Source organism: Protomyctophum bolini (assembly GCF_963924005.1).
Source record: "Protomyctophum bolini genome assembly, chromosome: 18".
NCBI lineage: Eukaryota > Metazoa > Chordata > Actinopteri > Myctophiformes > Myctophidae > Protomyctophum > Protomyctophum bolini.
Window position 1 is genome coordinate 17,937,345 of NC_137879.1, and position 132,500 is coordinate 18,069,844.

The window sequence follows — 132,500 nt, forward strand, 5'->3', positions numbered from 1 at the left end:
CAAACATTTCCTTTGGTTCTTTTCTTGGATATGAAAAGAAAACTCTTCCCAGGGCACAAACACAAACTCATCCTAGGGGTTTAGAGCATAACATAAAGTTGTCACAGGGTTCTAGCGCATGAACACAAACACAAACACTAACTTCCTAAGATTCTAGGGCATGACCACAAAATACTAGGGGTTTCGGCTACATCAATAGCCAGGATATACATGGGTACGCACCAGGTATAAGGGCATATAGTCAGGTATCTACTTATATTGAATATTGGTCAAGTAAGGTACACATGACAATACACATGTTCAGTAGGTGAGCTTGCATAGTATGGTTCAAATATTACACCAGTTGGCACAAAACAAACTGGCTATAGTGTCATTAAAGGTGATTCAGGAAAACATCCTCTACGTCAGGGGTGCCCATTATGTCGATCGCGGTCGACCAGTCGATCGCAAGCGCTGCGCAAGTAGACCGGTTGGCCCTGACATGAAAAAATAAAAATAAAACAATCCTCGCGTTGCCTCGGGCAGGCGGCGGTGCGGTGGCGGCGGCTTTAAAACCCCCCACAATGCAGTGCCTTGTTTTCAATTGTGGGGAACATCGGGTCTGTTCTGTTGTTAAACAAACAAATTAAAAGGATATCTATCCATCATTGTTCATATAGCAAGACGCGCGCAGCAAAGAAGCCTAAAACATATCACTTCCATGCAGTGGGAAGAAGATTATTTTTTCACGATGTCACATTCCAAGTCCAACTGCGTTTGCCTTACTCGAGCCCATCGCTACATTCATGTGCTTCCCATTCAGAAGCTGATGTTGATTCCATTGCCTCGAAAATAGCAACACTTTTTAACATGAACTCTTCTGCGTTGGAGAATGAGATCATGGCACTGCAGGCTGACATACAGTTAAAGTTGCGCGCCCGCGATGCAGAGTTTTGGAACTTACTCGTGAAGGAAAAGTATCCAAACATCAGGACTTGTGCAGCCTCGCTCACAGCGTTATTTGGCTCCACATATTTATGTGAATCAGCGTTTTCCCACATGAAGATAATTAAGTCCGAATATCGTTCGTATGTGATTGTGTATGCTTTTTATGTGTGATACTTTTAATATTTGTAACATTTTATGAGCAATATGTTATTACAAATTGAAATTGATTGACGTTATTACAAAGAGTAACTTTAACAAAATAAAGGTGGTAAATAAATAGAATTGATTGATTGAAATAGTCCTAATGCCTTAATGTTATTTATTTTGAGTATTTTAAGCAATGGGATAATATTATTTTGGTTGGTAGATCACCTTGAGCTGGCAATTTTAAAAGTAGACCTCAAGTCAAAAAAGTGTGGGCACCCCTGCTCTACGTGGTACACTAAAGACATCGCGGGAGGTTCAATAAACAACATTCCTGTTCCTGAATCAGACATTCAATAGAGGCCCAGAACATGGAGACATTTAGACAGCAAGGTCAGCGTGCTGCAGGCAGCTAGATTGTTATGTCTAGTTAGTGACATTAGGACATGAGGATCCAAAGCTATATATGTTCTGTATGTATGTAATAAATCTTGTGAACGTCTTAGCGTGATACTGTCTGGTGTCATGTTATTGTTCTCCCGGGCCCGTCCGTCTGTCCGCCGCCAGACCAAAGAATGATTCAACCGGGTCGTCACACCCCACCCAGCCTACACACAAAAGACCGGTCTGTCAGAACCAGACGAGGGTCCAGTACTTAGAATATTACAACAGGTAATACCCTAATGGTTATGAGTAAGTGTCCTACATACAGGTAAATAGATACAGGTCCCGACCTCCTGTTTTTATTTTCAACAGTGAGTCATCCTTGCGAAGAGGTAGTGTATTTATGTTTTTTAGCACTCAACTGGTTATTTAGTTTATTCGTGGTAAATCTGTAATGCTGTTCCAACAAAGAACATGGTGGAGTGGAGGAGTGATATGACCACCATTGGGAGTCAGTGTAATTTCACTGCCTGGTCTTTTTAATCGTTTAAATACCTCACCGTATTAAACAACAGTTTGCATACCAATTTACATACAGATCTAACAAAAAACTATTGTATGCGAAGAATCCCTGATCCCACGTGAATAACACTTTTCAAATCTGCCCGGAATGAAAATAGCTGAATAGCCCTGACGAACAATCACAGACCATTTCTTCCAATCTTGTGTTGTCACTGGTCCAATATGGCAGCACGTTCCCTCACAAATCACTCCTAACCACCCTACTCTACACATTCTGTAAACGGCCTCTGATGACAGCTCACTCTGTCGCCTTTGTTCAGACCGAACTAGAGAGATACCAGCTGTTGGGTAATCAAGGAAAATAGGTAATTATTGCGAAAACATTTGCTAGTGCCAAAATCGATTGTAAATCTTCAACTCAATTCACAGTTTGCCGCCATCAAGGTTTTGACCCCCCGTGTGGGATCAAGTTGACAACTGATTTAATCACTGCTCAAATATACATTCCTCAAATCCGCTAGTGTCTGATTGTGCCATGCTGAAAAGGAAACAGCTGCTTAAATTATCCCTCATTTCTCCCCATCCTCATCCTAATAAATAGGGGAAAAATCTAAACGGTAAACGTAGCCCTAGTTACCACAACAGGACAAACAGGTCACCAAATGGCTCCTCCAGCACTCCGGCTCCTCCTCCCGGTGCTGTTGACAGTGCCTACTCAGGCCTGCTGAAGCAGCTTGTGGAGGTCAGCGTCCATACCGCCGGCGCTCAGCTGCTCCAGGCTGTAGTAGCGGTGGACCACGGCCTCTGCGGTCACCACCACCACCCTCAGCCCGTGCGTGTCCTCGCCCAGTTGGCAGCCGATGGCTGAGCTCACCACCATGTCCAGCCCGTCGTGGAGGCCCCCCGCATTGCGGTGGTAGTGGCCGGAGAAGACCGCCTTGACGCCTGCGAGAGAGAGAGAGAGTTAAACCCATTTAGATTTGATTATACACGTCTTCTAAATCAGTAGTCTCAAACGTTTTCGTGCCAAGTACCCCCATCTGAAAATGTTTTGTGCCAGGGACCCCCCAGAAGAAGAAAAACCAACATTATTTCCGATCACTTTCAAGATTCTTCAAAAATAGCAGATATACAAGCTTGCAGTGTGAGCTTGTGTATCTGCTATTTTGGAAACCGTAAAATCTAAAATTACAGATGCCTTCCTGTTTTAATGGGTTAATTAAGAGAGAGAAAGGGACAGATTAAGTAAAGCACCACTTATTAGGTGGATTAGTTTGCGTTACTCTTTTTGAGTATTTATGGTAATGTACCACTACCAATATTTCAAACATAAGAGGGCATGTGTCTGTAGCAACCGTGTGTCTGGTCACAGACATAGATAATAATAACTCTAGTCTACATGATCACTGAGAGATGTCTTGATGATCCAATGATGCAGTGAAAGTCGCAGATGGAATTGAACGATGGAATAAGCAAGGCATACATACTGTATGAAGCATGTGAAATACATTCGTGACAGAGTGGTCTAGCCTGGCCAAATACAAGTCATAGAAGAGACTCTCCATCAGTCATTTCCACTGCATAGTTCAATGAGTTGAAAGTGTTCTTTTCAACAAAGACAGGATGTCAGCGTAAATTGACTAGAGGTGGAGAGACAAGGAGAATAAAATGGTAATCAATATCAGAAGAATAATAATCCTGATAAAAGATATATCAGGATAAATTGAGAATAATTGAGAAATGAATGGAAAACAAAGTGTTCAAGCAGTGTACAAAGATGCTAACGCACACCAGTCCTTGTAGCGGTGCCGGGACACGGGAGAACTGCAGAAGAAGTCTTGATAAAACAAGAAGGTGGCCGCACACGCCAATAGCCAGAGCGCCAATATTTTATTAGCACGTAGCACGTAAGACAAATTAACCCAACGTTTCGGCAGTTAAGCCTTCATCAGGGAAGATGAAGACAGCACATAAATGCAGTACTCTCATTGAGGCCTGCATACCTGGATATCGTGGGAGCACTTTTTGATATCCTATATACACAGGTATAATGTTTGTTTTGTCCATGTTTGTTTCGTCTGATAATTACGTTCATAAAATATGTATATATACACATTGGCAGCGATGTTGGAAGATAACAGCGCTTATCTTCACTTCACACGGGTGTGATTTTTAAGTTCAGCACTGCCCCCTATCCTCTCCACCGCCCGCACTGCTCCTAGTTTAAAGACTAAGTGCAGCACCGTGTTCCATTAGGCCTGATGTACCTGTCATTCTGTCTGCAGATGCATATGTTACAACAACGCAGCGTTATGCAAAGCGACCCTTAAAGTCAGTGGTCGGCTCCACGCAGAATAGCAATGCCTTCGTATTAGCTCTATCTCAATGCTTAATGAGAATGTCACATTACACAGACAGACCCATGGAGGGGGAGAAAAGTAGAGAAGAAGAGTCCATACTAAAAGTAAAGAGAGAGGAAACAATTAAGAGGCAGCAGTGGCTTTATTTGTGACTGAGACAATGGACTGATGATCTCACGTCTCTTGGTGATCTCAGTCTTCTCCGTTGCAGCTATTTAAACTCACTGGACGTGGAGGTGGTTTGGCTGCCATTTTTTAAAGACAGCTTTAAAGGTAGAGTAAGTGATTTCACTTCAACTTTTAATGATGTCTGTTTCCCAGATAGTTTAAAACAAGTGGGTTGTGCACATCCAATCCCTCGCTGGTGCTGGACAATAGGTTGATACAGTGTAGAAGACAGAGACGTCCGCACACAGCTCAGCTGCACAGTGTTTTATTTATTTAAAACGATGATATTAATCAGGTTGTAACGATCTTTCCCCCCCCCACCTATTTACACAAATTTAATTTGCATTGTGAGCTTGTAGATTTTGTAATGTATAAAATAGGGTTTAAGTGGTTAAACACTTAATACTTAATATTATGATATCCATAAACAGATGCTATCGAGTCTCATATTGCCCAGCCCTAGACCATGTATGGATCAACTAAATGATCACTAAATTACTCATAGTTTCTTCTTGTCTTCATAGTATTTTCATTACATGATATTTTATTGTTGAGCAATAAGGGATAGGATAGGTTTTTAACTTTCGAACACCGAGTACAACATGCATTTGTTTTCATATTTCTTATCTTAAGTGTATTGTTTATTCGATGTATTTTAAAAGTGTCCGAATTAAACAAATTATTCATTCAAAGGTAGCCTGTGCATCGGTCTTCCCAGATATCTGCACAATAAAGGCAAGGAACACAGCACCCCTCCCCTGTTTCCACTCTCTCCTAGAAGTTATGTACTATTCATTACTATTACTGCCACAATGTCAGCATCGTACAATTGCACTGAATCGTCAAATATGACTCGCAGAATTGCGCTGCACCATACAAATATGACCCACATTTATATGAATAGTCAGAAAGACATGAGGACAGCGGTGGCACACCCTGGACTGTTGAATAATGAATCAAATACAGATGCAAATGGGTGATCTGGGAACTGTATGTGCACCTAGAGTACTGTATGCTCAGGATTAATTAATTTGCAGTCAAACCCTGTGGGCTGTGGTTATACTGTGTGAGTAAGGGCAACACGGCATGAAGACCACCCTACTGTGCGTTGCGGGTGGGCCTGAAGCGATATAATTTGGAGCACTTCCACCATTTTTTACACAAAGCTGACTCGTACAAATAGAGTGGGCTTCACGGGTAGGTAGTTCGTGTGTGTGTGTATTTTGTGAATATTCTCAGAATGCAATGATCTCATGACCTGGGAACTGCGCAAGCTAGCCAAGGGGGGCTTCCACATTGTTTTGTATCTTTTGGTTTTAATAACGTCAGCTTTACTATATATATGCTCTAATTTACATTATGTTAAGTTCTGCGGTTCCTCAGTTGAGTCCAGCAGATGAAAACACAAACTAATATACAGTACAACAGAAGCAAAAGGGAAGAGGGAAAAAACTATCATTTGATGAGCACTAAATGACTCACTCTGTGACATGGAAGGGGGTGAAAAATCGGTTACAGTAGTCTTCATGCGAACGCTGCCTGTGACTTCTTCGTAACCCCAATGTATGTGGTGTGTGTGAGAGAAGGGAATTTAGGTCTGTAATTATCATGAGAACTGAAGGACTGCGTGAACCAGCTGAAATGAAGCTCAAAGTACTTGGATGGATTTTCTTTTACCTCTCAGCAGCGAAACCCCACCAAGAACTGTGCAATTACACTTTTTGAGGGCCGCTAGCCCCTCCAATGCATGGCTTTCCGAAATTACACCATGTAGCAGCCAAGTCTATGGACTTTTAATGTTTGTTTAGAGCACTAAATGTATACATGAGACGTCATATGGCCGATATAAATACAACTCGTAAGTAATTTAATTTCATACAATAACACAATGCATTCATGTCTCAAGGAGGACGATGAAGATGATGGTGTGACACCACTAAAGCACGATTAGGACATTTACTTTTTGATGGGCAATATCCCCTCCTATGTACAGCTTTTAGTGTGCGTGTGTGTGTGTGTGTGTGTGTGTGTGTGTGTGTGTGTGTGTGTGTTTGTGTCAGTGTGTAAACAAAAACGTTGTCCTAACACAAACATTAAATGCCATTGACAATGAATGGACAATTTTGAGTGTTCGTGTAAACAGTAAACACACAAGCCACTGGGGCGGCAGACCCTGAGCCACCGGATGGGAACCGCAAGGTTCCCAATTCGAACCCGGGCTCCCCCAGAGTTAGTGTCGAAATGTCTGTGAGCAAGACACTGAACCCCTAATTGCTCCCAATGTGCAGGTTGGTGCCTTGCATGGTTTTTTCCGGCATTGGTGTGTGAATGTGTGTGTGAAATGGGTGAATGTAATGCACAATCTCTGTAAAGCGCCTTGGATAAAGGTGCTATATTGCGTAACACAAACATTGAAGACGAAGGTGAGGACGCAAATTCATGAGATGATGATGTGCTATGATAAGAGCGCCCCTCATTTAACACTGTGATTTTATTATTTATTTCTCAATTATGCATGACCATGCCCCCCCCCCCCCCCCATGTAAGTAACATAATTTATTTCAAAACATAACAAAAACAGAGTACTTGAAAGGCCATAAACCATGGAAACTCCTGTTATATTGATTACAGTGGTAAGGTTTTTCTCCAGTGTGAATATGTTTTATGGTGTCTCTGTAGGCTACATAAATGCCTGAAACTCCTGTGACATTGTTTACAGCTATAAGATTACTCTCCAGTGTGAATATGAAAGTATGTTTGTATGTTGGTGTTGTCTACCGGTCAAAATGTATGTTTGAATGTTGGTGTTGTCCACCGGCCAATAAGGGACCACCATTCTTGATGACGTGATCGGCTGGGTATGTATGTATGCATGCATGTATGTCGGCGGGTAAGAATGGTGGTCCCTTATTGGCCGTTGATGGTGACGTAACTAAGGTACATTTCAAGGTTGGTATAAGGTCAATAACGGGTCTAAAGGATTTAGGAAAGTAGTTTAATAGTAATAGACATTAGTTAGTAGCAGCACATTACTTGCACTCTGCTTGCACACAAGTAGGCCATGTATGGCCTACTTGTGTGCAAGGCGCCAACTTGCGGCAAGTTGGCACCTCGACAGATTGCATTTCTAGTTTTCGTCTAGTTTTAGTGGCTGTAATGTTGTGAGCTTGTAGATCTATTTTCAGAGAGTGCAAGAAACAAACTGGATCTCTTCTCCACTAGTCCCTCCCTAACATTTTTGTCTAGTTTTTATTTGTTGATGAAATTGACAATATATTTAGTTTCCGTTTTAGTCATCATAGCTTTGTTTTTTATTTAGTTTTTGTTATTGTTTTAGTCAACGAAATTAACACTGTTCTCAACTATTTGAATTTCAAGGACTCCCATTTTTATAATGCAAAAGAAAGGCCACATGAGATCGTACACATTTCTCTAGAACTGAGACGGTGTGATGCCTAGTGTTGAGTCGTTTGGCTAGGCATGGATTAAAGAATATAAAGCCTAGAAAACGTAGGCTACGGTTCTGGCGGGCTGCCAGACAAAAGTAATTATATGCTTTCTACGCTTCTGGCGGGCTCCGTGTTAACCAGCCAAGTAGGTCGGACTAACAGGATGACCGACTTATGGGCAGTCCCCACGAAAACTATACCTAATGTGACAAAATTATGCCTAAAGTTGCAAAATGATGCCTGATAAAAGAGAGTGGGATTCGATCCCATGTTATTGTGACTGGAAGTCTAACACTGAGCATAGCACGCCACTGAGGCAGCCGGCAGAATCGGGTTTCGGTAGTGATTTGAATGTCATGTTGGTGGACAGGAGCATGGGAGAACCATTGACCAATGAAATGAAATGAAATGCTGCCCTCAGAAATCACATCTCCGGTGTGCACGGCCCAAAACATCATCCGAGGTGGCATTCCCTTCCTCCAGGACGTGAATGCCAATTAGGTGTGCTTACCCCCAGCCAAAATCTGTCCACGCTGCTATAAGCCAAGGGATATCACAACATCAAATGCCTTAACAAACAAACAAATAAACTACAGGATCGTTTATATGGCCATCGAGCTGCTGAATATGGCATGTCAGTCATATATAAGCTCCCATTACACAGGCACTAACACTTCACTGCCTGTTTGTGTACACATGTTTATATTTGATACAGTTTTGAGGTTGTATTACATAAGTAACTGCAATTCCTGGGAAGCTAGTACAAAAAAAGAATTCCACCCACACCTTTACACCTGTATTCTTGTGATGTAATTACTTTAAGGGCTGGATCTGCTTCAGTTCTCGACCCACTCCCACCTACTGTATGCTGAATATATCAAGGGCATAAGGTAGCCTAAGGGAAGTGAGCCGGGCTAACGTGCCTAAAGTCTAGTTGGTGTATAGGGATCTCATTAGCTGATGTTAAGTCACCCTGGCACCCTCCAGTCTCAAGGTCTCAAACACTGCTCAGGGAATGGATCGTGGTGAGCTGAGGAGACAATCTAGTTGGAAACCAACAGCTACTGTAGCCATCTCATGGAAGGCTGGCTATGCAGATCTTTAACTTAATTACCAACATCGTCTCTGGCCCTATTTTTTAACACCCTGGCCTGCGCTGCTTCCACTGTAGGCTACAGTACAGTACAGAACTTAACTTAATTACTTATCGTCTCTGACCCTATTTTTTAACATCCTGTGCTGCTTCCACTGTACAGTGTAGACTAGAGACCTTAAGCATGTACAGTGTTTCTCCGAGGCAACCCCTTGAGGCAGTTGTGGAACAGTAAAACCGTTTCGTTGTCACTCTTACAGTATTACAGCATGTTTCCTCACTGCCACTGGTAAGCACCCTGTAACCAAAAATTGCATGCAAAGGTCTCTCGGGGTCACTTTACTGGGCTTTTAGCGAAGCCATTTAAGAGACACAATCTGACAGTGGATCGGTGACAACAACATACAATGTAGCGCAATCCATAATTCATCTGAGCATGTCTGTTGAAAAGCGACATCGTTATGCATTGTCTAGAGATCGTACCACTCAAAATGGGCTCTTTCGTTGAAAAAAAAAGAAAGGGGAAAGAAAGAAAACGTCAACGAAATTCACAAGGGTCTTCTCTAGAGCAAAAAAGAGAATTTCAATCTCACCAAAATTGTGTGCATGAAAAGAATACCGGTATATAAACAATATGACGACAAAAGGGACGACAGCAAAATAAAGAGAATAGCAGAGGTGAAAAACAAATCACTTAAAGATGTAAAAATAAAAGAAAATATCTGATTAAATTGTGCTAGTACAATATTGTGACATAAAGGAAGTCAGGCAAGGCTTCCTCTCAAACTGGAGGGATATGTGATGCATCATAATGTAGATCCTATTTCCAGTTCTTTCCTTTTTGAGTGGTGCAACCACTCCAAGGAACAGCAATGTCTGTGTTCACCTATCTGACGTTAACCTACAGTACCTATGTGGTAGTTCACTATACCATGTGACTACCGTGTGAACTGAGTGGTGCAACTCCCCCCCCCACCCCACCCCCCCCCCCACACACCTCTCTCACTTTCTCTCTCTCTCATTATCAGGCAACAGTGCAGCACTATCCCTCTCTCTGTTTCTGGCACAACAGTGCCCCTACTGATACTTATAGTCATATACTGGTGCTCATTAACCAACACATAGGCGGACACATAGGTGAACACGGACATTGCTGTTCCTTGGAGTGGTTGGGGGGGGAGGAGGGGGGGAGTTCCAGACCCACAAGAACGCACCCAGGGTGCCGGCCCGAATTCCAGCGAGCCGCCCCGCGTCCGAAACGGTTGAGAAATGACAGAGTTACCGTGTGGGGGTCCCTCTACTGTACCCTGTACAGTACTGTACTGTCACTGTACTGTACTGGCACACCCGAAATCACCATATATATAGTTATTATGTGCGTGTGTGTTTGTGTTAGGTTGCGCACAGGTGGTGAAAAACAACCATGCTGTTTTCGTGCTCAGACGCACCCACCCAGCCAGCCACCCACACACACACACAGCTCCGTAAGGGAGTGGGTTGCACCACTCAAAAATATCACTTACCCTACCTTTAAATATACATTACATTTACTATAGACTTATAAAAAAAGGTTAAAGCTCTATATTCTGAAATAAAAAATCATATATAGTGTTTGTTCATCAACAGGGGTCTCCCCAGCTCTAAACAGGAAATCAGGAGAGAGTAGGCCTACTCATTTATAAGCTTCAATTTTATAGTGTTCCAGTTTAAAAATGGTCTTACTCTTTTCATTTATTTGTGATCCTGTATGAGTTCTCTATCCTGATTGCAAAAAGGTGGCATCCCGACCTGAAAATGTATTTGTTTTTAACCATTCTTAACCAGTAACTAAAAACACATTGAGACTGAGGCCTGGCCCTGGGCTACACTACACATATAATTATGTGTATTATTGGATGCAGCAGAGCATCCAATAATAAGTGCGGACAGTATGGTGCGAAGCTTGAACAATAGGTTCATTGCGGACCAAGGCCAAATGCCATTGAGCATTGTACACCAACAAACAAGTCTATGCATGGTGTGTGCACTGCATAGCCATGTGAAACTATTCTCGTGCCGTATTTTGCTCTCCGTTCCATGGTCATGGACGGGGAGAGAGAGAGAGGGTGCAGAGAGAGAGAGAGGTGTGAATGCAATCGCATCAAATAGTGTGGTTTGTGAGAAAATATACAGTGGGTCATGTCCAGTCTCAAAGCGCGCCGTGCGCACATATGGCACATCGCTCTCCTGTTTAGGTAATAAAGGACGCACCCGGGGCGCCTGCTGTCCAAGTGGTCCAGGCGCATGCCACATTATAGGCTGTGGCCTGACAGCGCGTTGCGTGTTCACGTCCCATTCATGACGACCTTTGCTGCATGTCTCTCCCCTACTCTCTCTCCCACTTTCCTGTCTATCTTCATTTGATACTATCAATAAAGGCAGAAAAGCCAAAAACTAATTATTGGCCGAAAATACATCGCTTGGATGCACCTGGGACATATCCTCAGTGATGTATCCCAAGGTCATCTGGGTTTTGAGTCTCGCGAACATCATACCTCTCACTCGGGTGACCCAGCCGGGCTGATCAGTCCCGAATTACGTCCCAGTATAGCTACCCTCGATCAGACCCACTAGGGAAAGACCAGGGCCACACAATCCTTTGGATCCACTCCAGAACTACTCTACCGGGACTGGGAGGTACAATTCTGGCATGTGGAGGGACTAGGCTCTGTGGGTTGACTCCTGTACGGGCCACCCCTACGTCTCACCAGGTCCACTCCTGCTCTCACCAGGAGTACCCCCAGGACTCCAAGCAGCCTACATTATAACGTGACATTTATTATACACCTCGAAAATAGCCACTCCACAAGCTCACAACTGTTTGCGGACGAGACACTTCTATAGGTCTGACTCTGCTATTATTTTCTGTGCAGGACTTGCCAGAGCAATGGTAAAGTGTCTATCATTTTTTAATTATAGAGTAAAGAGTCTGGATTTGGAGATTTACGCACATAGTGTGACATGCTGACAGACAGCACCTCTCTCTCTCTCTCTCTCTCTCTCACTCATTAGCAGGCAACAGTGCAGCACTATCCCTCTCTCTGTTTGTGGCACAACAGCGCCCCTACTGGTACTCATAGTCATATACTGGTGGGTGAACAACACATAGGTGCATAGGTAGGTGCATAGGTGAACATGGACATTGCTGTTCCTTGGAGTGGTTGCACCACTCAAAAATATGATAGGCCTACAGTATGTATTTGGCACCTGTGTAAATATAAAATCAAATATAAAAACGCTTACAATTGAAACCTGCTACAGCTGTGAATTTCTCCTGTGTTCAATGTGTTTCTGCGTGTGTGGACAGATATCAGATATCTCTGTCGTATTTTTTTAAACTGAGGACGAAAATATCCGTTTCGCAAAAGATCCATATAAGTATAGCCCAGGCCCAAGCCCAGGAGTCTCTTTTACAAGTGGGAACTGGCAAAATACACAAAGTACATTATGGACAGGGGAAAATAAATATATGTATATGTATACACTATACAGTATACCGGTAGTATATATACAGTAGTTTAGGTGGAGAGATGGGGAGACCTATTTTACTTAGCAAACACTCTATAGCAATTATTGGTATTATAATATAGATCTATATTTAACACTTATTTTATTTTGAACGAAAAGAATAAATAAATAATGAACATAAAAAAATGCCTTTGTGAAAATAATACAATACAAAAGCAAGACAGCCAAACAGAAACTGGAACATACAAGCAAAGAGCATTCTATTCCCAGGCAAAGATCCCACAAAAATCGAGAAGTAGTTGAAATTCCGCAAAGACCCCACTAAAGTCGACATAACAACAGCCAAGCTATAGGAGGGTATAAATACAACCTGGCAGCATCATTTAGCGAACAAAAGGAGATGCAGGAGGAAGTGATTGGCGACGATCAAGGGACTTGCGGGGAGCAGTAATGGGGGAGATTGTGTGGCTGATTAGAGGTCCTACTCACATTGTCATTAAAGCTATTAGTCAGCGGCATGGCAGGCTCACTAGCGAGGGGGAAAAGCCTAATGGAGGCATGAGGTGACAGGTTGACAGACAGAATGAGAAAACAGCTGTATTACGTAGGGATGTGTTGGACAAAGGCTTTTGCATGGGCAGTCAACCTAGTGCCAGGGTCCCGATTACATCACATCCTGTGCATTGAAATGAAAATAGAATAAAGTGCGCCCTTCGGGGCACTTTGCCCTTTCTCACATGAAGGCCCCGCCCCCCCCCAATATCTCCCTGACACTGCTGGGCAGCCTCCCAACTGTCCCCATTACCTTTGAGTGTAATCTATATTGATCATGTACATATATTGTACAGTTGTAGTAAGCAATGCAGAATTATGTATGAAATGAAAAGGTTGTGGTATAATTTGTTGAATGCAGAAGTTATTACAATTAGTGACTTATAGGGCTGTATTTTGCGTGTCTTAAGTACCAGGTCTTATTCCCTAACTTGAGTAAACTAAAGACCTGGAGGCGTGGTCAATGCTCTTTGGCCACTCAGAATAGCCAAATGGCATTGATCACGCCTCCAGGTCTTTAGTTTACTCAAGTTAGGGAATAAGACCTGGTACTTAAGACACGCAAAATACAGCCCCTAAGCAGCAGATCCTTATAAACATTGTTGCACTAAATACTACACAAACACAAGAACACTTGATTTTGTGAAGTATGTAGTATGCACAGTAAATTGACTGAACAGATGTGCAATGTATGGACACACTGCCTATATATGGAGACGTTGTTCATAGTTTTAATGCATGTTTTAACCCGTTTCTATATGGAGTGTACTTTTATATCTTTATATCTTTTATGTCTTGTCTTTTAAAGAACAATTGTTTGTTTGTTGTACTTGAACAATGACAATAAAGAGTTATGGTATTTGCGTTTTTTTGTGCGTTTAGCAGATCCCAAAAATAAAAAACGCCACGCAAAACGTCCTTGCACACTGAGTGCAATGCGAATTATTTAAATTAGTTGCAATGTTTTCGCAGAAATAAAATCAACCCCTGAATTTACCATGATCCACAATTTATAAAATAATTATTTTTTTATTTTGTTATTTGGATGACCCTACGGATTATAAAAAAAACCTTGAACGATTACTATTGCAATTTATTTTGGGTCACCCGTTTTTTTTTTTTAGATTGGCCTAATAGTGACGGCAGGATTCAAACAAAAACAAACATTATCCTGCTAGCCTAATGCAGATTTGATTACGCCTCAGCTCCCTGTTTGTATGTGCATCATCAGAGAGATATGGAGAGAGCGATCGCCACCTCGATTTCACATAATTTGCTTCAAGCCAGAGAATAAAAGTACACATTTGCTGTGGAGACCGAGCCGAGGGGCTGTTTTGGCTGTTGGCTGGGGTGGCTTATCTGGCTCGTCAATGTGTGTTCAGAGAGTGTGAAATAGCAGTATCAAATATAGCAGCGGATTGGTGAGCCCTCCCTTAAACACGCACCTATTCTTTCGCCATGCTTCACTGCGTCCCACACACACACACACACACACACACACACACACACACACACACACACGCGTACGCCGTACGACATGCTTCACTGCACACTATCAATCCTTGGTCCATACGTGGCCTCACGTACGTATGTACAAACAAATAAATAAATATCCTCGCTGCACATAATAACTTCACATCTTGTTTTCTGCTTTTGTGGAAATCCCATTTACCTGTCAGCCATTCAAAGTGACGCTGCCTCCTTTGTGCTCTTTCCTTGCGATAAAGACTCCCACCTGGGGACCAAGCCTCTCACTGCGCTGACAAACCGTGTGTGTGTGTGAGAGTGTGTGTGAGTGTGTGTGTGTGTGTGTGTGTGTGTGTGTGTGTGTGTGTGTGTGTGTGTGTGTGGAGTGGTGGTGGCAGTGGAGGGGAAGCGTGTATTCAGCAAATACCCAGAGTAAGCAGTCAAGAGAAATAAATACATATTGAAAGCAACAGAGGAAAATGTACACAGTCAAATTGAATTCAGGGCAGTGTGTGTGTGTGTGTGTGTATGTGCACGTGCACGTGCATGTGCATGTGCATGTGCATGTGTGTGTGTGTGTGTGTGTGTGTGTGTGTGTGTGTGTGTGTGTGTGTGTGTGTGTGTGTGTGTGGGGGAGGGGGTAGTTGTAGGTGGAAATTGCACAACAAGGACTTGGGGGAATCCCGTCGAGAACACATCTGTGTAGCCTACTTTCTTATTTACATGTTTACCACTTTTGCCTGGGCTGTGCTCATCTTAATTAACCGATGGCTCTATTTGAATATTCTGAAACTGTAATCATTCAGCGTTATTAAAATGCTAATAGTGCTCGGAGACGCTGTGCCACCACAAAAATAAAGAAAATGTCTCTCAGCGTCTCATCGTGTTTGATGTAGAGCCATGCTGCTCTCCTTCCTTCCTTCCTTCCTTCGATCCTTTCTCCCATCCCTTGCTCTTTCCTTTCAATCTGCCCTGCCCTCTCTGCCTTGATCTCTTCCCCTCCTGCTTACATCCCTCATTTTCTGGCTAAAAGACTGGAGGCTTAATTGTGAGTGGAGTGTCCATCCTATCAGTGACCATGATGTCAATGTTAAAGGATAATTCCATGAAGGCTTTCTTACCTTTATTTGTAGTCGTCCCCACCAAAGAGGTCCAGGTGTCATCTTGTGCAAAATTGCATTATTAGCTATTTCCCCTAAGATAAACCCTCAATGGGGGTTGGGTTTTTGTGCTAATTCGCTTATAAGTAGTAAAGTGTGCCGCTTGGGATACTATTTACATTATGAAGATAAAACATATAATAAAAAATGTGCTTTTGCACAAAATAACACCTGGACCTCTTTGGTGGGGACGTAACAACTACAAATAAAGGTAAGAAAAAGCCTTCTAGCATGAAATTATCCTTTAAGGTCATTTAGTATCCTTTAAGGTCGTTTCTTCTTCAAGGCAGTACAGTATCTCTGTCTTTCTCTATTTTTTATTCTCTCATCTCTTGCTTTCCTCTCTCTCTCCCCCAATATTAGAGTGTCATGTTTCTCTTTGTTTGCATCTCTCTGTCTACCTCGCCTGAGTCGCCTCCATCACTATGTCTGTATTTTTCTCACATTTCTCTCTTCGACAGAAATGACAAACTAAGCTCTGAGCAAATAAGCCACCACGTCGGTGGCACAGCAGTGAAAATTGCATGTGTACACGTATTACAGACAGCTTGTGTTCGTTCATAATGTTTGTGTTTTAGTTTGTATTGGTGCCTGTGTGTGACTTTGCGTGCGTGCTTGCTTCAGAAGGCTGGTTTGTCATTAATTATTCTATTGCTGGCTAGCAGTCTTATGAAGTTCCCAATGCCACCATACGCATTCACACACTTTAGTATCATTGGCACAAGCACACACTGTTTACCTTTCGGCAGAAGTGTTTACATGGCGGGATCGACGCAGTACAAAAGCACAAATTAAATCCGAAATTTGGATGGCAGAAGATCCACCAAGGACAGCTCTCCTGGATTCCGAATTATGGACGTTTGAAAATCCCCCTTTCAACTGCTTTTTTAAACGGTGATTATATTTTCCGTCCCATAGCTGTGGGGCATTGCCATAGCAACCGGACAATGTTAAAAGTGGGGCTCAACCATTATTTACATGTTGGGATCCACATTTATACAGACCTGGCTTATAAAGTCCGCTAGCATCCTCTAGTGGTTTATATATACGGACTTGGCGAAAAAATAATTAAAGTAAAGGCTTGGCAAATAATTAATTATGAGTTGCTGGCTGTGGATAATTTGCATGACAGAGTGAGATACAAAATGATACACCGGTCCGAGACGGTAGACCACTCGCCGGCCCATAACCCATAAATCTCTTTCACCCGTCGGTCTCCATGCAGCAGCACCCTCCATTGCTTTGCCCTCCTCTACAACATAACCGCACGTTGCGGTTGTACAAATACAGCACAGTAACAAGCAATCATACTTTTCTCGATACTGTGATTACGATTATTAGTCATGATTATTAATTCGGATTTAGATTTGGGGGATAACCAAATCATGTAATTGCTTTTTCCCCCCCACTTTCTTTTACTCCAGCGAGGATAGAGAATTAAACTGAGTGCTTCAATATTGCCAAGAGGCTGAGATTATTAATTAATTGAAGACTATTGAAGACCAGATTAATTAAAAGAAAAAACCTTGGTTAATTGTGCCACCCTAACACACACCCACACAGAAAACTGGCCAAGTTAATCTACATTGCAATAATAGGGTCAAAGCAGGTTCAGTAGTGCTTTGTTGTCACTTTGTCATCCATCTGTTCATATTAACGTATTAGGATTTTTGACTGGGTCCCACTTATGCCCACATATACAAATCTATCTGCCTTCTGCATGTGATAATGCATTCTGCAGTCTTGAGTATGCAGGTCACAATGTACATCACATCTCCTACAGAGAGAGGACATCCTCCATAATAGAAGAAAAAGGACATTAGAGGACAGAGGAACATCTTTAGAAGTTTAGAAGGCTGCTTTTCAATGTATGTATCTTTACTAAATTGTGCACGTTTTAGGCAAATAAAAAGCAAAGTGGTATTGGGTTTTCTAGTTCCCATGGCCAACTCCTGTTGGAAATCTTGGGTTATTTTAGTTGCACCTTGCCTGAAGCACATTTCTGTGACTTTCCCTGACATGGTTCTCTGGTTTTGGCCTACGCCTGTTGCTCCTCCCTAACATGGTGGTTGGCACTGGCAGGCGACATTCTCTTAAGTGGTCACCTACCATCGAAGATGCACTGGACCTTTTCATTGAAAAGACCGTTATCCTTCATCTGCCACATGGCACCGGATCTCTGAACAACTCCAGATCAACAAGATCTCTGAACAACTCAGTTAAGCATAGGCATTATTGATACAGCTTTTGTGTTAATTGTGGCTCTGAAGTACCCGGAGCACTGCAGGATTAGATTACTAAAGCTTTTCTGCAAGATCTACCGGCTCTCACACAGCCCTCACAGACGTCTGCCAGGCAGGCCTGCTGATGGCATCAATAATTCATAAGAAGAGGAGAATGACAAAACCCTCGCTTTACAAAAGTCCAGTCCCGCCCTGAAACCTCGAAGGAACGGGAGGTGCTACGATTCCACCACGGTCATGCGATGTTAAAAAGACTCAGGAAGCATGCATACCCTCTGAGGAGTGGTACACTGGTACAATGATGCAGCTTATGGATGTCACACACTCACACACATTCAATCACTTCGGACACTGGGAGTTAATGCCTCATCCTGACATCAAGTGGAAACCAAGGCAAGAATATATATATACCGGCACCTCAGTCGATTAAACAGTATGAAATGGTGTGATGTGCACAGTTGTTGTAAGTCCCCCACGGACTCTGCCGCGGTACCACGTCCTCGGCCAAAAGCACAATGACATGTACAACTGCTGCTCTGCTAGTTCCACTAGTGCAATAATTCATCACCAGCCCCAACCTCTGACAGTAAGAGGGCGAGGGGGGGGGGGGGCAGAATGGGATGGAGCGAGCAACAAGAATGAGATGGAGAGAAAAAGATTGAGAGAGAGAGAAAAAGAGAGGCTAGGAGGAAAGAAAAGCAAGCGTGAGGGAAAGCGATAGAAAGAAAAGCGTGAGCATTATTCACCCCCCTCATCATTAACACAATGGGGTTAAAGGCTTATCTACTGCCTGTTATCGAATCCCCCGTGGCTGATGAATGTGTCTTCAGCTACGAACAGAGCAGGACCCTCACAGATACACAGCCAGAGCGAGAGAGAGACAGAGAGAGAAAGTGAGAGAGAGACAGAGAGATAGCAAGGAAGGGAGGGAGGAGAGGATAAAAGAGAGAATCAGAGTTGAAGGAGAATGAAGAGAGACCAAGAGCAACACATTTTCTTGCAGGGCTTACTTGTGCCTCTAATTAGCCATGTACTATACTGTACTACTGTGCAGCCGATAGCTATGCCAGAAAAGTGTTTTTGTGTTGCTTTCCTGTTTATTATCATTGTTATTACTGTATTTTTATCAATACAAAAATAAGGTATTGAATGCCAACAAAGAAAGGTTGAAAGTGTGTGCACGTACCGTATACACGTATAGTCATTCAGTTTCTGTATGTTAAGGCAATGGGGACCTAATCACTGTGATCCATCTATGAGGAAAGGCATGGAAACAAGGAGGGTAGCTGAGTGTATGGCTGGGAATCCTGCTGTTTTTTGTTTTGTTTTTACAACTCCCTATTTTGGGAATGTTGAAAAAACAAAAAAGAATGGTTCTTTATCTACTAACCCTAACCTGAACCCTTATCTCAGGTAAATAAAAAAGACTTGGTTGCCCACCACCTCTGAAAGAACGCCCAGGTCCAACGTGCTTAACTACTGTGACTACTGATAGCGTTGGGGCCCAGAGGCATTTGGGGCACACGGCCGCCCACCCGTGCCGTCAGCAAAATGCAATTATAAAAACATACAGAGATTCAATGACAGTTGAGTTGATCAAAGTTTGAGCCCAGCGGTGGCTGCTGCTAGCACACACCCGCTCTGGCGGGGGGCTAATAACGTGGAGGAAGTCAGAAGAGCTGCTCTGTTCACAATCACAGAAGGTACATTCACAACTAGGTTACTGTACAGTCAGTGCCCCGCTATTTAAGAAACAAAAAGTACTCTGGGCTTGTTTACACAGGCTGCTGCTGCTCTGTTCACAATCGTGAAAGGTACGTTCACAACTACCGTGCAGTGCCCCGGCTCCTTATGAACCAAAAGGCTGTTTTCGAGCTTGTCAATCAGCTATTCTCAGCCAAAGCTTTCCCCACCATAACAGAAAACTGAAAATGCACTAGTATTTAGTAGGGGTGCACGATTATGAAATTATGACCAATATCCGATTATTTGCAGGGTTATATCTGCGATACAGATTCTGCCCGATTCCGATATTATACAGAGGACCACAATGGAAACAAGCTTAGGCCCATAGGGCTTGGCCCAAAGCCTACAGTATTAATTAAGTATTCAATCAATCAATAAACAGCATATACTCTTTTCCAAGTGTCTGTTATCACAACTGACTGACTACTGAATGACATGAGTACACAAATTAAATGTAGATTTTTATTAATTTTTTGCTAGTGAAAACCGATTAAATAATCTGTATTATTTTGAGACTGTTCCAAATACCGATATGGCATTTTTATGGCCGATATGGCCAATTCCCATTATGCTACCGATGAATCGTGCATCACTAGTATTTAGCCCTGAGGGAATCCGGTTACCCATATGGGGTTTATGTGGTTAAATAAAGCGCGTTTGGGTCCCTTTCTTTGCTCTGGAGGGATGGACACAGTGTCAGGCCATGGGGGTGTCTGGTATAGGAGTTGAGTAGGCAGTCAACATTTCCCAGGCCTTCTCTGTGACAAGCCAGGGGAAGACTAATTGGTGTCACACCCATCCCCTTGCGCAGCTGCTGAGTCGCGATAACACATACACGCTACAATATATCACCTTATTTTATGCAAACGAATGCATCGCTGCATTCAAATGTAAAGGTACAGTACACGCATGCGTGTGCATGCGCGCAGGCACACACTTAAGCATGAACAGGAAAAAGTGGGGGGAAAAATAAGTACCAAAAAACACACTAAACACAAACACATTCACACAAGCCTATAAAAGATTAAAATGTCTCACTGAGGGAAATTCAATTAAATGTTATTATTTGTCTGCAGGGGCCTGTGTTCTCCATTCCCATTACATGTTGCTGGAGCGTGTGTGCACGTACTGTATACATCTCTGTACAAACTGTGTGTGTGTGTGTGTCCGTGTGTGTGTGTGTGTGTGTGTGTGTGTGTGTGTGTGTGTGTGTGTGTGTGTGTGTGTGTGTGTGTGTGTGTGTGTGTGTGTGTGTGTGTGTCTGTGGTGGGGGGTTGGGGAAATCCCAGCAACAGCAATAACCACCTCACAAATGCTGATCCAAATCCCCCGGGTAGTCAACCAATTCCAGCAAAAAACCTGAGAAATGGGGATATAAGGACTGAGCCACACACGGCTGGGCCTCAACGCCACGTCGCATGACTGAATGTCTGTCTGTCTGTCTACAAGGTCCAGGTGTTCCATTTCAGAGGTGCCGTCTGTGGGGTGAGAATTACACACCATTCAGCCTGTCATTACTGCCCCACATCTGTCTGCCTCTGCTCACATCCCACCCTAATTGACAATCATCGCACTGTGAAATCCTGAGTGTTCATTTAACTAAGGGTCCCTTTGGTTTTCACTTGTGTACACTTTAAGATTTTTACAAAGGGTGGCAGCCGGTGCAGCGTTTAATTATTGCACCCTTAGGGCTAATTCCTCTCAAAAGGTGTTCGAGGAGTGAAAGGACCGTTGGCAGCCAGTACAAACGAGAAGCAAGACCTTGCAAACCCCCCCATTATCATCAATGCTTAATTCATACTCAGACAAAAGGAGGACTCTCTCACCTTGCATTGAATTGCAGCGTAGTCTCAGTGTAGTCTGAAGACTTTTGCCCAGCCATTAGTAAATGAAAAGAAAGTGAGAATCTATGTGTTTTAACCACCCGTGATGTTCTCTTTTAGTTATGTTTTTAATTCACGTCCAATCCATAAGGTGTAGTTCCAAAACAGTTGGATCAATCTAAATAAGTATCTACATGTTGACGTTCTGGCAGGTGGGCGGCAGCAACAAGGCAGGTTGATAACATGGCACAAAGTGCTGCATCATTGGCCCAGTCAGACAGATACATAGATGAATACATCTATATATGCTATCTAGAAGTAGAACAATTAAATTCTAAGTGGCTGTAGGGTCAGGGTAATATGGCTCGGATGTAATGGTCTGTATTGATCAACGACGCACAGATTACAGAAGTAGAACATCTGGAGGGTGAAAGGATCAAAGCTTCCGCTGCGAGGACACATTCAGCATCCAGAAGAGGAAGTTGGTGAGGGGTGGGGTGCATTATACATGAATAACCCAATGTGTGGGTGGGAGGAATGGGGGGGGGGGGGGGATGTCCGTAGGCATAGCCAAGTTATCCAATTCTGACCTGAGATCAGATTCTTGAAAATGACAGTTTTCTGAAAAAGCTATGTTTCTATGTCAGTCGTTAAAATAGCAGACCTACAAGCTCGTGGCGCGCTAAGAGCTTGTAGATCTGCTATTTTTCAATAGCTAAAGCATAGCGTAATGCCAACACCAAACGGGGTTCCCGCCCAAAATGGGTTATATACACATCCAAGAGAGACGTCATTCTCCATGGATGAAAAGAGAGACGGGCAAACGAAAGCGCAATATTATCTCTCTCTCAATGTTCAAGAACACATTACTTCCTCTTCTCTCATTGGTTTTTCCACTCTAACAAGCACACTGCGTGCATCCGTCCACGCCGGGACCACCGAGGTATATATTTACACGCATGCCCGGGAGGGGAGATCCCAGCATGTTCCACACATCGCTCTCCTTCAATTTCACCAATAACCGCAGGCATGAAAACATCTCTCTTCATGAAGTTCAATATTCTCCTTACAAACGCTACTCGATCCAACCGAGAGTATAGTGTGTTCTACGATGTACAAGCTAAAACAAAACACACATGACTTCTTGTTATTGCACAACCCCAGCAGCACTAATGCACAAACATGTAATTTCAGCTGTTATCGCACAACAAACCCTTATTGTACTTAGGATAGCAGAGAAAACTAAAATGTGTCGCAGCAACAGCTGCGACACAGCTGTTACTTTGGGCTTGTTTATCTGTAAAGACAGACCGATTAATCAAACCGGTCCGATTGATTAATCGAACCGATGCCGATTAATCTAAAAACAACTAGAACTGCACTCTGTCAAGTGCCTACTTGCTTGTGGCACACTAGTAGGCCGCAAGCAGAGCGTGCAAGTACTGTAGACCGCTACAAACTTTCAAAGCTCAGCCTCTCTGTGAAAGAACGTTTGCAATATTGAATTATTAGGTTTAGCTATTTGCTACGTATCTTGCTTTTGGAGGAGAAAAATTTGTATTTTGAAGTATGGTAATGATTACTTATGAATGTTATAGAATGGTGTCAGATTACATACATGTATACATAGGGGCGTTACCTTTAGTCCACCCGACACTGAAACATGTCATCGTTACGTCACCATCGATAACCAATTATACCCTGGGATTGGTACATATATTCATCACATCATATGCTCATATGTCTAGATATATGTGTTTATGTCTATATCTATGTATATGTAATTTCTGAGTTGATTAGTGGTATAATGTGGTTACTCGGGTGGTTTGATGCGTATGTCCCTTTTTAAAATCCACCTGACACTGAAACATATCATTACGTCACTATCGTACACCAATTATACCCATCACGTCTACACGGAAAACATACCTGCACGGTCTGCTTCCGTATGTCCCGTGCCAGCATATGACGTCATATATTTTGCTGCTAATGGACATTGGTACATATCTTCATCATGTCATGGGACATACAGTACGCTTCATAGCATGACGGAAAACATACCTGCACGGTCTGCTTCCGTATGTCCCGTGCCAGCATATGACGTCATATATTTTGCTGCTAATGGACATTGGTACATATCTTCATCATGTCATGGGACATACAGTACGCTTCATAGCATGACGGAAAACATACCTGCACGGTCTGCTTCGTGCCATGATATAATATAACGTGATGTTGGGCAGCCCTCTCGATACAGTGATTTGTTTTTAATCCTGTGCGCTGGCTTTCACAACATGATTCATACAATCAACTTAATGTGCATAAACAGAATGTCAACCCATATAAATGATATGCTCACAACTACATGTAATTACACTATTGAAAACTCCATCACATTTAACTTGTATGTAAAGTTAGCTGATCTCTTTGTTCAAATCAATAAATAATCTCCCCTCCCTTAAAAAAAAACACTGCGGCATTGTTGTATTCACACAAAATACAATCACCATGATTGTTACATGTCTCCATCTTGAGGAGGCTACAGGGCATGTTTTTAATGTAAAATGCCATGCTCATGAATTGGAACATGGTAATTAGCATAACATCATAATTCTCCATGTTGAAGGGAAGGCATTGACAGACCAGAGCTCCCCCCACTCCCCTCTTGGGTCTCAGTAGAGCAACCCCACAGAAACAACATTCTACAGGTGCTGAACAAAAAAGATACATACAGCTGCATCCTGTAGTCTGCGTCTAGATTTGTTTGCCCTTTTTGCAATGTAATATTGTGTTTGTTTTGCAGAAAATTATCAATTTTCCTGCACCTCTCTACCACCTTACCCTCGACTTCCTTAAAGTATTTTAACTTAACCCATTTTAAAGCGGGAAGCCCTTTTGGTGTTTTAAACATCATTATAATTTAGCTATTGAAAAATAGCAGATCTACAAGCTCATAGCGCGCCACCGAGTGGAGCACTACGAGCTTGTAGGTCTGCTATTTTTGAAAAATCATGAAAATATTTATTTCAGAAAACTGGAGGATTTAGAAGATATTTGTTAAATGTTGAAGTCGGGCCTAAATGGGTTAACAGTTGGCCTTAGTGCCACTATTAGCTCTATTCTATGAGTTCTTGGCTTGACAGTACTCTACTCAGCCTTACTCTGTAGATGTGGTGGGTGTGTCAGTTTAATTACCCTCATTGCAAAAACGGCTTGTTCATTGTCAACTCGCCCCTATGCTGTGTATATAACACGCCTACTTTGTTGTTGTGCCCATACCTGACGAAGACCCGTTTGTGGTCGAAATGTTGTCATCCCACTTCTAATTAAAACTACCTCTGGGAGCTGCAGCTGTGCGGACTGCCTTCCTTTTTGTAGCAAACCCACTGTGTACTGTACGGTACAGTAGATAAGAGTGTATTATTACAGCTGCAGATCGCAGTTATGCATGCGATGGGACTGGGTGGTCAGCAGCACCACCGCTGATACTGAACACCCAAACCGCAATCAAATCACTCCATTCTGACACACTATTGGCACCAGCTGCATGCGCACGCACACACGCACGCACACGCGCACACGCACACACACACACACACACACACACACACACACACACACACACACACACACACACACACACACAGTACAGTACTGTACTTCCTGCGGTACACAGTGCTGCCTGCACATGAGCCGGAGCATGTCAGCGGTCAATAATTAACCAGCATGCATGATCATGCCCTGGCCCTATGCGTACGGTGAGAATTCATGATTACCGACAGGATACGTGTAAAAGACGAGACGTGTGAAGATGAGGAGAGAGGGAGAACAGGGCCCTGGGCGTGTTCCGGATGGAGCGCTACATGCATACAGTAATATTAACCTCGGTGGCCCCCAGCATGTCGGAAACGCCTAGTGTACGCACTCGCTCTTAAATGTTTAACCAGCGCTCCAGAGGAAGAACGAGGGGAGCAGTGATCCATTATGTGCGAGAGGGAGATAGAGAGATCACGACAGGCCATAGCGGTTAAGTGCATGTTGAAATAATGGCTGGATCATTCAATTAATGCTATCGCTCAGCCTCGCCAGTCACCTTGCTTCGTGTTGGAAAAGCACGGCACTTTCGAAGATGTCCTGTCAATCAAGTGCCGCGGTTGACCAGCAGGCCTGAGAGTGTGTGATGCATTTGTGTTCAGGGAGTTTGTCTCCCGTATCCCGCGTAGCAGCCTCCTGCCTTTAACACTGGTTGGCTGTACCGTTTTCCATAGAGCCAGAGCTTTGATTAATTCAATTAGGGGGTTTGTTTGTGTGTGTGCGCGTGCGTGCGTGTGTGTGTGTACACGTGCGTGCGTGTGTGTGTGTGCGCGCTTGAGGGAGTGAGTGAGAGTCAACTCCTGCGGTGAAAGGATAATGACGTATGAGGAGGGTCCCGGAATTTGAATTTTTCAAGTAAAAAAACATTGCATCTTCCACCACACAAAAGAGTGAGTGAGTGAGTGAGTGAGTGAGGAGGGATTTGATTGGGGGTTGGGTATTATATTTATAACTGTAATGATACGCACTGTATACGAGATAGATGTACAGTATAGGTCTCCACTGAGACCATGATGGGAGCAGGAAAGCTCTTTTTATTATACCAAATAAATGTAGTGCTGAGACTATTGTTCATATGGGCTGACATTCTGTTTATGCATAATGGTAATTGCCGTTAGTCGTAAAGCTGAGACTCATATTCACCACAGACTACAATAATTACAGCCACAAGATAAAACAGGAAGAAGAAAAGAATATCCATCATATCTGGATGCTCAAATCATGGGCTGACCGTCTTCTCTTCCAGCTAAATGTTCCTGCTGCTCACTGCTTCCTCCCCTCCTGGCCATGGAGGGTCATAGAAAACCCGCCTATCTAACTCTAACGTGCGTGTTGTCTAGTCTGACCTGGAGGCATGCGTTACGAGAGCCTGGCTGTGATGATCACTGCCGCATTATGAGTCACGCCGGGACCATGTTGTGACTATAATGTTCCTATCAGATAGCATGGTAATCAGCGGGGGGTTAATGCCAGGGCACAGGACAAATACACTGTGTCGAGAGGGCTGCCCAACGCTACATCACATCCATTTGGACGACACATGGAATTACGGCCGTTTACTGGAGGGGATTATAGATACATGTATGATTTCTTCGAGAGATTTCCTCTTCTGTTACTTTGTAGGTTAAAACCACAAACAAATTACGAGACATAATTAGTCACCTGATATAACATAGTGAGAGATTCAGTGGTTGTTAAAAGTTACAAGAACGATGGCAGAAAACTATTCTGGTTTTCACCACATACTAGCTGAGGAGGGGATATAAAGTTGGAGACTTACAGCTCCAAACATGAACATATATTTGGTAATATAAATTCTGATATACTGTAAAATGAGTGATGTCGTAACTAGCATACACATGGATGACGGAGTTCTCACGGTTTAAGAGGCACTGCACTTTTGTTCCTTTGAAAGACAAACAGATTTGATAGTCTGATGTTGCTATATACATGTACTGATTTGGTTCAACTGTATAATTCATTCAAGAAATCCAATTACAATTTCGGCATTTAGTAGATGCACTTATCCAGAGCGACTCACAATAAACAAGGTAATTAATCCACCGCTTATCTTGATTTCCCCCACTCCGCGGCTCCGCTCAGTGCACCACTCAGATAAAAAAGAGAAAAAGAAACAAAGAAACAAAAGCTGTGTTGTAATTGGCTGCACATTTTGCTGCCATTTGGAGGCCGGTGTCCAGAAACAATTGCATTGTTTTGACACAAATACACCCCCTTCAATAAGTGTAGAGACAATAGATCCTGGGCTACACCTACAGTATGAACACTTCATGTGGATGCGATGTGTACCATGGACCGCAACTATGTTGCAAAACACACACCATCCCAGTTTCCTGTTTACAAATGCGGACCTTTTTGAAAGTCTGCCACACGTTCCAGTCCAAATGTGTTCGCTCACGTGCACTGCCTGGAACTGGCTGATAAAGTAAGTCTCCAGCAGCAAAACCCCATAACTACAGAACTGGGCAATGGTAGCATTTCTCTCTTTTTTCTTTTTTTTGGGAAACAATGTACTATCTTGAAAAGTTGAATGAAATTATTCACCCAAGGTGGACAATACAGATATATTTAAAAAAAAGAATGAATCAAGAAACAGATGGCAGAGAAAGGGTGTAAAGGACACAAGTCCCCATCCGGAATCAAACCCATTATCTAGTCGCCTACCAGCACATCACCCCAACTACAGTTTTTTTGTTTGTTTGTTTTTAAGCACCTCACCTGCGTTCTTGAACCTTTCCAGCAGGCTGCGTCTGACATCCTTCTGCAGGTTGAAGTAGTCATCCTCTTCGTCGTGGCTCTTCAAGTAGAGTGGGATGTGCTGGAACACCAGGACGTGTTTGGGTTTGGGCTCCTGAATGGACACACACACACACACACACACACACACACACACACACACACACACACACACACACACACACACAGATACCACCGACATCAATAGCTTCAGGCGGTAATTCAATTCTGACCCACTCCACCGAAATGACTGAGCAAGACGCTCCCGAAACTCAATAATAAGGTACAGTGTTTTTTGGCAACTTCTGCCATGTTTTGGCAGAGCAGGTCAGGTTGTTGTGGCACAGGAGCAGACGGTGAACATCATCCATAATGCAAAGTCTAGACGTCTCGTCTATGTCAGAAGAAGTCACAGTTCATCCCAGACCAGGATGTTCTCATTATTTTGTTATCTTCAAGGTAACATAGAAGATCAGCGTGAAAACAGAGCGTGTTGTGTAATGTGTACGCAACAGGCGAGAACAACGACAATTCATTGTATTTCATCTCCTGTGTAACTGTTGCACACTTATGTTGTTATTGTTGCTTCTTTTGCATGATGAAATGGAATATGAAATCTTGAAAAATTCAGAAGCAATCGGCAAGCAAGCCCCTGAATCTTACAGTTGCTGTAGAGGAGGAGGCTTTTTGTAGCTGCTCCTCCAGCCATTGATCCTGAGACTCCTTCAGGTCGGGACAGCCTGACGAGTCGTAGAACAGCTGCGAGTTCAGCACTAGGCACAGGACCCCACCCACCTGGGACATGCAGGACAGAAATTAAACGAGAGGGCTTGTCACGGAAATGCTTGTGGGTTGCGCGCGGGCGACACACACACACACACACACACACACACACACACACACACACACACACACACACACACACACACACACACACACACACACACACACACACACACACACACACACACACACACACACACACACACACACACACACACACACACACACACACACACACACACACACACGTAATTCAATAGCCTCTCCCAAATCTGAATAACCACTGAGCAGTACGGGGTGAGGAGATTGCAAAAAAGTGACCCTGTGACCTCAATTTAATTAACACATTTCCCATGCGAGCACGTGGGGTCATGCGGATCGCAGAGAGCAGGCAGGTGAATAGCAAATGCTGATAGCTGACCCACGCCACACATACTGTACAATACATCCCATGAGCCCGCATCCCCACCTCACACCAATGCTCCCTCCCTGTGCCCTCGCTCACCCAGAAGCTGAAGAAATGGTCACCCCAGGCTTGGCAGTACTGCTCCACAGTGTGAGGCGTCGGGGCGTTGCCCAGATCGTGGTTCCCACTGACAAACACCAGCGGGATGGCTGGGTCAATGCCCTGCAAGGCCTCCTTCAAGCCTTGCTCCTGGGCCGCCCTGAAGGGGGTGCCTAAGGGAAGAAGAGGAGATTATAGGGCATTAAACCCATGCTTAACATTTTCTCTAAATCTGAACTTTTGACTGATTATGGTGTAGTGGTTTTGACATTTTAAAGCAGCACTAGCTTTCCTCTTAACAGCACTAACTTTCCTCGTAAGCTAGCTGAGATGAAGGTGATTCCGATTTTGATTAGAAGGTATTTTTTCCTTTCTATCTAATAGGCCACAACAGGTGAGATTTAACTTGGCGCCCTCTGATAAGGCAGTAGGCAGTACAGGGGCCCCTCAGGGGACTGTTAGTTCCTCCCTTTCGTTTACCCTATAGACAAATAGCTGTTAGCTCACAACCCAATCAGTGTGTAGTCAAGTTCTCTGACGATACTGTTATCCTAAAGCCCAAACCACACCAAAGGGTCGGGTTGGGACAAAACATTTCTTTAAGGTAAACCACACCAATGCAACTCATTGAGTTGCAATGAGTTGCATTGGTGTGGTCTACCTTAACCCTCTAAGACCCAGCGTTGCTTTATAGCAACAATTCTATTTTAATTAATTGTCCCAACCCGACCCTTTGGTGTGGTTTGGGCATAATATTAGTCTACTCACAAGTGAATGTAACATCAGTGGCCATACAACTGGAGTGGACAAGTTTGTAACCTGATGTGATGAACATCACTTACAAATGAATGTAAGGAAAACCGAGGATATTGTAGTGAATCCCAGGTCTATAGGTGACCATACCACGATCACCATACATGGTCATGACATGGAACAGGTCACCTCTTATACATTTCTAGGAGTGTACATTGAATGTGAAATGAGCTGGCACTCCCATGTGACAATAAAGTATGTGTGCAGAAATACCAGCGCTTTCATTTTCTCCGTAGGCTCTTTGGCGTAAGTAGAAACATAATGCTGATCTTTTATAGAGCTAGTATAGAGTCTATTGTAAGGTATGGTATAGCCAGTTGTTTTGGAAACCTAACGATAAAGTACAAATCTGAGATCCTTAGATTAGCCAAAATGGCAGGGAAGATCATGTATATGTCTACACCTCCCATCACCCCCCAGGTCACCTTTGAGCAGGCCACCATTGGGCAGGTTGAGAAAATTGTGTCTGACACCTCCCATGTACTATACTCTGAGTATAGGCTACTGCCATCAGGTAGGAGGTACGAGGTCCATGCGTGCAAATATAAGAGGTACTTTGTCCCTCGGTCAATCACACTCCTTAACAGAGTCCTTGCAGAGAGCAGACTACTGCACTAGGTATGTCGGCATGCGTTATTAAAATGTTGTAGGAGTCAGTGGAGTCACTGTGTACCTCTATTGTCTTGAATTGTAATGTATTACTATTGTATTGTATTTATGTATGCTGCAGTGTGCGTCCTTCTCCCTCGGCAGACAAAATAAAGTAACCTTGAACCTCTTCTACCCTGGATTTGAACCCGGTTTCCTGTGCAAGTGCTGATAGCCAATAGAGCCGGCCCGCTTGCTCGGGCTTCAAAAAGAGACAATTATCTTGCCACCACTTCAATACATATCCCTGTGGGGTACCTGTGCTAGTTTAAGAGTGAATGCCTAGCCCGAACGGGGTGCGCACGCTTTTCCGACACACCGAAGATCCGAAGCGGGGGGACATGCGATGCGATGCGAAAAAGCGATGGTCCGACATGCACTGCTCCCGTGCTTGCGGTTAGGATTGAGGTTTCGGATCAATAGTATGTCGGAACTAAAGCCTGCACCCAGCCCGAACTACCTGTGATCTAGAAGTTAGGAAGTCCAGGACCCAAGCACTCATGACCGGGCGTTGTTGCCTGGATCAACGACAGGTCTCCTCCAGGTCTGCTCAAGAGGGGCGCAACTGCGCAACAACACAAGCGTAAAAAAAAAGCTAAACAGTATCCAGGTCTGGTGAGTCGCAGGCGTGTGCACGAAACAAGCACGCACGCAACAAATTCACGGGACCGCGCTCACGCCTCTGGTGAGGCAAGTAATGCATTGGTCAAATGTGGCATGATTTTCTTTACATTAGTTCTTTTAACCCATTTCGGGCGGGAACCCCTTTTGGTGTTAGCATTATGTTATACTTTATACTTAGCTTGTAGGTCTGCTATTGTAGAAAAATCGAAGAACCGCTGACATAGATTCATAGCTTTTTCAAATCTGATCTCAGGTCAAAATGGGTTAAAGATCCCTAAAATCTCATCATGAGCTAGGGCTGCCCTAGTGTAGTGGTTAGAGCATAATGTCTTTCATGCCGAAGGTTGTGGCTGTTCAAACGCGGCCTGGGGTCGACGTCAGCAAGGGCAATGCGGTCGCAACGGGTTCTTAACGCCAATTCAAATGGGTTCAGTCTCCTGAGGAGGCGCGTCTGAAGCCTGTCCTGGACGGGGTATCTGGACATAGAATCAAATCCAATCTCATCATGCAGCTACAGAGTGTAGCTCTTGTGGAAGATAGGATGGGTGGCTGATTAGAGATAAACAGTACACACACACACACACACACACAAGGTTTAAACGTGTAACATGGACTTACAATAGCTGTGGCAACTTAGCAGGCCATGTCATTCTTGTACTCCTCAACAGTGTGGCCAAAAACAAACTGCCATATAATAAGCAACAAACAAAGAATCAATACAAATAGCATAACGGAAAAATAAAAAAATAAATAATAATAATAATAAAGTGAACTGACATGAGAAGCAGTGAGAATCAAAAGTATTTATAATTTAGAGTATGTATCAAACAAATCTATCAGCCACGCTGTAAAGTTAGCCTTTCTCTCCGAATTGTAAAATAATTACACAAAATAATAAAAGAAACAGGAGGGGGGGCTTTTCTTTTATTATTCTGTGTAATTATTTTACTGGCCTAGTTTTGAAAAGAGTGTCTTCCTTTAGATGTTTGGACAGGCTAAGAGCATTTTACAGCAGAACAGCTTATGCATAACGGAGACACAGTTATTACAGAAGGAGAGAGAGACAAGAAATCACCTGTCTCTCTTAACCTAAATGGGACAATATTGCATACAAACTCCCCGCCTTCTGTATCATAAACCAGCATATCTGCCATGCTTTAATCAATATCTGTATTCAAGATAGAAAGCGATTATACTAATGTTATGACTAACACTCTAGTCACTGTTTAGCTTTTGTTATGAACTATGAATCGGAAATTTGTATTAAAGTGAAGAGGGGGAAAAAAGCTAGTAGAGCACAGTTTGGATAAGCTGATAATGCGTAGTGGCATTTTAAGCCTCATTCCCATTCTGGAGTGCCTTTATTAACATTTGGCCAGTCCTCCCGGGAACTAATGGAACGGAACAGAATCCTGATGGAAACCATAGCGACAGCTGGGACCTCGGCCATCTGGACTCATTATTCCAATCACAAATATTTGACCAGTACCACTATTACATGCAAACAAAGTCTCCCCAAACGAATCAAGCTAGTGGAGCGGGTGTTCACTAGATGTAGGAATGTTCCAGGTGATACTGTTGCAGACAGGCCCCTGTACATCAAGAACAAAAGAAAGGCTTAACTTGATTTTCGTCATTGCACAGGCCAAACGGAAATTGACAAAAGCATAAGCAGAACTGTAAAGTAACTGCGGTGCCCATATCTGCACCGGGATGGGTTGCTTAGCCAGGGCTGGGTAAGTCATGGGTAAGTCGTGGGTTGAAGCCGTGGCCGATCAATGTCACATCAAGTCTCTGAGTAAGCGTAGACAGACATGAGCTGTCTATTTTCCTCCGCTTAGTAATATGCTTACTTTTAGCGGGTCCTCTTGTCTGATCTGAGGTCGTTAGAGTCGGTAGGGGTCAGGAATGACAATGAGTGCCGCCTGCTAGACTAAAGTGTTAAGGCGCTTGGGTTCCACGTGAAGCAATTCTATTGTGATGTGAGTCTAGTTTGAGGTGCCATCTTAGTTAAGGCATAGCAAAAATGCTAGCGAGCTCCAATGAGGTCCGTACTTGCTCTAGAAAACGCCAATGTTCCCATCGCGCTCACCGGATAATCAGAAAAGACCTCCGAACATTGCAGTTAAATGTTACAATTGGGTTAAATGATACACAGTACTCAATGTAGACCTTTACAAGATAGATTATTTTTAAATAGTTTACATATTGTTGCATTTATTTGTGGCTGTATACAGTATGTTTGGATGCCTGTCAGATTCTCCAGCCATGCTGCACTGAAAAGGACTGTACACACCGGGAGCATTTATTTCATGTTATTAATTTGCATTCATTTAAATTGCCGTTTGTGTTTTGAGTACTGTATATGCACACAGAGCGTGATTAGAACCAGGCGATTTAGGTTGATTTTTCAGCCCCAATAAAATCATCAACCTGTATGAATACGCCATCACCAAAAGAAAAGTTTGATGTGAAATAATCACAACTAATTTTCATATTGTTTATTTAACACTACACAACTGTTTTTTGTGTATGGATACATCACTCCAGGGAGCAGATGGATTAAATACATGCAGCTCAACTCAAATAGCCTCAAAGAGTTGTGGCAGCTGCCGTTCACCGTAGAAAGGACCTGGCAGAAAGAGAGAGTGCCACACATCGTCCTTCAGCCAGAAGTTCAGAAGTTTGCTTCACTGCCAGCTCGCTACCCGTGAGCCACCCATGAATCATCCCTCTGCCGCCACAGACCTCAGACCAAACCACGGTCGTACCCAAACCCCATCAATCTGAGTTTGAGACACCTCGCTTCAGATAAACGGAGGTCGCCTCTAAAGGTGGGACACTTGCTGCCGCTTGACCCTGTTGAGGTGAAGAGTGACAGTCGTGTTAGTAAAATATCCCCCGGCGGCTCAGAGGAACATGGCCACAACAGTGTTGGTGAAGCGAGTGCTCGTTTTGCTTCGCCTCAACTGTGAGGCAGCTGCATGAGGATTGATCTGTTACCTCAGGTCAAGCTACCTTTGTTTTGAACAGAAGAATGTTCACATTGAGTTGTGTTGTGTTCTGTTCTGTTCCATGGTGCACGGCTTGGCTCATCTTTCATCTGTTTATCTCTGTGCTTGTTATGGAGGCAGGTTGGCTTGAGGCAGATATTTTGCAAACAGGACGGTGAGCTGGCAACTAAAGGGTGGCAGTAATCACATATTTGGCACTCACCACCGCTGCCCTTGAGCAAGGCACTGAACCCAAATAACTGCTCCTTGGCTCTGAATTGTGATGGATGTGTGCTTTGCCACACCTAAATTGCCTTTGTCTAGCTTACTTTGTCTAGTAATAAAGTAATATTGTCTTTCCTTGTCCTTTCCAAAGACATAAAACGTACAAGCACAATAATACCCACTCTCTGTAGCCTTGACTCAAAGTTGTGGATGATTTCCAAAGCGCTTAAATACCATTATAATACCTTGATCAGTTTGCGCTGTGGCCACCCAACATGGCCCTCCTCTCACTCACACACACAGACTGATCATTAGAGGCACACACACAGGCCTCCAAGTTCTGCTGTCACACATTTTCTAAAGCCAAACGATGGGATATTGAAATAGACAGGAACCTCCAAAATATATGACCCGCAGTGGAGGAGGAAAGCGTTAATGCTGAAGTTGTGCTGCTGTGGCAGAGGCCTGAACTTCGTGATGCTGTGCTTAGTTGAGATGAAGTAGCGTAAACTCTCTTCTACCCGCGGCATTCCTTTCAGTCTGCTCTCTGACCTGCTCCTAAGCTGTCCTCAGCCCCCACAGGAGCCTATTAGGAGTACTCCCCATTGGAGAGCAGTCCTATCACTCATACATACACACACGCACGCGCAGACTCACAGCGCGCATAATCAATATACAATGCATTATGTCGCCATTCGTGCAGAAAACAAATTCCCCTTCTGATGTCTCTCCTTCAAACTCGTTTCTCCTCTGTGCCCAAGCGTCGCAATTCCACTGAGAGACCAGCATGGAGACCCACTTTATCTGGCAATTAGGGGGCTTCCACGGTTGTGGAGAAAGGGTGAGAGCTAGTTCTAGGACAACCTCCTTGTCACCTTCGGGAGGTTGCAGAGCGCATAAACATACACACATTCAGTGATAATACTGTACGCACGTGCCTCATGCACATGTGTGTGTGTGCACGAGGATATGCATGCACAAACCGTGCCTTCCACTTCACCTGCACACATGTAAGGCCACATGCAGTCAAACACATGTATGGGGGCGCACACACACACACACACACACACACTTTCCAACAGTGGAACACGAGTGCACATGCGTGCGCACATGACACACACTACTCATACACGATTTTCCACGCTGTATCATGCCAAACGTCACCCCACCCCAACTCAGGCCCCATAGGGACAGGGCTGTGATGCTTTGTAGTGCTCATTAGGAGAGCGTTAGGGCCAGCATGCTTCTCTAATCTTATCACAGCCCTCCATCTCTCCTCTTCATCACGCCCCCCCCACCCTCCCTCCCAAGACTAAGGGGAAGAAACGAGAGAGAGAGAGAGAGAGCTGAAGGAGGTCCTTGAGATGAGAAGGCATCTCCTGGGGCTAAAGCTTGGAGCTAAGCAGGGACGGGGTGGGGATCACGGAGCTGTCTGTCAATAATGAGCCTGGATAATACCCCCCTGCCCCCACTCTGAGCTCACATCCAGAGAGCAGGGGTGGGTTTGGTCAGATTATGACCAGGCCCAGCATGGTGCGGAGCCCAGTGGACCGCCATGCCTGGAGGTAAAATGAAACCTTGCGGGCCTATCAGTGCGCCCACCTGCCTGTGTGTTAGCGTGTGCTTGTGCAATGCTTCCAATCACTAGCCACGGTATATCTGCACACTCGTAGCCTCTGCTTTGATAAAGGAGAAGGATGTATTGATCTAACACTGAATCCCTTATAGCTCAATTTCCCTTCTTACAAGCTCTTTTTACATCAAAGTATGCCCACGTGAATGCACAGAGCTGATTGTGGACGTTAGGAAGCAGGAGAGAGACTGGAGCGTGCACCTATCTACATCAATGGCGTTGCAGTGGAACAGGTCTGCAACATCGACTATTGCCTCCAGCACCTGAAGAAGTTCAGAGTGAGCCTCCTCAGAGAATTCTACAGCAGCACCATCGAGAGTGTTCTGACGAGCGGCACCACCCCCTGGTTCGGGAACTCCACCGCCGCGGAACGCAAAGCACTGCAGAGAGCTGGTGCAGAGAGCTGGTGCAAACAGCGCAGAGCATCGTCATGGGAGGGGAGCTTCCCCTCTCCAGGAAATACACAAGAGACATTGTGTGGCTGAAAGTATCATCATCAGGGACATTCACTACAACAGCCTGTTCAATCCACGGCCAGGCAAGCATTACCGGAGCATCGTGAGTAGTACCACCAGACTCACCAATTAGCCCTTCGCTAATCCCCACCCCAAAAAACGATTGTCCAATGCCAATCCAAATCATTTAGCAACCGTTGCTATGCAAGACAAGCTTTCGACACCTCATAGCTGTCAATGTTATTTTGCATGGCTGTGCTAGTGCATGCTCTTCCAATCACTAGCCACGGTATACAGTATCTGCCCGCACGAATAAGCCTCTGCTTTGATAAAGGACAAGGATGTATTGATCTAACGCTGAATCCCTTATAGCTCCATTTCCCTTCTTGCAAGCTCTTTTTACATCAAAGGATACCATGCATGCCCATGTGAATGCACAGAGCTGATTGTGGACGTTAGGAAGGAGGAGAGAGACTGTGGAGCGTGCACTAGGGCATTAAGCAACTAGTCGACTATTCAACTAGTCGACTAGTAAATCCACTAGTCGACCTTGTTGGTACTAGTTGACTAGTTGATTTCTTTATTTATTTTATTTTGTAGGCCTCAAGATCAGGTAGATTATAGTTATAGTCACCAATGTACACAGTTTTTAGATGTACAAATATTTATTTCCAAAAAAGAATTCAATTATTTTTACATAATAGGTAGTTAAACAACTAGTCGACTAGTAAACTATAGGCAACTATTCAACTAGTAAAAATTACTAGAAGTGAATGCAGGTCTGCGACATCGACTCTATTGCTTCCGGCACCTGAAGAAGTTCAGTTCTGCATTCTACAGCAGCACATTAGCCCTTCGCTAAACCCACGGCAAAAAGCGATTGTCCAATGCCAATCCAAATAGTTTAGTAACCGTTGCTATGCAAGACAAGCTTTCGTCACCTCATACTGTCAATGTAATTTTGCATGGCTGTGTTGTTGAACACTATACACAGCTTAACGTCTGAAAAGTTACACGACTGACCCACCCAGGTGATGGCAATAATACTAATGACCGTAGTCTTACCGTGCAATATGAAAACTCCCGTCGGGCGGTCGTTAAAATTGGATTGGATACGGTTTCTCCCTCTGTCATTTCCTCGTATTTCTAGTTTATTTAAATAATGGCATACACATTTGTCCAGTGCATAACCTATACTAGCCTATACTGCAGGCCTGGCTGACTAGATTTAGAAGACATTTTGATGCTCTTGCTACTGAAATGATCGATTATTTTATTTATATGGAGAAATCCCATAATTTAACATGCATCTGGTGAGAAGGAAAGCTTGCCCTGTCTCCTCGCTGCCAACGTGCCTATTGGACAAGGACAGGTTGGGGAGGGACTTAGCGAAGGGATAATTAGACTGCTGAACAAGAGACAAACTGCACTGCACAGACTGAACTGACTTTTTGTATTTATGCACATACATTCATGAACTATTTATTTATTATGCGCCCACAATAATTGTATCATGTAGATTAGTCATATTATGCACTTTATGCTATTCTCTCTATCCTTTTAACTGCAATGATGAGCCTGCACAAACAAGTTTTTCACCCACCTATAACTTGTAATGTGATGTGACGCACTCTTGCACGCACGCACACACACACACAGTTTAAAACATATACCGTATTGTGCCGAATATAAGGCGACTATGATTATAAGACTCATTTGTGGAAAAAGAACATCAAATGTCAAATAGTCTATAGTCCCCGAATATAATACGACCCTAATTTTCTAATGTCTTATATTCAGCACAACATGGTATGTTATAGGCTACATTAAACCGTGTTAAGGGATGACAGCTATACTTACTAAAGACAACAGACAGAAGCAGAGAGAGGACAGAAAGACTAGGGGGGGGTGTATGTGTGTGTGTGTGTGTGTGTGTGTGTGTGTGTGTGTATGTGTGTGTGTGTGTGTGTGTGTGCGAGACAGAGAGGACCAGTGGCCAATTTCCTGTCAGCAACAGGCAGCAGTGTTGACGATGCCATTTGACAAGCCAGTTCCGCCTGACTGCTGTCCGTTCATTCTGGGCAGCAAATAAACACTTAGCTATAGTCCCACATGAATGTTAGTGAGCTGAGAACATCTCTCCCCTCTAAACACAAGCGCGCGCACACACACACACACACACACACACACGATAAGGCGGGGGGGGGGAAAGATACGTTTCTTTTACTCCCTGCCTCAACACACAGGCGCCGGGCAGCTATGTTATAATAAAATATGACTTTCTTTTGGCTCAATCGCAGAGTCCCCTCTCTCTCTCTCCCTCCCTCTCTGCCTCTGGCCCGAGTGCCTGCCATGCATGTGAGTGACGTGCCTGCGCATGCGAGTCGTAAAAGCTAAAGATGCAGACATCAACCAGTCAATAATTCAATAATTCAATAGTTGAATTTTTCAAGAAAAAAAATGTGTCAGACATTTTACAACTGGATGATGATGCTCGGTTTGCTCACACTGAAATCCACGGAGACAGCAGACACAGAACATGTCCCCAAACACTGAGGTGGTTGTTGTTGTTTTGTTTAGTTCAACATAGAGTGCCACCGAAAAAAAGCTTCCAATAGCTGCTTGTTATTTTGCGTTGAGTAGCGCTGCATGTGTGCACTGTGCAGGCTACATACAGTACATGATCGCCTCGGCCAACAAAATAAATCCCCTGCACGTATCCCCAAATACTCCCACGTGAAACCCGGTATATTCTTCGTCGTACGACGTGTTGCATGCTAAAAATAGCAGATTTACAAGCTCACAACGTGTCGCGTCCACCACATGTTGTGAGCTTGTAGATCAGCTATTTTCACATCAGCTTTCACATGTTGGGGCTTCATTCCACATAAAGAGGGAAGCAATTGAAGTGGGCAAGGATTACGAATTCGGTGGCATTTCACATTGCAAAATGGTGCAGGAAGAGTGGGCGTGTGTGTTAAATATCCTTATTGGCCATGTTATAATAATAATAATAATAATAATAATAGTATTATTATTGTTAAGGTTGAATAATGAACATGCCCTGCAGAAGGTGATACGGTCATTATGTACAAAGAAAAAGATGGTGCTACCTAATTTGTGGTGGCGCTACCAACTGAAAAGGTAGGTGGCACCAGTGCTACCTGTGGGAAGGTCTGGAGCCCTGTACATTCCATGAATAAACATGGCAAATACAGATGATATCCACCTATAGTATACACACATATACTGTAATACACCACATATATACTGTATACTATGTATGTGTATGTACAGTACCATATGTGCCTGGTAGGACACCATCACAGCAATGGTCTGTGTGTGTGTGTGTGTGTGTGTGTGTGTGTGTGTGTGTGTGTGTGTGTGTCAGACTTGAGGCGTAATGGAGATGGCACACACAACTTTCCCCTGTTGGAGGTGACAGCAACGATGGATGGCCTGGGCAGCCACGGTGTCTTTTTTTTTTTTTTTAAAGGCCCCGAAGCCTGCCGGTTTATAAATGCCCCCCTGACGCCTGACGGGCAGCATCTGCAGCCCCCAGTGCGCCTGTGAATGGTGTGAACCCGGGGCCTTGCAGGCATTCTCTGTGAACTACACATGCAGACAGACAGACAGACAGACAGAGGCATATACATGTACGTAGATAGATGGATTAAGTTGAAAGAGAACCTGCAGGTGCTGTCAGGAAGATAAGGATATATGACCCTCTTGAGGAAGACTAGAGATGCGACAATACCAGTATGTTGACCTTTGACTCCTGCCCAAATTGACTAAAAACATTGAAATCAAAACATACACATAAATGTAGTGAAACATACAGGTCACGTATGTACAGCATGAGTTGCGTGCTGCAAATTTAACATAGGAGTGTGATGTGGGGTTAACGACAACTACAGAAAAAAAAACGGTGCATTGCAAAATATGCAGTGTAAAGTTTGTGCATCACGCTCTCTATCCGCGATGTTACATCACACGATAGCGCGTGGTGAGCTTGATGTGCTATTTCCATCAAGTCATACCGTCACAGTATAAATCAAGACAGTGTTACCAATGACAAAATTGGTGTATAAATCAGTCACTGTGTGCAAGCACTCACGGATGGATTATGATAGCAGCAATACTTCCAATATGATGACACCTTTAAAGAAGGCATCACCCCATTGTGTCCACTACTTACAGTGCAAGGAGGAAAGAGGTGAGTAGGAACGTTTATAGCCCGATGCAGGCGAAGGACTGGATTTCAGCATAATGAAAGTGATCCACGCTGTCCCCGTTTGCTGACATTTTAGCAACACAGTAAACAACAAATGAATCATCTGTATGAACAGACATGGCTAGGAATTGTCAAGTAAACACATGTAATGTAAACAAATTAACATTTTTTTAAACATTAGGACTTTGAAACATTAGCCTGTGATGTGAACATCTGAACTTGATGGCAGTAGAAAAGTAAAAGCTCAAAGGCAATCAACATGTCACTCACATCCCTAAGAGGAAGTGCCACAAAGCTCAGAGAGAAGGGGAAAAGAAGGGTCTTGCAAAGCCAACACCACAAATTTCTCTTGACTCAATTGTGGTGCTGCTCAGCTCAACAGGCCTTTTGCTTTGGCTGTGGGCATCAACAGTGGGTGTAGATCAAAATAACTTTGCAGATGCTTAGATTAGGCTTTAACCAGGTCAAGGCACAAACCGCCAAGATGTACAACCAATGAGTTAAGTTGGGTAAATCAGACTCTCGCTGAACTCAGTCAGGAGAAAAGCAAAAACATATTCCCCTCGAGAAAAGCTGTGTTGTTTTCCTTCCCAATTTTGAAATAGCCAAATACCCCATGTGTACCACAATCTGTGTCACTGCCAACCCCTAATATTGGCCTGGGGAAGGGGTAGACAACCACTTGCCTCCTCATGGAGTCAACAGACGCGTCCTTTCTCCTAACAGTAAGGGGCTTAACTGGGAGGGAGGTACTGCTGACAGTAAGCAGTACCTCTAGGTACCTATAAGTCATGCCATCAGGAAGACCACTTGAATTAATCAAAAATCTGGATTTTTGAGTGGCCACTATACTAATCACATGAAAGTAAAATAATTGAAGACCAGAAAGGACTAGGTAAAGTAAATGACTACATTAAAACTGCTATAAGAAATAATGTCAACATTTTAATGACTTTTTTTGGTATTCAGACAGCCAGCAATGAGTAGACCGAAAAAAATCGGTCGCAATGACTAACCATTTAGGAAGTAGACAGGCAAATCGACCAATGACAAAGCTTCTACGAAAATCTTTGAATGCAGATTGCAGCCCCTAGATGTGTCACAGAGACTACATTTTTTGGGAGCGTTTTACCCATTGCTGGCTGAGTGAATACAAAAAGAAAATGAAAAAAAGTCATTACATTTTGACATATTATTGCTTATAGCAGCTTTAAGTAGACAAACAGGAAGAAAAGTTGAATATTAACAGAACACCGAATTTCCTCCCAGACACCATCCCCAATCTGCATACCTAGTTATTCCTGCCAAAGCATTTTTCAAAGAGTGTATTTATCACTTTAGAGATTCACTTTTTTAAGCTGACCTGTTCTGACATTCCATTTGATTTGTTGATCTGACCCCCATGCCAAAGCGTCAGTGCTCTCCCAGCAGTCTGCCTTCAACCAGGCGGATGAGTGCACAACTGCACACCCTTTAGGGCGAGGTCGCTTCTCGCCCTCAGGGAGTCTATTACTGATACTATGAATGAGCTCAATTTAAATATGTGCTGTGTATGAGTAGATCTAGAACATTTGGGTAATCGTTTTAAAAACAATGACACGTGCATCACATTATAGTTGAAAAGTGCTCTACTGTACATGTGCACAATGTTGCAAATCCAGTCCAATCTTTATCACGGCCGAGTTAAACATGTAAACAGAGATACAAGAGAGAGGAATGAGAGGCTTTCCTGCTGACTTTTCTCTTTGTATCCATTGCTTGAGGCCTTGCAGATAGGCCTCATGCTAGCACCCTAATTGTCATGCAAAAGGCAGTCTGTGTTGGTTAGCAGCTCGCGGCTCTTTCTTTGCACTGAACATTATCAGCACATCTTGTTACTTTTGTGTGCCGTTATCAAATTAAGCAGCTGGACATGAAACCAGTGTCCACTTTGTCTTAGCCACTCATTTAATTAGCTTCACCAAAGGTACCTGTTGGCTGCTAATGTGACTCCAATGCGTGTATAAATCTATGCCCCACATGAATATTCAATTTAGCTATGACTCTTTAAGAAATAATTCATTGCATCATGACATTTCTAATTTCACCATGATTTGATTTAATTATTTTGATATGCATTATTTATCAAAATTATATATATATATATATATATATATATATATATATATATATATATATATATATATATATATACACATACATACCGTATATTTCCAAATAACAGCACTTATTCAAATAGCCGCCCAATAACAGCCCAGCCCAGCCCAATCCAATAAAAAAATGGCGGTGCCTCTGGGAAGCTGTAATTTTATATGGTAATACTCTGTAGGAAATTGTAGTCCTCAGTAGGAGATCAGAGTGGGAAATTGCAAGAATCGGGTGTATTAAAAATGAATCCTCTGTGTTAAATTAACAATGAGTGTACTGTACTAACACATACATTCCCAGGTAGACAATAATTGTTTTTATATCCTTGTGTACATTGAGCAACCGTGTATCCTACAATAAGTTAAACACACTTCAAACAGAATGGGAAAATATCACCAGCAGGAATGGTTCGGTGTCTGAGGTTGCATGTTTCCTCAGGCAGGTAATAAAGCACTGTTTCGGATTTGCTTCCACGCTCCATTCTCCTCTCTTCCATGAAGGAAGATGTCTTGTTAGACTTTCTTTCTTTTTTATTCCAGGACTGGGCAGTGCACTCCCCTACCAAACTTACTCTTTGAGATAGACAATGGGAAAGCTTAATGGGTGCTTGCAAACAGATTTCGACTGTCTTATCATAAGACAGTCGATGTAAACGATCATTGTGCAAAATGTTAAATTGCGATTTTCTATATTTTTAGACTGTGCAAGTTGAATTGATTCTACCTGTGACATTGTGCGACAAAATTAGCTGGTGGATGTTGAGGTAATGTCATACCTTGAGAAAAAATCAGGACAGGAGGTCCGGTCTTAACTCTTAACACGGCAGGTGTCAGCAATAATTGCTGACATTTACTGTAATGCAACAGCGCAGGTGCAAATTAGTGAGGCACGAGCAAATGTATTCATGCTTGTTATTAAATTTGTAAATTACCAGTAAGACGCCCTAAGGGCAAGAATCGCGCATCTGCCTGGGTGACAGCAGACTGCTGGGCGAGCACTGGCGCTTTGGCATAGGGGGTCAGATCAACATAATTATGGAATTATGTATTGGCCATGGAACGTGACTTGAGTGTACAGGGTTTGTTGAGGTCGACCGACCGACCGGCTGACGGGAAATGCAGGTTTTCATAGTAAACTGCGACCTCGCAATTAAACTTAAAAAACATTAATAATGGTCATCCCTATGCCATTGTCTTTGTACAACCAACCATCAAATAATACTTTAACATTTAAATGTTGAATATGTCCCAGGAGCCACAGGAACGTTCTCCAGGGGCCGGATTTTGTGTATGTATGTTTTGTGTATTTTGTGTATGAGTGTATGTCCTTGCCGTGCTGGCTGGTGCAGTGTGGAAAATACACAATCTTATAGAGACATTTCAACTATTTGAGTTCTTATGTCCCCCTCACTTTTAACCCATTTAGACCAGGAAAACCTTTCAATCCAGGAACCCTTGATGTTGTTGCTATGTACAGTATATATACTGTAGCAACATCATGTTTTGTCATTTTTTAATATATTTTTTTTCCAGAAAACTTTAGATGGCGTTTTTAGAATCGGCTAAAAGAAAAGTCTAAATGGGTTAACAGATACTCTGCCCTTGCGCCCCAATAACTCAACGTCAGAGAGGATAACACTACCGGAGTAAATTTATCATAAGAATAGATGAAACAATACATTGCTCCAGGAGTGTAGGCTAAGCACATTACTTACAAGCTAAAGTCATATATCAAAAAGTCTTCATATGCCCATCCGCTGCCTATAGCCTACAGTATGTTCTGCAACAGAACCATTTTCCAAAGCTAGAGCTTGCCTTTTATTTAAACAGCTCAGAGGCATCCAGGTTCATAGATAAACATCACATGCTGTCACTGTAAGTTCAGTTGTTTACCAATTGCGCATTTCTATTAGAGACAAGGAAGAAAGAACAATAATATTTTACCTTCATTCTTGCCTTTGTATTTTTCACACATTACAGGCCTTTGTGTTGTTAAACACATCAACAAATACTTAAATTCACGTTGATTCCATGTGAGATTGCAATCACAATCTTTTTGAGGCATTTAGAAACTTTCTTTAGGTTAGGACATGGGAGAGAGACAGGAAGAGGTAGTGATGGCATGTGACACAGATCATGAACTGTGAGATTTACCGGTACATTCAAATACTGAATGCCTAGTGCCTGGCAACAACCGTTACAAACATAGCTCATTGTGTTCCAGCGCCATTTCAATTAAAGTTATTTTACACAGGCGTATTAAGGCTAAGAAGTTTGAACATATTCAACAGAGGAAAAGTGTGTCATCTACTGTAGTACTGTAGGTTGTGACAACTCCGTGCAAACGATAACATTCAGATCCCAGCCATGCCTTCACACACCCATGAATCTAAGCAAAGATAACTATTGTGTATTGTATTGCAGGCTGGTGTTTCATAGCTAAAGAAGAAGATGATTCTGTAACTAAAATAGAGGTACACTTCACCACTTTTCAACCCATCTTCATACGTATAATAGTTCCTCACTAATAATCATGAAAAAAATTCATCGATGGGGAATCCAAGCTAATAGAAACTGTAGGCTTTCTAGTCCTGAAAAGTTGCAATGCGGAAATGGAAGCCATCGTTCTCACGATAATGAAAATCTAAACATTTGTGTAAAACAATATTGTTTAAAAAAAAATCTGCCTAATGATGATGTCACTGGAAAATACATGTAACAGGGTGTCTGCACTGCATGCTTAGGCAAGTCAGATTTAACTTTAATACCTTTATATTTAATATTGTGAGCTTAGCTTATAGATCTGTTCAAGCTGTTACTTTGGGCTTGTTTATCTGTAAAGACCGATTAATCAGACCGATTCAATAATCGTTCTGATTGATTAATCGAACCGATTGCAGATTAATCTAAAAACAACTAAAATCGGCCAATTCATCTCCCATCACTGATTGAAACCTACCAAGACAAGATATTATGACAATGGCTGCTGGAACAACACCATGCAGCCATTATAGAAGGTATTCAGAGATCTATTATAAAACTGCAACTGGATTAAAAAAAGAAAAGAAAAAAACAAACAGTGATAGACAGTCTACTACAGTGGTCACCAATGAGTGTTCTGCATTAGACAGAAATCATGTCTCTCACCAAAGCAGATTTCTGGATAACTCTGGTTGTTAAACTAGTTCAAACTGTCTTTATTCTACTATCTATGGAGGGCGTTCAGACATCATTTAGGGATTCAGACAATTCCTCTTACTGTAGGGAATGGAAATAAGATGACACAGTACTTCATGCAAGCCTTTGATGCAGTGAATTTGCGGGGATTTCCACATTAAAAACAGCTGTACGGTATTTTGTAAGAGCCCAGTGTCCATGTACTGTAACTGACCCTGGACTAATACTTATCTCCTCATAGAGTATATTAATTAGATTAGGACAATGTCCGCAGGGGGAGGCAGGATAAATTAATCCTTATACTACAGACATTTTCTATTCCCTTTAAAGACAGATTGGGTATCGGAGAGCCTGTACTGGCATGTGTCAGACTGTCAGCTACAGTAGTGAGAGAGTCTGGGGTAGAATGTACAACAGTAATACTGTAATACTCTGGTTCTAAACGTCTGGTCAAGGTACAACCAGCGGCCCAAATGGACGCTTATGGGTCTGTAAATCAATTTGGGTCAATTTGTACACTCTCAGAGTTAAATTAACACTAGCCTGGTGTATATCAAACTGGGGGTCCTTGAAAATAATATGGTTGAGAATCGCTGCTCTATTAATGCTCTCATTAATTTATTTGTCTATGGACATATACAGCCTTGATGATTTGCGCTTGTACCGTTATGCTCGAATGTGATCTGGTGTGCACATCCATCTCAACAGGTTATTCTGCTTTATAGTCACTGATTAGCTAGGTGTATTGATTTCTGTAGATCAACATAACCCAGATGCTGTCGCAGGTGTTTTCAGGTTAACAATAATCAATTATGCCTTCCGGCACACACAAATTACTTCTACATCTGAAAAATAGAATAGTGTGTAGTGGTTGATTTCAGACACAACCAGAGAATATCCGACACACAGGCAGCAGATCTGTAGAATAACTATCAGACAGTCCAGACGGTACATTAGCTGACACAGACATGTAGACAGTGTTTTGTTCCTACCTGGCATGGCATGCACCAGGTCTCCACACAGTGCCATGAACCGGGGCCTGGGGTTGAGCTGATTGACAGCCGCCACGGCCTGCTTGGTGAGATGGATCTCCTCATCCCACTCGTCCCCTCCACCATCACAGTCTCCCTCACTCCAGGCCTTCATCAGACCCAGCTGGGGGTCTGCGGCCACGATGAAGCAGAACGGTCCCTTCCACTCCCTCTCCGCATCTGGAAAGCGGGAGGAATAAATTAGTTGGATAAACACATTCGGATCTACAGGAAAGAGGACATTTTTGCTTCATCTTAAGTCTTCTGTGAGGTTGATCTTTTGTTTGTTTATTTTTACAAGCACTCGTTTAGAGCACTTTAACTAAAAGTAGTGAGAGAAATCAATTCAAGGAACGCACCTCACTTCAAACAAGTGTTTTTTTATTCTATGTTCAGCACACTGCTTTTATTTTTATTTTATTTAATTGAATTCCATGTATTGTTTTATAATATTCATATTGTACTAGTAATAGTTTTATTAGTAGCAATAGTAGTAGTAGTAGTAGCTAGTACAGTAGTAGTATTGGTAATATAATATTCAGAGGGAACACTCACCATGTGCAATATGGTGGAATATAAACTCCCTGGGGAAATGTGGGGCACTGTATATGATCAAAGGATTCCCTTTGATATAAAACGTCTTCAGTCCAAATCCTCAACTCACAATTTCTACCTTGGAATGGACTCCAGCCAAGAATAAACAAAGAAACAGGTGCCAGATTCCTTCCCCCAGCCTTGGCTTTGAAAAGCAGCCTGACATGACATCTCTTTTAACCCATTTAGGATTGAGGACGATTTTTTTGCTTTTAATATTCTTATTTAAACTTTGACTGTCTTAACAGCAACTGCTACTGCATATGACCACAATTAAACCCAACTGTATACTATGCACTCCCAGAGGTAAGTATTGAACATCTGACTGCTTATTTCCCCCTCTAATCACCCTAATCATTGCTATAGATTGATTGTATCTGATTTGAGCTACTGAAGTTTAGAAGCATATATATTTGTGACGCATTGTAAGCTTGTAGATCAGCTATTTTCGCATTTTGTTTTACCTTTTACAAAAAAGTATAAAAATAATGAATATGTCTGTAATTTCTTTGTATATTTCACTTATTTGTCATATCTGCACTGGGCTTTGTTTGATTACCAGGCAAACAGAAATGTAAGTCTTTATTCATACGTTCCAATGTTCATTGCCAAAAACACAATCGTTAATCGCAATTATGGCAGCGGAAAACCATGCAAAGCACCAACCAGCACATCAGAGCAATTAAGGGTTCAGAATCTTGCTCAAGGACACTTCGACACCAACTCTGAGGGAGCCTGGGTGCGAACTGGCAACCTTACGATTACCATACAGCCACTCTCCCTGAGCCATCGCCATAATACATAACCCAGCAGTACGGAATAACATTACAAAATACATTAGAATATTCAATATTTAGCATTTTCTTACAAAAAGTAAAATGAAATAAAAAATCATCTTCGCTGAAAAAGAATCGGTACACATCATCTCTGGAGTCATGTGATCAAGATGTATCAGTTAAAATCTTCCATGTTCCATTCGGATTGGCTACGAATCCCTGCAATCGAGTTCCACATTTTGCGGAGATCTGCACTTCGAGAAGTGCACTTTAAAAAATATATAATTCAATTAATATGCAAATATTGAACCATCATTTGACAGGCCTAGTTCACCATGAGTGTGTGAATGCATGTGTGTGTGCGTGCGTGTGTGAGCGAGAGAAAGACAGTGAGACAAGCACAAAGCCACAGATATGTAGACACACTACACACACTCACAAATCCCCCCTACTTGCACACAGCGGGGAATTCTAGCTGATCCGCATCCTCGGCGCTTAACATGCTCTCCATGTCTCTCTCCTCATGTGCTGATGATAATTCTTTCCTCCAGAGAAACTCGGGCAAAGAATCAAAAGCAAAGAGAGAGAGAGAGGACCCCACTCTGGAAAACCAGATGAGTAAAGCTGATAAAAGAGGTTTCTGTCCAGCTCGCCTAGTTTTGACATTTTACTATGTCATTAATATACCTTAGAGCTGTTGTGTGGAAATAATAAAAAAGTACCCCCAATCTGTGTTTCCTAGAACTGTAGATCTGAAAAATATAATTAACATGGTGAAACACATCTTGATGATGACATCAAGATGTGTTTCACCATGTTAATGAATATTACCATATTTGGGCAAAATATTGATGACATCAGAGATCTCCATATAAGGGCATAACAGGGACTGAATTACATTAGACATTGTCAAATGTCTGTTAAACCTTGCCCCACCCGTCTCAATATTTGCCATTGACAATTAACGGAGAAATCAGAATTCCGCTAAATATAGCGTAAATTAAACACTATTGACATTGAAGGGAAAATGTAAACGAGCAAATCAGCCAACCAATCACAGGCATTCTGATTGGCCAGTATGAGATGATGCATGATGATGTATGATGATAAGAGATGATAATTCCGCTAAATATGACGTAAATTAAACATCAAAACATTAAACGCCATTGACATTGAAGGTCATATATAAACAAGCAAATCGGCTAACCAATCACGTGTTGGTGGGAGCACTTGGCCAATAAGGGACAACCTTATGTAGCAATGTCAAATGTCCGCTAACATAAAATGTATGTACGATGACAAGAGCGCCTCATTTCACAAGGGTGTGATTTTTTTAATTGACGTTTTCAGGCCTGAAACAACAGAGCTTTTTAATACGGCACAGTTGAGAAGCACGAGGGACAGATGTCAGATGGATATATTGATGATCTCAGATGGACATGGAGACAGCCATACTGTATAAGGATTAAGGAGTGTGTCACGAGGCATTACCATATATGGAGGCGTGACGTGACACGACTGGCAGGAAATGCAGTTTTTCATAGCAACTGCGTCGCAAATAGAGATAATCTATTGATTCTGTTATTACTAAAACTCTTTTTATCTTGTTTCTTTGTCTTATTTTGTCATTTCTGATCAGTATGTTCTGCAATGTTTTTTGTTATTTTCTTATACTTTATGGTCTGTTTTTATTTATTTATTGTTTTTATATAGATAGATAGTTTTTATAAATGCAAATTGCATGTAGTGTTAACGGCGAGGTTCTCTTATAAGCCTTTCTTACCTCACCGGCACAACAATATTCTGCCAGCTTTCCTATGAAAGTAGTAGTATACTTATGTATGTATATGATTCCTGTTGTGCAAATCAATAAATAAATCAATACTAATTTGAAACAAAAAGTCCACAAAGAGCACCATCTTGTAGATAATGATATGCCTTTACATTTTTTTTGTAGCACACAGCTCCAAAATACACTGCCATCTGCAAGTCCAAATTATGTCAGAGAGCGCTGATTCTGAATTCTCATGTATCATCCTCTGTGGAGTGTCAGTACTGTATATTGTGATAATGAATGCATAGAGCTTTAGCTGCAGACCAGTGGGTGAGTCACGTACTGTACCAACTTAAGGCACAAGGCGGGCACGGAATGGAAAAACAAACAAACAAAAGACGTGGGTGATAGTGTCTACATAGGTCAAGTGCTACACACTCACACACCACACCACTGACAAACAGCCCTGCCTTCTCATATTCATTTAGCAGCAGGATTTTGTGTGACGAGGCAGAATGCACCAAATTAACCATATGCATAGCTGGGGCACATTTATTTGAGATAGTTTCTTAAGTCTTTTAGTAAAAATGTTACTTCATTCTAAGAATCTGATATCATACAGTAACTATGCCATCAGATTGGTTAGAAAGTAGGCGAATGTTCCTGGTGGCGTAGCCACTTAATTAATTTCACAACCCTATCAAAACCCTTAGGTGAGGTAATTTAGGTCAATTCAACAAACACCACTAGGTCATTAAACTCATTCAAAACTCAAATCAGTTTAGTAAGAGATATTTTTTGTTAAAGTCTCTCCAACCTTTTAGTAAACAGATCATTTCATCCAATCAGGACAGAGACACCTGCAAATAATTTACATTTATCGTATGGTTGCCTGTGTTCGAGTTCCAATTTAGTTTGCACTTTATTTTGTTTGTTTCATACTTCCATTTTCACTTCTTTATCCTGCATTTATTAGATTGGCATCATAACCTGAAAATGAAATGTCTGTTTACTAAAGAGCTGGAGAGATGGAGCGACACTACTGAACAAACACTCGATTTCTATCGGAATATATAACTATTTAACACTTATTCTAACAAAACAACATTATCACTTAAATCACATTTTATTTGTACCAGTGGAAGCCACATGATAACCATATTTAAATGTGGATGAAATGTGGAAGAAATTGTTTCAACATACAGGGATGCACCAATATAAAAAATACTGGCAGGCTGCAAATGTTACTTTTATCAGCCAATACTGATACTGACAAGATTATTGGACTCAAAGTTTCTCCAAAATACCTTTTAACTCCAGCAGCTCAACACAATACTTTCTGAATTTGGTCTCCGCTCACACATCTATTTATCTATAACAAAACAGCACCCACCTTTGTACAGATTATGCCCTCACTTGTGTGAGGGGATTTGTATTCAAACTACACACTAAACGTGCACTCTGCAGGCATACAACATAGTGAACATTGCATGCCTGTGTGTGCATATATTGCTGTATGTTTGCATATGTGCTTGCACGTTTGTGCACTTTCAATGTACACAAACGTGCAAGGCTGCAAACACAACTGCACATACAGGAATAGTATAACGATTTATCAGCCATCTTCTTTGTAGATGCCTGCAACAAGCGACACGATTTGTCAAGCTTTCATAAAGCTTCTGTGTGTGTGTGGGGGGGGGCGACTTTGTGTTAGTCTGAACACACCCTGCAGTACAGCATCCAATATTGCGCTCTCTCCAGTCAGTTGTATGAACTATTTCAGAGACCAACTTTGAACAAGAGAGCGCGTGAGAGAGAAGAAAAAATAAATGATTTGAAAAGGAGCTTCCAAAGCTCCCGTGACAGCTAAGAAACGGCAGCTTTGTGTGGCTTCATCTGGGCAAGTACAGTAAAACTTCAAACATAAATCACAGCGATTTCTCAGGTGGCAGATGGTGCATTCAAAACAATACTAATCATCATACATTCGAGTCAAATGCACAGGGGGCTTGTTTTCAAAGAAAATAACGTAACACTGGAAAAAGTGAATTTCTCCGCCTGAAAAGCCCCTATGCAATCAACTTTCCCCAATACAGGCCTAGCAAGCACTGGCAGTGGCAACACTGACAAGAGGTAAAGCAAGCACTGAATCAATGAGTTGATGAGGGTAAGAGTGCATCGCTTAATGTGATTATCACGCTTGGAATCCTGAAATACCTTTTGCTGTTGGGCTTTGCAGTATTCTTTATCTGTGATAGATCTACAGTAAATCTTTTGCACTACTATGCTCAACTTGCTCTGGGTCTCTACAGCAAAGATAGTTGGACCGCAACAACTCCAAACAAAGCTATTATTATTAGAATAGCCTTTGGCTCTAGATAGTATCAATGTTAATATCTAAATACATCTATACCCTGGCCTACATTGTACAAGGATGAATATAAATCTAGTTGGCTAGCCAGCGAGTTTAAAGTGGGTATCAGTGGGCGGTGTCAGCGGCCGTGTAGATATACTCATATACGGACTGGACAGTCGTGACGCATTGTCAATGCAATAACCCCAGCAATGACCATAAGCCTCACATTATCAGCCCAAATACCTAGCCAACCTGGGCATCCGAGAACTATAGCCCCTCATATATTCAGCTATTAGTGTAGATTTTCGTCTTACACAAATATCAAATTCCCATTGACAGTGAATAGAGAATTGTACGTCATAGTTTCTGAGCAAATCGACTTAGTGTCTATTTTACGTCATGATGACGTAATAATAAGAGCGCCCCTCGCTTCACACGGGTGTAATTTTTAAATTTGATTTAATATTTACATTACTTTTATAAACAGTGTGAGTGGGGGAACCAAATACATAATCTTTTGTTATGACCTGTGAAGGCCTAATATTTCTACAATTGCTACAAACCCTGTGGATAACCAATCATTTTGGGCGAAGTTTAAGGGTCGGTTTAGGTATAATAATGATGTCCACATCATGTATACTGTTTTGGGGTTTTTGTCCATTTTCCAAAGCATACATTTATTCTTTTTTAATTCGTATTTTGTTTTTAGAATCAGAATCTGGGTGAAATTAAGTTTGTGCATCGTTTACATTTTGGAAAGTAAATTTAACATTGATAAGCCCACAATGTTTAGGTGTCCACTCTACTTGTACCCATACTGGGTAAGAGGTTACTGGGTAACAGAACGTGAACACGCCGTATTGTGTTGTCAAAACAAAGCCTAGGAAGCACACGTGGTACGAACGAATACATGGGGGCAGGCCATTTTTCTTTGGTTAGGTTTTAGGGTAGGTAGGCTAGGATATATTTGTACACTTGTTTGTAACGTCGTAGATGAATGAATAAAGTATAGCTGCAGTTCTTTTACATGAAACATTGCAATTAAAAATAACTGAAATGCTCTTCATTCATTACAGACAGTATTACAGAAATACGCGGAGGTTGGTCGTGTGAGAAAGAAGGTTCACTTGACACTTGATTTTGTAAACAACAACAATTGTCCAGACAGTGCAGAGTCGCATAGAAATTATTGTTTATATTAAGACAAAGAAGTATTATTATTATTATGACGCACGTTTGAACGTGTTGAATAAACAGACCACAGTGCAGTGCATAGAGGGGAACAGTGCGTTAGGCTAGCTTTAGCGTTAGAAGCTAACAGTCAAGAGTCAGCTACCTTCGTCCAGTCCGCAGAAAGTTCGGTTTTTGGCCTTTAGGAAGATGTCTTGTTCACTCCCGGTCCCGGACATATTTGTTACTGCGTTGTCCAAAACCAACGGCTTTTTAACACTTTTCAAATAGTACTGGCGTTCGGATTTCTAACTTGTTTCTTGTTGTGCTGCTGTGTCGAGTGTCGAGTCGAACTCGCTATATCGGTGATCGACTAGAGTGCCTGTTTAACTAAAGTCCTCCGTGCCGTTGAAAATCTGTGTCGGTTGTTTTTTGCAAATACCTGTTATATATCTGACACATTGTTTAATCCTTAATACCTGAGATGATGATATGAGATTGAGATATAGCCTATACTTTATTAATCCCCAAAGGGAAACTGAGACGTTACAGTAGCATACTGTGACAGTGACACAGTAGCCTATACTGTATAAATAAACTAAAGCTACTGGACAAACTATTCTACAGTTTGCTATCATATAGTGAAAAGAAAGAAAGAAAGAGCAAAAGAAAGAAAGAAAGAAAGTATTAATCATTATTATCTCAGCTCAGCTGAGATTTAAGTTAGTTTAGCAAAATAATATTTATCATAATTTCTAGACTGTTTAGACTACCCATACCCAATCCGTTTTTTCTTGTGGTTATTATTGCCTCCCCCCACCCGGTTGTCATGGCGGTCGGGGATTTGTGGGCTTTTCAGAACCTTGGACAGAGAGGCAGGGCTCTTCAGCACCTGGACAGTTACAGCTGTTTTGGGGCTTTATCAGAACCTTGGACAGAGGCAGGGTCGGGATGATCAGCACCCTGGACAACCAGTTGGCTTTATCAGAACTTTGGACAGAGGCAGGGGGACCCTGGACAGTTACAGCCGTTTGTGGGCTTTATTCGAACCTTGGGCAGAGGCAGAGCTTTTTAAGCACCCTGGACAGTTGCAATTGTGTTTGCCATGGTTCATTCATTGGTTAAGGTTAACATGCTACCCATGAGACTGCATGGCGCTGAATAGCATGTTGTAATCCAGATTGTTTTTTCCCCAATTTATAACCAAACTATTTCAGTTGTTGCCTTTTCAATTTGGCTACAGTATTTGACAAACACATTCATGCCATTGACATTCATAAAGCAAAGAACAACCTTTTTATGGCACTATATCTCATATGTCATCACATGATGTTTCAATTATGACGTTTTCCTTGAACTGAATCAAATCCCTTCCCATGCACCTGGGATATATTAGATGCATAATGTGGCTATACTGTAACTTAAATAGCACTTTATGTATATGACACTATAGTGTATAGTTTCTTAGAAAGATATGCCACTGTTCTTAACGTATACCAATAATCCGTGCGTTAAACAATAGGAGTATGGTGTGTCCCACTCCCTGTATACAATACAGAATAAAAATGCACCACGTTTAGTTGCAGGTATAGCCTACAGTATACCGTTGCAGGTATAGCCTCCTACAGTATACTGTAGGCTATACCTGCAACTAAACGTGGCCTATATAGCCTAGTAACTGTAATGTTTTAGCCTATATAGTAACTGTAATGTTTTAGGCTGATTTTTGGCTGGGGACCCCCGGAAATGCTTTGGCCATGTCTCACGACCCCCGCCCCGCCCTGCACCCTCCACAACAAAATAACCTTAATAATAGAGAAAATATATCATAAATGAATACTGAAACCATTGTGTGCATGGCCTGTCCCTTTTGTTTGTGAAAAGTCCCAGGGCCCATGGGGTTTCTGGTTTGGTTGACTTTGGTTGACTTGGTTTGGTTTTGCAAATACCTGCAAACTATAACTATAACTATAGCAAATAGGATACATTATTTATTTTACATCTTTCAATAGTTTTAATAGCAATTAACTTTCAAATGGATTACCACATATGCAAAATAACATCAATCTCATTTGGTTGTATCGCTGTCCTTGTAATTTTGGACAAGAATATGGCGGTTGTGTAAATCTTAATCCTTTCAAAAACAGAAATCATTGAAATCTTGCTAAAGCGTGCCATGCCTCCAGATGCAAACATTTTCGCCTCTGTCCCTGCAAGAGTGCAAGCTACCGCTTGCGGCAATACATTAAGCTTCTTATGGATTTCTATAACAAAGACAGCCTACGCCTAGAACTGCATAAAGTGAAAAAAAAAGAATCTCCCACGTTTTTCTTAGACAGCTAAAATGAACATTTGTGTGCATGCATTTTAGAGAGGATTATCATCTGATGTCACAATAGTCTCTCACTCACTCTCCTCAGCATTCGCAATCCTTCTTTCCTCCCCCTGTTTCTCTCTCTCTCTCTCTCTCTCTCTCTCTCTCTCTCTCTCTCTCTCTCTCTCTCTGCGCGCACCCCTGATTATTTTATGCGCTCTCTCGTCGTTGGTGCGGTTTACTTCTGCCTCTACTGTCGTGCGCAAGAGCGCGCCGATGGATAGAAGTGATGCACTTCACTCAAAATTGGAGACTATATAATGCGTTTTTGAAAGGACATATAGCCTACATATGCGCACGATTCGGGAATGCGCAGTCACTTGGAAAACGGTAATTGAGGTAACAGCAACAGTTTATTGCATGAAAAGTCGACCCAATGCTTGGTATAATTGTACGTCTTTGGATGAGGACACGTTATTCGTGAAGATGCTTATCTCCGCGGATGGCGGTGCGCTGCCGTTTGGACGCATGTTTCTGGACTTTTCATAATATCTACGCGGTGCGCTTTTCTTTCCTTCGAGTCCTTTCCCTTTCCGCGCGAAGTTGAACGGGGGAAGAGAGCACAATGAGAGGGAAATACTTTCTCCTCGGCTACTTGTTGGTCAAAGTTATGGCCCTCGTGTGCAAGGCTGACGGCGAGCCGGGGCTACTAGGCGGATTCGTCATGATCGCCACCTCCAACGGCTCCAGGGAGGAGGAGAGCGTGGAGGAGGACGTCGAGGACAAATGTCGGGGCTACTACGACGTGATGGGTCAGTGGGATCCGCCGTTCATCTGCAAGACGGGGAACTATCTGTACTGCTGCGGCACCTGTGGCTTCCGCTTCTGCTGCTCCATCAAGCGCTCGCGGCTGGATCAGAGCATCTGTAATAACTACGATACCCCGGTGTGGATGAAGACCGGACAAACTCCCTTCAAGAAGATCAACAAAATGCACGACACCACCAAAGACAAAACGAACTTGATCGTTTATATCATATGTGGAGTAGTGGCCGTCATGGCCCTTGTGGGGATTTTCACTAAACTGGGTCTGGAAAAGGCTCACCGCCCCCAGAGAGAGAATATGTCCAGGTGAGAGTCTCTATCTCTCTCCCTTCCTCCACCCCTCCCGTAGCTCCCTCAGTCAGTAGTAGTAGTATAATAGCCTGCCCTACAGTATTGCACTATAGGCTGCAATCTGTGGTGTTCTGTTGTTTATAGGCTACTCACACAGAAATATATAATTACTGAATTAAATGGGGCTATTACAGGCTGGCAACAATAAGTGACACCGTTACCATTAAACATGAAACCAAGTCTGCACAATTTGTGTCATCCTGTCAATGGCTGGGTGCAGTGTTACAAAATTATAGACAGGCTTGTTTCCAAAACACCAGGACATATAAACATTATACCTATAGGTTGCTCTGAAATGTTAGCCTATTTTATTAGAAAAGCTGTCTTGTCAATTATCCGAGTCAAGCAAGCTGTTTAAATTTCAAATAGTCATACTGGAATGCAACTACTTGCGTATAGGCTAATCTATAATTATTCATGTGAAAATGGCCATGATATCCATAATAATTACAGCACAAGGAGGACCAGATCTCGCCATAACGGGGGAATCCCAATATTTCCCACTTTGTAACACAAGCCAGACAGTAAAGGAGATGCTGGGAAGCAGTGCAGACCTGCTGAATAATTCAACTAAGCAAGATAAGCACAATTCTCACTGTCTGTATTGCTGCCTATATACTAACAAATATCTCCCTCCTTATCTTTTCTTTCTCTATTCTGTCTCCCGTTCACTGTATCTCCCTCTCCTCTTTCTGATTATCTCCCTCGCTCCATTGTTTCTTTCTGATCTCTTTCATCACCCTCCCCACATTATCTTTCTATATCTCCCCCTCCCCTTCTCTCTGTATTGTTCACAGGGCCGTGGCCAGCGTGCTGCAGGGTGGCTGCCCAGGTGAGCAATTTTGGGGGGAAATTACGAAAAGGCAGAGGAGGGAGGGGATGTATGGCAGCTCAGTGTTACTTTCTGGGGACGTCCATTTATTTTGTATCAAGCATTTTATGTGTATATCTGCATGGGTACCTGATGGTCCAATGTCTGTATGAATTGTGCATAACATAGTTCACGGCAGATTTGTGGGGCTGCAGTGGAGAGTGGAGAGTTAGGGAAAAACTGCCTATAGAATCTGGAGTGTTCTTTCTTTGTGTAATGGAAGCAGTTCCCATGTTTCCATCAAGTCACTGGCATTGATGTCATGTCACAGATTAACGGCCCAAAACGGAATTGACAGCATAAGGATTAATGTCTGAATGCTTCCCTTGGTCTCCTCTTCCTCTGGAGAGAAAACACTGAACGTCAATCAAGGGTTTCTCAACCACTGGGCAGGGCAATTGTTCTGTTCTCTAACACCTTCAATAGAGGATTTGGGGGGATGTAGCCAACATGCATGGTACAAGCAGGTCTCAGTAAACCCGTTGAGAGCCACTGAAAGATAAGCTGGTGCTGTAGTCTTCTCACTGTGGAAATACAAGACAAGTGTGTTCATCTCTTTCTCTAGCCAATTTTGTCATTGAACCCTAGTCAAGAAACGGTATGAAACGGTGAACAGTCACATAAGTGCAGTGCAAAGAGAACAAAGTGCTTCAAAGACACTATAGGACACAAGTAAACATCAAACCTATATACATCTGTCTAAACAACATGCTATCTTTAGCCTAAGTGGACCATAAACATACAGTACAGAGTACAGCACCATGCATTCTATGCAGGCTTTCGCTGTTTGTTTCAAATGTCATCATGGTTTTTTATCTCACACTGGCCAGATATCCCACAGTTTCATAATGGCAGAAAAGCGAAGAAGAGATCCGCCGCCTCCCTTCAGAGCTCTTCAAATTCAGCGGTTATTCAACGTTTTATTTCAGTCCATGCCCACATAATTTGTAAGATGAGGAAAGAGAGAGACAGGCAGGCAGGCAGGCAGGCAGACAGACAGACAGACAGACAGACAGACGGAGAGGGGGAGAGAGAGAGGTGGGAAGAACATGGTAAAATACAGAGCTGTGAATGCCAGCTATTTCTGTTTGCGTCCCGTGGGCTACAGTGGTAATGTTCTGGTTAGGCTTTGTATTTTCTCACACAAAAAAAAGATCAAACAACTTAGAACACACATTATGTGTATATATACATTCATGGAAATAAATAAAAGGGGGTAAAGAAATCAGGCAAGTTTTAACACATGCATACTAACTCAAGGCTTATGGGCACACGTATACGCATGTGCGTGCACACACACACCGACACGCACATGAATGGACATGCACACGCACGCGTGCGCACACACACACACACACACACACACACACACACACACACACACACACACACACACACACACACACACACACACACACACTATAATCATCTCAGGCAGTACAAAGTGTTCAGATCCTATACCAAGATTGCATCACCTTCACCCCCTTGCTTTTCTTTGTTGCTTTCTCGTGTGCTCATTTCCCCCAACATGGCAACAGATAACACAATAAATACAGAGCAAAAGGAAAAATTTGCTTTAAAAATGATGTATTTTCATCTTTTGAGTGCAGCTGACGCACTAATTTTGTCTGAAGGAGATTTGGCGTATAATTCCCCCGGACTGCAGTCAAATCTCTTGGCAGTTGGCACCTCCTTCATTTTGGGAGGTTGTGTGAGTCTTGTGTAATTTAGGGTTGTGTTGACGAAGACAGTGACTTGTGAGTACAATAATTTGACATAATTCCGCTCCATTGTGCGATACACGGCAAACAAGGGTAATCACATCATTGTGTCTCAAAATAAGCCAAGTCTCCTATTCCTCTACGCCTGCACTCAAGAAAGTGAGACAAACTTATAGTTAAAGTTATCTGTGTTTGCCGTGTGGCCGGATTATAAATATGGACATGCCCTTCAGCGCAAACTGGCGTTGTTAGGCAGTGGTTGATGTCAGCACAACTTGCCGAGAGAGCTTGATCAGTGAGAGAGAGAGAGAGAGAGAGAGAGAGAGAGAGAGGGAGAGATGAAGGATAGAGGTTTTGTGTGTGACGTTAGACCAGAGCTCGATCAGCAAAAGAGACAGAGAGAGAGGGGAGAAGACACTCAAATTCACCTATGCAAATAACCTGATATAATTGCTGATAAAAGTGATGATCTTTCATGTTTAGTTATCAATGGAAGCATGAATAGCAAACTATCAATATTGGTATTGGCCAGTGTTTCTCTAGTCAATATTGGCCCATAGTTCTCCATTTTCTGCTCATTTCAGTGTTTATCAGAGCTCTGGGGAACGAGGGTTACTATCACCGATTGTCTGAAATGTATAATGGTAGATGATACAGCAGCATTTCCATATTGATTATGCTGGTAGAGAAGAGATGAGGTAACCTTGTTAAGCATGAAGCACTCTGAATACATCCACTGACTGATGGTATCATCAGCATTATCATGAAAGCAGATCTCATGAGAAGACGGGAGGAAAGGTTGTGTTCAAAAGCAGTGTTCATTTTTGATACGCAGGTTAGGGTTGTTTCTCCGTGTTAGAAAATCAAAGGGCCGTGGTTGATTTTGTTTTCTGCATGAGGAGCTGTTAAAAAATATATATCATTCATGCATTCCGTTGTTCTGCCCCTTCCTGCCATGCAGATATATTCTGTGGACATTTAGTTTCAATGCAGTTGTTGGGCCGTCCTTCTGGGGTTTGTATTTTGATATATTTTGTTGTGCTTGTTTTGAGTTGAAATGGTGCCATAGCCCTTTTTTGTCCAGCAGCACAAACATGATCCAATAAATAAGGTCTATCCTAAAGTTATCCAGCTAGGGGAATTGAGAAGAGAAGAGAAGAGAAGAGAAGAGAGTAGGACTCTCTTCACCTATATGACAACCAGGAAGGACAACTCTGTGGAATAGTAATTATTACCACCGATGTGGAACCTGCCCAAACTCAACCCTCTAATCCCAGAGTTTGTGGGTAATCATGTGGAATGTTATTAACCTCTATGATCTGACAGGATCCTCCTGGGAGCCCTCTGATTGGTTTACAGGTACCCTCCATTGGCCAAGGAGGCGATTCATCACACAGAGAGAGAAAGAGGTTGAGAGAGGAAAGAGGGACACGCTATTGTTGTGCTAAGAGATTGACAGAATATAAATAGAATGAGAGAGGCAGGTTAGTATTTCATAGAGAGCGCTGCCTGTGGGAAGGATATACAGTAAGTAAGAGGTGGAGAAGAGAAGTAATTACAGTGTAAAGACCAATGCTTGGGTGAATGGGAACACTGCACGTGTGCGCACACTCACGCAGCAAGCATGCGTGTGTGCACAATCACACACACACACACACACACACACACACACACACACACACACACACACACACACACACACACACAATCACACAATCACACACACACACACACACACACACACACACACACACACACACACACACACACACACGCACACCAGCAGAAGCAGAGTTTGCTCAGGTGTAGTGAACGGATGTTCTATTTTAAGTGCAAAAGGCGTATTGATTATAGCTTATGGCGAGATTGCCCTATTACCAACATCTGTGAATCAGGTCTGGCTGGAGGCCTCCCCTGGCTTATATAGGAGGTGGAAATCCCTTTGGGACTCCTGTGACTGCCACACATAAGAGAAAAAAAAACTATTTATTTGTCTGCGAAGCAAACAAGGAAGACCCCAGCTGCTATAGCATTCATATTAATTTGCTATTCATATTCACATTTTTGCTTGATGCAATGTTTACTGAAGCGTAGCGGAACAACTAGCAGAGCCTCGGTTCCCGGCATCTAGGTTTCTCTGCATGATGAAAACCCTCAACCCTCATCACATATCGCTCACAGAACATTATCAATTAGTAATACAAACCAAATTGAATGATGTGGATGCACATGGCAACAGTGTGGCTCCAATGTGCATCTTGGATTTCATCCTGCAAGCCTGTGACGCACACACAGATCCCTATCTGAAAATACAGGATTTGTGTTGTTAAAATGTTTCAAAAGTATTCACAATGGCAGGTTTTTTTAATAGCTAATCTACAAACTCACAACAGCATGTGAACTTGTAGATATATATAGAATTATTGTGGTTAAACTAATGTTAAACCTATATTGACTAATGTAGCTGGGGACCCCCTGGAATCTCCTCAAGGACCCCAGGCAGCATGATCCCTATGGTGCCACTCTGTAAAAAGAGATGATGTTTTGTTAGGACTCTGTATATACGGTATAGGAGCTTCACTATGTTTGTGTCCAATAATGGCACTTGCTCCATGCAGGGGGCAGAAGGGCCACAGGGGTGTTGGACTGACGCTTGGAGGCCAAAGCGAGAGCCACAAAAATAGAATAGTTGAGCCTCCCACCAGGCCACCACCAACCGGACCACCAGGCAGTCCAGGCATGTTGGTCTCAAAACCAAGAGACTATGTTGAAATCCTTCAAGAGACAAGAATGCTGTGGCGATGTGCTTTCAGAATCAAAGAGCACAGAGACACAAAGGACGGGGAGAGTGGAGACAGGAAAGAGAGACAGAGACAGAGAGATACAGAGCGGGGGATGAAAGAGAAGGAACAAGAGAGTTGGAGAAAGAAGAGGGGTAGAACAAGAGGAAGAGGGGTGCAGTGACAGTCAATACAATGTCAGCAGGCGACGGATATTCCTGGTTACATTGAGGCTGACTGGAGCAAAGCTTTACTGTCTGACAGTAGAGCTTTGGTTTCTTTCTCTAGTACAATTTTGTTTCAAACGCACAATGGACGAGCGAGTTGGCCACGTGATTTTTATTCAACTTAAAAGTGCAGTATACATTTAAAAAAGTAGCACTCATTGGAATGCAAATCTCTCCTAGGACAAATGTTGTGTTGTTAGCCAGCTCATATGTGGCCTTGAATTGAACACCTCTCTCTCTCTCTCTCTCTCTCTCTCTCTCTCTCTCTCTCTCTCTCTCTCTCAGCTTGTAGTAGATCCCATGGTGGATGGAGAGTGCATGTTAGTTCCACTCCATATCTTTTCAGACACATATCCCATAACCTGGATCTAATCTGCAATTAGAAATTCACAAGGTTAACATAGTCGTCATTGACCAGCTGGCTGTTTGAAATGTCACGCTGATCAGTCTGATACACACAAATGTGCACGCACACACAATTCAGAAAAATCTTGATCACATGACCCCAGAGATAATATGTATAATATGTCAGTTTAGGACAACATCTGTAGGACAAAAAGTGTGTTTTAAAGAAATCTGGCACAAACAGGTCCTATAAATTCCATCATGATCCAAGGTAACAATCTGAGGTAACAAATACTACAGGCATGCGTTGTTGAGAATGACAGGTCTATTGGACAACGCAGAATTAGTTCTGAAGAGGCTTCTGCGAATGCAGTTATCTGGTGAATAACTGCTGTTTTATGGATTATTGAAAAGGTTTGCAGTTTGTTGTGAGATGCCAATTATTTGTGCCTTTACTACTACTTTTCTACTGTGCACTATAGGAGAGCACTAGTTTGAGAAAAGTGACATACAATTCTGTATCATGACTCAATTTGAATTTACCACTAGACTTAATTACCTCTCGTGCTGTTATAATCTTTCTAAACATGCAAAGATGGTAAGGATGACATTTTAATTAGGTATTTTGCTTCTGAGACTACTGGCATGAAGAAAAGCAATGTCTGCAATACTGTGACACTACTACTATTGTCTGAGTGAGTGTGCGTGCATGAGTGTGTGACTCAGTGTGAGTGTGCGTGCGTGCATACGAGTTGGGACTTCAATTGGGAAAATATTCAGGTTAGGATAGGACCCATTATCCCTACCTGGATAATGGGTGGAAAAAGAAAAAAAAGCAATTAACTAAATTGCCGTCCTAAAATGTTGATGTCCTCAAAAAAATTTTTTAGAGTGCTGCATTTGGCTTGCTATAAAAGGTTGAAAACCAGAAATAATATCTATGACCCATTAGGAACACATCCAATATGGCCACCTCAATATTGGCCCCAATCAGAAAATAGCTGGGAACCAGCTGGGCTAGAAATTCAAACTTGGTGTCTATTTAATGGTTTCAGGGCATGAGAAACTCAATGGAATGCTTATCTTTATGATTGGGTGTGTCTGGACATTTAACACAACTTTTGCCGGGGAATTCTTCAAAAATAATGGTGCTTTAGTGCCAGCAGATTTACTCTGAAAAGACCCGCCTTCCGATACCCCCAAAAACCGGGAGGCATAATCTTCCGTTCTTACCTCACTCTGTCACAAATAAGGTCTCTGGGGAGAAAAATAATAAAAAAATATTTAAAACAATATCTTTTTTAATTACTGGATTACATTAAATGAAAGAAAGACAGATTTTCACCTTCTGGCAGAGGTGGTATTTTGAAATTAAAACGGATTCTCGATTCTTAGATTGGCCTAATTTGTATAGTCCTAAAGATTAAGTTGTTGGCAAGTCTGGGTGCATTTTTGTCATGCATAACAGTCAGTTGTCACTGTAAAACTCATTTCCGGGTAGCGTCCATCTTGGAAATATGCAAATTAAAGGTCCAGACACCCCATTCAGAAAGATACTGTAAGTATTTCATTGAGTTTCTCATGCGCTGAAACCATGGAATATGTTGCATTTCTAGCCCATCTGGTTCAAAAGTTATCGCCAAAGCTATTTTCTGATAGGGGCCAATATGGCAGCCATATTGCAATGGATTTCCAGCAGAAAGTTGACCGGGTTAGAGGTTGTGTTCCTACTGGGTCATAGATATTATTTCTGGTGGAAAACCTTCTGGGCAAATGCAGCACACACCCCTTTGCCCCCTGGGTAATGTGTGTGTGTGTGTGTGTGTGTGTGTGTGTGTGTGTGTGTGTACCATTTTGTGGCACAGGAAAGTGTTTGATGTATATGGGGATATGTGTAAGTTGCATGTACACATGTGTCATTGTCTGTATACATATGCATACAAGCATGCAGGCATGCCAAGTAGGCTCTGTCAATTGCACGCCTGCAATGCTGAGCCAGTCCTTCGTTAAAAACTAGGTGACTATGTGACCTCGTCTTCCTCCGCTGTCATCCGACCCTCCGTGTGTCACATCACATTGCGGAGTGGTCGGACAGATGCAAGGGGGGGATGGGGGGGGGGACTGGCAGGCGGTGTCTCTCTCCACCAGAGCCATAGAGCAGTGAGTTAGTTACATCTCTGGGGATTTGGTCACAGTCATGACTCGTGACCCTTTTTCAATCTCAACTTTGCAGTGTTACATTTTACATTTGAGAGTTTTCAGAAGAAGACACAATGTGACTTATACAGTATCACCAAAGTTCAAACTGGCAGGTAGATAAGCTGAATTAGCAGCCCTGGGGTGATCTCCCCCCATGTAAAGCGTCTTTGGGTACTCAGAAAAGCGCTATATAAGTTTGAGATATTATTATTATTATTATTATCTCAAGCCATGCAACTTATAAGACAAGCCTGTATTCACATTTCACATTGACCAGCTGTAGACATGCACTCTGTTTTGGGCACAGAGGGAGACTAAGCAATGTGCCCTAAGAGGAGTCACCAGCCACTTCATTTCACCTGACAATAAGGAGTTTCATGGAGGGGTAGTAGTAATAGTTCTTCTCCTTGCTGAACAAGCACCTTGACCATCCCTTAGGAGTTGCTAGTGCAGTGACAGAGATTGCCCTTTCTGCCCGGCTTCCCACATTCAATCATGGCCAATTGTGTTCATGGAAACACCTGGCCAAACCAGAGGCATGATTAGAATCCCCAGTGCCGGTTGTGGGCAGTAACTTTAGCCCTGCGGCCACCCAAGGGCCATTCACTCTTTTTAGCAATTCAATTCCTGAGCAAGAACTGTGTTTAATATTTGTTGATATGTAGTCACAGTCATGGCCATTTTGTAAGGAAGCATTGTTATTGCTACAATGCTAAACACTAGTGGGTCACACACTGTACGTCTTCCGAAGACGTATGTGACCCGGCCACTCTACCAAATTCAGTCTGATTTAGCTGAAAACACATCTTGTGTGATAGCCACTATATGGAAAAACAATACATAATTGTATGAGAGCTTTCTTGTCATCTTATAAGCTGTCCCTACCAATGAGTCACCCTATATTTACAAGGTCCAAAACTCTTTTCTTTACTTTTACATAGCAAGTAAATGAATGAACGCTGGGACTTTGTTTTACTGTAATCCTATAAAAAGGAATAAAACTGTCAGTCCATCCATCTGTCCTTTCTCAATCTGAACTTGCACATGGACATTGACCTTTGCAGGGAGCAAGGAAGTCGATTTCTTTTAACTTTTCCAAATGTTTACTGTTAATTTGCATTTTTGCCACGGGGTCTATGTACTGTAGTTGCAGAGAGCAGATATGGTTCCATACCTTGGATGGATGGCAAGGCCGTTATTTTCATGGCATCTGTAAGTCACTGTGGCGGTCCAAACATCCGGATGGATGGTGGGTGCTAAAGCGGGGGGTAAAAAATCTCCAAATTAGTTCCAGTAACAGTTGAGTGAGTTCTGTAGTGTAAGTCCCATGTGGTCCCTCATGTTCAGACCAGCAAGACAGCACCTCCTGCTCCCTCTCTCTCTCTCTCTCTAATTGTCTTAATGTGCGTCCTCTCGGCAGCCCAGGGACACCATTAGGTTCCTGTTTATGAGGGCTCCGGGGCTCCGGGGCTGCCCAGCCGGTTCACATCGACCAGCTGTAGACATGCTCTCTGTTTTAGGCACAGAGGGAGGCCAGGCAGACAAAGCAATGGGCCCCGAGAGGAGTAAGGAGCGGTTGAAGTGAGCATAGAGAGAGAATGTGGGACAGCAGGAGAGATGTCAGGTAAAGTGCAGGGAGGGAGGAGAGAAGGTGGAGAGGCATAGAACATAATGAATAAATGAGAGAGAAGAGAGGTAGATGGAAAGTATGAGGGAGAGAAAGAGGGGGAGAGGCTAGAAGAGAGGAGAGTGAGAGAGACGAAGTGTATGTGTTTGTCTGTACCCCATAGCGATGATTTGATTGGCTGATTGACCTGTGTGAAGTGAGGGGCACTAATATATTAAAGTCTAACTCATGTTGATTAGGTGATGTAATGGTGATGTAAAACAAACGGTGCCAACACAAACATTAAACAATAAAGAGACAATATGACGTAATGAGGGACAATATGATGTAATTTTCCCCATCCCTGTCAATGGCGTTTATAAAACAAACATTGAACTAAAAACAAACATTAAACCTGTATATACTGTAGGAGGGCTCTCAAAAATGGAGGTGAAAAGTGATTGGCCAGATGCATGTATGATGATAAGAGCGCCCCTAACTTCAGACTAGTGTGTTTTTTTTTATATTCGTGTTGGGTAATACACACTACGTAACTTAATATATTACGTAATATATTACCGAAATACGGTAACTTGTAATATAATACATTACTTAACAAAATAATTGTAATATAATATAAAAATCTTTCTGTATTATACTGCATTAATTTCTGTATCACTTTCTGTCTGTCTGTCTGTCTCGTTGCCCGTGGCTCTGTCTTGTGACATTATGTGACAAGCAGAAGTTAAAGAATTACTTATTTTCAATAATTTGTCATCAAATTATTTATTGGCGTCCATGAATTCAAGGAATACATTTAGCTCCTGTGTTAACTGTCCATAGCTGAGTAGGATGGGGTAGGTCTACGCCAGTAGCGTTTTCAGGAATTACATTTTGGGCAGGCAAGATGTGTCGTCCCGCCTGATGAGTAAGCTACAAAGGCTGAAAGGCATGCATTCACATTCTAACGGGTGATTGAGTGTCACGCTCTATACGCGCAACGGCCAATCCACTGCCCACTAAGAGTTCTCAGGTCTGGTGTGTTTGTCCTCTTTCGTGTTTTCAAATGGATTTGGCTAGGCGGCCGTTTGGCCTCGCCTTATTGTAGATACGCCACTGGTCTACGCAAAATATATAATTTATAATTATACTAAATATTTAATTCAATTTGAGCATTTTTTTAAAGTAATATGTAATAGTAATATTAATATATTACTCTTGCTCAGACAGTAATATGTAACACAATATATTACTTTAAAATGAAGGTAATAAGTAATAACAAATATATTCCAAATATAAAGTAATATACCCAACACTTGACAAAGTATATGGCTTAAGTGCAGTTAACACGCCGGATTTCACAGTGTATTATAAACTATTTCAGCATGCAAGGTTATTCAAGGATAATCAAATGCACATTCCTCAGGCCTATCATTGAATGTCATGGCAAACAGGCAAATGTTTGTGTTGACACTGACAGTAAAGTCAATCTCGTCTCTTCTGGTGGAAGAATGGTTACCAGTTGTTAAAAGGAACCATGTTGTGGTAAAATAAATGATTACCCTATAATCAACATCAAGCAATGCCCGGGCTACCGGGCAAATATTTGTTTAGTCATATTTAGTCATAATGGCAAGGAGGAAATAACATTTGATCAGTGCAGCAAACGTGGTGGGCACTGGTGGCCATGTTTGACATGCTGAGTAAATTCCACAGCGAGGTCGCACGCAGTTCAAAGCGCAGTTGCACTTCTGCTTGCACTGATTGGCCAGTTTTACTGTTATCATCCCTTGTGGTTAACAGTTATATCAACCCAGGGGGTTATCAGACATCCCTCTCCTCTTTCATCAATCCCCTCTCCCAGGGCAAAGAAAGGCTGAGTGATGGAAGATTATCACTGGCATTTATTGTTACCCAAGATTATCCAACCAAGGGTATAAGGCGTAACCATAGCCTTACTTATAAATGCCAGTGTCGCTTCAGCATTTAATTCTGCAGCACCCATATGTGGTGGCCTATTTCCGGACATATTTATTGACATGCTTGAGTTCTTTTGGCAGCAAGGTTGACAGTTGAGTGTGTCTTGGCAGTTCGCACATTCTCTGTCTTTTCAACACTCCCCTCACCCATGGGGCAGGGCAAATAAAGGCTGGGAATGTGATTAAGAGAGATATGTCACCTCTTCCACCCACATTTCCTCTTGTTTGAATCTGAACATCCGACAGTACCATCATCACCCAGCGATGAGTCCTTTAGCTTGGGTTGTCAGAAAAGAGATTAAATCCTCCAACATGGTGACGTGTCTCTCGTTAGCCACTGCTAATGACTCTCCAAATGTTCAACAGTAGTCCACTGTACTACTGGTTTTAACATGTTTCTCGTCTGGTCTCGTTTCCTATCTGTTCTGTTCCCATACTGTATGTAATTTTCCATCTTGTCATAGTGATGTTGTAATGAAAGAGGCAGTGGGGATGGTGAATATCTTAACTTCTAATCAGCCAAATGCCGGCCTCTCATTTCACCTCCTCGTGAATATTAATCACTTCATTTACTCTTAGGAAGCCACATCTCTCATTTGACAGGTAATTACGCATGATTGTGTGTGATGTGTTGTGTGCGGACAATTGTGTACGTGTGTGCACATCACTTGACAAATGTTTGCATACGTGTGCATGCGTGTGCATGCGTGTGCATGAGTGCATTTCTAAACATGCACTTGCTAGCCCCTTCACTTCTTCAAGCGCTCGCTTGGAACAGGCCTGCACACGTGCGCACATATCGGATGCATATTTAACTTGTCGAGGGCATCACTCCAATATCACATCCATCCATCTCCATTTATTTCGGTCTCATTTACAGTTGACTCCCAGTAATGATACCACCAGTCGGTTTAAGCAGACACGCCTCCCATCTGTATATTGGAACAGGTGCTTTGTAATTATAATTAACTGCTACACTGACTTCCTCCAAATCGATCGTTCAGATTAATGACTTGAGCCTTTTTCAAATATTGGTACTCCCCCCTAATATAATTCCTACTAAAAAGTCAAAGTCATCCACGAAACATAATGAAAGCTTGTAAACATTATGTTTCAAAGTCGATGGCTTGGCTGCAGTCAAGAGTTGCACATTTCACGTGGCTGGCAAAATAATGTGAATAATTACGCACTCTAATGATAAGAAAAGCCTGTGTGGTCGTGTTTACGTTGCCCTCACTCTAAGAGGACTACTGAAATACTGTACAGTAGTATAGTGTTCCTTTATAGCTGTAACAGTCTCACTGTCAGAGATACAGTGGACCGAGCCAAATCTCCAAGCACCATTATACATCTATTTAACCCCCCCGCCCCCCCCCCCCCCCCACACCTCTTCAGCATGCAGCTGTGTAACACTGTAGGAAATCCCCTGTAATCCGCAGCCATTGTTATACAGTTCCCCCTTTCACTCGGTTCCTAATAGGGAGGAAATACAGCCTTAATCTTCCATTTTACATACAATATCAGTATATATTCTTGCAGCACTGCTGACAGTGTTTCACACTGCATTCAGTGGCAGTCAGTCACGGACCCTGGCAGACTGTCCTCTTTCAGAGTTGCGTCAAAGCTGATTTTCATGCCCGCCATCAGTATGGAAGCTGAACTGCGTCACCGCGTGCTGGGCAGTCATTTCTCAACATACAAACGTGCTGTGAGGCCTTGGCTCGTATAAAGGGAACAGACTGTTTTCTGTGACACAAAGGCCAAAGCAACAGACTCGTCTCCCCAAGACGCCGAAAGGTGTCAAAGGCCTTTACCCTTCACCACCAGTCAGTCTGTCCTCTCTATTCTCCGTTCCCTAACTCCTTTGCCTTGTGGAATACGTCGGCCTGCAGGTCCCCCCCATTTCATTTCCCTTGAGAGGCGGGGTAATGCTCCTTGAGGCATGTGGGTGAGGAAAGCAGATTTCCTCAGAATGCCACCAGCAATGGCAAGACCCCACAGCAGAGAGAGAGAGAGAGAGAGAGAGAGAGAGAGAGAGAGAGAGGGAGGGAGAGAGAGGGAGGGAGAGGGAGAGAGCAGAGCCTCCACTGTGCCCCGCTTGTCTGCCTGTACCTCCCCTACATCCTCACTTGCCGTCACCCTCGACATGGGCCAGTTTCTTTGGGGGAGATGTTTTTTTTTCCCTTTCTCTCTCTCTCTCTCTCTCTCTCTGCCTGAAGGTGTCAGTATGGCATGGCATGCTTTGCAGCCCTGCCCTGAGGACAGAAGGATATTGGCACTCCTGCCAACAATCGCTCCAACCCTCCCCCCACCCTCCCCCCCGCCCACACACACACACACACACACACACACACACACACACACACAATGTGCTGGACATACAGTACGCAGCTTGGCTGCTCGACCACCCACCCACAACACTCTGTCTTATCTACACACACACTCCACACACCACACATGTATGTACCCACCCCTGCTGGGAGCTGGCTGATGGATGTGGTGGTTGTACGGGGGCATGTGGCTGGGTGAAGTGCGTCACAATCCTAGGCTCTTGCTCCAACAGATCTACTGCCTGTCCGCTTCATAGCTAGCTACCTACCAGACTGGAACGCCTCAGAGGGAAGGGAAAAAAACAGGAGAGAGAGAGAGAGAGAGAGAGAGAGAGAGAATTAGCTGTTCCACTTTCCTATCTGCTTGCCTCCTGCTTGTGGGACCCGCTTTCGCTGTTGCTGGGATTTTCTTTCTTCCCTTCATCTTTGTTGGACCTTGTTATCTTTTCATCATTTTGTTTCCATGACTAGTCTGAGTAGCTTCCAGCTCACTGCTGACATTGAAGGTTTTACATTGTGGGGGTGGATCTCAAAAGGAAAATAATAATAATTACAAAAAAACTGTTTATGTTTAGTTGATGTAAAGGTGATTTGTTTACTTGACACATACTTCCCCAGTAATATATTGTCTATTGGTAGAGCCATTCTCTGTAATATTGACTGATGTATTTCAAGCGTCACAATTTCTCCGTGGTTGTTGCAAGGTAATTTGGAATGGACATCTTCACATGTACAGTAGCTATTCATGAGAAGCTTGGAGATTTGCTGGAAATGCACTCAGCTGTATAGCTTAGTACTGACTCAGAGTCAGGAATGACACAGTTGGCATCTTTAACTGACAGAGGAATGATCTTGCTTGAAGGAGGGAGAATGCAGGTGGTGGTGGGGGGTGGGGGGGAGGATTTCCCTCAAGGAAACGTTAGACGTCTTTCTGTATTTCACCCCCATGTAACCTGCCATCTGAAATGAATGCAGACAGACAGATAGATACACAGTGGAATCAAAGTAGGGAGCCAAGGTGAGCACTCATTGAATATACAGAATGTACTGCCATGCAGGTCTTTCAACCAACCTTGTTTTAAAGCTCAAAGTCATAACTGGATAAAAGCTTTGTCAAGTACTACTGGTTTTCTGTTCTATACCTCTGACCACTGCCCCTGGGATGCCATGCCGCTGCTACTGTAGTAACCTCCATAGATAGAAATACATAGACACCGCATTGGTCACTGGAGTATCATATGGCATAATGCCACTGCAAGACATATGCCTGAGTCGCGTCTGTTTTACGATCACTGCCGTTATTATCTATGAAAGATATGGTGTAGGGAGAGAATTCAGCGAGTTATGGTGATTTCAGCACTTGCTTCCATAGATATTTGATGCATTGCTCCAAAGAGCCAATGCATTCAATGCAGTACGTGTAACGTATATACAGTATGGCAACATTTACCAAATGCCCGATCTCATTTTAAATGCATACCTTTTGCTATATTTATGTCTAGTGTACACACCCCAGCCAGCACGCCAACGTGGGTCCCATGTGGTTTAGAGGTGGGCTACCTATGTGGGATCCAGGTGGGATAACCATATGGGACCCATAAAGAAATGTCTGCGGGCACCAGATGGTTCTCACCTGGGTTGCCCATGTGGGTTTTAAGTGGGTGCTACCTGGGTCCTAGGTGGGCCCCACCTTGGCTATTTTATGTGGGACCCAAGTGGGTCCTAACTGGACTAGTCCGTGTGGGCTTTAAGTGGGTTCTACCTGGGTCCTAGGTGGGCCCCACCGTGGCAATTTATGTGGGGCTGACATGGGTCCCTTATGGTTTCAAGGTGGGCTGAACTATATGGGCCTCAAGTGGGCTTGTCAGCGGGCACCAGATGGTTCCCATTTGGGCTTGCCCGTGTGGGCTTTAAGTGGGTTCTACCTGGGTCCTAGGTGGACCATGTGAGACCTTCATGGGCTTGCCCACTTCCAACCCATGCCCAGTTAGCCCACGTGAGACCCTCATAATTTGCCCAGTTCAAGCCCATTCCCACTTGGTACCCATGTATCCCGCATTGAAACCACATGGGCACCAAGTGGGCATGCTGACTGGGACTACTCCTACTCCAGAATATGAATTTAGTCTGGACAGGCGGAAACAAAGACTTCGTAATGAGACACCTACAATGGGACCTTCCCCAAATTACCTGTAGGCATTGCTGAGCTTGTTGTCTATGGGCCTACTAGCTGCAGTTGTGCCTACATGCACAGGAGACAAGGTATTCATTTAGTGATTTGTAACAATTCAAGCAACCATCTGCAGAGTAGTTCATGTTACAATGACACAATGCATGTCCAATTTATGTAGCTTCATCATCCTTCATTTTCATTTGTGCATTTCATATACTATATGCTACTTTGATATTTTATTTGTGTATTTTTAATAATTATGTACTGTAATAAGGTGGGCAAAATAAGCTTCGGCTTCAGCCCATACCTCAACAACTGTTTTGTTTTTGTTTTTAAATGACAGAAATAAAATAAAACTAACTAACTAACTAACTATCTGAAACACTTTAGTCACACCATCGTGGGTCAGAACCTTGGCTCGAGTCTGACTATAGCTGTGCAGTTGAGTATATGCTCCATGACTCATCATGTTAATTTAATTTACAGTAGGTTGTTTCTATGCCCTTTCATTGGCTGCTGCATTTAGCCTTTTAATATATTTTAGTCAGATCACATGCAGCATCATAGCTGTGTGTGTGTGTGTGTGTGTGTGTGTGTGTGTGTGTGTGTGTGTGTGTGTGTGTGTGTGTGTGTGTGTGTGTGTGTGTGCGTGCGCGCGCGTGTGTGTGCGTGGCGTGCGTGCATCCGTGGGCGTGTGAGTGCACTCACACAGCAGCTTAAAGAGTTTTACAAATGCTTAGCTTATTGAAGGAAAAAAATGGTAGTGTCAAACAGTGGATTATCTACCTATATGTGGTTGGGATGGATGCAGACGGTCTTTATTCAGTTATTCACCAACTCCTTTATCTTGTGTCTTGTGCCTGACTCATTTACATTTTAGTCATTTCACTGATGCTCTTATCCTGTAACCACTTGGCTACTGAGCAGGTAAGGGTTTCTTGCCCAAGGACACTTAAAACAACACAGATGCAGTAGTGATTTGAACTATAGGGACTTTTTCATTATGGGATGGTTATTCAAAACACTTGCACTACCAGCTTGCCACCCCAAGGCAGTTGTACCCTTCTTTGCATGCATATTAATTATTGTATCCAAATGCCAAAGGAAACTCCATTGCACTACACTGACAATTTATTTTTGAGTGGTATAACCACTCCAAGGAACAGCAATGTCCGTGTTCACCTATGCGCCTATGTGACGTTAACCCACCTATATAATTATGTGACTATGTGACCAGTATGACTATTAGTACCAATAGGGGCGCTGTTATGCCAGAAACAGAGAGAGAGATAGTGCTGCACTGTTGCCTGCTAATGAGAGAGAGAGAGAGAGAGAGAGAGAGAGAGAGGAGGGGGGGGGGGGGGGGGGGGGGGGAGTTGCACCACTCAGTTCACACGGGTGTGATTTTTTAAGAATAACTGATTGGAAGGTACACAGGAATTTGGTTCTCAACTCCAGCTTCATCTGCCACCACTAGCCTGCTTCAGTAAATGTGTATACCGGTATGCAACCATCGACAAAAAAAGACACACGACTTTGTTTATACATTCCTATACACGTTGTAACGGGAGTTTCCGACAGATTTAGCTGCAGAGCTCTGAATCTGTGCAGAGCTCTCACTCTGTCTTGGGAGATTAGTGTGGGTCATGTGAAGGTGAACTCACACATTTGTGAGGCTATCTGTGCATATGATCATCACCTATAATCACCTGAGAAAAATCCCAGCTTGGAGACATATTGCAGAAAGACTGCCACAGTGTTGATGAAGAGTGGTAAATTAAGGGCCTATTGTAGGGAGAGAGACAGAGTGAGTCAGGTATGAGTGTGAGCGTGTGTGTGTGTGTGCGTGCGTGCGTGCATGTGATCGTGCGTGCGAGAGAGAGAGAGAGAGAGAGAGAGAGAGAGAGAGAGAGAGAGAGAGAGAGAGAGAGAGAGAGAGAGGTGAGAGGTAGTCGTCCAGAGGGAGAGGTACCTTTTAGATGCCAACGTCAGATTCAGTGTAGGCACTAGGCAGCTATTGAATTTGTTACTCTCTGGAATCCTGGGGAATGGAAGACGAGAGAGAGAGAGACAGAGATAGGTTACAGAGCAGAATCACATCACTGAGAGTATGTAGTGTAGTGTAGTGTAGTGTGTGTGTGTGTGTGTGTGTGTGTGTGTGTGTGTGTGTGTGTGAGTGAGTGAGAGAGAGAGAGAGAGACAGAGGGAGAAGGAGCACGTAGAGACAGAGCAAGAGCAGAGAGCAAAGCATGCAAAGAAAAAATCGTACGTGAAAGAGACAGAGACAGAGAGACAGACAGAGAACAAACATACGAGGGGCCATGAGACTAGAAGACAAGAGTGAAGAAATCCATACTGAGAGAAACATTGATCTCAGACACCTCTCACACTGCTCTCACACAGCTCCTCACAGAGAAAGACACAGGGTGAGAGGAAGAGTCAGAGTGTGAGGGAGAGAGAGAATGTTCCCCCCAAGGCCCTCCTTTCCCCTTCTCACATTGCCAGCATTTCACTGCCGTCAATGGCTCCTATGGATGCACAATAGCCCTACCGCCCGCCATCAAGTAATATGGCCTGTTATGCGTCGATTGTAAACATTATTGACACATCAAATGTGTCAGATATGTCAGCCCCCCGGCATAATTTTTTATGTTTTCCATGTGGTTGATTCGTCATTGATCAGCCGTTCCTTCAGGGACGTTTGACTGATTTGCCTATACAGACAGTACAATGAGACGGTGATGGACATGGATTGGTTGAGCGATGGATGCATGGAGCTCTGAGATGAGTTTTCTTTTGTGCGGCAGCGTGTATACACGTACAGTATTGTGGGATGTAACAAAACAAAACATCCCAGAATGTGTGCATGGATGCATATGGTATGGATGCGTGACCATGACTACCAAGACTTTCTTTTCTCCCTTGCAGGCTGCTGCTCTGTGCCTGACCTGCATGTCAGCTCGTGAAAGTTATTTCAGTGTCATATTGAATTCTGCCTCACCTAACTGAGGTTATTTGTAGATTAGTCATGTGTGTATTGATTTTAATCAGGAACCTGCAACACAATCTCCCATCAGCTACATCATAATGCTCTCTCTCTCTCTCTCTCTCTCCCTCTCTCTCTCTCTCTCTCTCTCTCTCTCTCTCTCCACCTCATGTCTTCTCTCCAATCCTATCTGCATTTCTCCCACACACCCACTCCATAATTTCTCTTTCTTCCCACCTCTCCCTCACTGTAGCTCTCACAGTAGCCCCTATACCGCTATATCTGTTTCTGTCTGTCTCTCCCTCCGTTGTGTAATGGACATAACCAACCTATTGATGGTTAACTTATGTCAGTCCGTTCCACCCGTCCGTCTGTGACCAATGTTTCTCCCTAGTGGTGGAAAAAGTACTCAAATGTTTTATTTAAGTAAGAATAGTAAGTATCAATACTGTAGTATTAATAAAGTAGTAGTAGTAATAAAGTCTGGAATTAATTATTATACTGCCACCTGCTGGACGCAGAGTCAACTTCAGACTGCCGAGCCCATTTCAATGCAGCACACGCTGGACCCACATCCTGTTTTGGGCATCTATGTTTAATGCTAAATAAATAGCGTCAATGCTAGCGAACTAAAATGAAGCCATCCTTGCTCTAGAAAGCGCCAATGTTTCCATCTAGACCACCGGATAATCAGCAAAGACCTCCGAACATTGCGCGTTTTATCCAAACCACGGAGAGCTCCGTAGATTTCGAGTTATTCTGCTTTTTAGTCAGCCTGTATAATAGGAGGTGGACGGCAGCACGGTTGCGCAACCCGGTCTAGGATCGCTAAAGAAGGAAAGGCCAAGCCAAAAAATATATTAAAAAAAATAAATCAGTGATCCGGTTTGATATCAATAATAAAGCTTATCAGACGGAACATTACGCTAGAAGCAGTTGCTGGTTGGATTCCTTCTGATGGAACGTTCCGCCATGAGCAACTAATTGGTTAAAAAATGTACTTGAGTAAAAGTACAAAAGTAGGCTTACTTAGGCCTTTATGGATATCGGAGCATGGGCCATTAACGCTTTCTCCCAAACGGTATATGTCTAGAAAATTAATGGCTAAATCGCCATGCATGGAATCTGCTATACATCGTTGTGCACCCCAGCGGATGAACGCAAATCATTTCTGTGATCCTGTTGCCTTTCCTCTCTCACCTTTCCTTTCTCAACCGTAGCCCAAAATGTCAACTTTCCACACAAGATTCGATACGATCTTGATACTTATAGGGTGCCTATTTGATTTATATTGCGATTCTTAATTATATTGCAATTCTGTGATTCATCAATTGTTAATATTCAACATTATGATCTTTTTCCTCAAATCTTTTTTTTTTTTGACTAGAACATTTGAAAATAATAAATAGAAACCATGACAAGTTGCCAATATCAGTCAGTTCACACTACTTTGGTCCGGTTGGGTGTAATGAGCAACATTCTCAACACACTATCTGTCCGTTTCTCTGTCTCTCTTGTGTTGTGGTACTGTAGTAGGTATTGTAGCAGGCTCTCTAAACAGGCAACAGTACAGTGGTATTGTAGCAGGCTCTCTAAACAGGCAACAGTACAGTGGTACTGTAGCAGGCTCTCTAAACAGGCAACAGTACAGTGGTATTGTAGCAGGCTCTCTAAACAGGCAACAGTACAGTGGTACTGTAGCAGGCTCTCTAAACAGGCAACAGTACAGTGGTACTGTAGCAGGCTCTCTAAACAGGCAACAGTACAGATATCAACAGTTAACAGGCCTGAATGATGTATAATTCATTATATGCAGCAATGCCCACGCAACAGATGAGATTTATGTGTGGCTACTGTACCTCCTCTGACCTGAAATACAGTATCTGTCTCCTCGCAATGTGCAAAATTGTAATGCATCTTACAACCGGCCCTGCCCCTCTCCAGGGCCATGAAAGAAACAACTATTCTAAATATAAAACTATACACATATCATTTCTCACTCTTGAGTTGTGTGTCTCAACAATGTGTTGGCCATGTTGGGAGTAACTAACGAGTTACTTTACGTAAAGAAACAACTTTTTGTGGTAACTATTAAGGTAACTTTTTCCCATTCAGTAACGCCATTATACTGTAGTTACTGTGATTTCAATGGGTGAGTTACCCACATTACATAATGTGATCCAAAAGAACCGTCTCCGCCTCCTGCCAGTGCGGAGTCTGTCATGTAAACTGACGGGGTGCGCTGAGTGCGCTCCCTGAGTGAAAGACATTCCACATGAGAAAGAGAAAGTGCAGCTTCCACAGGGAATAACGTCATCATAACAAAAGCCTTAAGGTGGAAAGTCCGGTGACGCATGGTTAGGAAAACACACACACACACACACACACACACACACACACACACACACACAGCAGTCACACACACACACACACACACACACACACACACACACACACACACACACACACACTTAGTCAAATGTAAACTGTGTATATATTTTGTGTTGTATTGTTCCACTACATTTCATAATGATAATTGCCACAGAACAACACAAAAACATTATTTTTTAGTTTTATTATTATGCCTTTTTTTTTTAAATAAAGTAACTAGTAACTGGTTACTTTCATAATTTAGGAACTAGTAAAGTAACCAGTTGCTTTTTTAGAGCAGTAACTATAACTACAACTAGTTACTTTTAAAGAGTAACTTGCCCAACCCTGGCCATATTGGCAGCTAAATTGATGAGAAACAATGCAAAAATGAGTCCTCCAACTGCGTATTATTTTAAGAAGGGACTTTCCTACTGCTACCACAACCAGTTATTTGGTTTGAGTTATAGTCTATCCAGCATATTAATGTAAACATCTAAATGAAAGACAAGTACTTACACATGCATTATTTGTACTTACATACCACAATAACACTGAGAGTAAATGGAACCAAATTGTATACACTCTCTGAGTTACAGGCCTATAGGAATCGTTGAAGGGAATCGTTATGGATTTGGACCGTTAAGCGTTAACCCTGTAGGCATGATCTGTTCATCAACCAGCAAGTCCGGCATGGGTTCATGTTGTTGGGGCGTGAACTACTGAGTCATTTGATAGATAGATAGATAGATAGATAGATAGATAGATATAGACCCTCGTTCACTTTGCATTGGACAGTTTCCCATAAACCCTTGCAAGCCGGCGGTTGGTTGATTTCCGGTTACGTCATCATAACGTGTCCGCCTCGTCACCAGGTCCGCGACAAATCCGCTATTTCTTTGAAATTATTACAAAACGGCGAATTAAACACAAAACAAATAGCGGGTTTAGCTTATACGCAGGGGGAGAACATGGATTAAATAGCGTGGTACACAGGTTATGCAGTTAATCAATCTAATCTCCCAGTCTCCCTACCCCCTATCAATATGAAACATTATTGGTACTGACATGCACTCGAGTTGTAAGCCCTTCATGTTGTGAGGCACTGCTGGTACCCACTATACCCACTGAGCCCTCATGCTGCCACTTGAGCTCTTTTAGCATGTCACTGTTGATAGGTAAGGTAGGGTAAGGGTCATTTTATTTATAAAGCGCCTTTCAAAACAATTGTTACAAGGTGCTGTACAATAAAATAATAGAATAAAACAAGAACATCACAATCAGGGATAAACCAACGATAAAATAAGAAACAGAGCCGCAAAAGCAGTACATAGAAATAGATAAAAAGTATGTAGAAATCAACATAACATAGAAATAATCACTATAGCAAACCTTCAGCACCTTCTTAAAGTTCTCAACAGACTAATTTCTTAAGTAAAGTGGTACATGATAAGGTCATTCCACGGTAGCCAACAAATGCATAAACTCGATCCCCTTTAGTTCGCAGCTTAGTAGCGGGGATAGTGAGAAGGCCTTTGTCAGAAGACCTAAGCTGTCTCACATTTACCTTGGGGTGCACCAGTTCAGTTAAATAAATCGGGCCCAGCCCATGGAGAGATTGATAAGTAATTAATACATCTGCATGCGCCTTGGTCGGCTGGGCGTGCCTCGAGCAGCTCCCTATGGAGACGCCCGAGAGGCATCCTAACCAGATGCCCGAACCACCTAAACTGGCTCCTTTTCTGGCGAAGAAGCTGTGACTCTACTCTGAGTCTCTCTCGCTTGCATTTGCGACCTTATTCTTTCGGTCATGACCAGGAACAAAGATTGCTCGGTAGACGGAGAGCTTTGCCTTCTGGCTGAGCTCTCTTTTCATCATAACAGTGCGGTACAGCAATACCACCCCTGCTGCTCAGATTCTCCGGCTCATCTCCTTCTCCATCCTACCCTCACTCGTGAACAACACCCCGAGAATCGATACTTAAACTCCTTCACCTGGGGTAATGTCTCATTCCCTACCTGGACTGCGCAATCCATCGGTTTCCTGCTGAGAACAATGGCCTCAGATTAGTGTCTCCACCAGGCCGAAGGCATGGGGAGAGCGTATGTTTTGCACTCTGTCCGTCCATGTGTGTGTGTCTCTCCGTGTGTCCGTCCGTTACCAGCTAATCTCCGGCACCGTTGGCCAGATCCATGCCAAACTTTGCACACACACTCTCTAGATGCCAACGATGAACCTCTGGCCTGTTATAGCGCCACCAGGAGGCCAACTTTTGTAAAACATTTTTTTTGCTATTTCTCCTCCAGATTTTGTCCAAAAATCCTGCAAATCGCAGTATCTCTATAGTCATGTGCTCAAGACGGATCTGTTCGATATTTCATATTCCATCCTAATTGCACTGCTAAGGTGTTGAGTTCTGAGGGGAGCAGTTAGGTGGTCTGTGCGGGTGCGTAGTGTTAGTCAAACGTCCCAATAAATCTGACTACCCAATATTCTGGCCATAGAGCCCCATACAAACCCTATATCCCCAAACCGCGCGCAGAAGCCACACCGGCCACGTAGTCAGACTAACGTGTGACCCCCCCTGGTCTGTGCAAACCGGTGACCGGCTGCCTCTCTACCAGGGGGGCAGTCAGACAGATATTTTGTGAAGCTATTAAGGAAATCGGGATTTCCTGAAAGTACATATAATGGCCTGTTGTGGCCCCATAGAAGTCCATGTATTTGGGCCCAACTTCACCTAGACTGTATTACCTTAATAAACATGGTCATGAATACTTTCTGCTTCCAGTCACTAGTTTAAAGTCTCATTTCTAATGTCATAATATTCTTTTTGGAAAATTATGGTCCCATTTATTAAAGAAATTACCATAAAGTCGCGTATGTTCTGAGGGGCGTGGCTACCGTTACAGTCTATGATCGGGATTCCCCACCCACTCGAGTCAAAATAAAAACCAACGGAGAAGAAGGGGGGAAGTCCCGCCTCGTTGTCTGGGCCAGCCAATGACCAGCTGGGCCCAAACGGATCTAGAAAGATGGCGATGTACAATTCAAGGACTGACAGGCTTCATTTTACGTTCATGTTAGACCCGCGGAACGCTTTGTCCATATTTTTTACAGTCTATGCTCTCTACCCAGTACCCACTCAGCTACTGTTCACACCCACAGTGACCACTACTACAGATGTGTAGTAGCCTATGTCTGTGGCTATAACATAATGGTTAAGAGACTCTTAGTCCCAGAACATGTATACCAGCCAGGGTATAGCATGTTTGAGCCGCACCATTTGACAGACAATTGAGCAAACACAGACCTCTAAGACCAACCACTTCCATTATAGCCGTAAGAGACAAACCCCTGACCATGCTGATTTGTGATTAATTCAAAGCCTCCGTTGGTAAGACGACAGGTCTGACAGTACGCCCCTCTATTGACAGAACCTCCCCCACCACCACCAGCACCCCGGGGCGGGAGCCATGCTGCTCATTGCAGTTTGTTTATTCGGTGCATTTTATTTATTTTTTAATCAGAGACGAGTTACGAACAGCGAAGGCGAGACGGGTTGATGGTGGTAAAGGAGAGGACTGAGGACTGAGAGTGAAAGGAGATGCTAGTTTACCATTTTCTTTAATGGAGCATCACTTTCCTCCCCAGAAGGCAGTGATTGACACTAATTAACCAGCAGATGCTAACAGCCAGAGATCTTATAATTAACCAGTTCATATTTATTTCATTTGGGAAGAGGATGAGTAGGGTGTGTGTGTGTGTGTGTGTGTGTGTGTGTGTGTGTGTGTGTGTGTGTCTGTGGACCAATATAATTGCATTTTGACACAGTGTGGGTTTTAATGTGCATGTGCCATATACAATCCTTCAAACACCACTATGTGGGGGATTTTCCATATTGGAGATTCCTTGTGACCCAGTTTCTGTGCCCAATGCTGTTCCAGCTCCCTACTGTACCTCCCCCCCCCTCCCCCCTCTCCCCCTCCCTTTGCTTCCTTCCCCTCTCTCCATTCTCCTCCTCCTCCTAACTCCCGTGTCCCCCCTGCGACTCCCCCCTCTCTCCATTCTCCTCCTCCTCCTAACTCCCGTGTCCCCCCTGCGACTCCCCCCTCTCCATTCTCCTCCTCCTCCTAACTCCCGTGTCCCCCCTGCAACTCCCCCCTCTCTCCTGCCTTCGCTTGCCTTTCTCCCACTTTCAACCTTCTCCTCGGTCACTCCCTCCCTAGACTAGAGTCTGTTCCTCTGCTGCATTCATCAGGAGCACAAGGTGATTTCAATGATCCCCCCCCCCCCCCCCCACACACACACACACACACACGCACACACCCCCTTGTTGCCAATCCCTGTTGCCAAGACACAGAGCAGCACGGAGCAGTGGAGGAAAGACTACAGTATACTCAGAAACTTACATACTATCGTGCACACATGGCCACAAGAACAAACATATAGTGTAAATAACTGGACCCACACTCACGCACGCACACACACACATGCATGCACACACACACATGCACACACACGCATAATCACATATACGCTTCAAACTCTACGAGTGCACCTGCATGTGTTCTTCTCTTCACAAATGGAGCGAAGCAGACCTACATACTTTGTCTCTCCCTTCTCACTCGCATCCGCCCTCCCCCCCCCTATCTCAGAGGGAGTATGGATGTCTCGCTCAAATTGATTGTTAGCGCTCGGACCCTGTCGATAATCCCTGTTTATTTAAGTTTATATTCCTAATAATAGAACGTCAAAGAGGCAGCCATGTTGCGTGTGCGCGCTCACACACACGCACATACACACACACATATGATTACAGAATCCAGGAGCGCCCGATTCACTAACGAGGTGATCAGTCATCTACTCTGGTTCACTCTCCTTGCGTTCTGGACATGATACGCCCCACAACCCTTTGACTCATCCACTGCCTCCCCTCTGCACGCACGCACACACACACGCGCACGTGTGTGTACACTAATATGATGACCAGGTAATTGTGCGTGCTTGTGCAGACTAATATGATCACCGGGCACAGGATATTTAAAAAAAGCATGACGTGCTGACTGTCTCCTTGTGGCTGCTTTGCCACACAGTAAACCTGCAGGCTGCAACGCAAACAGAGACCAGACAGAGAGGCAGGAAGACGTACACTCTGAACAACTGGACCGAGGTAGAGGGCGGGGGAAGGGGCAGACACGAGGACGCCTTCATATGGAGGTCAGACAGACAGATGGACGGACAGACGGACGGACGGACGGAGGGACAGACAGACAGACAGACAGATGGACGGACAGACGGACGGACGGACGGAGGGACAGACAGACAGACAGATTGATAGATAATAATAAGCTAGAGAGGTAAAAATGCTTGATTGATCATTTTATACAGCATGCCAGTGTATACATGGAACCAAACTGACCTCTAGTCTATACTGTTCCATGCGCTTCCATTTTATACACCGTCAGAGAGTAAAATGTACCGCTATGCAGATCCATTTGGATCCACTGCCAGAGTCACATGATGAACCCTCCGAATTTTACAGTGTAGCTCTTAAAACTGTCCCTGACAAGGGCTCATAGCCGCTGTCTTTTCTCCTCAACTCAGGTCATGTCTAAAACAGGTGCTTATCATTAATGGCTGTCCATTCCGAAAGAAAATTACTTTTCATCACCACCACTCAACATGGACGGGAGAGGATACGAATGTTCCAGAAGAGATGCTTATGACGCGTTCAGGGACAGATTCCAGACAGCAGCGGTCTGGATACTGTAGTGTAGAACCCCTCAAGACCGTGCGCGTGCGCGCACACACACACACACCCCCCCCCCCCCCCCCCCCCCGCCTTGCCAGCACCACACCACATATTCCCCTGCAGGGCCAGTGAGTGTCAGAACAGGAAAACAGTCTCCGAAGGAGGAAGAGGAGATTAGCTCCCCATACATGGACAGATGGAATTGCGCGGCACAAAGCTGAATCTCTAAGACTCGCTTTGACTCACGTCATCACTGGCACGATTTATTTCTGCTTTTTCGGGGAGGCGGGGTGAAGAGTTGGGAAAAGATAGAGTCATGGAATGAAGACAGAGAGAGAGAGAGAGAGTCACATCAAGTCTCAGCTTCTGTAAGCAATGTTTTGTGGTGCAGGCAGAGAATCTGACAGGCATCTAAACATAATTATGCAGCAGCTACTTATTACACAATTTATAACCTAACCCTACAGGCTAGCTGTGTATCATATCCCTAACATAAATAGGTATTTCCAAATTGTTTGCAATTAACAGGGTTAACAGGTGACATAATTACAAGCAATTAAAATCGAGCAATTAAATACAATCTAACGCAATGTTATAGGCTAGACATTTCACAGTCATTCAGATCTTTACAATGGCAGGTCTGACTATTAAAATTTCGGATCCGCCGAAAGTATTTCAGCGAGAGTGACTCCCAAGACATGTACTTCTGGAGTTATGCCACAATTTGCAACCTCAGTTAAGTTGAGAAATCGGACACTCGAATGCCATACCTGTGCGCAGGTGCTCTGCACGTTGGGGTTTGTCCAGCTGGACTGCAGTGGGAGATCAGGGGATTGATCACCATCCATGCAGCACTGTGGAGTAATGACTAGAAGGTACCACAGTGTGACTAAATACACCTTGGGCCACGGTGGTATTTGGCAAGTTGGCTAATACGGGAAACAGACAATGTTGGCATTCAATTTTTTTTTGTCAATGACACTTTTAAAGTGTCATTGACACAGCTGTGAGTGATTTACTACTGTATCTCTGCTGCTGTTGATGGCATCAGTGTTTTTGCTTTCCAGATAGCATTCTTCTGATCTCCCATAATGAAGCTTTTTAGTTACCGTAGTTTGATTGGAAAATATCAATTTCCATGGCAGATAATTTGCTCTTCTTGGCCATATACTGCTTCTTCATGTAATAAACTTGAGGGTATAGTCTCATACATGAATATGTAAGGTTGTGATATTTAAAAGCCACATTATTAACACCCCACCATTCGTACACTGCATATTGCGGTGAAACTGTTTCATAAATCGCACGTGAACCCTGCCATGACATTATTTCTGCAGTCGGATCTGTGCTGATTTCTATGTTAAATTGATCAAGGAGAGCCAGTGTGTGTGAGACCGCAGTGTGTGTGAGATCATTGTGTGTATTCCTGCATCGAGTGATCTTGGTAGGCCTACATAGAAATTGATTTATTGGAGATTCTGACTTTCAATTGTACATACCGGTACATTTTGTTTTTGAGGAGCGCTACCCGATCCTATATTCAGTATTAGTGTAGATTTTCGTCTTACACAAACATAAAATTCTGACAAATCTGTATTTTTGTCCTACACAATTAAATTCCAATTGACAATGAATGAATGGAGAATGTATGTCATATGTGGACGAGCGAATCGACATGTTACGTCATGATGATGTACGATGATAAGAGCGCCCCTCACTTCACACGGTGTGATTTTTATTGTATTGTTCCACTTTTTGCTTCGGCAATGTAAACGTATGTTTTGTGACCCATTGAATTGAAATTGAATTGTGTGAGAGAACGACAGTGAGTGAGAGAGAGGGAGCGCTACAGAGAGAGATTGACAGGAACGAGGGGGACAGAGTAAGAAAGAAAGACAGATTGGCAAGAGAGAAAGAAGTAGAGTTGGCGAGGCATTTAAAGAGAAAGAGTGTGCGAGCGGGCGATAGGGAGTGGCTGTATTCAGAATATTGTTTGGGAAAACTTCTAAATGCCACACAGTTATGAGGTGGGGGGGAGAAAAACAAATCATGTCCATAGATGATGATAAAGCACTGCGTTATCGAGCTGTTGTGCTTCCAGCCAATACTCCGAACAATGTAACAAGGGGCCATTTGTACCTCTCCGTGGTCCTCGACACAAACCCTGGAGCCTACAGTACCTTGGTCTCCCCACTTGACAAAAAAGCATTTTTAATTGCACTCTGGGATTGATTGTTCTGTTGCTGCCTGAAACATATAGGCTGCCAAGAGTGTTTCTGTGCATGGCGTTTCGCCGCTTACATAGTCCCAGGTTCGCCTCCATGCAGCAATAATTAGCCAGGAGGAAATCTGGCAAATCGCCCCACCTCGTCTTCACAAGCCAAGAAATCCCCCCCCCCCCCCCCTCTTAACAGCTGCAGCCCTACATTTAAACCTGCCAGGGCAGGCTTCTGTCGGAAGTGAGCAGGTGCGTCAGAGTGAGCGTTTAAACATCTCACTCTGAATGGGCAGAGATCGAGTTTAGGTCACACTTACAGTCAGTGTGCCCTTGAGCAAGGCGTTTAACCACATGGTCTGTGATTGAGGGCTTCCAAAGCATTCTCTCCTGTGCCTCCACCCCTTTTCTTTCCTCGACGGGGTAAGAATGCAAACGTCACTGAAGGGAGGCAGACATGTAGTCTCCCCACCATCCGTCTGCTGCCTCCCTAGTCCCTATCTGTCTGTCTCAACCCTCTGTGTGTCTTCACCTTCTCCCAACGATGGAACAACTCTTGATGCCAAAGCACAACGTTTGAAGGGCAGAGCTGAGCCAAGGAGGCACGGTTGGTAGCATGCTGCCAGCCAACCAGGAGGCTGGGAAACAAGACAAAACTTAACTGTCTTAGTGTCCATATAACAACGTCTATGATTAAAAAAATTATTAGTGGTTAAGGCCAATCCAATCCACTTATGCACTGGATCTAAACCCCCCAAGAGCCTCCTTTCCTTCTATGCCGTCCCCTGGGCTATTCTCCTGCTGTTCCTTTCTAGAAAGAAAGAAAGAAAGTTACTATGTTTACCCAGGGTAACTGGACTAAGCTCAAGAACTTGTCTATAAGTAAACTAAAACTATACAAAAGGGGGACAGACTGCCTGTTGTTTCTAAAAATCAAATGCTCCACAGAGGGTGTGGATTACCAGAGATCCCCCGTTTCTGGAGCCACATCAGGTGCAGAATCAAGTCATGCCGACCCTTTTCTCTCGACCCCCTCCCCAAACTGCTGTCTCCGTCGCTGCTTTCTGACTGAGCAATGGAAAAGTGAATCAAAAGGGGCATCGGTCTCCTTTTCTGAAACAAGATGTGTGTTGAAGGTTGAGCAGAGTCACAGTGGGATGAATGAGCAGTGCAAAGAAGGATGACTTTCATGCTGACCCCTTCTTACTTGCAGAAAGTGATGAACAATTGGAGCTTGACATCAGCATATGAGAGAGAGAGAGAGAGAGAGAGAGAGAGAGAGAGAGAAAGAGAGAGAGAGAGAGAAATCCCAGAAGAGACAAATAACTGGCCCAGATGTTGCAGCACTTGCTCGGTTTCACTGAGTGGTACTCCATCATTCTGATGAATAGGAACTCCTTCTTTTTTTATCAATCAAGCACTTCTGCTGATGGGGCTGGTACACGTCTCAGATTGTGCATCTCTCTCTCTCTCTCTCTCTCTCTCTCTGACCCACTGACTGATGGGATTGTCAGCTACTAGACTCAACTAGAGAGACCACATAATGTCGGACTAGTCCTCCATTACGCAATGTGACCCTGAATACCTAGTTGTTCCCACCCTATCCTTTGACGTTTTCAGAGTGTGCATTAATTTGTGCTTTTGTCATTGGAGATGGGAAGCAGAGAACGCTGAATGGCTACTATCTATAATAATATTAATAATGGATTTTATTTGTAACGCACTTTATATTCGTGAGAATCTCAAAGTGCTACAGCAAATGAATAAAAGCAAAAGAAACAACACACCATTAAAAACATCTAAAAGAACAGGAACAATTAAAACATAAGGGAAAGGCTATAAAAATGCTTTGGTAAAAAGGAAAGTTTTTAGTCCTCTCTTAAAAATGTCGACCGACTGTGGGGCTCTCAGGTGGGCGGGGAGAGCGTTCCACAGTTCGGGGGCGACCGAGCAGAAGGCCCGGTCACCCATGGTGCGTAGGTTGGTCTTTGTGGGTTTGAGGAGGTTGGTGTTTATGAGCGGAGGGAGCGGGTTGAGGATTGAAGGGTGACAGGTTATGTGTAGTGTATGTGTAGCTATATGTAGTGTTGGAGGTGAATGTAACTACTCTGCCTTTTCAAAGGTCATTCTTTTTTAAATGGGAATTCTGAACAGGCGACCTCCAAACTCTGTTGATCAAAAGCCTGTCTAAAATATACACTGAACATGTTTCCAAGAGAGCACATAATGTTAGCCAACATACAAAGTAAGCTCATCTGAAGTATACCATCTTAAGTAAGCTTGTATAGTATTAGTGCATGGTTGAGAAAGTAAGTAAAATGCTTATTGCTGCAGAGTGCGTCTACACAGTAAAATCATCTGTCCATTCATTAATTTATCCGTTTGTGTCAATTTATTTTGGTTACATTTGTACATTCGTTAAATGAGCACTCAGGATTTTACTATGTAGGCCTACAGTAGTGCTACTGTGTAGTATGATAATGATTTATGATGATCATCAGCAGCAGAGGGTGTGAATGCCACGGTGTAATTCACACTGCAAAGTCTTCAAAAGGTGAAATGGCACATGAACACACAACTGAAGCACAGTGTCAAGTTATACAGTACTGTACAGTACATCAAAAGCTACAGGAAGGGAAAGTATTGAAAAGAAGCAGCTCACTAAAAAATAGAAGGAAGCGATGACAGCAGCTTTCACAATTCACTTCACATTGATGCATTCAGATGAATCCCTACGCGGATGACACTCAGATCAGATTGGCATGTTGTTCGTTATTTATAGTTTAAAAACAAAAATATGCATCATCTATTGCTGATGCATACACGACAGATATCATACAGGCTGGCAATAGCTGAGATGACCACTGCCCCCAAATGTAATGACTTCCTGCGAGACTATTTTCATGCATTGTCCTATGGCAAGACAATGTCAGAGAGAGGGTGAGAGGAGAGAGAGAAAAGATAAAGAGAGAATTCCGCTGCGAGCGTCCCATTGTGAAGAAGACAGAATGGAACGGGGAACAATAGAAATCGATGGTTCCTCACCGTGGGGGAGAAATGACGGAAGGTGCTAATCACAAAAGGATGTAGGAAATGTCACTGTCTCGTGAAAGGCTCGGGGAGAGACAATTAAGGCGAGATAAGCTATTCTCTCCCGTCTGATCATTTCGCTCCACCATTTCCCATGACACATCCAGACAATACGATTTTCCCTCTGACATGATCTTGTCCGATCCTTGTGAGAATTAGCGGGGAGAAAGGCTTTGCAATCGACTCTGTTGGATGAGCAGAGCTTCTGGAGCTCACTCTCACCATCTCTTAAATGGGACGGTACTGATGTGCTAGTAGTGAGCTAGAGAGCGAGAACAAAGCTACGGTACCATCACATGGCAAAGATAATAATATGAGCAACGTTTGGCAATATGAGGTATTGGATCTGACACTTGGTTCTGGAACAGATAGACCTATGTGTGCTGAATTCCATACCGACCGCCTGCCAACAAGCTTGGCTGAAGGCAGCCACATAGGGTATATTCTATATGGACATGCTGTGCTGAGCTTATACAAGGCAGAAGCCTTAAGGCATTGTTACCGGGCAAAATGTGCAAGTAAGAAGTGTTGCCAGAGATGTGTCTTTTATGAAACAGAAAAGCGCTCTCAGCAACAAAGAAAATCCCAAGGAGGGTAATGCTCAATAAAACACCAAGCCCCCCCTAAAACCAGCCTTTTCTCAGTCCAGTTCATGTGTTCTGAAAGAGCTGTTGTGACCAGGAAATATGATCATGTCAGGAAACAAAAGCAAGAAAGCCTTCGGCGTGACCACTCTTCACTTTGTAAGATGCTATGTATGCAGTTTGCGAACAAAGGTGCAAAAATGGCAAGTGGTGAAGTCAAGCTGGCTGGTTGTGTCTCCTAGTGTGGTGATGGTCTATTTATATTACACGTCTCCTTTGGCCAAATGTCGCTCAATACTAACCCTGTCTCTAACCCTAACCTAACCGCACACTGTAGCCACGTAGTCGGAATGGAAGTGCGTCGGAATGCCACTGTTCCCAAGGCCTACAGTGCAATAGTTGGCACAGTAGAAAAATACTTCACCTATGTACTGGTTTAAAGTACATAGTTAGTGTAACCAATGCCGAGTTCAGACAACAAGATTGTTGCCCTGATGTTGTTGGACATCGCCGGCAAAAGCCCCGGATCAGAGACAACATTATGCTTGCTTCCATGAACTTTGATTGCTATGTGTGAACTAGTCATAGAAGCAATCTGTGACACATGTTGTGTCACAGATGGCGAGAAAGCAGGCAAAATATCTAAACCTTCCAGTGAGTTCAAGAGAGTGATGGGGAAACCATGGGGAGAAGTTGTAACACCTGCATATTCATTTCCATTTGTTCTTTATTGTTTCACTGCAAATCAGTGCACACATGTAGGCTTGGACTGGAAGAAAATTCTCTCTTATGCATGGTATAGCAATGTAGAATTAAAACACCGGTACCCAATTATACAAAACAGAAAGAACAATGTGTTAAATCTGAAGACTTTGAGAGTCATATAGTGTGTGCCTGCCATAAGAGAATCACTGGGGGGAAAAACATGTTTTCACACTCTTCTGAGTTTCATGTTTAATTATGGCTGATGTACTTCTGTTTCGCGACAACAGCATAGCAGCTGTGATACCTTTGAGGAGACAGACACATACAGACAGACAGACAGACAGATACATACAGAGGGGCAGCCTTAGCTGAGTGGTTAGTGATCCCGCCTGGGAAGCCAGAGGCCCTAGTTGTCCCAAGTGTGATTTCAGACTCTTATCCCATAATTGCTCCCCAGGTGCCGTAGAAGAATGATTGCTCGCCAAGGAGTGGGGACTATTCTACTATTCTATTTTATACTATTCTAATTATTCTATTTTATACAGCCCAAACCACACCAAATGGTCGGATCGGGACAAAACTTGTTTAAGGTAAACCACACCAATGCAACTAATTTTCTCGTTTTCTCCCGACCCGACCCTTTGGTGTGAATGTGATGGGGGTTAATAATACCCCTGTACATTATGTACTATATAATATAGCCAAACACTATTCTAGATGGCTTGGCCTTTGGTCATGCCGTAAAAAATAAATAAATAACAGAATCTCTCCTAATGAAGTCCCTGACTCAAACACTTAACCATTGACTCTAAACTTTGTTTACATGTGGTGAGGGCTCTGGGCTATAATGTATTGTATACTGCTGCATTCAAAGCACTACAGATATCAATGTACTTAAATTGCAATCACAATTGCTGTCCAATCAGGTTTCTTAACAATGAAATACTAAATAGTCTATAGCACAGCGGAGAAAGCACATGTAGAGACAGAAATTAAGCGTATTTATTGTCATTTCACATTACAGAGCCAGCAGATATTGGCAATTTAATATTAAACAAGCATAATTCCTTCCTGCGCTTTTCTGCTGTGGACTATTTAATAAAGTAAATTAAATGTATCGGATTCTTCGGGATTATAGCACTGCAGAAATACACTTGTGGAGTACTTTAATTAACTTGGCCACAAGGATTCCTCAGGTTGTCATTAAAATACAGATTGCAAAGATCTGTTCTTCTCTTTTAAGTCTTTTGATATTCATCAGCATCTAAATAATTGCTGTATATAATACTTGTAATGAGATTTGTCCTTGTGTGAAAATTTGCACCACTGAACTTATAACAGCTTGGTGTTTTAATGAATAACGTGGGTTTTAAAAAGAAGAAATATGGGGGGGGGGGGGGGGGGGGGGGGGGAGCTGACGTAGATGGACGCTTAATACTGTACATAAACTAAATGCTTTCCTTACATTATTAGCATAAAATAACTAGTAGGCCTATTCATAGCACCTTTCTTACAAAGCAGTGCTTCACATAAGAATTTAGAACAAGATCCGTTACACTAAGACAATAACAGCTAGCCATGACAAAATTGATTTAACAACTTTCATTTTTTTATTACAAAAGTAAAATCTAAAATAGCTAATCTACAAACAGCACTTTTTATCGACTATTGAAAAAGTTGCTACACAAACTTACTCAAAACCCTTAATTGTCCTATCACTTTTTGCTTTCCAATTTATAAATGTCTTGGTCATGTCAGCCAGATGTTTAGTAGTCAAAATAACATCTGTCAGCTCAGTTTGCAGAGATAATTCATACTGGAAATTTAAATAATAAGTTACATAAGTGATACTCAGTGTTCTTTTCGCCAAATGAATGTATAATTGTCTAATTTTGCTGCAAAGATGGATAACAAAAACAAAACAACAAGCTGACATTTCAGAGCAACGCTGGCATCTACGACTACGACAGCACCTGTATCACTTTCAGAATGTTGCAAGATGGATTTTGGGCGATATGTCAAGATATTTTATCTATGGCCGTCACCCACCGTCAGCCCAAATATTGGCGATTGCCAATACATTTGTGCGAGATAAGCAGTGGTGTAAAGTAACTAAGAACATTTACTCAAGTATTGTACTTAAATACACTTTTGAGGTATTTTTACTTACAGTTACTGGAGCGTTCCAATATTCAGTACTTTTATACTCATTCCGGAGGCAAATATACTTTTACTCCACTACAATTATTTTACAACATTAGTTACTTTGTAGATTTAGATTATTATTACAATTTAATTTCAACCCTAGGCCTATACATATATATATTAATACAATATTTTGAAAATAGCAGATCTACAATGATCTACGATCCGAAGCATTGTAAACATGTAGATCAGCTATTTTCAAAAAGTTTTTATACATTTGAAAACTTGTGAAGGGGCATTCTGAATAATGAGTACTTTCTACTTTTGGTACGGTTTGATGCCAATACTTTACTTGTAACAGAGTATTTCTACATTGCAATATTGATATCCGAGTACTTTTCACGCAAGAACAGCCTCGGGAGCTCCCCAGGGCCAGGGCCAGTGACAGATCTATCATCTGTCACTCATATGCTATTAAATGTTCCGGGTGCGATGCACAGTTGCACATACAGTTTTCCACAAGCTCATGAATTGTTGCTTTTCAGAAGCACAAATTGATCGGACAGCAGCCACTTTCATTTACTCATTGTAGTCACCTGTGGCGTGCTGTTAATGTCTCGTAGGAAATCAGTGCAGTAAGAATGCGCATAATGTGGCCCAAATTGATTAGCATTTCACGCGCGTGTTGTATTGTGCAGGGTAATAATATGCTATATTTGCAGAGTTGAATTCTTGACGTTCATTATCCCTCACATATTCACCAAATCCCATGCCGTTTGGTATCGCTCTGTCACCAGTATAAATTGCAGAATATATTTGACAGCTAGCCACTCAGTGTCCCTCCAGGCAATGGGGGCAAAACCTATTCATCAAACCACATTCGTATTGAATAACATGGGAGTCACATAGTGGAATCAAATAATTGCAGGGTTTGTCTATAAACATGTTTGATATATTTTTTGTTATTGAGCGATTGCTACACAGTTGAATGATTTTTACCAGAGAAGCTTTGGAGTTATTGCAAAGGCAGACATGCATACTGTAGGTCTGTGTTAATTTTTTCTTGCAAAATGGTTCAGTATTGCACTCCTGCTTTTGATTGGTGGTAGTGTACATTCGCGTTGTTACTCTGCAGTTGGGTCACTTTCAGTACATGCAGAGGGAATCCATAAAATCTTTGGCAATTAAAGTTGGTCGGATTTTGAGAGCGTTTACTAACCTATTTCTCAAAGAACTGTTTGACATTCTAAACAGTTTGTGTCAAGTAGCCCTGCATGAACGGAATGGCTAGGACAGGATGATGGGTGGCATGGATACATTGGATAGTCATGATCGAATAAGTAGTAAGTGTCCGGAGAGAATCAAGAGAAAAGGAGCCATAGAACTGGTGAGTCAGTGCATGTTTCGAAGTATGTGAGTCGAATTAACTCACTTAAAAAGTCGTTCATTTTGAAGAATCATACACAATTTCCACAACATAGCGTTGCTATAGCCTAAAGGGGCATCCTTACAGTCTTTTAATGAGGTCTGCAATTGTATTCATGCACGTTGCTTTCATAAGGCTGGCATCGATTCAGGCTGTACTGTGGCCAAGCAAGCAGCATTAGTGTCAAATAGGCTATTTATCAGGGAGCCCTTTTGGCCCTATCATTTCAAACCCTATCTCCTACTGCTGACAGCACCAGCAGGAAGTCTGAGCATGGGGCATTAAACATCTGTTCTTCTCCTTCTGTCTGTCTTTCACATCCATTCTCTGGATCTGCCCGTTCATGTGCGTGTCTCTGTTTGTCCATTACTGCTTTCTGTCTATCAGATAAATAGTCTTGCTGTTATTTCTCTTTGATTGACAGTATGTTGTTCTGTGTCTCTTACCTGTCTATCTTTGTCACAGCCTCTAACAAGTATCTCTCTGTAGGTGTGTTTCTCAGGTTTTCTGTCGGAGGACCTCTCCTTCTGTCCCTGTCTCCGTCTATCCATTTGTGTACACGTATCTGTCTCACTGACTGCCGTCTATGTATCTTCTATATATAAATGGTAAATGGTGCATTTATATAGCACCTTTATCCAAGGCGCTTTACATATTGTTCATTACATTCACGCATTCTCCATTTCTCACACAGTCATTTTCATCTGTCCCAGTAGTTCTCAAACGGTGTGGTGAGGCACCATTGGTGTACCGTGAGACAAGCCCAGACATGCCCTGAGATTTTGTGGCAACCTCACATTATTATTGCAATACAAAAAGTTATTAAACCACTTTCAACCTGGCGTCCCAACACGTGAAATTTGTTTTAAATTGAAAACAGTGAAAATAGCAGATTTACAAGCTCAAACCACACCATGATGCGATACTGTGAAAGTGTGAATACAGGTGTTCCTTGAGATTTTGACTTGCTCACATGGGTGTGCCTTGGGCAGAAAAAGTTTGAAAACCACTGCTCTACCTTACTCTGTTCTTCTGAATCTCTCTCCTCAACCAGCATGCCTCCCGCCCCATTCATATATCATGACATTCCCAATGAATGTACCCCACTGCCCACCTATCAAATGGAGGTACAGTTAGTGCCCATCCATTCTCCCCAGGGACCGACGCACAGAGGTGAGGCTGCCCTTGCTTCACAAAGACTTGTGGTTTGTTTTCATGAACACTGGTGCACAGTAGACTCCTCATAATTCATGCAGTGGACATACTGATATCATAATTTGCAAGTTTGACATTTTAAAGTAGCCTACTAGGGAGGATTAAAATAATTAGACAATATTAATAAAGGAAGGTAGCTTTTAGGATGGCATAGTCATAGCGCATTATGTGCCAAAGTATATGTCATTTTTTTGAGGGGTGCAACCACTCCAAGGAACAGCAATGTCCGTCCTAACCTATGTGACTATGTTTAGAGTACCAGTAGGGGCAAAAGTGGCGCTGTTGCGCCAGAAACAGAGAGAGAGAGATAATGTTGCACTGTTGCCTGCTAATTACACAGAGAGAGAGAGAGAGAGAGAGAGAGAGAGAGAGAGAGACAGGCAGAGGGAGAGGGGAGTTGCACCACCCAGTTCACACCCGTGTGAATTTATGAGGGGCGCTCTTATCATCATACGTCATCATACATTACAATTTACAATTTACAATTTACAATTTAGGCATTTAGCAGACGCTCTTAATCCAGAGCGACTTACATTAAGCAAGAACAAAAGCATGGGAATACATCACATAAAGACATTTATCATGAAACATGCGTAGCTAAGAAAGTAACAGTGGAATATCTATAATGAAACTATACATATAAGCTATACATCTATACTACTATGCTACACATATGTACTATGACGTGCTATGACTACTAGAATTGCTATCTAAGGGGGTGGGGTCTATACATAATCTCATTCTGGCCAATCACAGTTTGCATCATCACTTTTGTCTTCAATGTTTGTGTTTACACACTATTGTCTTCAATGTTTGTTTACACAGACCCTCAAAGCTGGACATAGCGCCCCTCAATTATGTAAATCATATTTTGAATGACATTGTTTTACTGTCCTGTATATAGAGGTGGGGGTATAGTATACATGTCCCATTAAGTATCTGATACGAATATTTTTAAGTATTTGATATATTACCATGTTTTGTTCTTGCTTACCGTAAATCGCTCTGGATTAAGAGAGTCTGCTAAGTGCCTAAATTGTAAATTGTAATCTATGCAGACGTATTTTCTCAACATACAGAAATATGTGAATCAGATCTATACCCCACACAAATATGGAAATATTTTGGCTCGTAGCAGACTAAATTAATTCCCCTACCAACACAGTAAATGCAACAAACTCCTCCACACTTAGCAGAAAATCACATGCGCACGTCGCCAAAAACACCAGAAGTCCTCTGATAATATTACCCTTACACAACCTCCAGAAAAGCTATAGCAAAAGGCCTTCAATAAAAACCAAGTGTGTGACAATCAGTGACGACGACTCTGTGGGGGCGGCGGGGCTCGAGCCCCCATGATTAATTAGACCTGAATATGTAGGCCTACAGTATTCCACAAGACAGTCAGGTAGGCAGATACATCAGATGGATGGTAAGACAGGCTGCCAAACACAGGACATTGCATAAGAACATTTATTTCATTGCCATTGTGCATTACAGCAGCACAACAGCCAGGGCTGCTTGTTGATCTGTGGGTGCGGGAGGACAAAGACAGCACAGTGTGTGTGTGTGTGTGTGTGTGTGTGTGTGTGTGTGTGTGTGTGTGTGCGTGTACACTCACTGCATTGTGAATGTTGCACAGGAAGATACTGTTGCCATGACAAGAAAATGCGAAATGGCTGGAGTGTGCATGTGCACGTGCGAAAGAGAAAGGCAAAGAGAAAGAGAAAGAAACGAGGGGGGACAGAGTAAGAGAGAAAGAGAGATTGGCAAGAGAGAGAGGAGTAGAGTTGGAGAAGCATTTAAAGAGAAAGGTGGGAGGAGTAGAGAGAAAGATAGAGGGAGAGGGACTGACAAGGAGGTAGAACAGAGAGATTGACAGAGTGACGAGAGAGAGAGAGAGGGGGGTGTTATCCTTTTGGATGGAGGGAAGAGAAAGTGGGAATAACGGATGACTCAGCTGCTTACAGTATTCCACGGCAGAGCAAACAAACGGTGATATCTCACTGTACAGCCGGGAGGCAGAGAGCCACGCCAAGCCTCCCACATATGTGCACTCTCCCTTTCTCTGTCTGTCTGTCTGTCTGTCTGTCTGTCTCTTCCTCTCCATCTGTCCTTGACCACGTTTTTCTTTCCATCCATCTGTCAGCGTCGTTGTGGTTTTCTCTCCTAATTCTCGCTCTGTCTGTTTTGATTTCTCTCACTTACTAACTCACTCCCCCCCCCCCCCCCCCCACAACCCACTAACCCAAAGCCTTTCCCTCACAATACAACTCATGTCCCCAAATACACACATACTGTACACACTGGAGTAATATATGTATAGAAAAGCTGCCAACAACACTTTCAATCATGTACAAACACGCATTGTACAGCGTGCGCACGCACACACACACACACACGCACACGCACACACACACACACACACACACACACACACACACACACACACACACACACACACACACACACACACACACACACACTATGGTTGTGTCTCTTAGAGAGTAGTACATGAGTTAATATTGCATGTTTTTCTCTCTTTTGCGTGCGTGCGTGCCTCCATGGCTCTAGTCCTGCAGTACAGTAGTACACAGGCACGTGGTGTCTTGCTAGCACACCACTACATTACAGTATCTACTTCCTGGCCGTTGTACAGTTTGAGTCTCACTCTACTGTATGTGCTGAAAGAAACTACAATCAGGCAAATTCAGGATGAAATGTTCCCCTCTCACGGCGGCCGAGACTTCCCTTCCTACAGGTATATGAAATGTCCACTGTTTTGGGTGTGGGTGTGGGGGGGGGGCAGAACACATTGAAAACATAATTCATGTAATTGAGAAAAAGATATATATTTTATATAGACTTACAGAATTTTATGTAGACATAGCACTGTATAGTATACAGTAGGCTATATGCATAGCTTCATTATATAGATATTCCACCGTTACGTTCTTAGCTTACTTCATGATAACTACTTTTTTATGTATATGATGTATTGCCATGCTTTTTGTATACTTGCTTAATGTAAATCGCTCTGGATGAAGAGCGTCTGCTAAATGCCTACATTGTAAATTAAGAATTGTAGCAGTTTGGCAGATCGAGTTTTCGAGTGCTGTTGATTAGCATTCAGTGACACTGACACAGTGACATTATGTAATTAACAGATTTGTGCCATTGTGCATTCCAAGCTCACCCTTCTCTCGCAAATCAGTGGACCTACTGTACTGTAATCATATTGGATTGACTATTACTCTACTGAAGAGTGTGTGTGGGGGGGGGGGGGACATAGCTTAGGGAAACAGCATGGTAATATAACTGTAATCGGCTCCATCTCATTCTATTGCAGCCTCTTTCACTCCCTTTTACACATCCTCTCAACCCCGTTCTTTCCCCAACATTGCCTCATACTCGCCGTAAATATTTGTTACGTTTTATGTTGACACTCTGTTCAGTTGGATGTACAATACTAGTGCAATGCTCATTTGGGGTATGGCTGCCTTTTACAACTCATGTTGGTACAGCATGCGGGCCACTTCTCGAGAACCGCTCATCCAAACGCCTTGACGCTGCACTTCCTTCAGTTCCTTGTGTCCTCAGCAATACACTCGGCAAGTGTGAAAGTCAATGGGATGGATGGGTGGTTAGCGAGATATGCCTAGCCATTCAGAGCGGGCTGGTTCTGTACAACCGTTTATCCAACCTTCCGACGCAAGTGGGAAGTAGATTGAATGAGCAGTTCTCAAGATATGCAAAGGACATACAGACAGACATACAGAGATTCCTGGAAAGTTTTTAGCTAATATGGTAGATGATACTGTAGTATAAATTAGCCTTTACACTCTTTCTGTCTTTGGGGTGCCTATATGTCTCTATTTTATTCTGTACTTACATTACTCTGGTCATCTGTCTCTTTCTCTGAGATGCCATTACAGTATGTCTTTCAGGGCTGGGCAGCATATCGATATCATGATACGAGAGATAAAGTCTGGGTTTTTGGATAGTAATATCGTGATATGGCAGAATAGTTAATCATTTAAGCCTCACTTTATACTTTCAAAACTTTCAAGAAAATGTATTAATAGTCACAATACAATACAATATTATCATCACTATTGATTGTTTGGCAAATAATCTTATTTTGTCCATATCACCCAGCCCTTTTCTATCATTGACTCTTTCTTGCACTATCTCTCTATCCCTCCCTTTCTGCATACTTTACCTCTCTCTGTCTCTATTTTATTCTTTACAACTCTCTCTCTCTCTCTCCTTAACAATTGTTCCATGCCTGTTATGCCTGGGTGTGTGTGTGTGTGTGTGTGTGTGTGTGTGTGTGTTGCATGCGTGCGTGCGTGTGCGTATGTGTGCGCACACACGTGCATGCGTGCGTGCGTGCATGCGTGTTTTGTCACATGCACAGCCACACACACGTGCATGTGACAAAGCCGGTGGTGTCAGTGCTAAGTGATTAATTAGTAACAATAAGACCCTGCCTCTTGCTGACAGTCAGGGTGCACTGGCTGAGCTAGGATCTTTGATCAGTACTCACAGCACTGCTGATGGAATCAATAACATCGGGTTGTTTGCTCCACAACGATGCACTTTGTCTGTCTGCCGCTTGTCTCTGCTGTCACCGGAGAGGGAGCGAGAAAGAGAGAGAGAGTTTCAAATGTATTAGAAAACACCGCATTGCATAATAGTATGAATGAACTAGAAAGTGTGCTCCTCAGAGCACAGGTTTCCACCGCAAATTTTGCTCGTATAGCCACTTGGAATGGGATCTGAAAACACACACATGAGATGTATACCGAGTCATGGACACATTCTGTAGGAGTAGTAGCAAAAAGTGTGATTTGCTAAAATCTGTCTCATGGTGGCACTAGTATAACGGCACCGGAGATTAGCTGGACGGACGGATGGGCGGGCGCCGGGCGGACGGACACGCACGCACGCACACGTGCGCGCACGCGCGCACACACACACACACACACACACACACACACACAGTGTGTAGTGTGAGTAAGAGAGAGACAAAAGGACACTATTGTGAGTAGATAAGTGAGGAGAGGATGGGAGAAGAGGAGAGGCCAGGAGAAGAGAGGAACGGAGAGAATAGGGCAAAGTTATTATACAGGTAGTTTTGATTTTTTTTGTTTTGTTTACTATGAAAACCTGCATTTCCCGTCATATATATGGTCACGGCTCGTGACATCACGCCTTGTGAAATGTCACGCCACCATATATGGCCGTCTCCATATATGAAGATCATGACACTGACCTCATCAAACCCTGGATAGCCATACATGGAGAATACTGGATCATCACAAAATTTGGAGCTGGCCAGCAACTCTACATCTGACCTCAAACCTCAAACCCTTAGATCTCCATACATGGAGCTGACCTGTTCTGACATTCCATATGTTGATCTGACCTCAACACTCACCCAGCAGTCTGCCGTCATCCAGGCGGATGCATTCACGCTCATGGTGTCTTACTTGCATTACATTTCAATTTCACTTTGTTTTAATTGGCTTTGAAAGTAGCTTGCAAATTTATTTGGTAGTCCGGAGATTCAAAATGCTCAGATCTACAAGCTCTGGTGAGATATTTTTTCAAGTTCTAAGAAGAATATTGGATACTAACAGTCTAAAACTAAGGCCATTTTCTCTATATGGTTTCTCTAAGGGGTTCTCAACCTGGTGGTCGTGAGACATGTCCAAAGTATTCCGGGGGTCCCCAGCCAAAAAGGTTGAGAACCCCTGTCTGTTATCACACAATGCCGTTTCAGTTAGTTTAGTTTTATTTATTTATTTTAGGGAATAGAAGAGAGGATGGGGCAGAGCAGAGGAGAAATGAGGAGAGGGGTGGGGGGTTTGAGAGAAAAGACTGTGTATTAATAGGACTGCGCTATAAATCCCCCATCTGACAAATAAAGCTCTTCGTCTGTCTGTCTGTCTGTCTGTCTGTCTGTCTGTCTGTCTGTCTGCCTGCCTGCCTGCCTGTCTGCCTGCCTGCCTGCCTGCCTGCTCCCTCTATAACCGCCACCCACCTTCCTCATTTGTATTATTTTTAACATCCATCAGCTTCATACTAGCTTTCTATTATCTTCTTTCCTTTTTTGCCATCTACACCTTCTCAACCTAGATGTCTCCCTCTCTCTTCTCCTTAGCTTTTTCCTCCTCTCCTCTTGCTCTTTATTGCCTCAATCCTTATACCCTTTTCATTTTACCAAATGGTTACTTTGGTGCTTTTAAGAGAAATTTTAAGAGACTTTTAGCAGACGGATCCCCTTGTGGCCCGTCTGAATTCCCACCCTTATTTTAATATTCGGCTGTGCTTTCACCAAGTGAAGCTGAGCTGTTCTGCTAAACCCTCCTTTGTACGTCTCTTTTCCATCTGTAAGTGTCCCGTCTCCCACTATCCTGTTTCTTGCTGTACAAGAGGAGCCATGGAGCTTTGGGTGATGTTATATAAGAGGCACTACTCTAACTGATTGGTTAGAGTCAGGCTTCATTCAATGGTGCAATGGTTAGGCCAGGCCAGGCACCAACATCTGGGGTCAGGGATGCCATTGCAGGTCCCTGTGGAACATTGAGCCTGTATAGACAGTCCCTGTGTCCCCTGCTCATCTGTCCCACTGCCTGTCTCAGTGAAGAACAGAGATGTTTAATGCCTGTCATGGACAGTGTTTCTGGAGGACACACCATTATGTTGAAGTGACAACAGAAGGAAGGATCGTAATGCTGACAGTTTTCTCACGGATAATATGGGCCGGGGCATGGTGTTCAAAATATACTGTTAAAAAAAGTACGATCAGGGAAGATGGTGGAACTATACAGGAATCTGCAGCGCGGCTGCAACAAAATGAAATAAGATCCAAACCTCAACAATGGTTGCCGTGAGTTGTGAATTTCAAGCGGACACTATTCTTTTCTTTTCTTTTTATGGAAAAATATGTTTCGGAGAGCTCTCTATACAAGGTGTTCTGGCGCTGTGTCCCTGGCATACAAACCAAGTCGCATGTTGGAGAAAAATTGTTTTCATTTTCTTCAAAATAAAATTCTAAGCATCTCATTTTCATTTCCTCACATGTTTTACGGGAGGAACATGCAGAAGAAAATAGCAGAATGATGTTATGGACAAAAGAAAGAAAGAAAGAAAAAAAAGACACACTCAGCTCTGGCTATAATTTATGCTTCAACACAGCTTGTAGGTTGGCTATACGACAGAGTGTACAGTGTACACCCTTTTGTATTCTCAACACACACATAATCAGGTGACTTCACCATGAACTGGCACATCTTCAAACACGGGGGGGGGGGGGGCTTCCTCGTTGGTGTCTGGTTTAAATGTAATGAAAATCTGCTCTCCCATACTTGGCCCTCCATAACCCTGTGACTGGACGCCACCTTATCCTCTTATACTTTCACCCTCTCACGACGTCTTCTTCTTCTTTTTTTTTGTGGTTTAATCCACAGAGGGCGGCCAGATAAACAACAACGTGGGCCCGGGACCCAGCATGGGCCAGCAGCACCCCTACCCAGGCCTCAGCCAGCTGGCGCACGTCTATGAGCAGCAGCAGCAGCAGCAGCCGCCAGGCAAAGAGCTCAACAAGTACGCCTCGCTCAAAGCTGTGGGTGAGTATTGAGGAGACATGCAGGGAGGGTGGCGGTGGCACTGGGGAGGGTGACGGGAGGTTATCTGTGCTAACAGATGCCGTGAGCGATTCCGCCCTTCAATGTTTAAACCAGGCCGAGTCGTATAGGGCCATGAAACAAAATATGGCTTTCATTCCAAAAATGCTAGACTATAGGGCAATAGAAATGTCTTTATTGTAAATAAATTATGAGAACAGTCAATGTCTCAGAATTACTGCTGGGTCCTTCTTGAAGGTGTGCCTTTGTACGAGCGTGAGATCGATGAGAGACGATGGGGGAAACAAGCAATTGTTTTAACGGATGTGATTAGTCAGGGCTAGAGGTTGCCCAAAGCGTATGGTTCATGGATGTGATTAGTCAGGGCTAGAGGTTGCCCAAAGCGTATGGTTCATGAAAAAAGGCGGGAGGGGGTTGGGGGGTTATGCATTCCCCCCAGCAAATCAAACCCTGGTTGCCACGACTGTGAGTCAAGGTTCCAGCCCAACCTTGGAGGCAATGGAAGGAATATAAAACTCAGGCGAGGTACTGTAGCCTGTGATATTTGTTAACATGATTTACAGTTTTGTTTTGATGGTGACTTAAAGGGCAGTAGCGTTCAGAGGTTTATTGGATGTTGAAGAATGTTTGAGTGTTACAGTAGTTATTGCCGTGTATAAATATACAATTTATCATAATACTCTAAGAAAGTTTATATGCTAGTGTGTGTGCATTGTACTGACTGGAGCAAATGTCCTCGAAATGATAACAAGATTAGGAGAACTGTCTGTGAATCTCCGGCATCATTGGCCCAATCGATGTGAAACCACACACACACACACACACACACACACACACACACACACACACACACACACACACACACACACACACACACACTCCCTTGATGCTAGAGCAATTCAAATTTTGATATTACTCCTACAGATTTTGTCCAAACAAAAATCAGTACACACACACACACACACACACACACACACACACACACACACACACACACACACACACACACACACACACACACACACACACACACACACACACACACACACACACACACACACACACACACACACACACACACACACACACACACACACACACACACTCCCTTGATGCTAGAGCAATTCAAATTTTGATATTACTCCTACAGATTTTGTCCAAACAAAAATCAGTACACAGTATCTCTATTGTGATCAAAACGGAGCCGTCCGAGTTTGGGTCCGTAAGCTTTTCCGACCAGTCATTGGTCCGACATGCGGAAAACGACCAGACTAAGGTTGGTGAACATGCGCTAAGGTTGGCGAACATGCACTGCTCCGTGCTTGCGGTTATGGTTAGGTTAGGGTTTGAGGTAGGTTGTCGTTGTCAGACCAATGACTGGTCGGAATTTAGTACTGCACACTCAATCATGATTTGCTAAGATTGGCTAGAGTGGCCCGTTTTGAACAAAAATGACTCAAATCATTCGTATACGCACCGTGCCATTGCCGTGAAACTGTGCACTCAAAGTCCCACTAGGCCAAGGAAGGAATCCCACCCTTTTCCATCCTGATTGGCAAACATTAGCCTGATGCTCAGCCAGAATATTCTTTTCGTTTCACTTCATTATTCAGAATGAAAGCCCTTCCCACGGAAGCAGTTTCTGGGATGGGCGGCAGTCTTCAGCGATCGGTTCACACCAACCAATCAAAATAGTAGCAAAGCAAATTACGTTAATGTGACTAATGTGCCCTTTTGCTAACCAAACAAACACGGTCAACGAGCACTACTAGCATGAAGGGAAAAGATCGGTACAATATGTCGGATGATGAAACTATTCATCATAGGGAGATTTAATATTCAGATCAATGCTGTCGCAAGTTACCACATGCAGTGGAGGCAGCCATGTTTATTGTTTGGCGTCATCGGGTTAAAGCGCAGCTGATTGGCTGTATCAGATTTTCAACCAAGGCTGCCATAGAGTCACCAGAACTTATTTTTTAATGGCCGTGGCTAGCAATTCAGGGGCTGGAGCCAGGCTAATCTAAGTTTGCAGGAGTGGTTCGCTCAGGGCCAACTTTTCACCAGGTGCTGCAATTGGATGCTGTCTATTCTGCTAGAAGACAAAGTATATGGATCCTATGGACAGGAGCTGAGAAACTGTGTGTGTGTGTGTGTGTGTGTGTGTGTGTGTGTGTGTGTGTGTGTGTGTGTGTGTGTGTGTGTGTGTGTGTGTGTGTGTGTGTGTGTGTGTGATTATACTCAGGGGCCACATTTGGCAGTTGTCATTGATTGCACAATCAGAACTGAACACGTCGTATAGCCCACAGTAGCAGCTTGTTTATCAAGCTGTTGGAAGCACTTAATGCATGCCATCAAAATCAATGAGCTCAGCTACTGCTATAAACCCATCTGAATCTCTTGCGCCAAGGCCATATGCCATTGGCAGCAGCATCTCTTATTTCATATCCTGCTTGGGGGGCAGCTTGCATAAATCTCACAGTGTGCCCGTTATCTGCTACGACGTAGGCCAGTGCCCAATTTGACATTCAGGCATTGTGCGACAAACATGACAAGAAAGCTGTTTAAACAGATAAAAAGGTGCCATTTGTTCTTGTCTGGGGCTATACTTGAGGAAAGAAATCAGATAGTCTCCAGTAAAAAGAAGAAAACAAATCCACCTGCAAGCCAAGCGGGCAGAGCCTGAAATGTCGTATTCAGATGGCAAATGTAGGTGTGGGCCTCATCAAACCATAAATGTAAACGTGATTCCCTACACACATCTCAGCGCACCAAGGTCCCTGACTCATTCTTCAAACTTGTGAACAGATTGCTGCACTTTTCACCAAGCGCCTCTCTCTCTCTCTCTCTGCCCCCATTGTCTTGCTGTGTTTAGTCGCTGTATGTAAGCTAAGAGGGCTGATTCACTTTTTTCTTCCATGGTGTAATTATGGCTATGCAAGCGCTAACGATTCCATTTCAATTTGAAGGGAAATTGAAAAGGGGGGAATGATCATAACTGATCTGGCCCCACGTCACCGTCTCGTGGGATCAAAGTGGGCCAGATTTGTTCATTTGGGCGTGTGAAATAGTCCTCTTTGTGCACAGAGATGTGCGTCTGCCAGTGTTCATTCACTGGCAGGGACTCACGCATAATTTAACCACTTAGTCGTACGACAAATAGCGAAAACAGCAAAACACATTGTGCTACTTTGAGTTCTGAACTTGTAGATCTATGTTCACTAACCCTCTGCTGTGATTTCTCTCCACACAGTGATTGATTGATTGATAGATTGATTGATTGAATACTTTATTAAAGAGACACTTCACCCTTTTTGCAAAAATAATATGTCAATGATGTTTAGAAGATTTAGAACACTTTCCTGGGGTCTTTGTGTGTATATTGTTTTAGATATTTTAGATTTTAGCAGTGTCCTGGGCTCAATTACTTCCTGGACTACATATTGTCTCAGTAAGACAGCCCCCCCCCCCTATCCAGAAGGAGGAGCAGTGCACCAAAGCAGTATATGGGAATTGTAGTCCAGGAAGGAAGTGAGCCCAGTGTCCACGACATCCTGGACACCACATATCACACACATAAAGACTCCAGGAAAGTGTTCTAAATCTTCTAAACGTCATAAAGTGTCTTTTATATTGATATAAAACGGGATCGCTAAAATCACATGCACATGCAGCCATCCACTTCCTGGTTTACGGGCCGACAATCTTCTTATTTACTTATGTTGCCTCCGCACAGATTGATTTTACGCCGATGTTCTGTCCTAATAATAATAATAATAACTAGCTAAAGGATAAAACAAAAAGCCTTCTTTACATCCCTTTATCCCGTTTCTCCCTCTCGTCCCGATGTGTCCCTCTTCGTCTCACTTCCTCTCTCTCTGCTTCTCAAATAGTCCTTGAGGTGTTAATCTCCATCCAGCTGCGAACCATATAGAATGTTCATATCTGATTCAATTTTCCAGAATGGAGGCGGAAAGCCTTATCCTCTCCTTCTCCACTCATCACATACACTCGCACACGCACAAACGCATGCATGTACGCACACACTGGCCTGCACTTGACTGACAGTTTTACAATTTAGGCATTTAGCAGTTTTCCATTCCACAAGTGGCATTGGATGAGGCTTCAGTGAAGTGCCTGGAATTGGAGAGATATGGTGTTTTATAGAAAGGAAAGTATATATCTTTCCTGAGGCATTGGTGCATACGTCACATTGTAGATAGCAGAGAGAGAGAGAGAGAGAGAGAGAGAGAGAGAGAAAAGGGGGAGATATAGAGGGAGAAGGAGATAGATTTTTTTGGCACCTTTGTGCGGACTAACCTAATCTACACCAACCCTCCCTTTCCTTTGTTCTCTATTACACCCCTCGACCGACCGACCACACACACACACACACACACACACCCTTCCTGCCGTCCCCCGTGAGAAATAGAAACTATGAGGCTCAATGTTGTTTCACCTCAACTATTTCCCCTCGCTGAGTACAGTATTTTTCTTTCTTAATTGCCTCACAGTCACAGTCCCAGTGGTCCACCCCACCATAGGCACCCAAGGAGCAGATAAGCCACACTTTTTTAGTCAGTCAATAACCATCTCCACTGTCCCCCGGACCCCACGCCACCCCCACGCCGCCACTCTGTGCATCTGTATAAGGTCACTTTATTGGATTTCTGCAGCAGCCGCAAAAGAAAGGAAAAAATAAATAAAGGGGCTAAGGGAGATAATAAAGGGGCCCCCAGTGCTAGGCCTGTAACTCAAGCCAGAAGAGTTCATGGCAGGCATACCCATTCCTCCGCCAACTACAAATGACCAATTATCGTCCAAGTCTGGAGCTTGTCTGCTTCGCTACGGGCCTAACGACCACCATAAAACCCAGAATGACAGCCGTGCACCTACTGTATATTCTTTTTAATAAGTTAGTGTTTTGCAGGCAGACCGTGATGTAAATGTACAGTAATTGGGGACTGGGATCACGGGATCACTTAGATCAATGTGCTCACTTAAATTATTTTTGGATAAAGCGTGCTTTGTAGCAATCTATTATATATTTATATATATATATATATATTATATTTATATGTATATGTACAGTATGTTTTTCATATTTTACTATCCAGAGTGACTTCCATCAATTCCCACCATAGAATAAGCTCAAAATCCGACCTACAGTAACAACATATCATCAGCCAAGTACCCAGTGTTAGAAGATGTGTTGCGTGCCCCATCATCCTAGAACGATCAGAGGAGTGTCACGACAAGAGAAAGCTTATCATTTTGTGACTGTCTCTGGGAGTTTCCCAGTGGCCTATTGTGAGACCAAATGGAGATCCCACAGTATTTCATCTAGGATACATAGTTGCAAAACAAGTCCAGCTGCTGTACAAACGCAACCTACAGTATACTGTCATTTATTTTCGTGTTGTTCTAATTTGCTTATAATTTTACCTTTACATACACACATTAATTTTAGGCATTTAATTAACACATTAATCCATTGCTAATAACAACTTAGTGCAACTAACGAACAGGTTTCCAATTATGGACAATGCATATTACAACGATCCAACCAGAGGCGTATCTACAATAAGGCAAGGGCAGGCCTGTCCAAATCCATTTCTGGCCTGGCCAAAATCCATACAATGAGAAAAAAATCACACCTGTTTGAACTGAGTAGTGCAAAAGAGTTGGATAACATGGAGGAAACAAGGATCTGGAGGCAACAGGATACGTACTGTGCACGCACACATGCACACACGCACGCACACACACACACACACACACACACACACACTAGCAGACGCTGTTCTGCATCCTCGTCACGTACGATACCACGGTGGACGTGCGCTCCGTTGAGCTGACTGCCCTCGGATTGATTCACCTGTCGCTTGACCGGATTTGATTCCCCAGGGCGTCGTACATGCCGAGCATTCGATCTCAGTCGCAGCTGCCGAGAGGCACGCTGCTCATCTGCCGCCGTACTCCAAAACCCCCCAAAAGTCTCCCCCTTCCCCTTCTCCCCTATCCCTTCACGGGCGCTGCCTCCATGCCTGGGTCTCTCTAGTCTCTCCTCTCCCTTGCACGAGGGCCGTTAAAGTAGATTTATTGCCATGGCGGGGGAAAGCAAACTCGGCGAGTGTGTTAACTTTATCTTCAAGGGCGCGACAGGGTTTGGTGGGGCGGCGGTAAGGGGCGGGAGTGGCGGTTCTGAGGAGTAATGGCTGAGCCGCGAATGTGAATCAGACGGGAAAAAAGGTCACATTTCTCAGCGATAAGAGAGAGCGCTGCTCCTGCAACAGTTACTGACAGAAAGATGGATACATGAGAGGCGACAGACATGGCTGCCTCTGGGCTCCACAAACGGGCACTTGGGCACACACATGAGCGCCCGCGCACACACAGGAGTCTAGATAAGGTTTGTGTTTGTTAAGCCTCCACAGTTTAATGCCTGCACCTTAATTCCTCTTTCTGTCATTCACTGTGTGTGTGTGTGTGTGTGTGAGAGCGGAACACAGGTGCGTCCGCTTTCACCCACAGCCTCCCCACACAAATTTCATTAGCCACATTCAATCTGCTCCATTCTGCCTCGTTCTCTTTCATCGCCCAAGGTCCAACTCAATACGTCCCTCCAGGCCCTTTCCCTCCTTCTGTCTCATTTGAAGGAGAAATGTCAAGTGCTGCTTACGCAACATCTGATCCATACCCGTTTTTATCAGAAAAGATCCGACCCAGCATGGCTCAAACATGTTCTGCGTATATAGCACTGACCTCATTCTTCATCTGTGAGAATGCGAAAGGCTAAGAACGTAGCATGCAGCCACTGAAAAGGAAATGCAGCTTGGAGCACTATAAAGGTGCATGCTGGGCTGAAACACGATGGGAGCCATTTTTATGTACTGTCGATCTGAACAGTTCTCTGTGATCGACTTATCCAATGACAGGTTTTCATATTATATTATATTATATGGCATGGTGGTTAAGGCTATAGCCATAACCGAGGTGGTGGTTGAGGTGCACAACAGCGCCCCTACTGGTACGGTAGTCATAGTCATACTGGTGCTCATGAAACAACATATACATAGGCACACACATAGGTGAACACGGACATTGCTGTTCCTTGGCAGTGCACCTAACCACTTTTTGTCGAGGTCCCCCATAACTCACATACAAGTCCTCCCATTTTACGTGTACGCCACATTTCTTCGCCGAAAGTAGCTGATACAACGCAACTCAGCCGACTCGTTGTGAGCTTGCATGTCCTCAGAGAAGGTACAGTATCACCCCAGTGCATCTACAAGTGATGATTTCAGAAACGCCCATAAACATAACTGACATGGTTACAAACACACCATGACATGCGTTTCAGTGGTCTAACTCCACAATTCAGTAAGACATAGTTCCCAGAATGTTTTCATGTTTTCAGCTATGCCTTTTTAATATGTATGATGTGTTTAAAAGCAAACAAATTAATTTAATTGAAATCATACTTTGTTGACTGGGGTCTCGCAGGGGAGTCTGTACTACCAACACGCCAGTCCTGTCAAAGAGTTCATGCTTATCAGGTGCAGTGTGGAAAGAGTCAAGGCACAAACCAATACCTCCCCATCAACAACATGGATGGCAGTGCTCAAGGTAACATTAGAGGGGCTATAAGGCTAGGTTAAACTAATAGTTTTCGCTTTGCTGTAGTGAAACCTGCGGCATCCTTTCTAAAATATAGGTAGTATAGTATACAGTAGTCATGGGAAATGCATACAACGTTTTGGAGAGTTTTTAAATGAACCTAGCAGAATTTTTAAGGATTTCCAGTGTTTTTTGTTTTATTCTCCAAATGTGAAAATGACCTTTTCACTCTTCCATTTGAACAAGACATATTGGACTGTATATATTAGCAATGCAACATTTTAGTTTTGTTCCCTGACTGGCTTACATTTGGCTACACTGCCAACAAAAGGCTATTGATTTTGCACTGTGGTTACATAAAAAATGTTGTAAAGTGATTCATTGTATATGTGACTGTTATAGCCTGTAGTTCAAATTGTTGAAAAAAGCTTGCTCTATACACCAAATCTCTTTGTGAGCTATTTTCACGTACTTCTCGACATTCTGAATCTGAGAATAATGATGCTAGGGTTGAAGTCAGTGGATGAAGTCATTGAACGTTACATGACTCAGGATTCAGCCGCACGACTAGTGAATCTCCATCTGAGTGAACATTTTCATCCACTGTCACGTAGACAGAGGACAGGGTTTCTGCTTCGATGAATGTTGTCAAGCTGACCTTAGAACCAGCATCCATATGATCACCGATTCTCGTCAACACTGCAGTGTACAGCCCGATTTATGCCCCGTTGTACGATGGATAGAACGCAAAGAAAATACAGCCGATCTACAATGACAACAATAAATCACACTTACCGCTCCACTGAGGGACACATGGGAGTATGGCCAGAACTTCAGCTCTCCAGAATTGAGAAGGATATATCTTCAGGGACTCGGACATAAAGCTGCTGGTCAGCCACGTTCCAGGCCCTTGTCAGATTATAAAATCAGGACAAATCAATCGTTGTTCGGGCAGAAACATCTTATCTCCATAACTTCTTTTTGCGTTTTTCGTAAATGAATGTCCTACTAAGTAGGACCTATTTGATCATACTACAGCTATTTTTTTATTTGAATCCTGAAAAGTAACCATTTTAGACAAGGAGGTTTCCACCCGACAAGAGTCGAAATACTTAAGAATTCAACAACTCACTGTGGAAATAAGAATAGCTATATATAGCTCATAAAGTAATAATTTGGATTACTTACTGATTAAGGAAGTGTGTGTCCATTGTTTTGCTCTGAATGGGGCCTCCTGCTCAGTGTTTCTTATCCAGAGCTAGATGCTCTGTATGCTCTCAGGTCTGATAAAAGACAAAGAAGACTCTGTTAGTTTACTCATTTAAAGGGAAAATATTCATACTGGTTAGAATTATTTTCTTGCAAGATTGTTGTCAACCTTAAAATGACATGTGTTCACATCATTAATGAAAACTGAAATATAAGAACAAAGCGTATCAGAGTTCAACTTTCTTGCTGTTAATTCTCCTGTTCATGATTCTTTACAGTATAGCCTAGTATATATCACCGTTAACATGTGAGAAACAAGTGACACATGTCGGTTACAGTATTAACCTTGTATTTAACGCTTAGCAATAGAAACAAGGCAAAACGCTCAGTCAAAACAATCGATCAAGTCTCTCTCTCTCAAAACATTGTGGCTCCGTTATAACGATGAACGGGAGTAATTTGTGATGTTTAAAAGCTTCTATTATACAGCTTGTATTACATTGTGAAGGTAAAATGGAAGCCTGATGTAATCACTGTATGATCTAATCTTTAGCTGTCTCCCAGCTTTAAATATTATGCTCATAAGAAACAAATCAATACAATGAGAACAAGGTTAATGTAAGAGTAATGGCTCACTCATTACCTGCTGTATTCCAAACTATTTAAGAAACTAGAAGGAACTTTGACAGGAAAAGACTCGCTCACCGTATAAACAAAGAAGTAAAACTCCTTAGACTTGAGACTTAGTCTCAAGTCTAAGGAGTTTTACTTCTTTGTTTATACGGTGAGCGAGTCTTTTCCTGTCAAAGTTCCTTTATGTTTTTGAGACCACCGCTACCGTAGTCAAGTTTAAAGAGAAAAAAAGGACGAAGAAAGGCGCAACAGTTTTCTCAGTGCTTCAGTATTTAAGAAACTAGCAATATTTCTGGGTGTGACAAGTGTGAAACTATGGTTATAGCAGGATAACTAATGATACATTAAAGATTCATTTAAATTAACATGACCACAAAATAAATGGGTATTACAATTTCCAATAATCTCTATACATTATATCATTATAACTTCAGGCACTCCAACTTCCTGCATTCGTACTTTCAGGGAATACTAAAAAGAAAAATCTTCAAAGAAAAATGGTGGTCTAATCAGAGGCTGCTTCATGGTTTGTAGCATTTTGTGCAAAACAAGACTCCTGCTAATTTGAAAGGCAATTGTTTGCAATTAGAATGTTCTGCTAATGCACCTCTGCCATACAAAGAACCTGTTAAGTCTCTGTATGGTTCTTTATAAGCTCTCTACTGTTCTTCAGTTTAGTTTAGGCACGTAGTGGTTCTACATAGTATCATTTGTCAACGTTTCAATACAGCACTTGATGCTGCAGTATATATCTCCAAAAGAAGTTCCCTAATAATTAGAAGCCAAAGAACTACTTAACCCTGGCATTGGGTTTTCAGAATATTTCATTATTTTCCCAAAGTTCTCAAGCTCACAACACATGTACTGTACAATTATACTGTATGGTTAATCTCCGCTCTCTCTCTCCCTCTCTCTCTCTCTCTCTCTCTCTCTCTCTGTCCAGCTGCCAAGTACAACGGTGAGCTCTACAACAAACGTCGTCTGATGGTGGAGCTCCCGTCCAAGGGTGGCTTTCCCCTGCAGCCCATGGCTCACCTGCGAGCCTCCAACATGGTCAACATGTCCTCCATGAGTCCCCCGATGACCACCAACCCCATGGCTTCTAACCCCATGAACCCAACGATGACCCACATGACCCCCATGACTTCTCTGGGCCCGCTGACGCCGGAGCCAGTGGCCACATACGTGACAGAGATCCCCAACAGGTCGTCTGTCTCCACCATGCCCACAGAGCGGCATGGACATGGAGCCAGCGCTGGTGGAGGAGGTGTAGGTGGGCTAGTGGGAGGACTCAAAGCCAATGGGCAGAAACCCAAGGGCAGCCACGGCCTCGGTGGTCCTCACATAGGTCCTCACGTAGGTCTTCACACAGCTCCTCATATAGGTCCTCATGCAGGTCCTCACGCCGTACACATCACCCACGGCACTCACACTCACAGCCACGGTAGCAAGGGCCCGGGGGGCCTGGGACTGGGGGGTCCCTCCACCATGGTACACATGACAGGGACCATTCCAGGCGGTTCCTCCATGGGGATGTCCAGAGCCGCGGCTGCTAATGCCGCGTTTGTGGGCTCGGGCACCATGGGCCACCACCCACTGGCCTATAGCTCCAACACCATCGGTGCGGGGCAGGGCATGGGGTTGGGGATGAAGGCTTGGGATGGGACGGAGACGGTGGGGCGGCGGAAGGTGTATGGTCACAAGAGGCCACAGTGTACCATCCTGGAGCCCAACCCACTCCACAACACAAGGGGCCACAGCCACAGCCAACATTTCCTTCCCACTCAGCCCTACTTTGTCACCAACAGCAAGACGGAGGTGACCGTGTGAGCGAGAGGAAAGAAAGGTGGAGTGGGAGAGTGAAGGAAAAAGTTGTGGGGAGTGAAGCATTAAAGGAGAAAGGACACTGCAAGTCCAGGTTCATTGGTCTTTGAGGAATGTGTGTTTGTTTCAAGACCTGATGCCGTTTTGGTTGATTCTCTTTTCACAAAGAGAAGGAGCCAGGCAATCACAATGCTGATGCTGATGAGTGAGGACGGCAACTGGGTTGTTGGCATCTGTAATGACCAACAGCCTGCAAAAGAGGAGGCAGGGGCGATGTGTGGTCTGTGAACTTTGTGATATGTGACAGTCTCACAGCTCATGTCCAGCATGTAAAGATAACACTGTCAGACAGAAAACAGGGCAACTGATACTGATCACCATGGACCGGCTTTGTGAGACCAAAAGTGACGAGCAATACAAGGGATCCACTGCGAACAACCACAGCGACATGGATGTCCTGATTTATACTTTGTTGCGTGCCAGTGTCACGCACCAAACATAGATCTACAAGCTTGTGAGCTTGTATTTCACTGCGCACAACTGAGTATAACTCAGGCTTACCACACACGCTTCTCTTCTCCTACCACAGAGCAAAGCGCATGACTTGGAAATGAAATGGAATTGACATAATCCACGATTCACCTTCTACCGTCTCCCAAGGACACGGACTCAGCCACACTATGAAGCCCAGCTCGGGGGCTTTGGACAACAGCCCAGGCAGGGCTTTTGTACTGCGGCTATTCAGAACAGCCTTGGAAAGTTCCATCATGGACAGCTACATACCCTTCACGTCTTCGGCCATGTAGAGAGCAGGGAGGTTCACTCCTCGCACTGCCATTGCTCCCTCTGCTCTGATTGGAGACAGCTGGCCCAGGAGAGAGGGGGGGCGGTGGGGGAGGTGAGGGAGTTGGGGAGAGAGGCAGCATCTGGATGGCACCATTGCTTGCAGAGTTTTCTTGGAGGGATGAGCATTCAGACACACGTGCTGCGGAAGTACACAAACACACACACACACCCATGCCCATGAGTAAATTTGACATGCATGCCACACACACACACACACACACACACACACACACACAATAAGCGGCATCGACATGAACATACATGCACACTGCACATCAGACATAATGCAGTAATGTTCAGAACAGACAGTTTTTTTTTCTCTTACAGTACAGTACGCACACACACATATAATATAGGGGAATAGGCACCTGTAAACCCACAAAGCAGCTGCTTTCGCTGCCAATGCATTACTGTAGCCGCAGTAAACATTGTGCTTCTTACAATCCCTATTTCCTCGCACATGAATAACTTGGCTTCCGAGTGGAACTTTTCACTTTGAATCCGAGTTCAAAATGTAAATCCACAGCAACAAGCTGCCTGACCGGGAAATGTGAATAGAAAAACAGCAGGACCGAAAATATCCCAGTTACAGTGGCTCGACGGCTGCCTGCTTGTACATCAGCATCAATCACAACCCAGCACATAGCTATACTACCTAGCTGTAGTACCTGAGGTTCTTACATTTGAAGCCATTTTTGTTTCATTCTGCAAGATGCAGGACAGGGAGAGTGGAGGGAGAGCTGGGGGGGGGGGGCTTAACACTGATTTGGAGTCAGATTTATTTTCCACCCTTTAAGTTTCAACTTAACACGGTAGTTTGTGCAATAACTGTGACATATGTGTGATACACCTTGCATTTACATGTACTTCTTTGTACGACAAATATGTTTGCAACATGGCAATATTGAATATGTTGCAACATGGCAAGTTGTGAGCCTGTATGCTATTTTTTAAATCTTTGAATAAAGAAAAACACAAAATGGTGTCAAATTTCCCCAAAATAGTTACAGGGTTAAACATAACAAGAATGAATCACATCAGACAGTCTACATTTCCCCGAAAGGAAATATCATATATTTAATTCAGAACCTGGGATAAAAACATGACATGAATGACCAGAGGGGGGATATCAATAGCAGAAGTGTGGATTCCCCACCCCCATCACCCAAGCAAATACAGTACATGTTTACGTGCACAGCACGGTAAGCATAACCCAATTAACAGAGGTAGATTAATGTGGCTTTCCGTTTATTTGGTTGAACACTGACGTAGGCAGAAGGAAGCTACAGTACATGCTATGGATCACATACTGTCTTAGCAGACACACATGGTTTAAGGGGATTAGAGGGGATTTAAGAGGTCATGAGAGAATACAGACGCTGCCCCTGTACCTGAAATGAATGGATTCTCACACACACACACACACACACACACACACACACACACACACACACACACACACACACACACACACACACACACACACACACACACACACACACACACACACTTCTGGTTGTGAGCGGTGGTGTGGGCCAGTGCCTTCCCTTCATCTCTGTTTCTGAGAGCTGCTTCACATGGCGGAGCGGTGTGCGTCTACCATAACAGCCCCAGCAGCACCAGAGCCCAGTCAGCAGAGTGATGTCACTGCAACAAATGGGCATCAAAGACAACTCCAGATCTTGGCCCCTTTGTAGCGACTACTGACGACACTATACTTCTTTTTATTTTATTTTATAAATATAACATTGACTATAATGTCTGCCTCTATCTACGGTCAATCTGTCAATCTATCTTGCCTTTTTTTCACTCGTTTTCCTTCTATCTTGCTTTGTTCTCCTGGTCCGTACGGAGGAGGTGGAGGAGAGAAACCGACCGAGCGTTCAGGAGATGGAGATCTGAGATGTACAGTACTGTGATGATCCTTCTGTGCGTTGCTGCCATGATGAGCAGGGGCCGCAAGACAATGAATAATGACCCCTCCTCCCCCACCTTAACCCATTCTGACCTGAGATCAGATTCATACGAGGTTTTCCACTGGACACACACTGGTCTGATGAACCCATTCTGACCTGAGATCAGATTCTAAAAATGTCAGTCGTTCTTCGATTTTTCAAAAAATAGCAGACCTACAAGCTCGTACATGAGCTTGTAGATCTGCTATTTTTCAATAGCTAAAGCATAACATGATGCTAACACCGAAATGGGTTCCCGTTCAGAATGGGTTAAGAGACTGGATTGGTTTCCCCACAGCCGTTGCAGAGGACAAAAAGAGAGAGAGAGAAAAAGGACGAGATTGATTCCGCGTGCCAAAAAGAAGAAGAAAGAAAGCTCTTACCATTTGCAGTTTTGTACCATTGTGTGTCCTTTTGAACACCACACGCATTTTCACTGGGATTTTTGTATGTGTGTGTGTGTGTGTTTTGTGCGTGCACGCACGCGCGCGTGTGTGTGTTTCTGTGGAATTTAACTATGTGTACTGTCGTTGGATAAGAAAGTGAATCAAATAGTGCACAGCATGGAACCTGAGTTGACAAATTGACAAAGTCAAAATCCTGTTTTGTATTAACAGCAATCTCTTATGTCCATTCTATAAACACTTTATATAAACTTGAGGGGTAAAAATGCCCCACAGAGTAAAATCCTCGGTTAACCACTTGGGATCTATACTTTATTCCCTCCTTCTATCCTTCTACACAGAATAAAATGTCGATAAATAGGCAAATTCAAGCTTACGTGTCACGTTTCCACGCAATGTGAGCTTGTACTGTATATCTGCTAATTTACTTATTATGACATGCCCAGAATACAGACGCTAGTGTTGAAGTTGTTAATTATATTCTGAGTGTACAAATAGTACATTGTGTGTAAGGGTAACACACTCAGAGATACAACTGGATAAATGAACAGTGAGGATTTTACTGTGTGAAGTTGATGAACATTTCATATATTTTAAATATTGAGCATTTGGTATGCTAAAGTGCTATGATTTTGTTACCTCCTGTCATTTTAAGTGAGTCCCATAATGAATTTGTGCAGATTAACCAGATTTATGTTATGAGAACATTTATTTGTCACTTTTTACATGATGACTGTGGCATTTTGAACAATAAGGGAGTTTCAGTTTGACTTGTCCTCTCTCTCTCCACAAGTGTCCTCCCCTCTCGTCTTCTACTATAGTGGTACCGTACAGTAGCTAAAAGTCCCCTAATGCATTCATTGCGAACGCAGTGATTGCGAACGCAGTGAGCACTAACTATGAGACCTAGCAGAACATGTCTGTCTGTCTGTCTGTGTGTCTGTCACGCTGTAACACCACCTGCCCGCCACCAGAGGGCTAAGCTGTATCACACACAAAAAACACACACACACACACACACACACACACACACACAAGCTGCGTTCGCTTCCCGCGTTTGCGTGTCTTACTTGTGACACAATCCATTTGTACTTAACACCAGCGCAGTGGTTCTCAAAGCGTTACATTTCAAGGACCCCCATAACTCTGAGAGTGTGTTTGTACACTCTCAGTTACAGGGTCCATTCGGAACCCCTTCAAGGACCCCCATAACTCTGAGAGTGTGTTTGTACACTCTCAGTTACAGGGTCCATTCAGAACCCCTTCAAGGACCCCCATAACTCTGAGAGTGTGTGTTTGTACACTCTCAGTTACAGGGTCCATTCGGAACCCCTTCAAGGACCCCCATAACTCTGAGAGTGTGTGTTTGTAGACTCTCAGTTACAGGGTCCATTCGGAACCCCTTCAAGGACCCCCATAACTCTGAGAGTGTGTGTTTGTAGACTCTCAGTTACAGGGTCCATTCGGAACCCCTTCAAGGACCCCCATAACTCTGAGAGTGTGTGTTTGTACACTCTCAGTTACAGGGTCCATTCGGAACCCCTTCAAGGAACCCTGAGGGGTTGACTGCACTGGGGTGACAAACCTAATTTCTTAACAACCTTCACCTTCACTTCACTTCATCCTTTTGGGCATGTCATATTTGAAAATTGCCCTCCAATTTCTTTTCAAATGTTACCACTACCAAACATTCTTTGCAATTCCTCACAGCTGGTATAGGAGAGCAATACTAGATTTGTCCTAAGTTCCCCTTGGAGATAGAGTCCAAAGTTGGCATGCATTAACGTCTGTCTGACAGTGCCAAGGTTGTGAGAGCAACGGGAGTTGAGAAACAGGTCAGCGTTTATTCAAGGAGACAGTATTGGACCCAATTGACTTAATCCAGCAACGCAGAAAGTCTGGAAATGTGAACCCCCCTTGTTGGCTTCTCCCTGCGGTTTCGACCTTGAAGCTCAGTCAGCTCTGCAAGGCAGTGGCTGGAACAATCAGTGAGCAAGCACTGTGCCGTGGAAACAGTCAGAACGCTAAAGAGGTATCTAGAGCAGTCAGTGAACATGACCAGACCACCGAAGTTACTTTTCTCATCCATCGACTTCTTGTCCAGTTTCACTGCAGTGCAAAGCAGAGGCAAAGACAAAGTAGCAGGAGGACAGTCCCAATATTCAGTCAGTTGGCTTTATTTATTCCCCCTCTCTCATTTAAAACGTTGTATTAACCACTAGACATGTTTTTAAAGAATTTTTCAACATTTTGTTAAAAAAAAAGGAAAAAAAGAAGAAAAGTAAAACAGGGCTTAAGTGTTAAGGTCACTGCCACTGTAGAATAATTCTGATGTCCAGTACATGAATGAACACGAGATGATTCCACTAATTAGCCCCCTTCTGTGGTTGAAGCGGCTTTAATTGGTTTACATTCACACGTCTGAGTCAATAGACCTTTTTCCCAGCAGCCATATTGATAGAAATAGTTGTAGGCGTAGCCTATAATGTTACTAACTTTACAAGTGTTACCAATTATACTAATTAAGGTTCCGTTCCAGCAGAGTCTGGTCTCCAGTGAGCTAACATGCACAAAACGTGTTTTTTTCCAGAATAGAACACATGACAAGGTTGCATTGGTAAAACCTGTATGAAGGAGGAATGTTGCACAAAGCGTCGCAATTTAATTGTTGCAAGCTTGACTATCAAAACATTTGGAAGATTTGGAATCACTTGGAGAATTCTTGTACACAAAATCTTTTCAGAGGGTCTGTGGCTAAATACAGCCTCCAATTCACCTAGAAGACCAGTGAACTGCACCTCCAATGGTTCTCGATCTCTACCACAGCCAGTGGCAATCACAAGATTTCCTCACATCTATCCGGTGTTTACACCATGCCCTCAACTGAGCCAGGTCTTGATTGCCTCGTAGGTGAACTGCCTGCCAGAAATCAAAGGCAGTGTGTGCGTGCGTGCGTGTGTGCGTGCGTGCGTGCGTGCGTGCGTGCGTTTCTGCCTGGCTGAATGCGAGCCAAATAAGCAAAGGCAAGATTGGCCTAATTACTAGAATCATGCAGGCCCCGCTCTCTGGCTCGTGCGCTCCAGTTTACGGGGCACAGCACTTCGCCTGCGTATTGATCAGCAGGAGGAGGCATCTGGAATCAGGCCAGCGTGTGAAGGGTACGGCCCAGAGTCTTGTAGTGTTAATGGCTGCGCTGAGCACAGCTTGGCATTGTGTTCCACTGCTTGAAAAAGAAAAAGGTGCTTAAATTATCTCCTATTCTTGGCCCTTGTTGAGTACAGAGTATACAAATCTATAGTCAGAGGCTGAGGATAATAATTACAGGAAATGGAAACTCAGCCAGGCAACCGTTCACTGGCAGCAGAAAATAGACCTCAACATCTGAAGAGCGCTAACCATTTGAAGCCTGCTTTGTATTAGATTATTTTTCCCCGGCTGTTAGTAAGGGAGATGGTCAGGTAGAGATCTGTTCCATCAGAATCCATCATGAAACAGTGAAATAGATAGATAGATAGATACGTTTGAAATGTTTGATTTATTTTTTTTGTTTTTACATTTTTGCCCATAATGACATGCCCAAAATAATACCGTGTTCAAAGTTGTTAACCATATACTCCATCAGAAACACCATCAGGGGCTCTGTTGAACAGACCAAAAATACAGGAGGAAACACAGGGGAGGTGAGGAGTCACATCAACATGAGGCAAGACCAAAACTGACAACCAAACTATGATGGTGGGACATACATAGCACAGGAATAGTACACACACACACACACACACACACACACACACACACACACACACACACACACACACACACACACACACTGACTCAGACCGACAGCCATTTATTCATGTAATACATTGATTTCCAATGGCAGATTTTATCTGTAGCTTTTGGCCAAAACTGTCCACAGATTCCGAGATCAATAACATGATGTAGGCTATCGATTCTCCCACACATGGACTGGGTTATTGCTAACGTTTGTTTGAACATGTATTGGAGATGATTGTTAATGCTTTGTATGCTATACGACAGCATTACAGTGGTAGGTCCCCCCATCATGACTGTGTTTAGCCTTTATCCTTCGGTACATTGATACTTCATATGTTTTTGTACATCTATACTGCATTCATACAGCGGATTGTTTTCTCTGGAACATGTTAGGACCAAAATGAGTACGTTTTAAAACTAACCTGCAATATATCAAAACCAACTAGTAATTTACAACTGCAAAGAAATTAGCAAAAAAAAAAAACGCTCTCTTGTAAATGGAGCCAAATTTACTGCAGTGTATTTTAGCAAGCATGCAGTTAAGAAGTGCATTCTTGTGTAATGCTACTGTACTGTAGATCTGTACGCTATATCTTGGTCCACTGCAGCAAAAACATATTTTTTAATCATTATGTCTTCAAACTGAAGATGTCAAGCATGGATTATTCTAGATGTCAGTGTAATAGTACACAAAGCCAAAAAGCATTAACTGTATATAAAATATAGTTTGTCTTCTGTCACTGCAAAAAGTATTGTTGGCAGAGAATCGGCTTGTGTGTTAGTCTAGTAGCATTTGAGGGGGTTTATTTTTCTTCAAAATGAAATCCAAACCCTACACATAATGGTGTGAGCACACAAAAGGCGGTTGCTAATGTTTGCTTTTGTACAGGGCTACTCAAGGGACAATGTGACTGTCTGTAAATAAACAATATCGAGGCAGAAAGTAAGTCAAGACACAATGCAGTCTGTGAAAAAAGTGTTATGAGCTGAAGAGGACCATGTACAGGAAACGGCTGGGTGTCGGCCGGTGACAACACTAAAGGGCTCACACAACAAGTTGCATTTCTCATAAACTCCTGCCATTGTTTTCAAATTTATTTCTTTCCTTTGGTTATCCCTCTCATAATTTTTTGTCTGTTTCCCCGAACTCTATGAATACACAAATGTCGCAAAATGTTCAACAAAAATCAACATCTTCTGTACATCTGGTCAAAAGAAATCGCATTTCTATTCTTTACTGTACATGTATATACATAATGTATTATGTATATTACTAAAGGGTTTCTCGTCAGCTATGTTTACGACTTTGTATAGCGTCCGTTTTGTGCGCAGCAACAACTCTCCCACATACACAGAAAAAAAGAGATGCAGTCATTTTGCGTTGTCCAATTATGCCTATTTTATATTCCATCGTATGAGAGCATTATACAAATAGGCGCTCTGTGAGTTTATAGAATGGCTATTTTTGGCGCGCTATCACCGTGGTACAATTAAGTATAAATCGGGCTTAATGGTCATCACATGTTCAAATTAGTGAGTTCCTATGATGTGCTTTGTTTGTTTGATTTTCATCATAAACCTATAATAAATAAACATGCTGTTGACAATGAAATGCAGGCGATCGAATTTGCATTTCCACATTCTAGTATGTGACAAACACTTGGTCTGGAAATCTCAGAGCCGAGAGATATACTGTTACCTTTGAAGAATCAATAAGCTATGTGCGATATCAATACTATCCATTAGCCAAACATATCTTTTTATGAACTATTCTATCGATTAACTAATTTCTGTTATTAATAATGCGTAACATGCAAAGATATATGAAATTATCTTGTTTATATTTTTGATGTCCGAACCAAGTTTGTGGTACTGTATGTATGCATTACGTGTATATGGGATACATACTGTATGAGCCCAGCACTGCATTTATTGCGTGGAGTAGTTAATTTTAAAAAGCATATTTTCTATGGTAGAGCCCTTTTTGCCACTATTGTTTGCACAGTATAGCTTCTGATATGCACCGTGACAATATTCTCCATGTCCTTACACATCATCCTATACAGTTCACTTATGATTTGTGACGATAAGTTATGATAAGAAAGATGTATTTTTTGGGTATTATTGAAAATACTATTGAAAAAGAGATATAGCAAATGTTTTTGTCCAAGAACTATATTTACAGTACCATAGTGTTGCTATATGAATTTGTCCGCTTTTCTTAAGTTTTTGTTCTTTCTGTTGTTGAAGAATGTTAATTTACCATCCGACAGTATATTATCATCGTTCTATATAAAACTTTTCTTACGTGGCAATAAAAGAGAACTTCTGTAAGCCTTGCTTTTGTCTTTATTGGACTCCCCCTCATCTTATTTCCTCTTGTCATTTTGGGGCACATTGACGGACACCCATTTTTATACTTTCAAAGTTACACTCTAGATTTTGCTATACCTTCTGTTCCCTCCTGTCGCCTCTGCCTATAACTACCCTCCACTTATCTCCTCTCACCTCCCTCCCTCCTGCCTTATACCTCTGGGCTTCAGTCTCCTCTGATTCAATCACTTTGCTTCCTTCTCTCTCTCCCATCATCTCCTCTCCTCCACTTTCCTCTCCTGTAGTCCACTTACCTCCCTTCTCCACTTCTCTATCACTTTGCCTCTCTTTAGAGCAACTCCTCCATTTCCTCTCCTCCGCCCTCCCCCATCGTCTCTCGTCTCCTGTGGTCTCTCAGCATGCGTGCTAACGTGGCGCCAGAGTTAATGTGTCCTTGGACTTCAAACGACACATATCTGCCAGACACAATCTGGGCCCACAGTTTTGGTTGTAAACATGTTTATTTATTTTACCTTCAAATTAACCACTGATTCAAGGTGGAACAGCAGAGTTTCCCCCCCTTTGGGTCATTTCTTGAAACAGTGTTAAAATGAAAAGTTAATTTGTCAATGCGTAAACAACGGTGTACCAAATTTTAGTGGAGTGGACCCTGAATGACCCTGTTTCTGTCCAAACTATTCAGATGCCAATATATCAACTGTACAAGTCTGTCTGTGCTCCGTTGTGTCCAGAGCTATATAAGCTTACAAACCAGTGGACCTATTATAGTGGAAGGAACACCATCGTCAGCCATTTCCTGATGGCACATGATGGATGCTCACATTATTCCACACAATTACAACATGTGCTAGACATCTTTTATTCTCAGGGATGAGATCTCTGTCGAGGGTGTCCAAGAATATCAGGAGTTTGTTGTATGTTGGGAAAATTGTAACATTGGGAATATCATGATACACCATCACAGACCAATTACACACACACACACACCTGATTAATAAGCCAAATCCATACGCCAGATCAATATTCACATAGCGTGTGATTGGTTGATGTAAGATGAGAGAAACTCCATATTCATTAGTGACGTTCAAGTTTCATCTGACAGGCAATTTACAAATAAATGTTACAAAAATATTACTGTAATGGCATTCACTGAATATAAATCAGTGCAGCATCCATACATGTTTTGGAGAGCAGGCTACAACTGTTCAGATGTAATTGCACAGTCATTTGCATAGATGTGGTAGAACAATTCGTAAAAAAAAAAAAAGATGACAAATTCAAATCTCTTTGTGCCAAAGCAATTGAGAAAAACTCAAACTAATCCATGTAGACACACACACACGCACGCTCGCTGTCACACACACACACACACACACGCTCGCTGTCACACACACACACACACACACACACATTATAGTGTCACTTTCAATGCACACTAATTAATCAGGCTGCCAAGGCTTTTGGCAGAGAACTAACTATCTAGGGAGTTCAAAGTGAAGGAGAGAACAACCTCTCCCTTTGCCTGCTCAAACTTGGGCTTGTTTTTCGGTTGCAGGTTTTTGGGCTTGTTTCTAAAGTGTAGTTGCTTATTTCAGCTTGCTTTCATTTATATTTAAACCAGTTGTTGTCGATATCATGGACACGCAATTTAACATGTACAGTATTTTCTCCTAACCCCCATCTGAAAACGTTTTGTCCCAGGACTCCAGGAGGAGCCATGTACCAGATTGCATTTGTGTTCAGAATGTTTCAAAAATCTTAAAAATACTCCACATTTTATTTAAAAATAATTAAAGATAATGAATACAATAAATGCCTCCTGAACCATAACCCATCAGTCCACCATAATACACATTAGATCGAGAGACAATAAAACTATTAACTACAATAACAACCAGTGAACATACAACCAATACAGAAAAATCATCCAAACAAATAGCTTTTTCCCCCTTCCAGCTAGGCGCTGAATCATTGAGGTCTGAACAGCTCGTCACTTTCAAGGTCCGTTCTTGTGTTCTCTAAAAGTTACATGACAAGTTCTCCATTGTCCATGTCCATACCGTCCGTCCATGCCAAACAATTCCTGGCCCTGTGCATGCTAAGCTGGACTTAAATAGCCCTCAACAATGCACCGCCATTTAGCCTGAGAGAGTGGGCGGAGCTGAACTGAGAAACTGTAAACGTTGCTCTCTGGACCCTCAGGGACCCCAAACAGCACTGCAGTGTTAATTTACCTCTGAGAGTATGTACACATGGAACCAAATGGACTCCTAAGGGGTCCATTTGGGCCCCCTACTGAATGTGCATGTCCTGTGAGTCATTCTTTATCACCATCATCATCCTCATATGAGTCATTGCTGTGGGTTGCTGCATGTCAACAACACGCATTGTTGTCATTTCCTATTGTCATTGTTCATCTTCATCAGCAGCATCATGGTCACAGGAAGGAAGATATAAGCAACATCAGCATTTTTGTATGGCATGGCAGTAGGACGCAAAGCCTTGTAGAAGAGGGTCTGTCTGTGCGTCTGCTGTCTATCATACTGGGGCTAATCTCGCAAACTGCTGGATGGGATCATCAACAAATATCTTGTGCACGGTGCCAGTAGGCCTACAGTATAGGAAGTACTGTATTTCAGCGTTTTTGTTTTGTTTTAGAGTTTCGGAAATATTTTAACCTGAATTTAAATCTAAATGGACCTGTTAGGGTCCAATTTGTTCCATTTGTGTACCGTCAGAGTTAAGTGGCTTTCATGGCTTGCAACATTTCTGTGTGTCAGGACACGATGCAGGGATCCGCTGGTTTTGGGTGGTTCCGGTGCACTCGCTTCCACAAATTGCAGTCTCATATGGCCGTGGGGGCAGCTGAAATCAATACGGCTGAGCATGAAGATCGCTCTCCCCAAAGCTCCAGAGCAGACCACTAAAACTAAAACCTCGTCTCATCTCATCTCCCTTCCACTCTTATGATCTCACTTTTCTCTTCTTCCTCGTTTTATTCTCCTATCCAGTATTGGTATTCTCCTGGGCCGGCGGGCAGACAAAATTCGCTCTGGTTGAACAAGTGCAATACAAGACCATGACATGACAAGCTGATGGACATCTGACTGCAGGGGAGCTGCTGTGGGGAGGACGTGGCTGCTTCGCTCACTGTGTTGGTTCGATAAAGTATTTCCCAACGAGGAAATATAGATTTTCTTTTTCTTTTTTTACCTTTCCTACGATTTCTTTTACATTTTCATCCCCAAAGAACGTCAAAGATTTTTTGACATTTTCAAAGGATTTTTTTTTCTTCAGATATACAGTCGAGATTTGTAGCTTGTAGATCAGCTAATTTCACTATTTCTGAAATAAGGCTTAAAGGGGAATACCACTCATTTTCAACAAGAGTTGTTGTGTGGAAATAATACAAAAGTCACCCCCTTCTATGTAGCCTAGAACTGGAGGTCAAGAACTTGAGGTCATCACTGAAGATGTACTTTGTGATGTCACTGATCACATGACATGAGTGGTTTTCTCCTTTAATTAAGTAGTTTGATCCAACTTTACCTAGTTTTGTAAGTTTGGGTCCAGGGCAGACTTATTTGTATTCAATAGACTGAAGGTCGGGTGGACAGACAGGCGGGCAGGCAGACGGACGAACGGACACGCACAAATAATGCTATGGCTGTATAGATAGAATATAGTCATACTCAAACAAGCAGAGCCAACATTCATTCGAAAACAAATCTGAAATTCAATACCATGGCTCCCAATTAACACTATGAAAACTGAGGTGCTTGACATGATGGTGTAATAGTCTCTCTGTTTCGGCCCTCTGAACAAGCCACAGTCAATTACATTGTGAGGGCGGTGGTAGTGTGCACAGTGAAATCTTCAGTGTTCATTTAACTCTGAGACTGTACAAAATGGACCCGTAATGGACCGTTGGTACAAATGAGCACAGGATTTGACTGTGTGGGACTTCCCTCTATGACTGGGTTCAACGAGTCATCTTGTCAGAGGGATTGACCATTGCACCTCCCCTGGAGACATTTATCTCACTCTCTCTTTATCTGAGGACCTCCTTTGCTTTCTCAGGTTGGTCTCTTTCTCTTCCTTGATCTACCTGCCTCTCTTTGTCTTTCTTGTCTGTAATTATGGGAAAACAAAACACCTTTTCCCCCATACCATCTCTCTCTGTCACTCATCGCTAATCATCTGCAGCCGTCTTCCGTTACCTGTCTCATTTCTGTATTATCCATCCATCCATTCCATTCTCTCTCTGTCTCTGTCTTCAAAGAGACTAGAGAGTGTGCTCCAGGGGAATATAGTGTTTCGGATCTTTTGAAGCCAGTGTAATACGAAGTACTTTTGTAGATAACCATTTATTTTACTCCTCATCCACGGGCTAATGGACCGAGTAAGGGCTTTGATTGTGGTGGTGCAATACGGTTTGTGCGTGCATGCGCGCATGGACGTGTAAGGACATTCCTACAAGGTATATATTGGCATATCCTCGGTTTGGGGTTATGGTTAGGAAGAAACGGTTGCAGTATGTTGAGGCAGGTGAAGATTGGTGAAGGTGAAGATAGGATGAGGCGGAGTGAAGGCGGTGCATGGATGGAAGTACAAAAAGACGTTTTGTTTGTGTGTGCATGATAGTGGTGGTGGTGGGAAGCACAGACCTGAGGGAGGCAGGCAGATGGATGAAAGAGTGAACAATATAGATAAAAGAGTGCTGCAAAATGAGGGACAGAATTAATTATGTATAATAGGACAGAGAGATGGGAAATTCACAGCCCGTCCTGGGGCGTCATGTATAAGACTGCACAGCTGGAGTACTAGAATTTAAGTATATTTGCACATAAAAAGCCTCCCTATTCTCAGGCGACGAACATTCTGCGAATATAGCGGCTTAAAATCAACAGGAAAATTAACGCACCTGCACAAGCCTAATAAATATCTCTCATTGTGTAACGAGTAATGTTAGTTCTTGTGGGTCTCAGGCCTCATTCACACGTACCAAACACCAATCAAGCAATCCAATAGCACCTGATGAAGCTCAGGGCGAAATGGGTCGTGCTAATAAATAAGTTGATGCAGTAAGTTGTCCGTCTCTGTTCCCTGGAGTGTGCAGTCCCTTCCTTGGAAGGTTTTTCTCTTTTTGATGTCTATGCCTGCTAACTATAGACTTGCACCTCCCACGGGTCTTTTTGGATGTGCAGGAGTCCCTTTTTTGTACCAATCAAGCAATGTTTGGTCGTTTTTTTGTTTGTGCATTTGGGTTTTGGCCTTTCTGATGTTCAATGTTATACACATAATGATAATTATTGTGGTGTATCAGTGGATATAATTGTGTTTCTTTTTTTCACGGACTACCTGTAACAGTTAGTTTTCTAGTTTCAGTACTTTATATAGTCGGTAATTAACACAGAGACAAGAGTTTGCAATGCGACCCGAACATTTCTTTTTTTTAATAAATTCTGTGTGTGCATAAAAACCTGCTGACACAACCTTTTACACATGACACACACATGTGTGTGTGCATCATAGGGTTCGATTGGGGGAGAATTCCCCTGGTTATTCTTATCACCTGCGGGGATTATGTTTTATACATGCTTCTGGTCAGACTGAATGAAATACATGCATTTGCTTTTGGGAGCTGATATGTGTAGCCTATAATGTCTGATATTTCCGTTTGATAAAACATCACAATTTAAAATGCCCTATAACCTCAAGTCTTAAGCAGCCATGTCAGTAAACATAAAGATATTTTCGCTTTGGCGGCAGTCATTTCATTTCCACGTTTCCTAGTCGCCTACTTGCTGTAGCCAGTAGGCCTACGTAGGAAATGTCTAGTAGGCCCCACTGCATGCATGGTGTTGATAAGTAACCTACTGGTGATTATGGGTTGATAACATTCAAAGCGGGTGAAGTGAATGAAAAGTGTGTACTATATACTGTATACAGCATGTGTATGGTGTGTGTGTGTGTGGGGGGGGGGTGGATAGGTAGAAAGATGGAGAGGCTCAGTAGAGTGGTGCACCTGTTCAGCAGATGGTCTGTCAGTAGGCCTCTCTCTGTCCTCCATGACAGGAAATGCACTGCTGAGGGCCAGACACCTAATTACGATGGGACCACACACACACACGCGCGCACGCATGCGTATACATACTACATGCGTGCACAGACCCCCCACCCCCCCCAAACACACACAAACACACAAGCGCCAAGCACGCACACGGGACTCTCTGCCAATCACCCCGTTTCCTTTTCCCATAATGCATTTCAGCGAAGAGCTGTCAAATGTCTGTTTATTTGCTGCCGTCTCACACTGTGTGGTGAATACATTAACGTCTGCCGACAGAGAGACGCGGTCCCTGGGCAGCGCACACCTCTGTACCTCACACACACACCTCCCATAGTGACAGCACCGTTTACACACTCACACACACACACACACACACATGCATGACCTGTGTACAAACATGCATACTGAATGCACACTCAATAAAGACAATTAAGCGTCATTGATGTATGGGGCTACGGGCTGACTATAGCATCCCAGAAGTAAACCCACAACTTGGGCCAGAAAAGACAACTTTAACCACTTATTAACCACAGCATCCAAATTCTGGGGGGACATTAGCCAAAAATAGTAGATCTACAAGCTCACAATGCATCGTGAAGCAACAAATTGTGCTATTTTCGGAAAACTGGGTTTTTTTAAACTCCAAGACCCCTTTACCACCATGTGCTTTACAAACCGATGCTTACTGTAGCTTTTTTGCTTCCACTAACACTAACTATAATTATTATCTTTATGTCTACGCCACGCCCATCTCTCTTCCCATCCTCAGATCTCAAGACATTCAGGAAATGAGCATTATAGTTAGCTATGATACTAAACATCCCATTGTGGTGAAGCTAACGCTCTGTGGTGAAGCTAACGCTCTGTGGTGAAGCACATTCTCTCACTCTGTTGGTCACAGTCACAGTTAGTCGCAGCTGCTTAATGTCTCCATAATCATCTAGGAAATGATGAACGACATTCAGAAAGGTCAGCTTGTGGAGAGGAAATGGATCATAGGAGAGGCTTCCATTCAAAAATGCCCTAAAATCTATCTGTCTATGATATGACATTGTGTACTGTACAGTATGTACTGTATGTGGCCAACTGTACGGCTGAACTGCTCGTTGAAGCAGGCAAGCAAACGGCATCAGTTAAATGGGAACTATGCTATAGCCACGTTACTGAAGCTGATGGCATCTGCTTTTGCCTTTTATAGAAGACAATGGAATGTTATAAAATAGATTCAAATAAAACTATAGAGAAGTGCGCTCCTCGTCACAGGATCTTGGAGAAACAAAGCTTTTCAGCTGCTTGTCACACATGAGGAGGAGGGCCAGTCCATACAGGCCTATATGGGGGATTTCTCATGTGTCTCTCTGATTATTGTTCATTATTTCAAGGGGTAAGTATTTGTGATATCTAGTTATCTACACAATCTTTAACTGAATAGATGGATAGAGATCCTATGTTTTACGTGTCTTTAAAGAGCCAGTGAAAAGATGTAGGTACTGTATTGTATACTTTTGATGTTGTGAATGCTTTAATGTCTGCAGACGGCACCACACACCTCTGCACCTCACGGAAACCTCCCACAGCATCCTTTTAATCAATAGCAACATTTCGAGACATACATTGTGTTGGGGAGAACTATGTTATTAGTGCTGGTAGAACAGTGGTTTCCAAACCTTTTCATGTCCCCCAAAATGAAAGTCATTAGCCCGCAAATCCCCCATTTGAAAATATATGCCAAGGAACCACATAAGAGAAGGTTCTTACGGTTCTAGTAGTGATTTTCAACCATTTTCATTTCAAGGGCCCTCCAGTTTGACCTGAATTAGACTACGGTCCCCTATTTAATGGCATTTCTATCTCTGGGACCCCAATTTAAATTGTAAAATCTAAGTTAATTTAACTCTGAGAGTGTACAAATGGAACCAAATGGACCTGTTTAGTTACAGACCGATAAGGGTCGATTTGGTTCCTAACTATCATTTAGTTAGGAACCACTGTGGTAGAAGACTTCCTGATCACTGAGTATAGTGGATATTGAAGATGTTGTATTAAGGTCTTAGACGGCCGCCCATCGACAGACAGTATTGAGCTAGTCGAGGTGATAAGGACTTCTGTCAAGTTATCCTATA

General features: G+C 43.1%; 1 protein-coding gene across 2 annotated transcripts; it reads right to left on the reverse strand.

The window, feature by feature from the left end:
• Positions 1 to 2,022: 2,022 nt before the first annotated feature.
• Positions 2,023 to 61,342, reverse strand: cpped1 (calcineurin-like phosphoesterase domain containing 1). 2 transcript variants are annotated; one of them, XM_080788726.1, is made up of 6 exons: positions 61,227 to 61,342; positions 47,126 to 47,344; positions 29,185 to 29,357; positions 28,560 to 28,691; positions 27,879 to 28,011; positions 2,023 to 2,922 (listed from the first exon to the last, which is right to left on the reverse strand). In XM_080788726.1, the coding sequence occupies exons 2-6, from the start codon at positions 47,277 to 47,279 to the stop codon at positions 2,693 to 2,695; spliced, it is 822 nt and encodes a 273-aa protein (XP_080644852.1). In that variant the 5' UTR covers positions 47,280 to 47,344; positions 61,227 to 61,342; the 3' UTR covers positions 2,023 to 2,692. The 2 variants fall into 2 exon arrangements, with proteins under 2 accessions (XP_080644852.1, XP_080644851.1); XM_080788725.1 differs by lacking the exon at positions 61,227 to 61,342 and adding an exon at positions 54,001 to 54,151.
• Positions 61,343 to 132,500: the final 71,158 nt, after the last annotated feature.

Bases quoted from the DNA above. Each gene is read 5' to 3' on its own strand.
- cpped1 (XM_080788725.1), bottom strand. From the start codon at position 54,073: ATGTCCGGGACCGGGAGTGAACAAGACATCTTCCTAAAGGCCAAAAAC. The intron at 29,358-47,125 runs GTAGGAACAAAA...TTCTTCCCTTAG, and splicing joins CCTGGTGCATGCCATGCCAG to GCACCCCCTTCAGGGCGGCC. The intron at 28,012-28,559 runs GTAAGATTCAGG...GTGTCCATTCAG, and splicing joins CCTCCTCCTCTACAGCAACT to GAGCCCAAACCCAAACACGT.